Here is a 128,170-nt window from a genome sequence, read left to right as displayed (position 1 = left end):
ATAGGCCTACTATATATAGGCTATATCATATGCAGCACACCCAACACAATGCACACCATGCATATGATTTGTTGGCCACAACACTGCTTGGAATGTGTTATTCTGTCTTGAAAATATCCTTTTCACTCGTGTAAACTAGCGGACTTTGTATGTAGGCTTTTTGGTTGTTTTTCACATAAGGTCCACTGGGACAAATTCTTCATATATGCAATTATGTATAGCCCTGTTTGAAATAGTTATCTTCTTTGTACTTGTCCCTGTTTCCCTGTCTTGTCCAATGAAGCATTCTTGGTTTTTTCCACTTGAAGCACGCCTCCACTTAAAACACAATAGGCTTTTATTTTGACAACAAGTTCTCACAATCCCCGGTGTTATTTAGATTAGTAAGTCTCTTGACTACAAAACAACAATTAAGTCCTACTGCAAGCACAGGCATGCTGGTTCAGTAAACTGTCCTGTAATAGATAAAAAATGTACTTTCAGCCCAGCCCAGGAGAGCTCTGAGTTATTTCTCCTGACGTCTGTTCAGTGGGAATACAATACCTTTTCTTATACTGGCAGAAACATAGACTCTATCCATACGATCTTTGACATAACACCTAATGATTCTACTTTTAAACCAACTCATAGCCACAGAGGAGCACCAATGGACACTGAGGGTTTAACCCTGTATAGTATGGTGGACTCCAATGAAGGTCCAAACTGCTGGAGGTATGCAAAATGATGATAGGCCAGCTTGGTACTTCACCTGGGTCATGATGCAACCACTCTGTAATATTTGTCAGATAAAAAGATGTTTTCTTCAAGTCTACTGGGGAAAAAAAAAGAAAAAAGATTTAGCGTAATTTGCATTGCTAGCTTTGGAAACTGGTTATCTTGCATTTGTGCCACCTCACTGGCTATTTTGAAGTATGTATGATTTATGACATCTCTCACTGAAATGTGCATGTTTTCTGCAACTAATCTTTTGGAACACAGTATATTTTAATGAGAGCCATAACATTATTCATTACATCAGTGCTGCAGCACAGCCTATTTTCTTATTTAATGAATGGTTGTTTTCCTCAAGGGGAACTGAATGGAATCACTTTTTGAAGAAATCTGGGAAAGACAGCGGCATAAATAAGAGGAAATGCAAATTTGAAATCTAAATGACAAAATGTAAATAAGACATTAGCAATTCAAGCTTGCTAACAAGGCAGAGACCAATGTTTAATTTGGGCAAGGCGAGACCAGTGTTTCTTCTTTTCCCGGGGTCAAGTTGTTCTTTTTTTGAGCTGTCTGTGAAGCAGAAGAATCGAGTGAAACACAGTTACATTCACTGCCATCCATTGAATTAACCATCCTGTTGACATCATCACATCACACACCTGCTTCTCTACTAATCTGTCTTGAAAAAAATAATAGCTTATCAAATGATGAAAAAGCAGTTAGGATTTGCCTGTTGAATTTTAGTTCTGTGTATCAGAATTAAATTTATTGCTAAGTAAGTTTTCACGTGGATTTGTCTTGGTGTTGTGGTGCATAGCAATCAAAAAGTAACTATAATAGTATTTATACAAATTATACAAAAGTGAGAAAAATACAACTAACAGAAAAGACAGGTGGTAGATAAATAACGCTTCCTGAGAAATAACAAGTACAAAAATATGTAGGCTATATTGCAACCAGACAGTATAAACAGTACGTGGAACGTGCAAGTCTGATAATACCGAGAATAGTTTTGTTAATATAATGCACCATGTTAGATGTGATGAGTTCACAGATGTGGAATTTAAGATTACATATTTAATGTTCATGTGATGTGTAGTGTTTATGAATGAGATATCTTCTGTCAGTGGGGGGTCCTGGACCTTGTTGATGAGACTGCAGTCGGGAAGAAACGGTTCTTTTGATGTGAGGTTTTGGTTGTGATGGACCTTCTTGCCAGAGGGGAGTAATTGAAAAAGTTTATGTCTGGAGTGGGAGGGTCAGTCATGATCTTTTCTGCTTGCCTCAGTGTCCTGGAGGCATGCAGGTCCTGGACAGCAGGTTGCAGCCAATCATCCTCTCAGCAGGCTGAAGGGTGTGCTGCAGCTTTCCCTTTTCCTTGTCCTTGGCAGTGGCAGCAGAATACCAGATGGTGATGATGGACTCAGTGATGGCGCGCCATTGTTGCTTTAAGATGGTTGAACTTGTCCAACAGCTGCTCGAAGTACATCCTGTGTTGTGCCTTCTTGGTGAGGAAGCTGATGTTCTGCTTCCCCTCAAGGTCTGGGGCGATGATGTTGCCCAGGAAACAGTTGGATGACAGTGATGATGACTGGGGAGTCACATGTGGTGATAGGGGCGGATGCTCGTGCTTTCTTCCTGAAGTCCACCATCTCCATTGTGTCATCCATATCAGAGATGAGCCCAATGAAGGTGGGGTCGTTTGAAAACTTCAGGAGCTTGACTGACCAGTGACTGAAGGTGTAACTGTTTGTGTACAGGGGGAAGAGTAGAGGGGAGAGGACGTGGCCTTTAGGGGAACTGTTGCTGATGGTCTGGGAGTCATAGAAGTGTTTTACATTCACAGGTTCACATGCTACTTCATAGTAGACAGGAAGTCAGTGATCCACCGGCAAGTGAAGTCAGGCATGTGCTGCTGATTGTGTTAAAGGCAGAGCCGAAGTCCACAACTAGAGTCCTAGCATAGGTTCCTGCAGAGTCCAGGTGCTGGGGGATGAAGTGGGAGTCATTTTTACTGCATCTTCCCCAGACCTGTTGGCTCTGTGGGTGAACTGCATGGGGGCCAAGGAGCTAGTCTGTTATGGATATGACATCGGACAGCGCAAGGCGCTGAAAGGACTTCATGACCACAGAGTTTAGGGACATGGGTCTGTAGTATTTAGGTTCTGTGGGCCTTGTATTTTGGGGGATGGGGATGATTGTAGAGGATTTGAAACAATGAAATGTTCAGGATGTCTGTGAAGTCTGGATACAGCTGATCCCCACAGTGCCTCAGGGTGGAGGGAGAGACAGAGTCTGGTCGGGCTGCTTTGTGGTAGTTTTGTCTTTCGAAACAGTCTATTAACCTCCCTCTACAGGATGGAGAAAGTTGTTGTTGTGTTTGGGGAGAAAGGAAGGGGGGGGGGCAGTTGAACAGCAGCCCGGCCCAATGCTGAGGTGGGGAAGCTGCAGATGGTACCTGGAGTCTAGGGGATGTGTCAGGACTGAACATGTGTCTTTCCCATCAGTAATCAAACTCATTGAGGTTGTTGGCCATGCATTAATCTTTAGTTGAGTGGGGGGGGTTTGAAGCTGGTGATGTCTGAAGCCCTCCCAGACAGAGGCTGTGACATTGTCTTAGAACTCCTGTGGAAGTTGTACAGGCGCTAACATCTCTCTCAACCTTGCTGCGCCTGTATTCAGACTCTTTGAACTGGTCCTTGTCTCCTTTCCTAAATGGTCCCTCCTTTTTAAACCACAGCTGTAAACCAAGGTTTGTCATTGTTGTACATGGGCGATGGTACACAGTTGTCCTCACAGAAGCTGTTGTTTGACTTCACAGCCTCTTTGTATTCATCCAGAGTGAAAACATCCCAGTCAGTACAGTCCAAGCATGCATAAAGATCCGCTGTAGTGTAGCTTCACTGGTCCACTTACTAAATGTCCTCACAACAGGCTTAGAGAATTTACATGTCTGCCTGTATGCAGGAAACAAGTTCACCGTGAAGAAATTTGTCCTGCATTTGGTTGCATCTGTGTTGCACTGCAAATATCGCACGGCTAGTATTAGAAGTAAAATCAATAGAAAACATCTCATTGTGACACTGTAACAGTGCCTGTTTCACTCTTCTATAGCAACTGTCTTTATTTTTTCTTTCCGTTCCTTTGTTCATAATGTCACTGTGTTATACAAGTGGATAGAAAGTCAAAACAGCATGCATAAAGATGATGCTTAGGGGTATCGAGCTCACCAAAGCTGTCACATTTATTGTATGCAGTGCATGAAATTCTTCTCTATAAGCTTTAATCAGACCTCACTTCCAGCTCTTGGAAGCGGCAGTGGGAGCTTCAACAGGAAATAATTGTGAAACAAACGAGAGTGAGAAATGTCCTTGGGAGGTTCTATTTTTCTTCTTCACACTAAGTCTACAATTTCTAGGACCTCTTGAGTGTATGTCAGGAGAGCTTTGGGATTAGAGTCACCTACCGATGGGAGAAAACAAAGCTGTTTGTCAGCTGTTTGTGCACACTGTTTATTTTTATAGTGGCTTGGTGGGGTTGGTTTACTAGAAGAAGACACAACAGAAGTAAAAGGATCAGAAGGAGTTTATGTTGGAGCAAATACTTGCAGAAACCTTACTACGTGACTGTAATCTTACCGACGTTACTGCCACTACCTAAGCCAAAATGTTGTTGCTGCTGTAATGCAGCCAATTGACCATCCATAAGAGAACACATACAATTTTTTGACCAACCACAGCGACTTAAATGATTAGCCCCACCGGTGTGAGTGTGCGCACGAGTGGTTGTCTGTCTTTCTGTGTTGCTCTTGTGATGGACTGGTGACCAGTCCAGGGTGTTCTTCACCTTTGCCCAAAGTTAGCTGGGATAAGCTTCAGTTCCCCATGACCCTGTTAAGATTAAGCCAATATAGATAAGGGACGGAGGTTTTTTTCTAGAAGGATGGCCATGTCAAGCTGTCAGTTTGTCAGTTGGTCAGCTACTTTGGTCCAAAAATGAAAGTTGGACGTATCATTAAGAAAAAAGATACTACGACTCTTCTTTAGCACCTTCAGGAAATGGTAAAACCTTAACAACAATTAATGGACAAGTGTGTAGGTTTTAGGGGGATCCATTGGCGAAAATTGACTATAATATTCATAATAATTTTTACTATGGTGTATAATTACCTGAAACTAAGAATCATGTTTTCATGACCCCAGAATGAGCCCTTTATAGCTACATTTAGGGAGCAGGTCCTCCTCATGGAGCATGTTGTGCTGCCATTTTTCTACAGTGGCCCAGAAGGGACAAACCAAACACGGGCTCCAGATATGGCCTTTTGGGTTTTTACTGTACCTGAAGGCCACCATTGGAAAGAGAGATTTTTTTGCCTTGACCACACCCCAAACTAATTCACCGGTCCCACACACTAATCCTTTAACCCTAACCCTGCTCATAATCTTAACCCTCCCACAATGTAACATCACAGGTGTGTACAGGCCCAGCAAGAGCATTTAGTCCCTCGTTCCGTGAGGGAAGGAGGTCAGTTGGTTGGAATTTGCAACCTCACCGCTACATGCCATGAAATCCGACACACTGCTCCTCATTATGTTGTGCCACCTGCAGGTCAGAGTTTTCAATTATCTGAAATAGACGAGATGGACTGGCACAATGTTTTGTACAGACAATCATGACAATCTGTACAGACAATTATGACAATCTCCCGCTGTTTTCCACTTTTCCCAGAGGTTCACATTTGTGGGTTTTTTCAATACGATGTCTCAACTACACTATGGGATAGCATGTTAACATGTTGATTTCCGCATTTGACTAGAAGCATTGCTGTACCTAAGTTCACCTTTACAGAGAAGCTGTAGACATTTAGTTTTTAGTTGTTGTTTTTTTCAGGTATACACAAATTGTTAGAAGCTTAGGGTTCCTTCTTTGGGTCAGTGGCTGCACCACAAATCACCCTGCAATCAATGTCCCCTCGGGCGGATCTGTAGCTCTCCCATTAGGGTTTATCTGTTGCGTAGTCAAGTGTCTCCCTGTAGCAGGACATTGATATATAGTCTTATGGTGACATTATAGCAGAAGGTATGTAATGAGCTAAACAGCTAAGAAATATGCTATTGGCATGCCAGGAGCCACTGGTAAAAATACACATCAAGATTGTCTTTGCCAAGCTCTTTTGGCAGAGCAGTCCAGGAGCTCCTATCTTGACTCATTACAGAATCACCAAATAAGCATTTTCACTTCTGCTTCTATTCTGTTCCTTTTCTGCAGAAACACAACAGAAACCCTCTGTCCTCCAAACTCTGTGTTTCCATTATCTCTCCTTATCCAACTGCACCTTCTCTTTAAATGCATATATTCAGTATTCTTGTGCATCTTGTCAATCGGCACATGTATTAACCACACCATTTTAAAAATTCAAACGCTGGCATATTTCTGTATATGCCATCATCCTAATTCTGGGATCATATGTCATCATTGCTGCTACAAAAGGAAAGTGTGCATGTGGCCCAGGTGGCATAATAAGCTTTCACGGGTTAAGCTCGGTTTTTGCAGATGCAGCTTAAAGTGACACCAGAAGGCTGTATTTTAAAAAGTGCTCTCTTTTTTCTCAGTTTGTAAAACCTCCCTGTGCAGAACCAATATCTTGTTCAATTGTAATTGCAAAAAATCTTGCATTTTCTATTGTCACTGCATTTTATTTTGATACAAGTATTTTGTTTTAGGTCAGGTTGGCTGCAATGTGGTGTTTTAATAAGCCTAAGAGTTACAGAAAAACAGAGGAACCCATCAGATTTAACCGCAGTAGCCAGTATCATCGTGGTCTATTAATTTCTTTGAATTTCTATGAATTTCCGAAGGCAGCTGTTTCCGCACCAGCATGAAGCAGCACCTTCACAGCAAAATCTTGCACCACACCCTGCCGAGCACCAATCTGAACATGAATCATCTGATCTTCATTGCAGACAGTCTTATACATGGATAAAGAGTGGTTGAAGCAAACATGGTGACATCACTTAGATTTACAAACACAACACAAGATATACCATGGAGACGATTTGACTGAAGTTGAACAAGTACAGGAGCAAAGAATCAGTGAAAATTAGACACAGCAGGCTGAAATGAATAATAAAAGATGAACGTGGAAAGGACCTGTGTTTGATCCTGTACTCCAGGCTATAGCTGTCATGTTGTAATTAAGGTAACAAATGATGCTGACAATCTCCTGTTTACAGCCAGTGTGTTTGGTAGTCTGACTGAAAAGTCCTCGTGAAGTCAGTCTGTGACTAATAATTTCTGTTGAAGTTTTTTAACAGAAAGAAATATGCCTGCTGTATAATCATCTGGATGTAAGAGGATTAACTGAACTGAAGAATTAAATCTGTGCAGAAGAATACAAGCACACCCGTCTGACAGCTCATGCAATGGAGAGGTAAAATGACAATTTTTGTGAATGCAGAATATTTACTGAAAGTTTTTCCTGTTTATGACTACTAATATTGACATATTTTCAGAAGACCCGTGCTACTGAAGTCAGGACTTAAAAGTCAAGGTTCTAGGAATAACTCAGGCCATGTGCGTTCTGGACCACTGATAATATTGGCTTTGAGTTGTGTGATAGCTTGTGTTGTACTGAAATGCCTCACTGGTTCCCTCCCTCCCAGTACAAAAGTTCAGAAATTCAGAAGTTTGCAGGTTACTTTGAAATAATTCTCTGTTGAGTCTTCTTTCCAGCGCTCACATGACACGAGTGTCAGCTGTTCTTTCATCCAAATCCAGCCCTGTCACTGCAGCTCTGAACCCCAGCAGCAGGCAAAAAGAGGCATTACTCCAGTATCAGCCTATTGAAGTCTGGGAAACAGGCGGCGAATAATCGAGGGTGATACAGGACCAAATGCAGCACATACTTTGATCCCACCAGGAGTTGTAAGATCAAACTGTTTGACAATTAATTTCAGTCCATTCGTGTTAAATATGATTTTAATCACAGACATAATTTAATTATTACATTTGGAGGCAATCATTTCTAATCCCTCCTTCATTCAAAACAACTGTCCTCCTTGGCAGTCAGACAGGACGCTTATAATGGAGTGTTTGTACATCTGTGAAATACAGGGTTTCAAGATTTTCCAAACATGAATCACTTAATGATTAAAGTCTATTCAGTAAGTCAGGATCTTAATTAGGAGGAAATTTCAAATTCAAATTTTGAAGCAACCACATTAATTTGGCAAATTTTTCATTAATCCATCTGTCAGGCATCTGTCTCGCTCGTGAGTCCAACTGAGCATTCTTCCAGCAGCAGATGCATTGCTACATGGAGTGGACAAGATGACTGATAGGAGCATAACAGAAGTGAAGTGATAGCTGAAAGGCCTCAACAGTTTGTAGGTTCAGATTCCGTTTATGCCGTTTGATGGGTGTTTTCCGCTCTATCCGATTTTGTGTGTCGCTTTCCGCTGGTGTAATACAGCAGGGATCAGGCTGTGGTCAACACATAAAAGATGTCCTGGATTATAGAAGCGAAATAACTCAGCCTCCACAAAACAGAACGAGTGGTTGAAAATGTGGCTGTGTACTGAATAAATGAATATCAGTCATCAAACCCCCGAAACAGACATTTCCAATTTTCCTCTTTAATTATGTCTTTCCACAGCTGGTCCAGGTCATTCACTGAAGCTATGTAATGTGTTCACAGTCAAATCATTTTCTTTTATGTTTTATACACATTCCCTTCAAGTTCAGCAGACATTTGATACTGTGGCTTAAGAAAAAGTGGGATTTATTCGAGCACAAACTAATGACGGTTTAGTGGGACGTTTGTGCTGCACAGCCTGAGTTTGTAATGACGGGCCCTCTCAGTGAGTTTTAATAAGTTAACAGCTTGTTGGCATTTTTCAGTGGCTTTTTTACTGTCAATATAACATTTTTAGGAAGAAAATATGTAATTTATGACTTTATAAATAAGTAGTAAATTCCCTCAGAACTAGAAAGACCTCAGGTTAGATGTGGCATTTGTGTGTTTGTCCTTTCTTAACATGAGAAACCAAACAGCACGAGAAAACGTGACAAAATTAAATGTCTGGGAATTACACAGAAAGGCGAGGCTTGTGCTTTTTTGTAATTGGATTTACCCCTTGTTTACGTTTGAGTGACAGATTGTCTTTTAAAAAACAACACAGATGATGCAGACAGGCTACACACTATAAGCAGTCACAGAGATATAGGATCATGGCAGCCATACACACAGCCTAAATGTCTACACACACACGCACACGCACACGCACACACGCGCGCGCGCGCACACACACACACACACACACACACACACACTAGCGTAACATGCGATCAGACGAAAGGATCCTCGTGATTGTGTGCTTTTCCAGTTGAAAATGGTTCCCCTGATGAGAGGGGGAAGAGGAAGAAAGAGTGGAGGGGGGCAGAAAATAAGGGCCAGAGAGAGTCTGTGTAAATGTAGCTGAGAGGAGCTTGTATAAGCAGCCGAAACTAGAGAATGAGTGCCCTCCGCTGGTCGTACTGTCGTTTTCTTGCAATCTTTACCTGTGGAGCTGTGGAGGATCGAATCATTAACACAGACAAATGAAAAAGGAGGCTGCTGAGTCCACTTTCAGAAAGCATTTTTAAATTTATTTTATTATTTTATAGCTAATTTACAACAAGCGCTTCACTGAACTGGAACATTTTATTTTGCTTGATATTGTCATTGTTAAATATATTTTTCTGCATCAGTTGTCTCTGTTGTAACTTTGTAATCAGTCTTTTCTGTAAAAATTCATATACTTTATAAGGAATATCACACTATGATACGGATGGCTGAGAGAGATATTAAGAAATACATTGAACCCTCAAATAAAGAAATTGAAAACATATTATTCAATTTATGGATATGTTGTTGCGTGTTGCTGTTTCTGTGATTCTCCCCATGTGTAAATGTAAATGCATGTGTGGACGTGCTGATATCTTTGAGTGTGTGTGTGTGTGTGTGTGTGTGTGTGTGTGTGTGTGCATGTGTGCATGTATGTCGCCCACCCGCTGTGTGCAGATGTTGTTTCTGTGTTTTGAGCAGTTAAACTGGGCTGTGGCTCTGATGGATTCTGTACTTGCATCAATTCAGCAGTGTGAACGGCTAAATCTAAAGCCACACAGCACTCCAACATCTCTAGTATATTTACAGCTTTTCTGGCCAAGACCCAACAACTCTCTCAATGTGGAAAAAACAAAAAATACAAAAATATACAGACTTTTAGATGGAACTATAGTGACAGTTCTAAATAAATAATAAATCAAAAACATAAATTCATACTTGTCATTCACAAGCCTCAGCTGTTTCAACCTTGAGCTGAGAGAAGCAAGTGAGCAAAAAGAAACAAACAATAAATATGAATGGTCACTTCCATCAATACTTTGACCTTCACGCTTATAATTCAGAACAAATCATAAGTAAATACAAACACATGCTCTTAAAACCTCGACCTTGAGTCCTTTCCTTTCACCGTCTTTGTCCTGCTGATGCCTGTAGCATATAATGCCGTCAGTGCAAACTTTATAAATACTGTTTGAATCTTAGACACATAAAACCATCTTCATTGCATAACATCATAGCAGTATTGCACTACATCTCCATGTGGGTGTCTCATTCTCTCACTCGGGCACACACACACATCCGCGCACCACCCATTTATGTATTATACATTATAACCACCAGTAGATGTTATAAAGGATAGATATATTCTCATATAGCATCATTTATATTTTAGACATAACACACTTTCTTGCCACGCGCGCAAGCAGCAAACATACGTGTGCACACGCACACAGTCACACAGACACACACGGCTGCATTGTACATGTGTTTCAGTTAGTTTTCAACGTATACAGGAACACGTCAAATATGTCAGTTCAAAGCCCTAGAGTGAGGTCTGCTTTACATAGACTTGAACGGTTCAGTTATTTCTGTGTAGCTTTTTGCTGCGTTTTACAACAATAAAATGGGAATGTGAGTAAATTCAACAATCAAACTACAATATTACCCAAAGAAATCAATGGAATATTGTTTGGAAATGTTGATTTTTACAGACTTAGTCCCGTTAGAAATTGTTATAAAAAAGATATATATATATATTATATATATATTTATATATATAGGCCATTTATTTGTTAAACATGACTTAGCTTTAATTTGTGTGGACACAAGAGGGAGAAAGAAGCAGAGACAAGTGAAAGAGAGAGAGAATAAAAGAAGACCTATTCCTCCCACATAGAGGAGTTTCCACACATTGATGTGCACCACTGTGCACACATGGGGACACACGCGCACTTATACACACACACACACACGCGCACACACACACACACACACACACACACACACACACACACACACACACACACACACACACACACACACACACACACACACACACACACACACACACACACGCCATGGCTTGTACTGCGGCCATTGGAGACAGTGTGTACGTCTGCGGGCTGAAGAGGGGATCTTTTTGGAAGAGTGACCGGCGGGTTGGCTGTGGTGCGATGAAGCTAAGAGCTCTGCTGTTTGTGCCTAGAGAGATAACATTCATCCTGGATTCTGACTAGCAGGTCAGAACAGCTAGTCCCCCTGTAGAGGAGTGTGCTAGGTTACAGCTGACGATACGACCATGTGTGTATGTGTGTGTGTCACTGGGTTGGTGTGAGAGTGTGTTTGCGTGAGGGTGGGTGAGTGTGTGCGCATAAGAGAGCGGAGGCTAAACTGTAAGTCGGAGCATCTAGCACGCTCTGGACCGACCATGATCTCATGACCTCACTTCTCTTCTTCCTACATGAGACATGCTAAAAAAAACCTCATCCACAATAAAGAGGTGGAGAGGGAGAACACACCCTACTTACTCGCCTTTCTTTTTCTTATTTTTTTTTTCTCCCTTTTTTTGTCCAATTTTTCCGTAGTTTTTGTCTCCTGTCTCCATTGTCTTTGAAGATGCATGCACAAATTCAGCATATGAGTTTTTATCATTATAATAATTTGAACTGCCTTTAAATAATTCCTCGCAATACTCAACATGGGTGATGTCAGTCTTGGTCACTGAGGTGTTATTCTGAGTTCACACCCAGAACCAAGAAGAGGTTCGCAAAAGAAAAGGGAGAGGTGTCGTGTGCTGAGAAAAAGACTCCTGGTCAAGAGGGACTCAGCAGGACCCGGGCCCTGTGTTCTCAGTCTTCTCCTTTTCCTGTCCTGACACAAGGCAGAGCTGACAGGAGGAGGAGGACAGGAAGCTGGGAGGTGATATAAAAAGAGGGGCCAGCGTCTTTTTGGGCACCTTCATCTCAGACATTGGCGCATGGAGGTGTTCGGTGGGGGCTTGAGATGGGTAGGGAGGGTGAGGCGGTCTTTCTACCATCCCTGGTGGGTCACCCCTCTACTCTCTTTCAAGCCTTTCTTAGACTTAATGTCTTGCGTCCAGATATAGGCTATCTAGACTGTCGAGATCCAGAGAACACGTACTTCAGTTCACACCTGGCATCAAAATGCATCTGAAATCTGTCGTCACTTCTTATTGGATTTCGCTTCCTTTGCCGTTTATCAGGTGGAAAACACATGTTACAGACACATAAGTTATTAAGGGTCACTAAATCACTGCGTTCGAGACATTTGCTCTTCTAGTTTTGGGTGCAGTCCCAGCTGTATTTAGAGCTGTCCACTTGTATCCAAGATGCATTTTAATGCTAAGCATGAACAGGGCCTTACTATTCAGTCCTGCTTCATTAAAGTTGAATACTGATTAGGTCTTTTCTCTCCGTCCCTTTCAGTTTAGTCACACATGTTTGTGTTCACATCTGTCTCAGAGTCTCCTTTTTTGGTATCGTTCTTTGCCTCGCTGTGTCACTTCCTGTGTTTGTCTCTGTGGTTGTCTTAGAATGCATTTGTCTCTCTTGTGTCGTTCTCAGTGATAGCCTAAGCACTGACGTTTGCTGTAGGACAGACAGACAGGCGAGGCTCGGCTTGGCTGTGAGGGTGAAGGATGGTGTCGGTTGGTCGGTCGGTGGTGGCGAGGGGAGGGGCACTTGAGCGGGTGCAGCATCACAGCCTCTCCCGGGTGGGGATCCAGATGTAAGGCCCTGATTGCTCCTCAATCACTGTCTTTACTTTGTGATAGACCTCTTCAAAGCTGTCCCCTTCCACGACAGCTACAGCAGGACAAAGCAGGTGTGACGGAGGGATTTGAAAAACAACAATGAAAAGAGAAAGAAGTGGCACAGGCAGTGGCGATAAAGAGATATAAGAGACAATGGGAATCAGGAGAAATGGGGGGAAGATAAAGATAGACAGAGGAAAGGGTGGATGTTTAACAGATGATCAATTCTGAATATAATTTTATAAACTGTGTGCAGCATCAAAGAACAGACACGTTCCCTTTATGTAAGCATTTCTACACACTCTCACACATATTTATTCAGTTTCACACATTCTTTCAGTGGCTGATAGACTATCACATGCCACCGCTGTTCATGATTTGTTCGAAATTGTAGACCTCGCTGGATTTTTGTGAGGAAACCACAACATTCAGATTCTGTCGACTGCTGGGATTTGCCCTAAATGCATTTCTTAAATGTTAAAATGCCCCGAGTCATCCCAAAAGGCAATCCTTTTCTCAGTTAACTCAGTCAGTTATGCCAAAGGAAATGTGAAGTGGAGGAGGTATGTTTTGTTATTGGCATTTGTTGGCATTAAACAGGGAAGAGGAAAAAAAAAAAATGCTAAAGTTTGAAATTTACATATCATCACCTTCTGAGGTGTGCATGTGAGCAACTGCTATTTCTAAAATCATGTAATGAGAAATGGGGGATTTTTATGAGAAATGCAAACACACGTAATATATAAGCTCATGTTTAATATCTGGTGCTGTCATAATTTAAATCAAAATCCCACTAGTAAGTGCGAGCACTGTGAGAGTACAATATAGTGTTTGGTACTTATGCTCTGTGTGTTACCCCCATATATTTCTGTGTACTCTTACCTGAGAAACACTCTAGGAAGTCTTGTTCTAGTTTGAGGGCTCGGTCCATTCCTTTCCTGGCCTGCTCCTCTGTCAGGCGAGTGTTGATTTCTCTGTTAGACACAAAATCTTCATTGCAACATTTGTTTTCATGACATACAGCAGGTTAACAAGACATGTAAAAATGGATCGAGAACTTTTTCAGTACATACAGGACATTCTCCAGTGACTTGGGCCGGACAAAGATGGCAATGGGATGAAGCTGAGCTGCTTGTAGTCTGCGCACAGCGTTGGCCGAGACATCCAGGATGCAGTGTTTTCCTTGCTGCTCGCGCACACATGCAAGGAAAATAATTATGAGGATTTATAACTACAAACAGGTATTAAAGTTATAAATGAAGTTGCCAGTTAATTAGACAATATGCCATGGTAGGTTGCAGCTTATTAGTTATGCTTTTGTCGAGCAGGGTATTTTCTTTCTTTTTTTAAATACTGCAAACACTAAGTATTTTCGATCACTAATAAATTATTCAAATACTCAAATAATATCCCTGTGCCTGATCTTATACTCCATGTCATAGGGGCAGTGCTGCCGGAGTGCATCGAAGCGACGCTCGCTCGGCCATGTTTTTTTGTGAGGATGTTCACAGTTCTCTTGATCTTTTTTTAAGAGCAAATCATCTTAAAAGCGTGTGTCATGTAAAAGAGCCCGCCCCCCCCAAAAAAAATAGAGTGATTAAAGTTGACATATTGACATTCAAGGTGTATTGACTGATTCACAACATCAACTCGAAGCCTTGTTTTGATCCGCTACGGTTTTCCCTGTTAAAGTAACTGCATTACAACTTAATACAAACTCAACACTGCCTGCATCTATTTCATATTAAAAGCCCTCTAGCATTTCAGTAGACAGAAATCCTACATTTCTTTTATTTTGAAAAATTTGCAGGAACGTGTTGTGACTGAAATCATACCAAAACACTTTGAGTAATCCAGGGCAACCGTTTTTGATTATATTGTTGACATTATTAAATGAAAGAGATTAAAAAGCAAGGCTACGTTACTGACTTTTGTATGTAAACTTGCCTTTACAGTGGCTGCACAACCTTAGAAACGAGTCATAACTTAACAGCACATGCACCTATGTGTGTGCGCACATTACAGATGTGCTCCATTACTTTAACAAATAGCACTACATCCCTGCTCCTTGTACATTTAAAGGTAGTGATTTTAGTTCGTGGTCTAATCTTCAATTTTACAATGAATGTTGAAGTAATATTCTCAATTTATAAAATTCAATCATTGCTAATAATACTTTCTGTTTACTAAAACATGCTGCTGCCCACCTGCTCAGCCACCTCGCGGACACTCTGGACACTGGTGCCGTACAGGTGACTGTTGTACTGGCCGGCCTCAATAAACCGATGGCTCTGGATGTCCTTCTCCATCTGTTCCCGTGACGACACAAAGTGATAGTCTCGGCCATCCACCTCATACTCTCTCTTGGGCCGCGTGGTGTCTGTCAAGTGAAGAGCAGAGCGATGAAAACAGTGCATGCACTCATGGGATGCACTGTGCAGACATCGCCCTAAAATTGCTGCAGGTGGCACCAGTGACATCAAATACAAACGAGAGGACAGATCAGTCTCTGTGACTGACAGCCTAATTACTTACGTGGAACACACGATCCGAACTTATCAGGGAACTCAGACAACAGGTCATCATTTATCCTGTCCTTCACAGGACCCAGAATGATGATGGGCCTCGCATAATGTACTTATGAAGAGAGAGAAAGAGAGCAGGATCGTCCCAAGAAATAAATAAAAAGATAGTTTATGTAAAAGCCTTTGTTAATAGACATTCTTTCGTATGACCTTACCTTCCACTTGGGTAACCGTCTCATAACTCTGTGAGGTTTTATCTCTCCCTGGTGAAAGAACATAAAAGAAAATTTCTTTTCACCATTTTTAAATGACGCTCAGGTTCGTGTCTGCCTGCGTGTCTTTAGTTGTTATGTGCTGAATGTAATGTACCTTCAAAGGTGGCACTAAATACATCAGATGTTATTACTGATATGAACAGTAAAGATGTGACAGTGGAGGTGTGGTGTGCTTGGACCAGTCAGGAGGAAAATATGAATGTAAACTGCTTGTGTTTATATTTGGTAGTTGATGTAATGTCCAAACGTTGGTGGTGAGGCATTTGGAGGTGACAGCAGAGCAAAGGTAGAAAAAAGACTTCTCTGCGTCTTCAGTTATTGGCAGTTAACACATTAGCACTTGGCACTGCTACTTGCCCCTTCGATAGAGGTAATAATATTGTCGTGGGTAGACTACGGTCTTCTTCAGAGCGTGCCTAGTTACTGTTTCAAATGCATTGAGTGTATGTAAATGAAACAATATGATATTGTTTGTGCATGTGCCTGTAAATTGTGTGCCTAAGTTGTTATGTCTAGCCCATTATTACAGTATTAACAGTAATCAGCTTAAGTCAGTAACATGGGCGTGCGGTGGCTTGTAGTGTCAATATTTACGCCTCATACTAATTACCTTGAGTGCTCAAGGTGTCTCGACCATGGTCCTGTAACAGAGACGAGAGCAGAGATTTACACACTGAGAGACAGTTGAGAGAAGCAGCCTCATACAAACAGCTGAAGTGAATGAACGTACCCTCTCCTTGGTGTTAGCACGAGACCACTCTTTTCTTTCCACCCTGTAGAGACGAGGAGGAACAAAAACATTACAGTTTGGAGACAGAACAGACATGCTGGCATGATTAAGAAGATACTAAGCTTTTCTATGACTATTGTATTTAGTTTGCTAACTAGTTTTAGTCGCACACTTACTTGTAAAGTTTAACAAGATGTTTAATAACTGCTGAAACACAATAAAAGCTCAGTCTCTCCCACACGCATTCACATTGAAAACTGACCTGTGCTTGCTGGGGATGAAGCCAACCTCCTCAGCCTCATTCTGCGGGCTGACCTTACGGGCCTGCCACCACTCCTCGTCTCCACAGTCCAACACATGCAGCACATCGCCAAAATGGAAGCCGAGCGCTTGACTGAGGAAGCCACAGTCCGCGGTCTTATCGTAGTCAAACAGAGCCCTGAATGACGACAGAATAAAAACGGATTTATCTTCTATTTTAGCCACCAATATTCCAAAAAGTCCTCTTTCATTTTGCTTGAAGTAGATTCATAATTACAAAAAGATTTGTTATTTGGTTGGAAAACACTTTAATTTGACCGATGTCTGGGAAATTGACTTCTGAGTGAATAATGAAAGTTGTAGCTTGACCACATTTCTACATAAGTCATCATGAAGTCAGACATGAGGAATGTGGCATCTCTGGATTATATTATGCAGTTCTGTTGTCTAGATAACAAGTAAGCTGACAAAATGTAGAGACAACACAAAGAACATGTTTATGTTTTGTTTTTTTTCTATGAAGGTGAAAGAAACCAGAAAAACATTTGGAGGTATTCTGCTACATTATTATTTTAGCAGTACTGTTTCCAGTCACTAGCAGCAGCACTGGGCCCCATTTACGCAGGGCTTCAGTTACACAGCAAAGACATTTTTTTTCTTCACAAATTTAGCAACTTTTCAGATGTCTTTAGAATGAATTTTTTTTCTTTTTCAGAAAATTGCAGCAGCTACAACAGTTACACGCTACTTACACACTGCTTCAGTAGGCTATTAGTAATCAAATGATGTCAGAAATGAAAAATATATCAATCAGAGGGACTTCAAGTTTTACTTTAACACATTACCTACATTTTGCTGTTAATACCATATGTAGGCAGTAGGATTTTTTTTTCAGGCAGCATGTGACACTAGACAGGACGCAGATATGACGCGATAACGACACGAACAGGCTACTTTGCGCATGACGTCATCGAGCGATTTTTGGCAACGTTGAGCGGGCTTTTGCTACTCTCCAGTAAAAGTAGTTGGCAACGTTTGCGCGCTTCGCTACATCTATTAAAAGTGTGTTGACCGCTCCTGCGTTTCACTGACATAAGTCCTGTTAGTGCTACTTTTCACACCCCATACACAGGCCTTAACTGCTGATCTGTTGCCAGAAAGTTCACGAGTTGTTTTCGTCTCCCAGCTCTTTCTGATAAGCAACTTTTTTTGTGTGTGTGTGTGTTTCATGAAATACCTGTAATTGGTGGGTTTTTTTTTGTTTTTTTTTTGTTTTTTTCATTTGGCAGTTCAGGTCCATGATAGGTAATCGGATTTCTACATTTCAATCACTTTCCAGCCTACTTTGTACTGGAAAACACGGAAGTGGGAACCACCTGAGCGCCAACAGCAGCAGCAGCAGCAGCCGAGCTAAATGTTTGCTCACTTGCAGAGCAGCTCGTGAGGACAGCAGCTACAATCCTAATGCTGACGAGGATCCGGCTTGTCAATCCAACCATGCAACGCAACTGGATGGATCTCTGGGCCAAAGATGAAGTCAATCAACACGTCCTTCTAAAGGTAAGACCCATTTCTCTCTTGCTTCGTGCAGTGCAATGTGTCGGCTGGTTGTTGCGGTGTTTTTCTTCAAAACTGGTTGAGCAGATGTTAATGCTTTATGAACACAGTTCCCACCACTCACTGTCTTGCATAAGCTCCAGTTAATAGCGCCCCTTCCCTTCGTATTGTGCCGCAGCTTGGCCGCTCTTGGACAGGTTAGATGCGATGAGGGGGCGTGGCGCCGTTTCAGGCGCTGCATCCGTGTTGAGCTTGTGGCTGAATGTAGAGTTTATCTCACTGTATCTGCACAGCTTTGCACAAAAGTAGACGTGCTCATGATTGTGTTGTTTGTCTTTTTCATCGACAGAATGTTTAAAGGTTTTTTTTCAGTGACCTCGGTGGTGCAGATTACTCTAAATGATCACGTACAATCAGTGCAGTGTGAGGAATGCAGGTATGTTTTATTAGTATTCATAATAAAGCTAACGAGTGATGCAAATGCCTTAAATGGTTGGTAGATACATGAAAAGCTGCAGTGAGTAGCCATGGTGTCGTCAGTCTTTGCTGGACTTAATGTTGGCTTATTGTTGTAGTCATGAATTTATGATAATTATTCCTTTTGTACCTTTAATGTACACATTTGGTGTGCACATCCACTCACACACTCTTCTACTAGTACTACTACTGACTCAGCCAGTATTTGCATTCTTATACATTTTCCTCTTCCTTGTGTGTCTTGCAGAGTGCGAAATTAGCACCAGTTGCAGACAAATGCTGGCAAAATACAAAAATTTGGACACAAAATATTAATTTACTGTTGAGTGGCTACTTAATTTAGACATTAACCTGTCAGTGGCTGGTAGATGTTCATATTTCAAGAAACTAATTTCCCACCTTGATGTCTTGTCTGTAGTTTTTTGTAATTTTTGTTCATTTAGTGCCTTGTATTGTAGCTTAATTTTTTTTTGGAGCCTCCCTGACTTGAGCGTTGTTTGTAGTGCTGCGTGTGCAGTTAATATACTTTCCCTCGTAATAAGACTACAGGCTGGTAGCTATAAATCATATTCTCAGTTTTAAAAGTCAACATTTCAACTCTAAAAAGGCGTTGCACTTACTCTGAAAATTTAACAACCACAGTTGCCACTGTAATGGTGCCGTAAGTGGATGAATGGCTGTACTCAAATTATGACTAAATAACATTGACATTTCCTTCGGTTAAATACATTTAACTCAATATTTGCTTTTATGCAGAGATTAGTTTGTAAAAAGTGTAATGTCAAAATTACACTGTACATGTAATCATAACATCGGAGGATTTCTGCTATGTGGACGTCAATGGCTGCATTAACCCCACCCTGTGTGTGTGATCCGTGTCATGTAAAGGTGCTGTGTGTCTTTGTGCAGTGTGAGACCTGATGTAGAAGCCTCTCTTTGGGTTACTCCTTAGCGTTGTAGTCCCAGAGCCCATGCTGCTGTTCATCAGCTGTTCCCTCAAGTCATGGATCTTAGCCTCAAAACGGCTGTACTCTGAAACGGAGCCACACAAACACAGAGTGAATGGTTTGCTTCATAAGTGATAGAAACGTAGTGATGGACGTTTTTCTCTCTTTATATCCAGTCCAATACTTCAATTTAAAGTATGAGCGGACAGTGCTCTCCTTTTACCGAATTAAAAAGCTCCCCACATGCATTTACAAACTATAAAACTTGAATCGGTGGCTGAGCCATGATTGAATGAATGCAGATTTATGTTTCCAATAGAATTTAAATGACAAATTAGTAACTAATTATACGTTGCTCTTTGCCTGCGGCCTACATTTCCACCTTGTTTTATTCGAATCTGTTTTGGAGATATTCTACTAACCGCAATAAACAGATTAACAGTTTTTGCCAGAGGTACCAAAGTGAAACCAGGCAGATCTCTCCAGTGGATGACAACTGCCTAAAATCAAATCTCATGAAAAAATTAACTTGGCATAAACAAATTTTGGAGCTCATTTGACATTATTTTAGCTCTAATTTTATGTGAAAATTGTAAGACTTGCTGTTCAAATAACTGACGTGAAAATCTGTATGAAAATCTTTGTAAAAAGGTGTGTTATGTTCGATAGCTGTGGCTTCACCATCGGGTCTGTACTGAGCGATGATGGTTACTGTCTGGCCAGCGTTCTTCAGCGCTGCAGCCGCCTGTTCGTGTGTGGCCATACGCAGGTCCACGCCGTTTACCTGACGCACGCACACACAGAGAGCATGATGGTTAACACCTGAAGAATCGCTATGTGGCATCATAGAAAGCATGAATGTGTTGTGTGTGTGTGTGTGTGTGACAACATAATGAGTAAAAGTGTCATTACACTGAGGATCTGATCGCCCTTGTGCAGCTCTCCGCTGAGGTCAGCTGGCCCTCCTGCCAGGATGAAGGAGATAAAGATCCCCTCTCCATCCTCTCCTCCTACAATGTTGAATCCCAAACCTGTGGAGCCTCGGTGGATCAGAACTCGGCGAGGCTCCCTAAAAAAGACACGGCGAGAGGAAAGTCCACACTATCAATAATACAAACACTAATGCTAAAACTGTTTATATGATTACTGGTAAATCACTACACAGGAGAAATGTATAAGTGTTAGAAAAATTGCTCACCTGGGGATGTCATCATCTCCCATCATGCCGTGCAGAACAGGAGAAAAACGACTCGGTGAAGTGGGAGTGAGGGCTTGTGGGTAATCTGATCCGAGATAGTTGGGGTGGCTGAGTTCAGTATCCATATGGGAATATGCTGGAAAAATACACATGAAACCAAAATAGGTATAACACACCGAGGGGGATATTATACCCAGATATGTAATATCTTAATGTCGCTCACATTTCCTGCTTTTTGCTTTGCCACTGACTATACCTACCTGTGCACAAATTTTCTGTAGAAATCTAATGACACCCTACTGCAGAAACAGTGGTACCATGCAGACACTCATCTTGTGGCTGTTTCAGGTCAAAGGAAATGTTCTGTTATTGTACAGGAAAGAGGGGAACCTGAACCTGTGCACCTCAGCTTTTAGTTTTGACAGAGCTCCCACAGTCATCTCTAGTGGTTTAGAAAGAACAAGTTTTTCCTTCTTTTTTTGACTGCTGTTACAAATCTAAAGTCGAAGCTCCTAGATCCTCCTGGATTTTCAGTCCATTAAATGCTAGGACATTTAGTGACAAGGTTTGTGGTCGGATTTTTGCTACCACACTTGGAAACCCGGTGTTGCAGTCGACACACATTAAATAACTTTACACGAACACGCAGAGAACGGCTTACTGCTGGTGAGGTCTGGAGGGTTGTAGGAGTTGGTCAGAAAAAGGTTGTTGGGCTTGGCCACCCTGAGGTACACCACCTCGGCTGTGTTCTTCAGAGCCCCCACCGCATCCTCGTGCATCACATCCTCCAGGCCCACGTTGTTCACCTAATCGGTCACCACAAGCAGGGAAACACCAGCACGATCACGAACTGCAAACTAGAGTGACGCACAGTGCTGCTCAACATGTATGATCAGACAATGTTAACAGATTCTATTTTATAGGGATTGATTTTTCCTGGCAAAACTCCAGTGAGAGATTTAAAATTACATGTATTATAGTGTGTAAATAATGAATAGCTTTGAGGGCAAGACATTCATAAAATGTCAATTTTTAATGCTAGAACAATCTGCTTTAAAGGTTCAGTGTGTGGGATTTATAGGCGGAGATAGAATGGGATATTCATAAATATTTTTTCATTAGTGTATAATTACCTGACACTAACCATCGTTCGAATTCGAATGAGCCCTTCATATCTACATAGCGAGCTGGTCCTCTACCACAGAGCCCGCTGTATTGCACTGCCCTGCCCTGTTTCTACAGTAGCCCAGAAGGGACCAAGGGTTTTCAGTTGCAATCTGCAACCTCACCACTAGATGCTACTAAATCCTACACTCTGCTCTTTTGGGAGATTTTTTTTTTTTTTGTAGCACAGACCTCTGTTGAAATTACACACAAGGTGAAGTTACAATTGGTAGGTCAGTTATTGTAGAAAATCTCTTTTTACGAGAAGATATCGCTAAGCTTAAATTAGATTAGTACCAAATCACCATTCATCACTATTTATCAGCTTTGGCAAAAGCTAATATTTAGCAAGTGGTTTCCTGTAAACATGAGCTGAACTAAAAATAAATCTAGACATTCACCCTATAGATAATATGTCAATTCCCACCCTTAACTAGAGCTGTGTGTTAAGGTGACGGACAGGAAAGACAGGGAGAGGGAGGTGGAATGACATGCAGGTGGCTGGGAGTCTAACTGTGGACATAGTGGCGGTGTGGTTTGCACCTTAACTGTGGGGCATTGCAGTTAATGTGTTTTTGAGCAGGTTCCGCTGTGAACAAAAGCACGCTGCCAAGTCTCCTTTAGAGGTAAAGTGTTGGCTCAGACACCATTTAGTGGAAACCAAGCACCATTTTGAAGTTGCTGGTGTTGTGGTCTGTGTTCCCCAGCAGATGGCAGCAACGTTGCTTGAGAATCATTGTGGCGGCACTACAGTAAAGCATTTATCCCATCCTACACATCTATTAACATATTCATAAAAGGAATGTCAGGCCATGAATATTACAGTTGTAATTTTATCCTGGCCCTTGGTACATCAACACCGCTTGAGTGCACAATATTTGTGAATACGTGCTTTAAAGGTGAGAGGCTATTAAAGACGTGTGTACGTGGGGCGCGCATGCCGGTAGACATTACACACGAGTGACCGACCGCTAAGATCTTGTCCCCAATCTGCAGACGCCCGTCTTTATGCGCCGCCCCGCCTTCAATGATCTTGGTGACATAGATGCTGTTATCCCCCGGTATGTGCTGGTTCCCCACCCCTCCAGCAATGCTGAAACCTAATCCTGAGAAAAGGAGGAGATGAGAGGAGTAGGGAGTGAGCAAAGGAGGTGCGGGTTAACACAGAGCAGATTTGCTAAATCCAGAGGGCACAGTTTAGCCGGGTATCTCACATGCACACACACACACACACACACACACGCACACACAGGCCTCGATGTCGTACAGCAGTCCGCACCCCCACATACCTTTCGGCCCTTTGATTAGTTTGATTTCAGTGACTTTTTCTGCTGCTGGTTTCCTGCGCAGAACGTAGAGGCGGACAATAGCACCTGCCTCCTTGAGAGCCTCCACAGCTTGGCTGTGTGTCACCTCCCTCACATCAACATCATTCACAAATAGGATGCAGTCGTTCACACTAAGAAATGGAGAGAGAAATGCAGAGCGAGAGAGACTGTGGGCGGGAGAGGGAAAATACAGCATGAGGTTTTGTTTTGGTGAAGAAATCGGGTGTAATCCTCCACCAGAAGAGGTCAGGAACAGTCAGTCTTCAACTAAAGCTGCGTCTGGGATCCAGTTTCACCGCAGACATCTGGCCTGTTCCCCCAACTCTAAATATCCACAGATTAAAGAGGGTACAATCTCCTGCTCCATTGATCTAACTCTGAGGGAAGCTGCAGTATAGCCTCTTTGTGTTAATTGTCGTAAAAATGATGACAACTTGATATGTGAAGTAAAAGTGACAGCTTGTGCTCAGAAGAGAAGCTGATTTTCAGCGATGAAATGGCTATTTTCAGACATTTTTCCTCCGAGGCTTAGAAACTTATCGTGACTCCAATCATGTGTTCCAAAATGTATTTTATGGCCATGAAAATAATAGCGTGTCAAATTTGTATGACTGAAATAATCTTTTGAGGGCTGTCAACTACAGTAGTTTTAACTGATACATCAGTAAACCAATCAATACTGACATCTTCATGCAAAAGACCGTCTGAGCTGCATATTACTAGAGTGGACATACTTTATATTTTTGCATGTAGAAAAGATTTGTAACATTTTTATTGTGCAGTGATATTCTCATCAGGCATGGAGGTTTTTATTTATTTTTTGCCACCACATTGCATCCATTCATGTTGTTTGTAGGTCTCTGCTGGTAAGAATTTACACACAGCCTTTATTGAACAAGGTTCCATATCAGCTCCATTAAACCACACCCTCAGAAACCTCACAGGATCCTTTATTCTGATTTGCAAAGATTTTTTTCAATACATCGTGTTGGCCATTGAGACATTCACAGAGGAATGTGGACAGAAAGAAGGATTTTGTGTTTGATTCATTACTGCAAACCGTCTTAAAGCAAGATGAATTTCACACCTACACATTGCACGTTTTCATTTTTAGATACTAGGAATAGTAAAGCTGACAGCATTTCCCTCAAGGTATTTGAGATATTTTGCTTATGGAGAAATTGTAAAGGCCAAGAAAAGAAAAAAAGAAGTCTTGCATTCACGCAATTCAAAGCATTTTCTTCAGGTCTGCTTTAAACTCTGAATTTATTCCAGATGGACGTTTATAGGTCAACTGTAAAGAGGAGGATGCCTTTGTACGCGTCTCGTTTAATGCAGCATAAATCAGGGAAAACGGCTTGTAAGGTGCTGCTTTCATTCAGAAAAGCAAACTCTATCTACATCCTCTCACAAACATCACATATTCTTGTAATGGCCTCCTTTAGGATTTCTTGTGAACTTTATGTATTATATATATATATATTATATCATATACTTTATGCAAATATGCTGCTTGCTCCTGCACACTTTGTCCATGAAAAGATGTCAATACTTAACAGTGAGAGTTTTAAAGCACTAATCCTGACCAATAAAACAATTCATTTTCTTTTTTACTTTTCTTGCAGTTACATATTGTGTGCTTAAAATGAGACCTTTAATATTAAATACAACGCGTATAGAATGTTTTTACATGTCAAAAACTCACATACATTTTAAGAAAAAACAAACTTTTTTTGTTTAGTTGAAGTCTTCAGATCTTGAATCAACCAAGCAGCTTCTGTTTCTGTTCTGTTCTCTGATGTAACTTTGACGTTGAGCAGGTTGGACAATCGACGAGCTGTAGTATGGTCTTACAGTACTTTTCACTTAAAAAGAAGATGGGATGTTTTACTTACGCTTCCTCTCTAAGTGTGTTTGCTGGTATAAAAGTGACTGGTTGTCTGTTTCAGTGACTTCATGTACGTTTAATTATTGTTCTTCTTCTTGTATATTTCTTGGCTGAATGCATGCAGGTTGGCTTTGGGATAAATTGGAGCTCGGTGTGCGTGGTTTTACCTCAGCCGTCCATCCTGAGCCGCGGCTCCTCCAGGTATGATTTTGGTGATGAAGATGCTGGGGTCGTCGCCCACGTGTGGGTTGTCTGTTCCTCCTGCTATGCTGAAGCCCAGGCCTGAGTTACCCTGCAGGAACAAATGCAAACCAAACACAAAGTTGTTAATGCATCAGGGAGCAGAGATGGCACATAGAAATCATTGTGCATTTTTGGATCTATCATGTTTCCACATTTTATATAATAATAATAATAATTATGGTGGAGCTACACACAGATTATAAATGCAGAGAGAAAAGATGAGATTGTTAGACTCACTCTCTCCAGTGTGATTTCCTCGTACTCGATTTCTCCTTCTGTCCCATTCACCTGTCAGAAGAAGATTCTGGATTTTAATGGATTTCTACAACTATATATCTACAATATAATTTAAGAAGTCTAACTAGTCAGCTAATTTTTGTTGCGTATTTGTCCTCTGGGCTGACTCATCATGTGTGAAGCAGTGTACTATCTGCTTGATAACGGCAGCACTATTCTTTTAGCCTAACTCGCATCCTGGATGAACAACTCGGCTCCGCAATTAAGCAAGTCTCAGAGGAAGAGGGATATTTAAGAAACTTCAGACTTCACTGTTTTGGTGTGTGACCCAGAAAACAAATTTTCTTAGCGCTATAGTGGTGCAGAAACACCGCTCTGTGATGGCAGGCTTTTCACTGCGAAGCCTCACTTTCAAATCCCACGCAGCTTTCATTATAGAAATGCCGTCATTAAAGAACTCCGAATCAAATTAGGGAATTTTTCTGCTCTGTCAAATGTACAGCATATCAAACAGAGAACCCCAATTTTAATTAAAAAGGAGTAAAAAATTAATTACTGTTATCGTTCAGATTGAAACAATGAACAGAGACCTACCTGGACTCTGGGAGAGAAATGGAATTGGACTGATAATACCGACAGAATTATGGAGGCAGTTAAGTTAGCCATGTGTTTGAGCCTAACATAATAATACAATAAAAGGAAGATTAAACATAATCCTTACATATGGGGAGCCATCAAGTGTGTCAGTGTTCACCACCACTGGAGGAGTATTTCCCTGGAGGCGGAGAGAGAAGAAACATTATTAAGAAATAATGGCAGAAAGTCCAATATGAGGCAGCGCCTGGATGAGCTCTCAGCACACCTCTGAAACCTGCAGTCACAGCCAGGACTGATGGCCATTTTAGCTCTTAGCTGTGATAACACTGTTCACACTCTGCTATGGTTGTCACTCTGCTAAAAGATACATAGCACTGCTCCGGAGCCATTTGTTACCATCCATCCATGAGGGACGCAGAAAAAATTCACACTGTCCCTCCTCTATTTTTCCAAACTCGCTGCTTTATTTTGCCGGAGCTGCTGGTTGAATTACAGGATAACTTGTATCGCTGCTGCCGTCTGGTGATTACTGTGGACACGGACGTCCGCCTCCTGCCCACCAGTGTTTTTCCAAACAAACCTCTCAGTAATTCATATGCAGCCACACTGACAGCACATGGTGGCAATCTGCCAGCACACTCGGAGGATGATGTAGACACACTAACTTGGTACCAAGGCAGTGACAGACAGCACAGTTAGCCCAATTATCCTCAATGAGTAACGTGTGTCTCGAACCATTAGGATGTGTGCGAAGTGTAAAGCCAGACTGAATCTCAGCATTTCAACAAGTTACTCACCAGGAACAAAGTGATATAGAAAATAATAGTGAAGACAGCAAGTCAATGAGAGGACAGGATTCTTTGGCATTGATTCGGGTTGGGTTTACCTGCCAAGATTTTTCTGTCAGCTTCTCTGAAGTATCACAGCTAACCTCTGCACACTTTTTTTTTTTTTTTTTTTTTTTTTTGTATTTGTCCTCTTTTGTTACATCCTAAGTCTTTCATGCTTCTTTCCAGGATTTACTCTCATCATCAAAGCATCTGATGTTGGAAGATGTAAATACACCATTATAGTACAGTATACTCCAGTCTGACTGCCCGTTTAAACTCCTCTATTTGTTTCTGTTGCTGTTCTTTGCTGCGCTGATTAGCATGGGAAAAGACATTGTGCATCTAAAGTGCTTACAGAACAGCAAACAGCAGCATAAAATCAGCCCGCTGACCTTCACACACCTGACAGCTCTGACACACACACACACACACACACACACACACACACACACACACACACACACACACACACACACACACACACAAACAACTGCGCAGCCAAACTGAACACATTTTCACAGCTTTTGAGAAAAACAAGTTCACATTTCTACTCAGTGATGTTTATGTGATACAATGGGAAGTTATTTTTTCCACTCACTCTGTTACTGCACTAAAAGCGGCAACACTTACTGTTGTTCATTTATTCATTTTTTTCCTTGAAAACTACACAATTTGAATTCGTATACATGTATAAAACACTATAGTACTGTTTGAGCCTTTTCTCCAAGTTGTATTAAGGAAACATTGAAGCACCAGTTTTATCAGGCATTTAGTGTTTTTGGAAATCATGTCCTTATCCAGAACAATGCAAACCATCTGCTCATTACATCTTCTCATATCCTAAAATCTTCTCAATTCCTCAATTTTATATCACTGCAAATTAAATTTACACTCAGTATGTCTGAAGCAAGGCAAGGGGGAATTCCCTCCTTTTGCAAAACAGTTCACGATCACATTATCATATTTTCACTCCAATACATGAATATTTAAAAAGTTTATTTGTACAACGGCGTAATTCACGTGACAAACATATTTATGGAGCTTTTTGTTGGTAGTTTTCAGTGGGCCTTTTTAACAGCAGACATTTTGACTTATCATAGCAGTTCCATTGTGTCATGGTAGATATGTGGTTGCGGGAAAAGAGAAGGTGTATAAGTGTATAAGTGGGGTTGTATCCATAATCATTGGCATTATCTGCAGTAGATGGGGGTCGAGCTAACCTATAGTAAGCTGTGGTGTTTTGACACTTTAGTTTGGATCTGAATCATGCCAAGGTCACACAATAACGCAATAACACTTTTACTTAAGCCTTAAACCATGTTTTTTAGGAATAATGTCATGTCCAAAATGCAGAATTCTATTACATGCAGCAACTCTTGCTCAAGAAAAATTTCCCCATGGGGACAATAAAGTATATCATATTTGTAAATGTTGTAATTTTGGCTATTAATTACATCTGCGATTCTCCAAATTCAAAAAGTGCTGTGAAAGCCCGTTCTCAAAAGCCACCGTTTTACTCTTCAAGCTGCTTTTATCATTAGAAATCAGCAGCAGCAGCTTTGAACGATGCTAATTATATCTGCCATTATTATGAGAAAACACCCATCCACGTAAGGGAAGAATGTAAAACTCTCCCTCAGCTCTCCACAAATTGTCAGAGTGCTTTAACTGCTCGCTGTTCGATTACAACTGGGCCTGTTCAGACCTACACAACGTAGATGCGTCCGAGGGGCGGTGCTGCTGAACATTACGACAAATTCACCCTTATCGAGAGAGAGAAATAATGAGTATAGCCAGCAGAAATCTAAGCCCAGTGCAGGCAGTCTCCCTGCAGGGATTTTGACAGAGCCCTCGCTCTCTCTGCTCTGTCAAGTCTTTCAGCATCAGGGCTGTTAGGATTTAGTGTTTGGCTCTCTCCTGCCCACCTCTATTTAAGCACCACCTATTCAGCCAACCTCTGCCATGTCTCTACAGGCTGCACCACCATCCATTCACACTCAGACGCTTTACTGGATTTATATGCAGCAGGCTAATATACAGAATACACACACTTAAATAGAAATAACACAAAAATATTTAATTTCAGATTTTTCTTTTGACCCAGCGATAGATTTGACAGTGTTTTGTGTGACAGTACGATTTGATAATTTCCTAAATAAAAGAATGCGCATCAATATTCTAGCATGCTGTATTGAAGCAAGAAACGGAGCGACAGAACAGTAAATCAGTGTTTGAAATAATTTATTTTCCTTATTAAGATTTGAATAAGTGAATTATTGTCAGGTTTACAACTAAACATACTGCACTGTTCATGCTCCCTTTCTTTAGATCATCTGAGTGATGCTGCTCTGTGCACACACACACACTTGCAAACATGCCCATTTCACAACCCATCCTGTGCACGCTCACACGGTTAATCGCTTTCAGCCTGATGGACATTTTTTTGGGTTGTAGTAGGTAAATAACGTTTAGTCAAGCCTAAGAATTTTTTTTTTTTCTTTGCCTTTCCTGTTGAGATTAATTGGGCAAATAATGATTCAATAGAATCAGAAGGCTCTCAGGCTGCATGTCCTGCATGTCCTGCAAGCATTGCAGCAACTTTAACATGTAGAAGCCATCCAGTCAATAAGCAAGATAATGACCTCTACTGAAATACGCAATGTCAAACTATAATGTTGTATATGTGTTCATAAAGACAGGAGGTTTTACAGCAACAATTTAGGAGGCAAACATTATGAGTGTTACACAATTTTTGCGTGTATTTGAATCGCTGCTCTTCTGGTAAAAAAAAAAGAAGAAAGAGGCAGATAACGGTACCAAAGACTTGAGAAAACAAGACTTGTGTGAAGTGTTTTTTGACTTAGCTGTGGTTTCTGGATGCCAGATCGGAAGATTTTTTTTTTTTTTAGCGACCTCTTTGCTTTTGTGTGTGTGTGTGTGTGTGTGTGTGTGTGTTGTAGTAGTATTGTAGTACAGGATGTGACAGGAGATTAATTTGGATGTCACATGAGGCCGTTGCTCCCTTATTGGCTCCTCATTATATCCCTCGTATGAGTATGGAGTGCTGAGAATGCAGAGTTGGTGTTCGCGTACAGCTTTGTTTAAATACTAACAGCACCTTCACACCATCAGAGCAGGACTCACAAATTTCCTTTACCACACACACACACAAACACACACAAACACGGCCTGACCAGGATTTAATTAGCATTACTAGATTTGATTACTCAGGCTCACCGTAATTAAAATGTCTATCATTGGCCTTAATAGCAGCCTCAGCCTGGGCCTGAGCGTTGTATCCGTGCAGACAAAACAAAGCCTTTGTACCATAAAAGCAACATAATCCAATGTACTCTCATGTGCCAATGGTGTTTCCATAGAGATTTCTCCAAATATACTGAGGTACAATCATGGTAAACAACATAAACATGTTTAAAACATGCCTACCATCCTGTGATGTCGATGCTTCTTGGCTTTCCGAACATTGCTGAGGAGTCGGCAGCCCATCTTTTTGGCGTACCACACAGACATGAACATTGTGCTTCGAAATTACAATCGTTGGCACTGGGATGCGAAGCCTGCTCGCCTCACGAAATGACGAACACGCCCACTAAGAGTGCGCTGGAAGAGTTAGCGTACGCTCTCCAAGCATCTGCTTTCAAAAACACCACATAGTTGCACAAAAGCGTAGTTGCCAAGTGAGCCATCGGGTAGAGGCTGTGCCATAACAGTTGGTCAGAAAACACAGAGCGTCCAGAATGACTCGAATAAAAGAAATCTATTTCCGCTTAACACATCCCCTTTGAACTCGGTCTAAATAAAACATTAGATAGCATGCTTTAGACATAGGAAACACCTTCAAACAATTTAAAGTCTAGAATCACAGAAAGAGCCCAATTAGAGTCTTCCTCTCGCTGAGTCGGTGCCGAGTCTTCATTTGAGGAAGCCCAGCTCCATCCACCAAGGTTCGAGTTATAAAAATTACTCGTCGCTGATAACAGCTCGTTATTTATTTGAAAGCCCCTCGTCCTGTCTTCAGAAATCACCCATCCGGAGTAAAAAATTTGCATTTGCAAGCAGATCCCTCCATCCTTCGTCCTCTGTGGCGGGGGACTGCGATAGCGGTGCCTGCCTGCTACTGGTCTGTGCTCAGTGAGAACGCAGTTCATATTTTCTGCTGTTCTGTACTGTACCCCTCCCATCCCCGCTGCTGAGGCAAAGAGGAGCGAGCAGGAAAGTTTGATGGCAATTACTTAGCTGTCTCTCTGTATAATGTCTGTGCTGGTGATGTGAGAGGGGGAGGAATTACACTGTGACTGAACTTAGAAGGACAAGCAGCTCAAACTGGCCCGACTTGTCCTAGGGAGCACTTGAAACGGAGAAGGAGACTGGAGGCTTGGAAGCCCGAGCTCTGCACTCAATCAGAATAGTAAAATTCCAACACCTTAGTGACGGCAAGGGTGAAAAATGCAGCTTGACATCTGATCGTTTTAGGTTGCCTCATCAATATTACGTTAAATGTAATAATATTAATCCAAGACCTCCCTTGGCATTACAGTCGAGCATTACTGCTTACATTAATAAAGTAAATACCTACCTACCTACCTACCTACTGCCATTCTGCTATGAATTCAGCGCCATTTCATGGCCGAACTCTTAAAAGCGAGTTAAGGTGTAGTAAAGGGTAGAGTGTTTGAAAAGGAAACATGGCTCACCATTTATTTTTCTTTACCTTGAATAAAATGTTAAACGGAGGGTGTAGCCTATATGGTGGCACACAACTGCTAACAGGAAAAAGCTTAGCATTCAATTTTATAGTGAGCTTTTTTTTCTTTTCCACACAGCTTGCTCAAGTTCTCTCTTTTTGAAAGACAGATGGATCGACAGGCTTGTAATACACTGTGTACACACTCGCACACACACACACACACACACACACACACATACACACACACACACACACACACACACACACACACACACACACACACACACACACACACACACACACACGGAGAAAGAGAGAGAGAAAGGTGTCCACACTGAACAGACTTATGTAAGGACGTGCTGAAGGACAAGCTGTCAGCTGATGTTCTCATTCTGTTAAATAAAATCCCTCCATTTACCTATCTAATATTCTCACCCTTCCAACTGCGAGGGCCTTTCTATGCTGTACTCCACCAGTCAGCATGAACAGCTCTCTCCTCCTCTATCTGTATGCATTTTTTTTTTTCTCCTCTTCCTCTGCCCCCCTCCTTTCCCCTTCCCACAGGACCTGAGCTGAGGCTGCACAGTAATTACACCGAAGCTTCAGGGACATATTTAAACATTTATTAAAGAAAAGTAAGGAGGACGGAGAAAATGAAGATAGAAACCGGATACCGACCAGACAAGAGCGCGGAAAAGAAAAGGGAGGGTATAATGGAGAGCTCTTGGGGGAAGCACTACAGAAAACAGTAATTGAATCCTTACATTAAAAAGAGTGCCTTTATGTAGAAGAGACGACTGTATTGTCTGAAGAGGATTTGTGTAAAAAGTATAATGTATACTGGAACAGTTCTGCGGTTAGAGAGGAGAGAAAGTGATACGCATCCTTTTTCATTGGAAGAAACAGAGCATAACATCAACTGGTTGGTGAGAGTCGTCAGTAAACACTTGGTTGCCTGCTGGTTCTCACTCTGGGCTCATCAGGTGAAGGATAAACGGTAATGATAAACGCTGTGTTTTCAGTTTAAGAACTGCGATCTATCACGATAAATGTACCTTATATATTTTGTAAAAAAGAAACAGTTAAACCATGAGATCGTTTTTGAGACAGATCTCTGTCGGTGAATAAAATCAAAGGGAGAAGGAAGAAGAAGAAGCTACAGTGCTGCCTTCAGGGTAGTTAGCATGTGAATGAGCTTCATCCAGAATACACAGAATGAATGCAAGTTTGAAGACATAGATTGCTTTTGGAGTAATTGTGGTATTTTTTTTTCAGATTCACTCTGTGAAGCCAAGTTTAGCTCAATAACTTGAAGCCTATTTGATTCTCTGCAAACGTATTGCAATATCCACTGAGGGTTTAAGACTTCATCAGTCCCTCCAGGAAATTGTGGTCTTGCAATCACAATAATTGATACAAATTCAAGCAATCTTCTCGGTATTTGCGTGAGCTTGCAATTTTAGAAAATTCCTGCAATTATTTTCCACAAAAAAGGTCCTCAAAAGAAGCTCTGCTGATGGTATTACAGCACAAAGTAAGCCTTTCCAAAGAAAACTTGCTTAACTAACTAAATGAATATGTCATTAGTCAGCCAGGCTCGGCTCCTCTGCCCATCTCACAAACCGCACGCCGGCTGACCGAAAAAACAGAAGTGATAGAGTTTATGGGAAATGTAGTCTCATCCTGGGAATGAGGAATATGTTTAATTAGTTTTATACATGCTTCCAGTCGGAAAAGACTGCACTTTGTTTTTGTACTTACAGTAGGCCCATGTGTCGAATTAATAGAACTTAAAGAGCTTTTAAAGCCCTTATTGTTTTGCAGAAGATTGTAGCCACTGTATTTTATGTTACAGTTACTTTTATAATTTTTTTTGTAACTCAGACCAAGGCTCTCCAAGTTAAAAAGAAAAAAGATTCGAACGTTTGTGATGCATATTATCATAGTAAGATTACATAATATGGCTCTTTATTAGGTAGTGGTTGAAAAGAAAATTGCAATTCTTTTGTCCTTGACTTGCTATTTTTATTCTGCAATTTAAATGGGAAAAATATCTTAAAACTGTATATTACATTGCAATTTTTGAGAAAAGCCACCGCAAAATCAAGTGTCTTTGATGGCAACCATCACAAAAATAATCTGTAAAATCCCAGAGGGACTGCTTTATGGTTCATTAGCGCGCCCCCCCCCCCCCCTCCCACCCCCCAGAGTTTTTCAAAGCAACCTTTTTAACAAAAGTTTAGTAAAACGCAACCTATTTATCAGTGGATTTTTATCGGCCTGTCACAGGTATATTGGCTTTGATGTGTATGCTGTCCATTATGAAAACTTCTTTTGCATTAAAAGAAGAATATGTTATTGTATACAATGTGACTTATAGAGGCCTTTATTTGGATCCTTTGTTTGTTGTTAGAACACAAACTTTGAGTCAAATAACAGCAGTAAGAGCAGCACCCAGCCGCACCACATAATGTCACAGCACGTGTATTTATGCAGACTTAAAAAGTCGTATCGAGTAGGAGCCGGGGAAGATTCATCACAGATCAATATCAGAAGTTCTGTGCAGTGTGAAAAAAAGATTTCCAATTACATTACACAAAAAATTGATGTCATTGGAAGCTAAAGCACCTCTTTGCTAAATCATGTACATAACCCAAAGACCTCCTCTTACTTGCCAAACCATTGCAGTGCTTCCCCGAGACAATCCTACCCATAAATCAATGGGGCCCGGAGTGGTACTGGCAAAGCCCACACCATTAAAGCAATAAAGAGACAGACTGACGACACCGCCTACACATCAATGACAACCACACCGGCACTACGCTGGCTGCAAAGACATCCACGCACAAAGGCATTACCGCAATGCATCTTGAAGACAGTGCACACTTTAGCCAACCAGTGTGGAAAATTGAATGCATACAGAAGGCAGTACTTGTACTCGTATATGTATGAGGAGATGTACACAAAGGCATTTTTTGTACTGATGACTTTATGCTGAAGGGTGCAGAATGTCCAATACGGTAAACAGTTTAATTTGAAGCATGCACTATTAGATGGGGTGTGTTCAAAGTCAGGGCAATTACACAAAGACAACAAATGAGTATTTACAAGAGTGTAACAAACATGAAGAAAGACAGATTCTGTAGTGCCCTCATTTCAATGATCACGTAACAATAATTCCTGTTAACGTGCTTTGAGTTCAGATTTTCTATTCATACTTACTTAAGTTTATAAATGTTTTTTGTTTTTTTGTTAAAGGTAGGAAGGAATACATAATGGCACTTTAGTATGACTTTCTGTCATTTTATACGTATTTTGCCTTGCAATGGCACATGAGGCTAATGCAACCTGTCCGGTCATAAAAAAAAAATTATTTTGAGGAAGCAGCATTCCTATCTTTCAAGGTTATGAAAGTCACTGCACAGTCTAACACTGACACCTACAGGTCTCAGTCTGTCCTGCAAAAACTATGACTTCAGACTGTCCATCATGCCACATGACACTTTGAACAATGACACGCGTTAAAATGAGTTTAATCTGTACTCAAATCTCAGAGCGTCATGCATCCTTTTTCCGACTGATTTACATATTTCAAGATAGGTTTTTGTGTGTGCGAAGGATCCAGAATATTCACACTGACACAGGATCCCCAAAGTTTTTGATACATTCACTGCATATGAGCTTAAATGCAGGAATGTGATAGTTTGTATTTTTGCTTTAGAATATAGAAACTCAAATATAAAGAGAGGGAATAATGAATGAAACATTATAGTGTGACTGAAGTTCATCATCTAAAAACTTTTTAGTTCCCGTTATGTGATTTCAGGCCCAAAAATAGTCATTGAGTGCAAGCGGAACAAATCTGTTAGACAAAGGGGATTTGAATGGCAATGAGTATAAAACCACTGATATGATCAGGAAACAGATGACCTCATACTCTGGCAGCACAGATAAAATGGCGATGAATGGGCAGCTGTCTCTCTGCAATCAGACAGCCAGCCGTCGAGGGGACACCGAATCCAACAAGGGCAAGGGACGAGGAAATAAAAAAAATAAAAAAGTCACACTGATGATGATGACTGATGATGATACTGATAACGTTCACATCGACGGAGCAACGCGAATTGCTGTGGTCTTACCAGTGTGGAAACAGCGGAGGTGTACATTGGAGTGTGTCCCGTAGACATCAACACAGGCTGAAAAATAACAGAAGGGAGAGGATAATTGTGCAGGACATGTGGATGAGTACAGCGGGCAACGCTTTGTTTTTTCCTTCAGTTACCAAATATGAATATTGATACTGTATATTTTTCAGGAATCTACTATAAGCGTACACTATATGCTTTGAATATGATAGTTCAATGACCCACACTGTAATTATAGCCATAATTTTGAATGTATGACACACATCCCGTAAACAAAAGTCTTGTTAACTTGCAGCATTATACCACATAGACAGCATGGAGCGCTGTGTTGCATGAAATCTGGATTAAAGGGGACACTCATGGCAAAACATTAACACTGTGTGTCCACGCCTTTTTACAAAATACATCAGTCTTTTAGATTTAATGATATTCACACTACAACTGCTTCAGAACAATTACACAATTGATCTTGCCTTGATTTTGATCGCATTATGCACTGGCCCTTGTATAAACCACAAATATGTATCAGGACTGATTATAGAAAGAGAAAGCACACAACATAACATGATTAATGATCGAGCATCTCTTGTTCCCCACTAGTCATTGATAGTATATAGATGATGAAAAACTGTGTCAGAACTATATCACCAATAAAAAACATTGGGATTATTAATGCCTGTTAAAACAGAATGGATTGCTCTGCACAGCTGAAGCTGCTGCCCTAAACAATACACCCTCTGCCTATGAATTTTACAAATAGCAGCAGTGCAGCATTCTCACATGTCAGGAGAGACTCTTCTTCCCACTGGAAAAGTTTTATATTTGCAACAAAGCACGTCATTAAAGTATGAATGTTGGGGCAGCTGTATTTGCTGATCCAGTACAGTACCTGGGAGGTGGATTCATGCTGATTCTGATATTTTCAGACACTATCTGTGCACCCCTCTTTCTTAAGATAGACATGGCCTCCAATTAAATTCTCCACTGGACACATTTTGGACTTGCGCTGCTCAATGGCAAGTCAGCAGTAGTTGTAGAAAAGACAAGCTTTTAAGTATCACTAATTTGTTTAATCACGCTATCCTTACCAAGGCTTTCCTCTGAGGTGAAGAGTTTCAAACAGGCAACCTGCTTATAAGTCAAATTTGTTAACCTTTCTGCTGCCAGCACACAATCATAAGCAGGGAGAGGGGTGCAGGGATCAACCTTATCAACCAATAATTTAGGAAAAGGGCCGACCAACCCGGTACCACGCCAAAACGTGTCATACTCCTGTCAGTCCACGAGAGTTATGTTACGTACGTATGTAAATTGAATATTTCCACACGCACAGTAAGGAACTTGCGTTACTTAAGAGATCCATGCTGACTTTTGCTTCCTCACATACTCACACATTGATCTCCCAGATGATAGTCCTGTGTTTTTTCCATCCAGACACCCCCCAACGTGCGCAATACATCACCATTTGTACTCCGTCACATGACCTCCTTCTTCCATGCTCATACATGCGTGTACTTTTCACACCTCTGTGAGGCAAAATGTGACACTGACACGATATCCTCTTTTACACCGCTGGATGTGTTACACGCTTTGGCGTGATACTGGGCTGCACTGACGGTCACACAGTGATGAACAGGCTGAGAAACCATGAAGTCATCATGACAGTGTGTGAGGAAGCAGCAATAGTAGAAGGAGTAACAGAGTTGGGATTAACCAGGCGTTGCTGTCATCATCATCATCATCCTCTTCATCAAGATTTCTTTTATCGTCAGATTCATCATCATTCCCCACAACTCTTCATTAAAATCGTGACCAACAAATAGCAAAAGAAAACAACCCTCATTATCTTCATCGCCATTGCTGCTAGCATCAGAATAACTGATGTAATGTAATTTCAAAAATAATTTCATATATTTTCACTCAAAATCATTTTGCATTGTAATTAATCAGATATTGGTGTTGATACTTGTGTGTTCCTCATGATATAGCGGAATACAGGAGAGCACAGTATCATCATGATCACTGACATGAGTCTGAGCAGGACAAAGAACAGAGTGGCTCCATCAGTGTTTGCCCACAGTCATCCATCAGCCTATAGGATTGAGTTGCATTTTTATATATACTTGTTTTCACAAGTATTCAAGGATGCGTACCACTCCCTTAACGTGCTGCACACAATTCACTTTGAACTAAGTGAGTCCAGACCTTTGTACTTCATAGTGCATTCAGCTCTCCCTGAAGAGAAACACAAAACTTCATAAATAATAGCAGTATTCCAGAAATAGAAATAAGGCCAATCCTGGTTCCCAAAACATTGTGAACAACATCAACATGCTGCCTTTCATGTGATAGGGAAAATATCCTCAAGACAGAATGTTGCTGCAGTGTAGGTGTCTCAAACAACAATGCTACTGTTGCTATAATTCAATTCTATTTTTTTCCCACCACTTCATATATTTTACATACATTTGAATACTATGTCACTGCTGTTTAGAAGACAGTATTATATGTCACACATTTTGATTTAGTGCACCGACTGTGCACCAGAATTTAATTTGTGCAAATGAGGGAAATCTACAAAGTCCCCATTAGACACTTTGAGAGAGATGGGACACTCCTCTCTGATGTAGCTCGGCTTTATGGTTTTATAGAACTGGTGACTATTTTGCACAAACGTATTACCTACTGTACGTCTGGAGCAGTGATGTGAAAAAAACTGCTATTGCAGCCTATAGTTTCAAACCACATATCCCTCCATAAGCAAATGTAAAAAAAAAGTAGGAAACAACATAACTATAAGCTTAAAGGTCTAAAGACTCACTCCACTGTAAATGTTAGTTTATTTTGCTTTTTTTTTTTGTGCCAGATTAATTGATTTGTCGTAGTGCTTTAGACTTCACTGCTCTAGTTACCTACCCAGGAGACAAAATATAGACTATTATGTGGAATATAGATAAATCATGTGATTAGTTTGAAATAATTATAAACATAGCTGAGCTAAGGGCTGATTTATCTTCAAGTTCATGGTGTTTGGAAATCTAAATCAAGTACAGTACAGCACATAATATGACGGGAAATATCGTGAGGCCACACAACACAGTAATATATGGTTTTACTTCTAATATGGTAATATGTAACTTTATATTTTGTATAAAATTATAATGTATTCTTGCAATCATGTTAGATGTAACCAGTTGCTGATATGTCGGTAAAACAACATAAAAAAAATTGAGAAAGCTCTCAGGCCCAGGAGAAGCATCCTAGATAAACAGGAATAATATGGAGCTAATTAAAGGTAGAAAATCATATTATACAAACACTGACTGACTGATAAGCAAGAAAACATCCAGCAAAATGCACCTCCACTGATTATAATAAATTGCTTTAGGAGTTACCATTATGAAAAATCAAACATCTCAAATGACAGCCCCAGACTGAAGTCTTAGCCTCCCGCTGGTGCATTTTGATGGACATCTGTTTGTGCTACAGACTGCCCACACTTGTACTACCAACACTTCAGGGCAGTGTAAATATTATAACCACTTTAAGGTATCTTCCCAGACAACAAATCTGCAGTGACCCCGAGAGCTCAACACGCTGTAGTTCAAGAAAAAACATGCAAATAGGCAAAACAAGAGCAAACAAAAAAAAAACACATCTTCACCACTCACAACCAAACACAGAAACAAGCTACAGATACAGAAAATACAAAACAAACTAATGCAAACCAGAATTTAATGCACGCTATACTAGAAGTGAGTTTAAAAGCAAATGATCCGAGAGAACACTAAAAAGTGATTGATATACACACAACTATAAGCTCCTGAAAAGTTTGACTCAAGTCAACTATACGTCAGCCGTGTTTGTAAATGACCAAAAATACAAGCTTTTTATTCATTAACATTTCAGATTTCAGGTTTCCTGCTGTTAACTCTGCAGTATTTCGGTTTTTGGTTGTGCGGCTTTCAGTATTTGCAATGGTCTTTTTCTAAATGCTGTGCTTCTGTTATCAAATTAGTCAAGATTCTTTCTTAATTTTTTTGTGTTTTGTCCATTTGCATCCATTGAGCTGTCAGGGCTTCTGCACAAATCCCCTGAAAAGACCAAAACAATGTCAATATTTACTAATTTCTAAATTCCCCACCCTGCTTCTGCATGATGAGCATATTACTGAACATGCTCATCTTCTGAAACAAATACATTATAGCTAGGCAATTTCCACAACATAACTCAGAAAGGAGTAAATAATGCATTTGTTGGGGACTTTTTTCAGTTGTGGATTAATTAACATTGTTGCATTAGTGAGTATTTATAGCGGCCGGGATGTTTATGTTGGATTTACAGTGACTCGGAATAAACTGCACCACCCATGGTCAGGATCATAAGAGACATGTCACCACCTCATAGAGTTTGGACAATAGAGCGCTATGTAAGACTTGGCAGTAGAAGATTATACATGTATTGTTTGAGGTTTGTAATGTCAACATCAAAGATATAAAAATACATTTTAATAGTATTTATCTAAGAGGCTTTTAACATATTCAATTTGTACATAAGATGCCATTGTTGTTAGAAAACAAAATTATGTTTCCTGCATGTTAACGCAGATATACTGATTTATACTAAAAGCCTCTGGGCACTGACTGTATTTGTCAAGTAATGGAAATGAAACACTGGAGGGCACACATCCCATTTTATATTTTCTTTTAAACAGACTCATGATTGTGGGTATTAGAACAAGGAGTAAGTCTCCTGCCTCATCACCATAATAAACAGCACACCCATCAACGGTTAATTACTGATCCCTAAGCGTGTGCTGGATCAAAAAAAAGTCCACTGGGACCAAGAGGATTAATAAAACCAACAAGAAGGGTCAGACAAGGATAGCATGTCTACCCTTTGTCAAAACAAACAGTTGGATGTTTTCACACATTTTTCTAGTACTTTATCAGGAAGTCTGTTTAAAAATTGTTTATATTAAAATGCAATATATATATATATATATATATATTTTATTTTATTTTTAAATTTTTTTTTTTTTAATGCATATTTCTAACAGTTATGATATGTCATTCCTAAAAAAATCTCTAACTGGCACAGACCACCACACCTTTCTGTGGTCAACCTCTGTTCGATTCACACTTTGACTTGACAAAGCATCTAACAGTTAACAGGGCTGCACCTGCCTATTGCTGACAGCTTCAGTTTTTGCTGTGATTATAGTCTGGAAACCCATTTCCAAGGTTTTGCACAGCCCGTGTGGGGGGCGGACCAATCAGTGACCAGTGGGGGTGACTAAGTGCGCTACGGTTTAAGTCAAGCATTGGTTTCAAAATGTAGCTTCAATACTGGTGGCTGTGGTGGTTGAGCAAGATGAAGCGATACAAACAATTGTAGCAATGCTACCAAATATCAAAGCAATTGAAACCGGAGCAAAAAAACAATGCCTAAAATATAATTAAAAAAAAAAAAAGTCAAAACAATGTTCACTGCAGACTTTTTTTTGGAGCTGCAGTCTGTTCACATTGGCAAAAGGTCTTTGTTGTTTACATTTTGGTGAGTTTTGGCGCACAACACGCATCAATGCTGATTGGTTAAAGGGTGCTCCAATAGTTTTAAATTGAACCCGAAATCTACATCCATAGAAGACAACGACTGGAAACAATTCCCAACGGAGTGACCCACATATTCATGAACTGACTTTGTGTCTGGTAATACCAGAATATCTGACAGTGAGAGACTAACAGAAGTCACACAAAGGTCCCTCAATACATCCGTGAAGAAGACCCCTGATTACGCCGGCTTTTCTTTTTAGAGACATAATGTGTGTGTGATTTCAGAAAGCATGCCCCCTCCTCCTTCCCATATCGTGTTTGTACAATTCATACAGAATGGAGAGGTGTAATAACAGCGTGAGGTTGTGTAAAAGGGGGCTTGTGACTGACAGACAACACTCCCACAGCCTAATTATTACCAGTGTTTGTTTCTCTATGTTGTTCATTGTTTCTCAGTGGGTCTTTTTGTTTTGTTTAAGTTGTTGTTTGTTCAAGTCCTTTTTAGATGCAAATGACCTGCGAGCAGTGAGAAAGACTCAGAATCAGATTGTAATACACACTGTATGGTGCCTTTCCACACATTTTCTACAGTACTGCTGGATTTCATTAACTGTTGTTACTCGTGTTGATTTGATGCTCATTTAAAATATGCTTTTAGAAATAAATTGTGTACTGTGCCACGTAACCAATCATTTCCAGTATCGCATATGATGCCTGGGATGGACTATCCTGTGCCACTGCTCAAGTTTTCAGTTTGACTGTTACTAAACCTCTCAGCACCCTCAAGGAGAAATCTCCATTGATCACCAGAGCTTCTGCTAAACAGGCTGCTGTATATTTAAAACGGCAGCGGTGAAGCACAATAAGTCAGCCTCTCCTCTTTGCTCATTAGAAGACGGCGTTTTAATGGACATATCAAGGGACTTCATTGAACTCCCACGTGGCAAATAGAGAAAACGCTCCCCCTCTCACAGCAAATAAATACAGCAACTCTTAAGTCTTTATAGCCAGTGAGGCCGTTAAATAACGTGTGGGCATATGAGATGGGACGTCATTAAGTGGCCATTATAGCTTACACCTTTACATTTGTAGATACAGTAGGTATTTGTTAATGCACTCCAGGCAAAGCGCTCATGTTCCCACTGATGTCAGCTTTATCTTTGGACTGTGTTGCTGGTAGCTCCTGTGCTGTCTGTGTCGATGTCTCCGTCTTTGTCGCAGAGCCCTTGTAGATATTGAATTTTGCACTTGTAAGACATGTGTCTGAGGTAAATACTTGAGAAGCAGTTCAGTGTTTTGTGCTGGGAATTGTTGTGATTGCGTTCTTCAGTGGCACCCACAGAGTTGTGATCACATTTCAGAATGGAAGCTATACCTTTGCAGTGTCAAGGTTTTCTTTAGTTGAAATAAAATGATCAGTCATTAAATCACAAGAAGAATCATCAGCATTTCTCTTTAAACAACAAGATACTACATGCATCAGTTGTTATTTTGTTCCGTATGTAACTGCATGAGCCAATTAGGATATTTGTTGTTTGGATTTTCCCACAACTTAACTAAAAATTTGAGCTTTTTTTTTTTATTTGTTAATTGGAATCCATACTGCCATTATACATCTCGAAAGATAAAATTATCTCTGACCACATCCTGAAATGGTTCAGGTGATCAGATTTCTACTGAAGGTGTCTTGTGTCCACTTGCTCTTTGATTTTCTTACTCTTAGCCCTGATATCAGATTGCCCATTGTACTCGTTCATACAGGTGCAAAGTTGATCTGACACTTAAAGGTGCCGGGGGGCGTATTTATTCCTCATAAATGTATTATACTCTTATGTTATGCACTTATGTTGAGGAATTCGGATTTCAAAACAAGACCACACATGGGTTTCAGTACAAAGTGACAATAGATAATGTGTTGTGTGTGAGCAAAATTAAACTCGTAATATAATTTAATGATCTCCAAGCCTGTTATGAAATTAGAATGAAGCAAAGCACATTACCATGACTGTAAATGTGGCTGGTGATTGAACTGGGGAATTCGAATCGTTATCACCCTTACTAAACAAATATATATATATATATAATTATCCACTTTTGCAGGAGATACATTTAGTGTAATTCGTTGTCTGTAATTAGTGTTTTTGATCCGCGGCAAAAATATCTCAGATGGACTTGCATCAATTTATTTAAGTCCAAATTATCTCACTGATGTTACATTGAATATTCAGCACCGCAGTAAATATATAAATGTGATCTGCTGGCTGAGGAATGATAAATGTGTGATGTGTTCTGCAATATGTTCCCCAGGAAGGGTGCACTTATTCTAGCACAGTAACGGGCTTGTTCCCAAGTGTTGACAGCTGAGTGCATTGTGCTGTAGTAATCGTGTTACGTATTGATCAACAATGTACATGAGTGTGTGTGTGTGTGTGTGTGTGTGTGTGTGTGTGTGTGTGTGTGTGTGTGTGTGTGTGTGTGTGTCCTACCTTGACAGGAGAGATATGTGTGTGTGGTGTGTAGCCGTGTATCGCCTCCATGGCAGCGAGGTTTTTGTCACTCATGTGAAGCATCTCTGCACTTTTCCCTGGAGCCAGATGTGCTGGACTGTGCTCCAAGGGGGGCGTCTCCTCATCCTGGTACCTGTACTTCTGCAGAAACACACAGACAAGATACAGTTATTAATCTCAGAAGGTCTCAGAGGTGGATTGTGTTTAAATTGCATGCACTATTCACAGGCAGCATCATTGTTGTTGCCTTTGTCTGACCTCTTTTAGACATTATGGTGTAAATGACACACTCCCTTGACCAGGGACACAAGAGCAGTGTTCTCATTAGAGAGGCGCCTTGGTGGACAATCTATATGCAAATCTTTTATAACACATAACATGTGTGACGCCTACAAGTGTAAAGAGAAAACATTATAGAAACTCAAAATGTTGCCATCCTCCACAACCACATGGAGCAACCAGAGCCGTGACTCATAGCGGCTCCAAAGTAGACCGATCATGCAGCTTCTTCCTCGTAACCTTACTCCCCTACCGATATCCCACACCTGGGCAGCGTGCCAGCAGCCCACTGTTTCAGCCACACATGGTAGGTTTCATTCTAGGCGTGATGACACAAAATCTGCACGCAGCGTTTTCCATCACAAACACACGAGAAGGTGGGCAGCATCGCAGTGGAGATCAGCCACACTGTCCTGCCGGTTACAGCGTGTGTTCTCTACAAATCTGTAACCCTCCACGCTCGCACTGCCCCACCGTGCTGCACTGCAGATGTGAAGCAGTCCATTCTGAAAATATATAAAGTTAGATGGATCATCTGAATTTTGGCTGTGAACTCTGCCACTCTCCCTACTCCCTCGCTCTCTCTTTTTTTGTGGGGCGGGGGGCATACGGGAGAGGGAGGTGCATCACTGAGCCCTGTCTCAGACAGGCTGCCTAGCAACCACAGCAGAGCAGAGATTGCAGTGCCACAGTTGGGGCTGCCAGCATCGGTCCTGGATCACATTACACTGAGACAGCAAGAAAGAGAGAGAGTGAAATAGAGATGAAGATAGAGGAGAAAGTGAGGGGGATGGGTAAAAATGAAATAAAGGCAGCCCATCAATAAAGGGAAATGGAAAACAACAGCACGAGGGTGGATCAGACAGAAAATGAATAGTTGTTGATGTTCCATAATTATATGTTAATAAACAGGAAACAATTGATTTTTCTGTATGAAGCACTGCAGTGTCAGAAATTGCTATATCAATGTAAACATTAATTAAATATTATGTAACTGCATACTACCAACTACCTATATCCTGTATAATACAGATTTAAGTGAGTATTCTGGGTAATTAAGTATGCTCAATTCTCACTGGATCAGTAAACTCCAGAAAGTATAAGATTTGTACTAAATATAAGAAAACATCAACTCAAACCCTGGAAAGATTAGTAAATTACATGAATCACTGCTCAAAGTAGCCCTGAGCTCCACAGCCTCCCCCTTTCCTGCATGACCAACATTCACGCTGCCATGTTGCCTTCTGTCCCACTGGTGGGGGATGTGACATTCAACTCCGTGTCCTTCTGGAGAGGGGCTTACGTGCATTTTCTTCTGACAAGTAAACTGAGATTAAAAACATAATTAAAAAAAAAATAGATTGAATACAAGATGCATTTATTTGGAAGCTTATATAGACATATGATACATGTAAACACTATGTTGAAAAAGCATTTTTCAAAGATTTATCAGTGCCAACATGACTGAGAGGCAAATTTTGGTCAGTCAGTAAAGGGATCATTAACTCTTGGGAGTCATCAAAATTTTTCAGTTCAGTTCTCCAGCTAGTTCATCCCTGTATTCACTGGTGTTATCGATAACAGTCGCTGATTGGATGGTTAAAAGAAAAACAGGCTGTTCTCATTCGTGACTACAAAGACAAAGAACCTCTGCTCGTGGTGGCCTACAGCAACGGTTGTATTTTTCTTGTCCATAGATTTTTGTCCCGTTCCATGCCTACAGCATTTCACATAAGCTACTTAATTTCACACAAATTGACTAAACATCAAATGCTTTCTGACTGTTAAAGCGAATCGACTTTAAAATTGCAGCGTTTAATCAATTTGATATGTTCATATTTTAATCCAGCACACATGCTAACATCATCTTTAGAGGAAGAAGAGTGCCAAACAACAACAAAAAATCTTTGTTACATGGTAGTGCTGTGCCACAGTTAAGAAGTTAGTAACTCATATCAGAATTAATGTGTAAAAATATAATTTCTTATTCTCACACTAATATCTGAAAACATTCATGATCGTACATGGAATGAAACCATGTGGGATTCCTTCTTTACACTGTTTCCGTAGGAGTCTTTTAGCTCCTCTTGAACTATTGCATACTACGTGTATACATTTGGTTGATTAGAGCCTTTTTTCTTTTTTATACTGTTTAATATCGTTCTGCTATTTAGTTTGAGAATATGAATGTGCCACTACTGGCAATTCTGTTGCACTCCTGAAAAGTACTGGTGAAAAGCACACACATGTAAGACCAGGGTCAAAGAAGGATGAAGTGGCAAAAATGTTCACAGGGAAAAGCACAGAACTTTTGTAAGAGGAACATTGTTTAAGTGGATGAGTAAAGGGCAGTAGATTTCTACTAAACAACGTAAGTAAGTTACTTACATAACATAGCATATTTACCTTGCGTAACGTATGTTAGGTAATTTAGGGGACATATGTAAAATGACAAATTTAAATCTGAACCATGAACCACGTGGCTCTGCAGCCTAAACCTAAGACACCTTACTTTGAACGCTTTGGCGAGGCAACGCGTGACACTGACACAGTATCCTCTAGTGGACTGACGGGTGTATTACTTGCATTGGCATGATACCGGGTTGGGTTTTAGGTTGTAAAAGTGAAACCCTTAACTTAATCAAATCCCCAGAATGCCTCATGAAATCCTGAAACATGTAGGTTGTCGCAAATAAACGACTTAAAAGTATTAATATTTTACACACAATTGAATGACCTGTGCCTAGTTGGTATATATGGCGAGATAGGTTGGCTGTATTTTAAATGTGAGGCAGGTAAAATAATAATTATGGGTATTATGTACATAAGGTATCCAGAATACTTACACAGCATACTTATAAAGTGTCTTACGTCATTCTTTGCTGAAGGTTAACACATAACATGCACTGACATCCACTACAAGATTATTGAAAGTAGGATTAATACATGCAAAACAATACAATATCAGCTGTGTTAATAAACATAATTGGGCATCATGTCAGTTAGATTTTTTATTTTTTTACCTGATTTCTTTTCTCACAAGCGAAGGATTTCTGAACTAATATTTGCTTCTTACTGTACAAGCCCACAAAATTACATGTACAATAAAATTCCTCAGATTTTTTTGTTTGGTTTTATTGTATCAGGAGATCAACCAGCAAGGAATCCACTACATCTTTAAGGAATTACTGTGCCGTAAAGGTCATTATAAGGAGAGCTGTCTCTGTTTACAGAAGCAGTCGTTGGCCGTCCTGCACTGTAATAAGACGTGCTCACTGTGCGGATGTATAAGCTGTTCCTTTAATGGTTAAATGAGTTAAGGTAATGTAGAGCAAATGTCAAATGCTGTCTCCCATCATCTCAGTTTGTAATTCAAGGACCAAGCCTGAGCTTTTAAATTACTGTGCATTAGGTAATGGAATGAAAGCTCACCTAACCTCTCAGGCATATAATTTCTGAGAAACTTAGACTGAAATCTCATTTGACATGTAAGGTGAGCAACATGAGACGCTCTTCAGGCGTAAATTAAAGGCGGCAAATCCCCAGAATTTAAGCTTTTGAAAGTTTATCTATTTACATTTTCTGTAATGGTGATGAATCTGCGATGATGAACTCAGAGGGATTTTATGCTGGGTGCTAAGTCTGTGTGACGCCTCGCAGTGCTGTGAGAGTGGAGTACACAATTCAGTTGTATGTAGCACAATACTGCTTAGTGAAATAAATTCAGACAGGTAAATGTGTGTTTACTTTTAACACCAAGCCAAACATGGGACACTTTTCTCCAAATCAGGCAGCCGCTACATTGTGTGATACCAAACAGCTATTTGAATAATCATACAAAACACACAAAAGTGCTCATAATTGATGTTTTTCTTTTCAAAAACTGTGACTAGCTCCTTAATTTTAAAAAAAAATTGCTTATTTTTTTACCTTTTAAAGTGACCCTTTTATAAAAATCAAGAATTTAACCCTGTTAACATGCTTGTGGTGTTTTTTTATATGCCACAAAACATGTCATGAGTGACATAAGCAGAGGACTTCCACTTTGGAAATGCAGTGACAGTGTGACTCAAGAAAACTGATTCAGACAGCCCGGGTTTCATATGTCACATACCTAAGCGTGTTTTCTCGGATAAAAACTCAAACAGAGATGAGTTTTTAAAGGTTTAATCAATGCCGTATCTCATGCTGATGCTTTTAATGACATTCTCAATAGTCATTATTATGCTGCAATCAGTGGACATTATTACACAAGATTCACAGAGACATATTTTTGGTATATAAGATATGTCAAGTATCCACCTGTTTTGACAGTGACCCAGACTTTGTTTTTAGTTCTTGCATCAGCACAGCTCCAGACATGAATCTGCCTCTCAACACATACTGTATGTATAGGCCAGAAAACCTGCTGGATATCGCTGAGCAAACCCTCACACCAACCCACTGAACCCTATGAACCAGCCACACTTAAGCTGAATACTTTTACGATGAAATCAGGCTGACGACATGAGAGCAAGATGACGCTGTTCTCCGACGGTCATCTGAACTTTTCTCTTTTCCACTACATGCCATCAAAATACAATCACTGCTGCCTTCTCAGTTGATTTTCCCTCATGAGTGTCTCCACAAATGCCAAACCTCAAGCGCAGCTTTCATCTCATTTGCATTATCACAACTGCTGCTGCCAGACAACGCCTACCAGTACAACTCTGTTTTTCCATGTATTTGTAAGCCTCAGAAGACAGGAAATTCACTCATCGACTGCCAGTGATAACTTCAGACTATCCTCCAAGGTGCTTTAGCACAACACCTTGACAAGTGTTAGTATCCTGTAGCTATGTATGCTTCAACAACAACAACAGACTTTTACATTTACCAGGGGGGCAGACTGCTTAAAGCCGCACCAGGCAGGATGTTAATATAAGACTCCGTCCAGTAAAAATCAAGACGTTGAGCAACAACAAAGACGAGCTTCTTATCCCCTCATGGAGACACTCTAGATTCACCTTCATCACCCAAATTTAAGTCTGCTCTTGGGTGTAGTCACTAATCTCTTTGCAGTGCTGAAAATTTACAACAAAGCTTCCACCTGAACAACATTTCAAACACAAAAAGACATCTTTAAGTGTGCATGCTGCATGCTAAATGATGCAAAAACAAAAAAAGAAAGGAATATATTTATTATTATATAATGACTTATTATTATAAGTCAGGCTCAGAAGCAGCAGCACAAGACTCCCTCCATTTGTGTTAAATGCACAACAGCTTTGTTGAATGCAAAAGAGGCTGCAGAGTGAAGGTGTTCTATATTGAGCAGCGGCAGCTCGACTGCGCTTCCATATCGTCCCACAGGGAGACCATTTAGCTGCCCAGCAGAACTATTCACAATATCTGACTAAAACTTTGATCAAACAAGTGGAAATACTTTCAGTTGTACTCGTTTTGAAGCTCATTACTGTCCCAACCAATTTAAGGCTTTCTCTAAAATTAAGAATACAATCCCTGAAGTGCTGTTTGGCTTTCTTCACAGCCAGAAGGCTTGTTCTACCACAGTGAAACATAAGTCACAAAACAAATAAATAAATAAAGCTCTATTTCTTTTCTCTTTTTTTTCCAGTCTTTTACTTTACTCCACAGCTCAGCCCTATTTTATACCTCCTTACATTGCAGTCTTAAATATTCGCTTGCTAATTCATGTTCATCTAATCTTAATGGAATTCTGAGTCTCCTTTCTGTGAGATGATTCATCATTGATAAGACCCACACAGATGCATCATCTTCAAATTTAATAATCAGATTTGGAGTCATAGATACAGTAAATGGCGCCATAGTGGGTGCTTGGCTGTGGTTGTGCTGTTGAGGGTTGTGCGGGGGGCGGGGGGGTACATCTCGTCTTGTCTGTCTAGATCCTGTTTTCACACAAACTTCAGGCTGATTTGTGAGATGAGAAACGCTTTCATGAGTTGGCAGGAGTCGGCCAGCTCATGTGAAATAGATCATTATGTAAATATAGGATATGCACAAAATTCATTTCTGGCGTGGAGGCTCTCGCCTTGTTGCTCCACAGAAAGAAACAGCGAGCTCAGTTACATGTAATGATAAGTGAGGAAGCTTGTAGTTGACTAGTTTTAAAAGTGATTGTTGTGTGCAGATATGCAGCAAAAGAATGAACAGAATACTGACAGCTTTAACGGTATGTTTAACGGTATGTTAAAGCTGTCAGTATTCTGCTATGATTATAAGGGTCTGTTGGATATTTGTTACAGTGAAAGGAATAGGCCTATGTCATGTGACTGCAGCTGTGGACTACAGTTGCCTGAGCAAACATGCAGACTTTGCTTCATATGTACAGAAAATCGCAGAATGAACAAAACCAAAATAGGAAAATCTGAATTTTCAATATCATTTGACCAAAAAAATTTTTAGTTTTTTTTTAATGATAAACTGCCATCCAAAAATTTGCAACGCTTTAAGCACAAGTAGCCTAATTGTCTGGTCTTGCGAGCAATTATACTTTATTAGCCCCAAAAAAAAAGTTGGGGGGAATAAAATAGAAAAAAAAAATCAAATTAAATGAAACATAAACTAAAATAAAATGTTCCATTGTTTTTGCAATTTGCCGGTCAGGTTCGTCCTCTGACGGCGCTCAATAGCCGTGATCATTTCATCCCCTCCCCCACTGTCCACACAAGCATGCACACACCTTTTTTATGCTGAGTACATACATTTTTATGTATGTAGCACATGCAGTGGGGGATTGTGGTGTTAACCCTCACCAGCCCTCGGCTTTGTGCACAGACACCATCAGGCACAAGGAGGCCATTTTAACCACACAGTGCTACAGGAGTGCTTAATGGTTTCATTGGAAATGAACATGCAAAAATAGCAGCAGTGGGTATTTTCTTTTAGTGTATGATCATTAGCATCGCTTGCACAAATAGCCTTTCAGTAATAGTCAGTATTGTAAAAAGACTCTTTGATCAAATGCATTTGTTTCTTAATGTTTGGCAATGTAATTAAAAAAGGGAATTATGATTGATACTGGCTCGTTCAGTGTGTCTATGACATTTTCTACTACTGAACACTGGTTGCAACAAAGGATGTTGGCTTCTCAAGTGGTCCAGTGCTATTCCTGCTGCTTAGATGTGCTCATCTCAAGGTTTTTAGTAGCATGTACAATAAGTAGAGAGGCCATCTTGGAGTAATACGGAGATAAATTCTGTTGGCAAGTTTGAATACTGGAGTTCTTTGAATTAAGCCATCGAGTCTTTTTCAGAAAGGCCATATTTTCTGCACTGTCACCTCATTAGTAAGACTATTTATCTTTATGAGCAACAGCTACTGGTCAGAGGTTTCTGTTTGGCCTGTTTTTCTTTTTGCACGGCCTTGATAGATAGATATGGTACAGTAATGGTCATTTCTGCGCAGTTCTAGTACCTTGAATGTGCTGCTTACTCCTACAACCAGCACGTCCTTTGTTCACATAAGACCAGGTGTGGTATTTGATTAGCAGAGAAGCAGAGGTGAGCAAGTTAGCGAGGTAGAGGCGACCCTGAACAGTTCAACCTCAGACCTAAGCAGAACATTAGTAAATGTCAGCCACGTCTCGTTGTTGTTGCTGCAATTCTCCAAGCTCGCTGTCAGAGCTGAGCCTCGCTGCTCCTTATAAAAGATGACACAAACAGTAGGATAAAATAGGTCAAATCCATAGGAAGAGATGAGCGTCTGCAAAGCTATAAAAAACAGTGACCACAGTATGTGAAGGAAAACACAAGACTATGCGTTGCAGTTTACCAAAACAAAGCACCTTCTTCTATGACATCACCCTCTGATATTTTCTATATCGTTACTCTCGATCATTTGATTGGTTGGCTGGTAATGAGTGACATCAGGTCGTTTTCCTGTCCATTTTCCAGTAAAGACATCCAAGAATCGATTGTCCAGGGTGAGGTGATTATCGATCTTGATATTGAGATGAAGGCACACAGGTCCCTGAGTCGTAAATCATTCATTACATTAATACTCGGCTTCCATTAAAACTCAATCCCTCAGTTAGTTTACAGTGCATGGCCTTCAGTGTAAGTGCTGCGCTGAGTTGTAGCTTAAAGACAAACTTCAGCGAGGCAGGCTGTCTTGATTAAAATGTTGTGAGACCATCGATGAGCATCAAGCATAAAAGAGCACATTAAAGCACTACTGAATGCTTACAACCACATAAAGACCTTTTTTAATTAAGGTCCTCCTGAATTTAAAATGACTGAGTTGATTTGTGCCGGGCTTTGTTTAGGAACAAAGGTTATGCAAATAGATAACCTTGGAGGATCACCTTGGGAAATGACCAGTCATGTGGCAGCTATTGTAACTTAGAAGTTTAGCGAGCACAGTCCTGGAGGATGTAGGGAAGAAAAGAAGAAGAGCAGAAGCTAGAGAAACAGGCACAGGATATAAAGGAGCTCTAAAAGTATATTGTGTTGCAGCATACTGTACATCCCAAACATTCACATTAAACACCACCTATAACAACCCCCCATGGGACTGCAACTGACTGGTTACAAGCTGTTGGAGGGATACTGAACCTGCCTGTGTACAGATGTGGCGAGTGGGAATGAAACAACAATGCAGAGGCTCACCCTGAATCCTGGGATGATTAGTGTGTTTTTAAGGACAAGACATCCTGGACACAATTAACTGTGGCATCACATAGGGGTGCAAATATGGTAGTGTTTATGAATAGTTTATATTAACAGTAGTATTTAATAGTTCATAATATGTGCTTTAGATGAACTGAACCCCTTTCTTACCAGCTGTAATTAAACTAGAATTACAGTACATACTCAAAACCAATTAATTTTAATGGAGCCGTTGATCCCATTTCAAATCTGCTCTTATTACAGAGTAAATGTTTGCTGTGGAGTTACATTTCACTGGTTGGTCATGATGACTGTAGCGGCAACTTGAATCTATGGGAGGAGAATTAGAAAAGGCGTGGAGATGGAGATACTGAGGAAGATATGATCCAGGAGGGAGTGCTGCACGGGAACGCATGGGATTATCTGTGCTAATAATACTCCACATAGAGCACAGCAGGACCACCCTTTCAGAAAGAAGGAAAGCAAACACCCACAGTAATTTTACCAGCAGTATCTTACAAATGTAGGAATGCAGGCAAAATGTTCAAATAATCCCAGTTAATGAAAATGTCCAGCTCTTTCATATCTAATGACACACAGCTAATCAAATGCAGGGATTGACTCAGATTGTAGCAACAACACAAAACAGAAACCAAAATGTCGGGACTGGATCTACAAACAAATTATCTGGAGCTCTGTACACATGTACACATCATTTTGGCAAGTGGAGGGACAAATTCTGGCCGGAGCTGACTTGGCTTCGTATAAAGCTAACAGACTAGAGTGCCATGTGGAGGGAAACTCTGAGCTGGCTGCCATACTGGAAACACCTGAATCTGGGAGGGAGGGAAATCTGGCATGTGACGGACAATCACAATGAACGAGTGACCATGTTCCCTCTTTGGATCACACGTCCTTGCTATGACAGAAAAAGACAGAAAACCATACTGCAAACACACAGCTAAACGTGACAGCCTGTTTTCTTGCTGATAAGCAGCTGACAACAACAGCTCTGGTTTGGATTCATCCACAGAAAACACCAGGGGCACCGTTCATGTTACCTTATTTCAGGCTGGGATTAAGCATCTCTTGCAGTTTAAGGTTTCCTCTAATGATGAATGATATTTAAGTGGCCCTGAGCAATAAAGTGCATTTCCCAAGGTCAAAAGCATATCATGTTTGCTTTGGGAAGTAAAAAATGTGAAGCCCTAACATGAAACTGCACCCTGCACACAAGGAGGAAAAATAGTGACTGATGTTCCATTCATTAAATGGCAGTAAACACTAATGAGCTATCCATAAACACTAACCATGCCTGCCAAGGATGCTGTAGACCGCTCCGTGGAAATGGAAATCGGCCATGTATGAGCATGAAAACCCGACCACGCGGTGCTGTAAAGGTAATATGTTGTGAATAAACTGGTACCTGAAAACATATGGACGAGAGAGGAAACCGTAGGTGAGTGTGATCACTGTACGAATTACTATAGAGGCTGTGCAACGAGAAAAGCGCGCTTCAAAACGAGCTATAGGCTATTCTACCTTGGACGAAGGCAACGTGATCACAGCTGAAACAAACCTACATGCCAGTTTCTTACACAGGCCATTTTCCTCGTTTTTTTGTTTTGTTTTTTTTTCTAATATTGCCTGTTTGTACAAATTGCATTTCGATGACAGCCGCTGCTGCAGGCTTACCTTGCACCCGAACATAAGAGAGAGGGTCCGGTTACTGCAGATGACCTTACACTGGCACATGACCGGCGAGAGACACTTTAAATTCCTGACAGGCAAAGACATCAGTCCAGAGCCTCCACACCGGGCAGACAGCACAGACCAGAGCTCGTCGCTCCGCCGCCACTCACTCAGATCGGAGCCACCGTGCAATTCAGGCAAGAGCCGCGGAAGATGGGGAGGGGGAGTCGGAGATGCCCGTTAATTGGCGGGCTGCCCCGTTGAAATGTGACCGTGTAGCGGTGTTACTCGGCTCCAGCAATCGTGTTTTTTAAAAAAAAAAAAAAAAATTATATATATATATTTAACTTCAGATCGTGCATTTGTGTAACGTTTTAAAGCGTCGGTCGTCTCGTTACATCGCCATGATGTCCAGAGGTTTAACACTGGCAGCATCATTCATTCATTTGCACAAGTATGTCGCTCTCTCTCTCTCTCTCTCTTATTTGATTGGCCGTAAAGTTTGTACTCAAAGCGCAGCTGGAATCGCAACAGGAAGCTGTGAACAGACTGAAGAGAGAGCACTTATCAATAATCCCGCGAGACTGCATGGAAATAATAGTGGCAGTAGTATTAAAGTAAGAACACACCAGAATATTCTACCAAAAGCAGTGGAAGCTGGGAAATATTGATGCTGCTACATCAACCACCTTGCTGCTCACCACCACATGTAACAGTGTGATTGCTGCGCCCCCTGTTGGATCATGAGAATAAATACTGCAGGTGCTGTCCAAAGTGCTGAAATCTGTCAGCTCAGTGGGAAGAAGCCCTTGAAGGATTCCAAATGTCTTTGTGTAAAGTTGACAGTTATTAATCGAGACGTTCGTGTTTGTATCTGTCACCTTGCAGCATTGTAGGGTCCAAGGAGGCCAAGTACAACTGGTGGACCTCTGCCCTCATCTCTCATAAATGCAGAGTTCATAACAGATAGGGACACTGATGTAGGCTGTGACCTGCATGGGAAACAAATACATGCATATTCAAAACATTTGAAATTAAGTTAAATTAAATAACTCGACACTGAAAATTAGAGACACATACGTTTGTGGTATCAGCATTTACAGGTATCAACTATTTTTGATTTGCTCCCTATATAAGTGCCACAGAATTTACTAATTGACCCTAAAAGTTACTATGCAGGCAGTTAAGATAAATGCAGGACTATGTATTAAATAGGAGCTGTTAAAAAGAGTTTAAAGTAAGACAGACTGTTAAATGTTCACTGAAAAGAAACATTATTTTTAAAAAATCGATTTAATTGATTTAAGCAGTGACAACAGTTGTTGAATTAACAACTGTTTAGTGGAAAGCTGCTATTTCTTCTCATAAGCTTGATATGGTTGTTATTTGGCTGTTTAACACTAAAAGTAAATTAAGTCAAATTTAACTTAAAATCATAGTTGATACATTTCTATAATATGTTTATTGGTGACCATTCACTATATTATATTCAATACCTTAATATCTAAAAAATTGTTTGTAAAAGAGTAGTATTTTCAAATTAAAGTACTCGAGATGATGCAGTGTCGATAAGCCTCCTATTGTTATTTCAGTCATGCTAAATCTCATTATGTCTCAACATGCTTTATGTATTTTCCAGGATGAATGCCTTATTTAGTTCCATTTGTGTTTTGTTCCTCTCCACTCCTGTGTGTGATTGTGCTGACATAGTGAGCCCACAGGGTGGAGTGAGAGAACCAGGTAGGCCAGATTTAAATATTGTGCATTCATCTCAGGACCGACTGCGGCGCAGGGCTCAGTGCTCCCGGGTGACGTCAGCGTTAAATCGAACACAGAGACCGTTCCAAATACCTCAGTGTGCTGCTGATAGTTGTTTTTTTTTTTTTTTTTTTTAAACTGTATCCCCCTTCCAGAGTGTTGGGGATATCCTGGGAAATCTGCAATGTGCTAAAGACATCAGCAGGTTTACCACGAGCCTACAGAGGAAGGTCATGAATTTAAACACAGTGGGAAGACTAGTGGCTTCTTAGGAAAATATTTTCTACAGTTAATTAGGCAGGTCGATAAATTAACACCTAATTAAAAAAAAAAAATCGTAATAAAGCTTCCTGTATGGGAATGAGATTGGAATGGCAATACTATTATAATATAATAATATTATAATACTTTTTTTTTTGTCTTATTTTTGTGTGTTTTGCTTGTTTGAGGCATAGCCTCGTTCACATTTGTCTTTTCGTACTTTAGATTCATGTTTTACCTCCGAACTTTACACTCTGACTCCTGTCCGTCGCCACACAAGACGTCTAAGGGCTACAGCAGTTACCATGGATATTTCTATCTAAAAAAAAAAAAAAAAGCAAATCAAACTCTGTCCTTGGTTGCTGCAGTGGATGTGTTTTAGTAAGGGACAGCATTGACTGTACAGTGGAAAAGATTGCACCAGTGACTAACAGACTTGCAGTAGGCCACCTCTTCAAAATCACACAAGGGTGGTTCCACGCATTTTCCTCTACTCCTCCGTGTAAATCACATCCACACAGTTTTTTTTTCCTGTGTTCCCCTCACATCACACTCCACTATGAAAGATAGCGCCTGAGCTCTTTATAGAAGTTCCTAAGGAGTAATCTCACAATACCATCACCTAATCATGTAATCGGCAATCTTTTCAAATGGCTTATACAAACAAACAAAAAAGCCCATTGAATTAGAGCTCTAAATGTGACGGTATCAGTTATTTTGTTACTATTTAAGCAGAACAAGTGAAATGCCAAGTTACAAGTTTTTAATCTGTTTTGCAACAATTAAATTATGCATCTGATTTACCAGCTATGGTCACTGGAAGGAATTCCTTTCCTATGATTCTCCTTTGACCTAGAGTAACCTTTTTATTTCTCCTCTCAACAACCGCCGACATGTATGCGCAGCAGGAGGGATGTCATGTTAGTCTGGGTATGACTGTTTATACAGTACAAGTCTGGGCTGCCTCTGTGCTTTCACAAAAACACAGACATGTCATTAAAATGTTTTGTTTTTTTTAAATATATATATAACCAGTCTGTATATACAGTTGGACCAACCTATAAAACTGTACTGTGTACATACAAGTCGCAACAATCACAGCTTGAAATTTAAACCAAAGCTGAAGTGCCTTAATGAGAGAAATCTTTAGGGCTGTGAGTGTCTTGAGAAACGTTCCTGGTCTGGACCAATCGACACGCTCTGTTTGGGTGAGGCAGGACAGGCGGTTGATTCATGTATGAACTCGAGTTGCATGTACATTGTTTTCATGCAGTTGTGATATAATGAAAAAGTATGAATGTTATTTTGTCACCATTGGTCAGTGGAGGAGGCAATTACATTTTCTATGTGAAGTTTTGCCGTTTGTTAGTTTATTTCTTTTCACTGTACTAACAGACAATAAAGGAATTCAGATATCCAGTTTTTTTTCCAGGGTTTTGCCTACAATTGTAACGTTTAGGTGTAGCATCCAAATGCTTTTTCACAGCACTGAAGCCACTGTAGCTCTGTAACACTTTTGGTGATTATTATTGTTATGGCAGACGGTTCATTCTGAAATACATATTGTAATGATAGTACTCCAAAATATTTTACTCCAAGATTTTAGTCAAATAACCCTAACCCCCCCACCCTCTCTCACACACACACACACACACACACACACACACACACACACACACACCACTACCACAGCACTTAAACCCTCCACAACCCTAGGGAAAACCCTGAATTCATAAATCTTTATTTTCCTAGTGGTCTCTAATTCTAATGCATTTTATATATCATCTAAGCATTAAGTAGAATGTGTACAATGCACTTTGCCCCATTAGCTAACATACCAATGATGCTGTAGGCATTAGTTATGAGCTTTAATCAGGTTTCAAGTGTCTCTCTCTCTCTCTCTCTCTGTTCTCCCCCTCTGCCCATATTTGGAACATCCTGGCTCCAACCGGAAAAGATGGTGCCGACCACAAAGCCATTCTCTATGCTTCAATCTGGCTCCAATGCAAAACGGGGTGATGTCATCCCTTACTACTTCCATCTCTATGTATGAAACTAGATTTCTAGATTTAAAAGATCCACATGTTTATACATTTATGTAGATTTCCATCGATTCAACAGCACATTCACACAGCGATGGCTATGACTAACAACATCTGTAATCACCGCAGATACGGTCTGATTTCTATGGTTACTGTAAGTGGCTTTCCCCTTCCACTACAGCATTATGTAAGAGTGGGAGTCACATGGAAACCTAAGCTGTGGTGTGTAGAGTATAGCATTAATATCCTAATGCTGCATTGTATGATAGAAAGAGAGAGGGAGAGAGAGGGAGGGAGGGAGGAAGAAGAAAAAAAAACAACCAAGAGTGTTTCCATGACAACATCTGCAGGGGATGGCAGATCCCTAACAAATAGTCCACTTGCCAGCAGCTTTTTGGTCACTGCATCTTTAACATGACGTTCCTGTCACGAGGGATTGTTGACTTAAAGGCAGGTTTCTTGTGTTACTACTACATGTGACACGAGTGAGACATGAGACCGTTTTTCTCAGAGTATAAAGAAGCACTCTGACTATGAGAGCAGTTCAGTGAGTCTGCAAGTGCCAAAAACTGTGCTAAGCCTACCCTGTAGGTAGAGTCAGATGGACCAGTCTCAACATTTTCTCATCTTTCCTGCGAGCCATTTTTGAATCTTGGTATTATCACTAGTTTAGAAAAGAACATACCTTTAATGGTTTTCCTCTATATTGAGGATAACAAAAGAAAAGACATCAAAGGCCCAACATTGACATGTTTGCATTTGACTGTATGGAAACTTAAATATTTGATCCAGAATAAGCAAAAGTCCTTTTTGATCTCCCTGCATACAGTCTGAATGCACTCTAGGACAATGACTTTACATTTGCTCAGCTTTTTCTAAGATGTGTGTGATCAAATAGCTGCTGCTCCAACTAAAAAGTGGGGAACTGACTGACATTAAGAAACTAATATTATTTAGTGTTATATTTTTGTTTTATTGGCACCAAAACAGAAAATCTTAACAATTAAAATAAAGTTGGAACTACTTTTTTTCATTCTTAATGATGCATTTTATTCATGCTAGAAAGGACTGTATATATTATTTTCAAATGTATTGATTACAGCAGTGTTGTCAGATTAACTACTCTTAATTGGAGAATCAGCTCTGCTTAAGTACAAATATAAATGATATTACCCCTTAAACATTACCTTACCAAATGTAAATGCACTGCAAGTGGTATCCTAATTTTAATAATATACGAAGCAATTTTGAATGATTGTAGTTCTTTCTTAAAGAACAGAAATTAAATGGAAATTCTGGTTTATTTCAGCTTGGTGTAGCTGCCATGTGGCTGTTGTGGCTCTATTGGTCACGTTAACTTTGCACTCTCCTCCTCCTCCTCTGAGGAAAAGAAATAAGGACTCACACAAAATGGCGTATGTCGTGGTACTATAACAAGCTCCCTGTAGCTTTCCAAAAATGACATGTTTTCATGAATCAATTTAAAGATTGAAGTCTGACTGAAAGTAAGTGCAGATATTAACCACCTATAAGAGATTTTTTACAAACTACATGAGGGATCTACATCTGAGCATACTTGCCATCCGACCTAATCATCCTTCGTCTTCCTCCAGCCATCATGTATTCTCACTGGCTTGTTAACATGTGTGACGATGACTCTCTGGAATCTGAAAACAGCTAAATTCAGTGGCAGATTATCCCATGGACCATTGTGAGGATGACCGCAAGTCTTCTCAGTTTGATGGTCAGCTGTACACAGTACATATTTTGCTCTTTTGTGTGACTCCTTGTTTCCCGAATCTCTACAATGCAGGTGTAGAATGCAACGTGAGCATGACCCACCGAGACACCATAGCGACATTATTGCATAATATGCCAGATTGAAATAAACCAGAATTATCCTGTAACTGATTAAACCCATATTTTTACACGTCCTCCAATGATTCATCTGAATGATAACGAGTGATAATAAAAGAACAAGAAAAAATGCTTCAGTCCACGTCATTGGATGACAACATTTGTCGCTCTGTCTGGACTGTTTCTCTAAACAGTTGTTTGCTTGTTTGTTGAATTTTACAATGATTGTATTCATTGGCATTTATACCGCCACACAACGATAGCAGCTAATCCAAACAGTTTAGGAAAAAAAATTTGTATCACACTTGCACAACAACCTCTAATGTTCAGCCTGTTCTAACCTCCAGCACTCAGCAGCTTTGACGCTGGAATAGTCTAACTAAAGTGCAAACACAACTGGGAATCTCCTGAGGCTCTCAGACTGCCTCAGCTCTACAGAGTAGGAAAACACCCAAGGTGAGAATTGTAGTATTCACACCTACACAGAACCTGCGATATCTGATTTGTCTTTGCTTGGATATCTTGTTTAACTTGCAACAAGGAAAATCAGTTGGCTTATTTGTTGGCTCTTATTTATGTAATATTAGCAATTCATATGTCAGGGAAAGATAAGGACTTCTGGTTACCGTTAAAACCCTTTCCTCCTTCCCTTTAATTGCACAGAGGTTAATTCATTCCTAGTACCGTAACAAGAACAATCCATAACCTGGACACGTTGGGTCCTGTGGTAGAGAAGTGCTTCAGATCAGTGGCAGGCGCACCAGCAGCACTCAAAGGTTGCTCTACAGGCAAACCGTAATGTTTCACATCTGATATTCCTGGTTCTGTCTCTTGCAGAATCATCCGGCTGTGTAAATTGTACATGCCCAAATGGAGTCATCACCACCAGGGATGACTTGGAGCGATGCATTATGCATGAAGTATGGCGTGCATGTTACACCTTCAACACACTTCAAAAGCCAAAAATGTTCCACCATAGGAATGCATTCGTTTTTCTCCTTCTGGTAGCAGCAGACATGCTTAGAGGCAGGCATTAAATGGTTAAATTGAGCTCTTGGGCGTAATAAAAACATTGTCTGTTTTATTGGTTTTTTGTTGTTGTATATTTATGCTTTTCTTGTTTTGTCTTTTTATTTGCACACAGTGGGACTGTGAGAAACAATTTTTCGATCCATCTGTATGTCTGTATGTCATGTGGTGGAGTTGAAGTTGAAGTAATTATCTTTACCACCCCCAAATGAGATGAGTACATCCACACTGTAATCATGAGAGCACGCAGATGATTCTCTTCAGGTGACAAGCGAATAATGTCTCACTGCAGCTACTGGTCTAATTCTTTACAACCATCACCTCACTTTCCCTTTCACTGGCTGGTTGTGCTGTGTGTCCGCCCACACTAAACACAACAGCAGTGTGCTGTCCACAGTACTGAGACGATTCCCCGCCAGCTGTCTTCCATCTGAGACTTAAACATGTATGATGTGAAAAAATGTGAACGAAAGATCACTACAAACTGTCAACTCGGGCTCCAGTCTGTACTGAAATCTGTCCATTATAAACCGGAACCACCCACAAGTTAAACAGCTCTCTCTAACCTGGTCTGAATCAGCAATCATGTGTCTCAACTTCACTTCTAACCTTATGAACAGGCCAATGCAATGCTTCGATGCACATGCCATAATATACTAATAATGTATATTGGCTCTATAATACTAGATTTAATTTGACTAGGTAAGTGGGTGGGCATATATCCTCAGTTATTCAGTAGCCGCTGCTTGCTCCACCCTAACTCGTCCAAATATTGTCACTTCTGGCCTCTAAAAACAAGAACATGTCGGCCTAAATGCTAGACTTGAGGCTTCAAAACTTCATGTTCATTTAAATTTAAAAGACTCCTGGTGGTTCCTCAAGATCAAAGATTGGCAAACTTTAAAAATCATCAGAGGGAAGGTGCTTAGAAACGGCTGTTTGTGGCCTACAGCTCCCTGTTTCTCTCTCTCTCACTCACCTGTTGGGGCCAGCTTTGTCTCTCAACAGTTTTTTTTTTTTTTTTTTTTTTAACTTTATAGCCCTTTAAAAATTCCACTCATTTTAAAAACAATGACTGATGAGTCCCATTATAATTTTATATGAATACGGAAGAACTGTTATGTGTAATAAATTAATGAATAAAAAAGAATTAAAAAAAATTTGGACCCTGGGCCAGTTGGAGTGCAATTACTTGGCTTTTCAGAAATGCTCTTACGACTCTTGCGTACCACCAGGTGGAGGTTCGCGTGCCACCACTGGTCCGCGTGCCACCACTGGTCCGCGTGCCACCACTGGTCCGCATACAACAGTTTGGGAATCACTGCTCTAGTTTAATGCTATGAATGCTGTAATAGACATGACATACAACTATCTTTACTAATAGGGCCCTGTTACAATAATGAAACCTCTGTTTAACAAATCTTTCCTTCACTAATCAAAAACACAATGCGAAACAGAACAGAGTGAGTAAAAATGTTCATACAAATGTAATTCCATTTTCAAATTACAATTCCTCACTGTTGATTTCTTTTAGACCTTTAATTCACATTAAAACATTTCAATCATGGGGCTACACTGTAAAAGATACTGGCTGGTTTTGAGAAACCAGGTCCTGCTTTACTTCAACAAAAGTTTAGTTTTAGTTTAGTTGAGACTAGTTTAGTTTTCTTTGCCTGGGGGGTGTGACTGCAGCTCAGTCTATAATTAGATATGAAATTTGTATTGTGGGATGCTGTAAGTTTTCTTGTATGACCATGACCAGGAATCAATGTAGTTCACTTCGTGGGCAGTACAGTGCTTATCATTACATAATATTTTATTAAATTAAATAAAAGTCATTTTCTTGTGACTTTGATATACCACTAGGATGATTATTTCATCAGGGCAATACTTATGAACCATGTAAAGTGCCGGTTCATGACCTCACAATTATCACACATTCACTCAAAACACTGTAGCTCAAAGGTCTCAGGAAGCAGAATAAGAGTGACTCGACTTACTTTGGTTCATGTTGTTCTCCTCCAGTAATGCAGCATTAATTATGTCTGCTCCTGTGCTCTGGTGCTGACTGTTAGACACCTTTCAAACATACTGTAAATGAGCACTTGTCATTATAGATTTGCTTCTTTGATGGAGGTAAGATAGCCGTAAACATTTGGTGAATGAAGCATTGTGTAATAGAGAAGACTTGGGTGACATGTTTTAATGATGATCGACTTGTATTGCAGCTCTCGCTGGTCAGATGCACTTGCGAGCTCATTCTCAGAGTTAGAAATTGCTTTATACTTTTAATAGACTGTCAAAGTAGAAGTAGATTTGTTTTTTGGTCTTTTTCCCTGTTTTTTTTGGAGTTACCTCTGACGAAATGCAACCAAGAGACTTAGGCCATCACTCATAGCTTTGGCTTGGCAAGTAGCGAACACAGCGGGGTATCGGTCTAGTCAGTCACGGCCCAGCTTCAAGCCAAGCCGATGAAAACAGAGTAACCGTGTGCCAACAGGTAGGTCTGACTGGCAGTAATTATGCTCCACCACTTGCCGACCACTGCCATTTGAAAACATGGGCACAAGTGTGTGGGTTTAAAACTGGAGAAATAACACTGACAAAAATGAAAAAGAGAGAAGTTAACTGAACTGAGTAAAAGCTTCTGTAACACAATGCTGTTTTTTATATGGCCAACAATAGGATATAATGTATTTTAATAATATGACTGCAAAACACACAGCAGCAAGCAAAGCTGTTAGTGATAACCAGTAAGAGGTATTATAAGCACATTCATTGTTGTGCTTTTTGACTTTGTTGCAGTAAGTCGGCAGGGAAACACTCATTTCTTATGAATGGCACTAAAATATAATGTAAGTGGACAGCATGGATCATCAGAACTGAACATTTTATTCAAGTAACACGTAAGTAAGCTTCCTTCTAGCAGTGACTTAAGAGCACATAGTAATTAACTGCTTACTGTAATCACAGTGCGTTATCTTGCAAGCAATGTTTACGTTGTCATAGCAACTGCAGAAAACAGACACATAATGAAAGAAATTTTCCGGTTAACACACCGGCTGTTTATGAGAACTTCACCTGACTTGATGAAATTACCTCTACGAAGAAGTATATCATTACTATACAGACAATTAAATTGCTTTCGCTGACCATAGGCTGTGGACTCACAAACAAGTCTGACAGAAGAAAACATCTCAGTATGAAATGAAAGACAGCAGTAAACAAGATGGGACTCCCATCAGCATCCTTTTTAACTAATTGGTCATAGACCAGTTGGTCAATTACAGCGCTCATCAAACTGTACAGCTGCACATGGCAACAAAATAACATGATGTTGAAACATTGCTGACAGTAAGTTCAACTTCATAATAGAGAAATGAATACCCGGAAAAATTGCATGTATTTTATTGTCAGTACAGTATTGTGGAAGGTTTAATTAATTTGTTGCCGCTACTTGGAGCCAAGTCGTAGTGTTAGCTTGTCAAACACAATATGAAGCTCATTTTTCTCATTCTGCTTAGTGTGGCATGAATATTGAAGGATCAAGTTGCTTTGAGGTTGTTCGGCCCTATATCAGTTTTCATTTAAGAGCCAGTGTTGTGTAAAAGTCTTATTATGAGTCACATTTCTCTGTTTAAAATGTGTTGAAATATGATTTTAGCATTAATATCAAGACACTAATGATGATGACTGATGTAGGTTAAAGCAGATACAAAATCACTGTGAGTTTAATCAGCTGATTCTCAGCTATAAAATCTGGGCACTTACATCCACATCCGATGAACTGTGTAGGAATTGCAGCCCTTTTTATACATGGACCTTCAAATTTAGAGGGTGTAATATGATAATGTTAAACTAATTCACCTAAACTTTTCATATGTGGTTGAAAATCCTTTATAGCCAAAGACTGATTGATGTATGTGACCCATACACCTCAGCACACTCTTGTTATAGGTGTTATAGGCACCGGGATCGCTGCCATCTTCACTTCCTACTTGTTTTTTTTGTTTTTTTGCCTTCCAACTGTTTCTCAGCAAATTGAACAGGTGCTGAGTTGAACTTGAGGTCAAGTTAGTGACTCAGTCAGTTAAGAACATTACGATATGTCTGATCCTGCAAACCTCCTTTCCTGATTTTGGCCGTATGTTTAAGTTCATCATCATTTGGATGTGAGCAGTCAAAATGTTTCCATAAACCCATTCATCCTGCTGCAGCCGGTACTTGTGAAATTATCAATGAACTCCAGTCACTTCCCTGGCAGAAATACTCACCCAAGCTTTAGCACCACCTCCACCATGTTTGACAGATGAGATATGCCTTAGATAATGAGCTGTGTTTACTTTTTCACCCGTCCATCACTCATGCGCGGCTCAGTCTGCTGTCTCATCTGTCCAAAACACTTTGATCCAGAACTCCTGGAGATTTCCTGGAGTACCTCTGAGGTTTTTGTGTCACGATGAACCAACTAAGGTGATACTGACAGTCTGACTGACACTTCTTTGGCTTTTTATGTTGACAACAGATGCAAATGTAACAACTACAATTAAAGCCAGGTCTTTTAATAACTCTTTTTTTTTTTTTTTTTCATATTTTATCCAATAAAACTGTGGAACATTTACAACTGGCTCAATCTGATGAGGATGTAAATACCCTTGAATTAGACTCGGTGCTTTTAACTTCTGTTGTTGTTTCCATTTAAAATCCAAGCTGCTGGTGCACTTTAACAGCAAAACATAGTTAATGCAATGCATTGACTGCATTACTTTCTAATCATAAAGTCAATAAAAATAATGATTCTCCTTATTGAGAGATACTTACATTCATAAATATGCAATCTGACCCGACAAACAAACCATAATAACTGTTCCTGTGAGGACACTTATTGACATGATGGATTCCCTACAGCCTCTTACTGCAACCTTAGCCATCACACCTAAATGCCCAACCTTAACCTTAACCTACCTCTAAATCTAAAACCAAGACTTAACCCTCAAAGAGCAGACCTCTGTTTTTGTCCCCATAGTAACACAACCCCCCCCTCCACCCCCACCCCCATATGGGCTAGGGTGCATTCAGGTTGCAGTCCCCACCGGAATATGAAAACAAGCCCACACATTCATACGCACACCGACACACACAAACACAGTGTTTTCTGGCTGTGGAACTGTATTAAGTACCATAACACTCAACCAGCCAGAGCAGAGGATCATCGTGTCAGCTAATTAAGGCTGGAGGAGCTCTGGACTTCTCCTAATTCTCCTACTCTTTCATTTTCACAGACACACACAACATCCTGTTTTCAACATAATGGGACCTGTAACACCCAGGACATGAGAAGAAAGCCCATTCCCTAATCTGTGTTCCTAAACCTGATGTTGATCTTCAGCTTTTACTGTAACCCTAAAAATGAAATGACCTTTGTAATGACATCATCTTCAATATCATTTTTTTGTGATCAGGATGATTGTCCTAATCTTGAGCAGATGAAAAAGTGATGTTATCTTGATGTATCTTTGTTATATTAGATTTAAAATGCAAATGTTCTGTAAAATATATCACATTTTAATGAAATGTAACTTCACATAAAACAAACATAAATTGTTTTGCCCATTGCCCTCTGTACAGATTCATGTTTTGCCCTTCATGGGAAAGAATTTGGACATCTCTGTCTTAGGAGGACACTAGTCTTGTTTCCTAATGTCCTCAGAAGGATAGAGGTGCATAAGAATATGAATTGTATCCAAATGTTTTTTGACAAATTCTATCCAGACATAGATTAAAACCATTGTATACATGAATCTGTAATGCTTTAATCAACAAGTCTGCGAGAGTTTTACTCATTATGCATGTCTAAACACGCTCACTGGTACATACACACCCACATGGGCCAGGCCACATTCATACGTAATAACTAAAGTGGATGATTAAACCTACCCAGAGCAAACGTACAAAGAGAGCAAAATAAAATTTTAAAAAATCCTCATATGCATGTTTCTGATTCATCTATGACAGTGGAGCAGATTACAAGCATGTTCGATGGAATATGCACAGCTGTAGATACAGACCTCCCCTAAGCCTGCCAGAGCGACTAGCAGACTTTGAGCTAACATGCAAAAACAGAGGCAGCAACAGAGAGATGGAAGGAGAAGGACGACACAAACGGAGAGGTGAATTTACCTACCACACACGGGCAGAGAGAAGGGAGCTTAGTGCGGCCCTTCATGAGCAAGAGACAGAGGAAAAACAGCCTCCCAGACACCCGCAGTAGAGGAGAGGGTTGGGGAGAAAGAGAGGGAGAGAGAGAGAGAGAGAGATGGGAGGCTGGGGAAGGGGAAATACAAAAAAAAAAAAGAGGGAGGGGGAAAGAGGGAAGGGGGGAGGGGGCGTCGTAGCAGACGAGGAGAGAGAGTTTTCCTGGAAGCCAGAGTTGTTGTTGGTGTTGGATATATCTTGATGTTAAAGGCAAGGGTCTGAATAGAGAGGACTGTGGCAGCCCGCTCCAGCCGTGACTCATAAAATATCTTTGCCACTGCCGGTGAGTGAGAGAGGGAAGAGGGAAGAGGGACGGAGAGACAGAGAGGCAGCCGTCTGTATTATTTTATTTTTCTCCTCTTCTTTTTTTTTTGTGTGTGTGTGTGAAATAAACACTACGGTGTGCTTCCATCCTCGCTGCTCTTCGCTTCCTTTTTGACTCGTCATCAGACACATGGACGTTACCAAACACATCAGGTAGAGGTCAAATGTTTTGATGAAAATGCAAAATTAGAACTTTTTGACACAGATATCTCTCTGTTATGCAATATCTCTATGTATTCGCATATTTATCTCTGTGCAACCAGTACTTTAACTGTAGCCTGTCTGCTCATTTCACAGGTGCATATTCGTGCCATTGATGGGCAGATTCTGAAATCTTCTGTACCCCTCAAACACTGAATCAGATATGTCAACAGCAATTTTGATCTTCAGTTGATCATTTACTGTTTAGTGAAGAAAAAAACATGCAAAACCTTTCTGGTTCCAGCTTCACATTTAAGGTTGTTCTTCTCCCCTCAGTTTTGCACTCCAATCTGGATATCTTGATCGGACAAACCAACTAATTTCACAATGTAAAGGGCTCTCAGAACTTGTGGAGGGCTTTTTTATTTATTTTTTCTATTTTGTGATATTTCATTGATCTGACATTTGTTCGACAATAGAGCCTGACCAATATGTCGGTTGAACGATTTTGTTTGTCGATATTGGCCTATCAAAGATTTACCAGCACTGGCTAATATGCAGCGATATGAAAAACTTGTTATTACTATTTTCTATTTGTGTGTGTGTGTGTGTGTGTGTGTGTGTGTGTGTGTGTGTGTGTGTGTGAATTCATAGTTAGATTTTGATCAATTTATCAATATCAGATTTTTTTGTTATTCCTAATGTCAGTATTGGCCCCAAAAATTCAGTATTGGTTGGGCTTTACTGGCTAATCAAGAAATGTTGGTAATGAAATCCAAATCATTTGTTGCAGCGATAGTTATTGTTATGGTTACCTGTAACTATCAGAGGATTATGTCATCATAAAAAAATCTGTTGTGTCGAAAAAAAATTATGCTTACTAGTAATTATGAGCCCAGTTTGTCTTATTTCAAAAGCAAATCCTGAAAGACATTTGTCTCGGTATTCTAAAATGTATTTATTGATTTATATCCGGAGGTCCTCACATGGGCGGCTTTTTCTTCGACTCTTCATTCATTTGATGTCAGTGTGATTCGTACATACTGTATAATGCACCTTTATAACGTGACCAATAGTTTCCCGTATCGTCGGCTGGACGCTCAGATCTCTTTCTTATATAAAGGATTTTTATTTTCTATGATGCTTTTCAAACACAGACATCTTAGACAAACTTTGTAGTTGCTTAATATAGCCTCACCTACTTCCTCACCTCTCCAATTCACATCAGCCTCACACGGAGATAATCGGAAAATTAGAGATGAAAACCACAGGTGTTACCAGAAGAATTCTTCTGCTGTGACGACGGCGGGTATTCATCTCTGCACAAGCGTCAGTCAGCTTCATCATTACGTTCAAAGCACTGATAAAGGATACACAATTCCCCTTAATGTCTGCCGACTCTTTAAAGATGTACCAATGAATTGTTTCCGTTGAAGGCCAAATATCACTAAAGGCCACTTTAAAGAGTTTGTTGCCTACCTTTTTTTTGACATTGAACATCTCTTTGGCTTTCAAGATTTAAAAAAAAAAATTTAACTACAATAATCAGTGTTTATTAGACGGGGAATAAATATGGTAACATACTGTAGCCATCCTTTATGAATTCTGACAATATCATGGTAATAAATTGCATTTCTGTATTCGCACAACAAATTCACATAACTTCCTGGCGTATGATTTGAGGGCATGTATTAGATGCTTTAAGGTCAACTTTAGCCCAACCTTTAGTTGCCAAGAAATAAGAGCAGTATTTAACCATTAAGTATTTTATCAAATGTAAAAACATGGCATGTACAAACAGTAGTAGATTTTTTTTTTTTTACTGTAGCTCTTTTTTCCAGCCATGTTGGCTGATTAGTCTCTCCAAGCTGATGTTTTTAATATTTTGACGCTAAATATAATTCCTATTCATAGCCTAATTGTCATCATAATGGATGTATTTGTGTCCAGTTCCGGTCCTTCTGAGGCCTTGTCTCTTCCTGCTACATGGCTGTATTGAGGGAGAAGCAGAGCTGGGTGGGGGGTAATAAACAGAGTAAATGCACCGTGACCCCATTGGACTGTTTTACAGGGGACTGCTGTCAGGTGATGGATGGGTTATGACACCTGCAGAGGTTAGGCCCAAAGCCCTCTGGACCTGAGCGACACACTGAGCTGTGGCTTCTGCCTCAGCTTTGCTGTCTGTAACTAAAGACAACTGGAGCACATCGTGACATTTCCATCTGGAATGAAGCCTGCTAGAACAGTGTCAAACGCTGTGTAACCCGCCGATCCAGCCGCATAAGACCAAACATTAATTTTCTATTCTCCGCATTCATGAGCATTCTCTGCTGCCGCCTACACAGAGGTCATCCTCCTACCTGCTCGCTGTGGGCTTCACATTATCAACACCCTTCAATGGCAGGGCTCTCTCTCTCTCTCTCTCTCTCTCTCTCTCTCTCTCTCTTTCTCTCTTCCTCTCCATCGCTCCCTATCTCTCTTTTCCTCTCCTCTCTCCCTCCCTCCCTTCCTCCTTTCATCTCTATTCTCTCCATGATGATACCCCTGCCATGTTGTCATGGCAACAATCGGGTCCTGATTGCTTGGTTGCTAGGCAACTGACATCACCTATAAGAGGAACATGAAGATACAAAGCCAGAGACAAACAAATCGCACAAAATATGCACGCCTGTACATTACTGTGTGGAGCGCGAGCACATCTGTGTTCAAACTGTCAGCGTGTCATTAGCTCATGTCGTGTTCTTCACCTAAGTGTTCAGTGTTTTTCCAGGGCCGAAGCCACATATGTAGGTGTATCATTACAGTTACAAAGCATATCATTCAAATGTGACTGGTGCTCTGGGGCAGCCTCGTGTTCTTTGCCAAACGGGAAGGTAAAAACCTCTGAATCCGTGACCTGAATTTCAGATAAGAGCATTATGGAGGTCTGTGACAAGGGACTGCTCATGAATAACTAATACAGTAATGCAGATGCCTACTTCCAATTAATTATGTGGAAACACACAAGGCTTCTGCCGTAGAGAACACAGATCACGTATGCACTCCTGAGCTGATGTAGCATCAGGCTGTTTACATGCACGACACCAGCAGCTGAAATTTGACAGTATCTCTGAGCCACCTTGTCATGTGCTCCTCTGCTGTAGTTTAACAGTGTGCCACAAGGTGTCATTGTGTGCTGTATTCAAACAAAATGATCACAGCACTCTTAGGAAGGTCTGATCCCATTTGCAAAGCTAATGCACGTGTTATATCAATGATATCAGCAGTACCGTCCTTGTCATTCTTGTTTGCGTCACTTTTTATTCAAACATGCTCTTTTCTGCTCCCCCTCACATCCACATCCCACCCACACATCACAGACGATCCTGTTCAAACTGTCTATATGTGCTCATACAGTTTTAATACTTGAGGACAAGATAAGAAGTTGACTCTCTGTGACCTTAGCTCTCCACTGAGTGACGTCCACAGAACCACTTTTACCAAATTCTTCACCATCTTGCAGTAAATATACATCACCGCTGCTGTTGATTTTGATAAATCTCAGCCTCGTTTGTAGAAACACTACAACAGTTTGTCGTGTTTTTTCTCCATTCACACTCGTAGCTCTCATCCGCTGTCCACCATATCGGGCTCATGTCTCACCATTAGCCTTCTCACTCAACGTGAGACGACAAAGTCTCCAGCCCAAACAACACATGATGGATCGCATTTGTCACCTGTCATATGGACAATTTCAGGATGGACAGCAATGCTGACAGACACAACACTGGAAATAAGCGTCAGACCCTGTAAGCAGGGTCGACTGGTGGGAGGCACCTATAAGCTGCGTTTTTAAGTTCCCGAGAGATTTTAATATTGTTTAGTGTCTGTTTAAGTAGATAGTCTACAGGCTGTTTGAGCCGTACTGTTATTTCTCCTGTATATTGTCAAATAACATAAGATACGGCAAACACGAGATTCCCCAAAGTCCAAACAATTAACGCCTGTCTAAGATCAGTTCTCATAGACAACAGATACATAAACACACTAAAACGCAATAACAATACAGTCTGATCATCTGGCCTTTTCAGATTATGGCAAACTGAAATATCCATCTATAATATTTCAATATTCAACATAAGGATCCAAAGAAATGATAAGGTTTTGCTCATCCTCCCACTGAATGAGACCATAGAGCAGAGTGAAGCAAAAGACAGCACAGATTGTGTTGTGTACATTTGACAAAGAGAAGCTCTTAGCAGCCTCCTCGCTAGCTGAGGCGCCTGGTGGTGGTGATGGGCATTATAGAATAGCTGAAATATGCTCCTTTAGCTCAAATATGAAGCGAGACGTCACCGGTGTTCATCTGCAAGCTTCAGGGGGTGAAACAAGGTGACAGATGAGCATACATGTTAGAAAAAAACATCATATGCAGTGATTTGATTTTCTTAGTCAAACCACCTTGATAAAAGTTGCAAATTATCTGATGTTCTGCAACAACAACCTTTTAAACAAGTGAAGCTGCTTGAATGTAACACCTGTGGTTAAGAAGCAGCACCATGCAGCTCTCTTGTAGCCCCTGTTTAACCTGACAAGTCGTCCAAGGCATGAACCACCACCATTTTCTGAACTAGAGCGAGGCTACAGTCGCAGTCCTCAGTGCAGAAGCCTCTTGTGCTGGAGCAAGATGCGCTGCCGTTTGTGTGAATTCTGTCTGATCATGTAGGTGTGCGGCTTTTCTTTCAGAAAGTGCTTGAATGTGTGGGTGAGCGGTGCAATATGCACTTAAAGACGAAGCAAAACCATGGCTAACCCCATAAATTCCCTGCATTTCCTCATGAGCGCAAAAGCAAGCAGCCATTTGAGCTGAGACGACGACAGATCAATCAAAAAAATAAAATAAAAAAAGGAAACATTTGGCCGTATATAATTACATCTCCGTTATCCCCTCAGTTCTGCTGTTTTTTTTTTTTTTTATAATCAGCCAGCAGAGAGCTTCAGCACTGTGCAGTCATGGCATCAGTCTTGCACTGGGGCAAGTCCTGCTTCGCTCTCTGTGCCCTGGGAGCAACTTGGCAGGATCAGTGTCTCTGTGGCTGCATACAAAGGCCTGATGGACACTCGTGCCCTTGAGTGGAGATCATTTGAGCTCTCCACTGGATCACTAATCCTCACGCACAGCACACTGTACTGTATGTCACACAGTCAGCGCAGACACACGTCACACAGCGTGGTGAGTGGATGCTCCTTCAGGTGCATGAGTTGAATGAACACTGAGGAGGCTCTGTTTGATTTCTAAGCAGAGGGTTTAGCCTAGCTCCATTTTGGAGACTCTTAGAGCTACAGCAAAGATGCAGCAGCCATAAGCTTCTCATCCTTGTATGCACATGCAGAGAAACGCACACTTTCAGCCGATATGAATATTCATATATATTGAACCATAAGAATAGCTGGCAGCACAAAATAATTACAAATGTGAGTGCTAAAACCCATTCCAAGGAAGAGGATGTTCATGCTGGCCCACGTAGCCATACATGAAGCCAATAATGTGCACACGGGGCTGCTGACTTTGACTACATCTTGTCAAATGTATAATTCATTTTAAGGAACACTAACGAGGGAAGCCTCGAAAGTGCTGAAGAAGAGGGCAGGAGGTAAGTTAGAGAGCAGAGGAAGAGGAGAGGGAGCTGGGGCGGGAGGTAAAGGAAAGATGAGGCTGAAGGAGAGGAGCGAGTGAAGGATTACAAGAGGTGAAGGAGGCAGAGAGGACAAAAAATGGTGGAACTGGAAATGTGAGAGCAGAGAAGTGGAACGAGGGGGACGACAGGGAGAGGAGCGATAATCAAAGGGGGAGGAAGAGGTAGCAGATATACTGTACGTCCTCCTTTTACACGCAATAATTTCCTCAAAGATAGAATTAAGATTAGCTGCTTTTAGATCTTAAATCCCTTTCACTGTGAGCACCATCTTTGTTCTCACCTCTCAAATATCAAACCATCCTTCTCTGACTCAGTGCCATACAGGGAGGGAGAGTCAAAGGTATTGTCAGGCTCGCAACCAAATATAAATCCTGTGACGTCTCCTTGAGCTGATATGCCCTAATATTCCAGTTCTAAGTGTTATGTAATGACACTTCTGTATGATTCACTGGTATCATATGTTGCAAGTTATTGTTTATTTATTTTTATTTTTTTTTGCTGAGATTTTAGTGTAGGAAGGAGCAGTAAATTACATAAGCTGTTAAAAAGTCAATTTATATCCACTCAGGAGGATCTTGGTAGGAACTAAAATGTATGTTTAATAAATAAGATTAAATTATAAGCAGTGCATGATGACAGCTTCGACACCAGCAGTGATGACTTAACAAGACGTCATCCATATTTGTTGGAGTGTTTATGGAGTTAGCATCGCGTTTTAAGAGACTGGTTTCATTACAGGGTATTCTGGAGGCTTCAGGAGAATGACGGCGATCCAACTCCCACCAAATGTTGAATCTTCTCAGATGGACAATTGTGAATTAGCATTATGAAAGAAGGGGAAATAGTTGTACAATTTTACCTCAAGGATGAGAAACTCTTCTTTTGCACAAATGAGCTTTCTTTTGTTATTTGTTTCCTCAAAATTGCTCTAAGTATGCCTCCACTGCTTTCAAAAGAGGTTAATTTATGTCATCCTGCTGGAAATTCAAGGTGAATTTTCCACCAAAAGACTCAACACAGTGGCTCACTGAGGATGCCATTGAAGCCTTGAAGACAGCTGGGAGAAGCCTGTATTTCTATTGTGTTGCTAGCCTTTTAACTAAAATCAGCACTGAGGACAGTAGCGCTTTTGTTCGACTTGGCGTGCCACTCTATACAAGCGTTATCAGATACTTGTCACTCACTGGCTTGCTGTGGCTTTCACCCACACAGCAAAAAACTTTGTGCACAGACCTGCACAGGGAAGCAGCATTGTTCACATAACCTGTTATACAGTATGTGGGTGTCAGGCAACAGCTCACTCAGGGAGCTGCTCACCCATCATCTGCTACATGACGGCAAGCCACACTCCTCACCTGCAATGCAGCCAGCCTCCATTAAAGTTTAATAACTCACATTTAAAGGAATACACCAGCGTTTTTTTTGTGGGTTTTTTTGGCCAAGTCTGACCTGTATTCAGGTTCACTTGCATTGTGGAGAGCTGGATGAGTCTCGTGTCTTCTTGCAAATGTCCATTAAAAAAAAAAAAAAAAAGTTTTTATGTTTAGCTCATTTTAAATGATGTGTATAAAGTTACATGGAGGCTCTGCATGAAAATACAACCACAGATATAATTGGTTGATCAAAGACCTGCTTTGCCAATCAGTCAGTGCCTTCCTTCACACACTTTAGTGCACTAACTTTCCCTTTTATAAACTGACCATCTGTCTCACAAGTTCTTGGCAATACTGTGGTTTTCTTTGCCGGCTTTACAGTGAGTCTTTTCTCACTTTGATCGCGATGCAGGATTCTGGAACAAGTCTGATGAAACATCCACTGTTACCAACTGTGGTCTTTCACTTAAACAGGTTTTTGGGGGTTTTCTTTTGTCAAGCTAACTCAGTGAGTCACATTTACGGCAAATACGATACACGAGGGACTGATGTTCCAGGCTTACAGAGATACCGTGACATTTTCTTCTTTTTTTTTTTCTCACAGAATTTGTCACACTGCATCGTGTTGGGTAACACAAATAAGTTCGCCGAACCGACAGACACTTATCAGCTTGGAAGTTTGCTCATTACAGGGGAAGATGTATAATTATGTGAAATGCTTTTATTTCTATGGAAATAATATGAACAAAAATGTATTTGTTTTCCTTTGTTGTAAACCTCCACAGTGCGTCTTACTCCTCCTCCTACTTATCTATGTTTAAGTGACCAATAATCTCTGTTGCCACGGAAACCGAGCGCTTGATAAGCAAATGAATGTAATGTGCCACAGTTAAGCACAAATTTACGTAATGCATCTGAAAGCAGCAGCTGCGCTCACGTCTGCTCCACAAACACCGAATAAGTCCAAGGAAAAATTTCAAAGGATCACCACCTTCACGCAGCTGTAAGAGTTGCTGTTTGTGTGAATCCCTGGTTCCCACTTTTTGTCATCACTTCCTGCCAGAAACTACACTCAGGTGCAGCTGCTACAGTATATTGTTCACCTGCTTTTGGATTTGTGTGTGTGTATATGAGTGTGTCCACCTGGATTTTGAAGCCGTCTGAACAAACAGGGTCTGACCCCCGAGTGTGTCTGGAGTCAGACTAGCTATTTCATTTTGCTTTTTATTAGCCAATTTCATGTCTAGCACTGCCCCCACGGAGCAGTGGGCTGAGTACTGATGCTGAGCACATGTGTATGATATAACATGTCGCTCCTACACTGTGTGTGAGAGGCAGATGTGTGCAGCTGGTAACTCTAACGTGTGCTCACGGCCGAGGTTAAGGCAAAGCAGCAGAAAAGATGAGGGTATTAGCATGCAGAGTGCCCTCCCATGGTCTCCCCCTGACATATTCTGCAGCTCTGGCATCACACAAAGCCCCACACAGGCAAAACCAAGTGCCGGTTCTCTCCCCGCTTTTACTACATCCACGCAGGTCAGCCAGCCCATGTTTATACACTCGCAAAGCATGACACAGAGTAGGAGATGCAGAGAGAGTGGGAGAGGGTCATCCAGAGAGGGAGATATCAAAGAGTATTCAGTCTACACAAGACTCAGTTAGCCCAGCTCACACTGAAATGTTCAATCCCCCAATCCCCCCCACCCCTCACCCCCCACCCTCCACACACAAAAAGCACAAAGATCGGAACATGTTTGTGTCATAAACTAGAAGAAATGACATGATAGCATGTAATTGAGAGATGACAGAAAGAGGATGCTTCCTTCTTCTGTGTGTTCAGATCCAGTTGTGGCACCTCTCACTCTCTTTCTCACACACACACACACACACACACACACACACACACACACACACACAGAGCTCAAGTAATGAAGAGCGGATAGGCTTACCTTTGTAGTCACAATGCAGAGGCAGTCCATGGTACTTAGAACAAAATATTGGGGTGTATCTCAACCCCCCCAACCCTCCACGACAGAGGGCTGAGACCCCACACCCCTCTCCCCAGCCTGCCCCACTCCTGCGCTCTCACTCTCGTCCTGCCTTTCCCCCCTTTTCTCTCCTTCCGTGAATCTCTTCTTTGACTAACTGAACCAGCGAGGGAAAGAGAGGATGGAGGGAGGGGGAAACATGAAAAGGGAGGGGGAGGGCCACAGGGAAATAGAGAGTGAGCAAAGAAAAGAGAGAGGAGAGGAGAGAGGGTGGTCTCAGAATTTAGTATGAGAGAGAGAGCAGAGCGAAAACGGAAGGTGAGAGTAGATCAGGGGTTTTTTGGTTTTTTTTCGCAAGATGAGAGAGGAGGTGGAAAAGAAAGAGAAAAGATGGGGTGAATATGAAAAGAGATGGAGGAAGGGGAGGATGGAGATGGAAAGCAGAGGTGGTGGGATTAACAAAAAAAAAAAGGGGGGGGGGGTTGACACTGTGGAAAGAAAGGGAATAAGAGAAACAGAGAATAAGACAGCGAAACAGCAGAGGATGGAGAGGAAGAACTGAGGGAGGGGACAGTGAAGGAGAGAGAAAAGAAGAGAGAGAGACAGAGAGAGAGAGTGGGTGAGTGTGTGTGCGTGTGGGTGAGTGTGTGTGCATGTGTGTGTGTGTGTGTGTGTGTGTGTGTGTGAGTGTGTGTGCATGTGTGTGTGTGCGTGTGTGTGTGCGTGCGTGCGTGCGTGCGTGTGTGTGTGTGTGTGTGTGAAGGCAGAAGGAATTAGACCGAAAGAAAATGTGTTGAGGAGAGTGTGAATTACATATGCATCGCAGAAAAAAAAAAGAAAAAAAAAAAAAAAAAAGAAAGCAGCACGAAGCACCGCGAGAGCGACTTAAAGAAGACCAAATCCCATTAAACAGGAGTTTGTATTAACCGGATGAAACCCTGGGACTGAAAACACATCAAGGTTTTTCTGCTTGTTGTACCACTCTGCAGCTGTTGCCTTAGCAATGGTGCAGTTGTTGCCATGGCAATAGGGAGGCTTGTTGTTGTCATATGGCCACCCGTGTAGTGCTGAGGACTGAGTAAGGAACTCTGCACTGGATTTAAACACCTGAGCATCAAAACCTGTAGGTGTGTGGAGCTGCTTGTGTGTAGGTGTGTGTATGTGTATGCATTTGTACATATGTGTAAGTCCATTCATTTTCTATGGAGAAAAGAGAACCATGAGGGATAGTCAGATTTAAATGAGCATTCACCAGAAATAATCTAGTGGATTATTTGAACAAAAAATTACACAAATTATTCACCATGTGGGATTTTTGAAATTTCCAGAAAACTTTCAAATTTAAAAATCATATAGGATTTGTAGTACATTTCCTTATCACGTTAACTGTTTTATTTAGTTTAACTAAAATGGTGTAAAAAAAAAAAAAAAAAAAGATATGTATATATATATATATATATATATATATATATACATATATATATATATATATATACATATATATATATATATATATATATATATATGCACTCCTCTCAGTACGCTCTGCCTTTAAGACTGTGGAACGTACCACTTGTGGGGTTGTGTAAGGGGGAACGTGTGCTTTAGTGTCTTTACATCATCGGTTCTATAATTGCACAAGTCCACCCCACCTCGTCCCCACTTTTCAGCTCCCCACTATGCCGGAGCAATGGTGCAGCGATAAAGCAATTCTAAATGATGAACACACATTTATTTCCCCGGGGGTGAAGAGTACAGGCTTTGATCGAAATCTACAGTGCAACACAACACAAGCGCAGACACTTCTTGTCCACAGATGGCCACATCCTACAGATGGTCACTGTTATAAATACACTCGCAGTCACGCTTTCACAAATGTCACGCTTTGTAATTAAGTGTAAAGACAGACAATCTTAGTTACTTCACTTCTACTTTTAAATACCTGTTAGTCTCCACTCAGACAGTTCAGTCTTTTGATTCATCCTGAACTACAAACCTAACTTGTGAGAAGCTCGACAGCAGTTTAATGTGACTGAAGTTTAATGAGACTGCCAGCGGAGATTCCAGCAGAGGTAGTTGAAGCAATATTTCACGTCATCATATAACATTTAATAACTCTCACCAGCCTATGATGCCTTCAGACAACTCTATTATGTATTTAAAGACTAAGGACCTCTGATGGATCTATTAAGAGACTGCTTTTGTCTGTTTTTAGTGTTTAAACTTTGCATATTTTAACCAAGTAAACAATATAACGAGCCGAAAATGTTTTTTAGTAACAGTGCAAACTCAAAGGAACCCTAAATATTTATGTTTGAGGGCATTTTACTTTAGGATATGTTCAGAAAAAATCAACAGGGCCACAGTTAATGATTACATGATTTGTTTTAAACTGCGAAATGTCCAAGTTGAAGGTATTCATATCAAGATTATTTTTTACGTTGAAAAACGTCACTATGGTTTAGTTATGTAGTTATTTCTAAACCCTTAAATATCTATACCTGTATCGCCCCAATAAAATCCAGGATTGGTTGGGCTATAATCACAAATCCAAGATGTTTTCTTCAATTTCTTTCTTTTGTCTGGCCAAAAGTTTTATAATTCCACAAAGGAGAAAAAATAGGCATCAGAGAATCTGCTAACACGCTTTCAGTGGAAGTGATGGGGGACAAAATCCACAGTCTTTGTTTGGTGGACAAAGGAACTTTGAAGTTTATCTCAGGTTAACACTGTTTGAGGCTTCAGCAGTCTGTGTTAATCAAATTATCCTCCAGATTCCCTCTTTGTGTTTCCACAGATAGTGTTTCTTTGCTGAACTGCAATGAGGGACAGGGAAGGAATTCTGTACTAAAGAAAGAGCAAGATATTGACTTGAATTTTTACACAGACCAAGGTGGATTTTGTCACCTATCACTTACACTGAAAGCACGTCACAGAAGGGTCTCTTCATTGCCAGTATATAGAAAAGGAATAAGAGAAAGATTAAAACTATGTACAGATGGACATTTGAATCTTTTGTTTCTTTTTAAAAATTGTCGACCTCCGTTTTTAAATTGTTTTTGTTTTATATCCTGGGTATAGGCCAATCAATCAATTAACAAATCACTTAAAATGTTCATAAAATTCCACAAAATGAATTAACTCTCCAGTAATCTGCTCTTCACTCTGTAGTACTGCATTGTTGTGTAGTGTAGCTGGCTCTTGTGCTCTGTTGTGCTAAACTAATCCTGACTAAGTGCCAGCAGAAATGGGTTTGCAAATCACCTGCAAATGTCACAGATAATTAAGTATTTCCACTTATCACATCGCTGATGATGTGAGGCTCCTGTTTTTCATTAAATTGCTCATTTGGACGGCAACACTCATTGTGCCCTCTGTCTTGATAGCTGATATACTTTGACAGATTTGACAGCTTCCTCTTCCACTAAACACTATTCAAACTGAAATATCACAACTAAAAGGTAAAAAAGAAAATCTGCTGGGTTTTGCAGAAATGGGTTAAAATATATTGTATGGCTATGTAAATATTTTAGTGCCAAACTGGGAACACATAATGTATGTGAACACATTAGTAATTCATGTGAGTGTGTGTACCAGAATGTGAACAAGGTAATCAGGTGACTGTGACAGCTTTTAATGTAGCCTACATTTTCAGTTGGCAATTATGATTTTTTATTTTTTTTAATGTTTTTTTTATACATATGAAAGGGAATATTTTAGTTATGAACCCTACTGTATATTGTACGTAACACACGTTTCCTCTCAGAAGATGATCCTAATATGGCTGACCTGTATACAAGATTATATAATTCAGCTCTCGAGTGAGCAAGCAGCTCTGCGCTCACATTTCCTTTGCCAAAACTTGAGTCCTCTCACATTCTCGAAGTTCTGATTCTTCTGGTGCGCATTACGAACAGGACGAGCTTTGACTGGACTAAAATTGGTTACAGAAAAGCAGCATCATATTGATAAGGGTTATGTAAATGACAAGAAAGTCTATATCTTAAACACAAAAAAACCCAACCTTTCATTGCCCATACAACACCCACGCATGTACGCAGGCACACACACTTACACATGCTGTTAAAAATATATCATGCTAGAAGTAGCAGAGAGAAAAACCTCTCCCTGTGGACGGGCTTGAATACTGAGAGCATCTCCCCTGATGTACAGTACATCCACAAACCTCCATTTATAATTGTCTTTTAATAAGACTTGAAAAGCACTCACCCACAAATATGTTGTCTCCATCCTGCTGTGGCGCTTTGCTTAAATACTATAGTCTTTTGGCTCTATGGCATGCCTCTGACCAAAAAGTAGGCCAAGGACAAGCACTGTTCATCTAAACAGGCTAAACCCAAGCAGAACATCCAGATCATGGGGCTGCTGTTTGGACAGCAGCCAGATTTATCTTTAGCAGGGGCCAATGGCACATTTTTCAATAGGTTTGCCTTATTCACATTACAATACAGTTGATTATACACAGTGAAATAAGTGTTACTTTGATTGAAATGTCAAACATATCATAATCAAGAATGCTGTTCTTTGAAATGATGTTTTCAGTGATGCAGGCCTGCGCAATGAACTCCCTTTCCCTAGTCCAAAAATATTCACCTGCCATAAAAACCAAGACCATTCCTGAGGTGTCTGCAAGCTCGCTCGAGGACGTGTCACTTTTTTGGTGTTGTTTAGAGGTATCATTGTGCAGACGTTTTTGGCGGCTGCTGGCTGGGCCTGCCTGCTTTCAGTTTTACTGCAGCTTCCCTGAAGAATACTGTCCTTAATGCAGGTGATGTGTGAAATGTGCCATGTGTGAGTTCCTCAGGAAACATTGCAGTTTGGATTCTGGGATTTTTGTGTGTCCCCAGGCAGATGTTCACTGATTTGGGTGATGTATGTAACATTTGTTTCTGAGGGAGGTGACGGAAGCTACCTCACCAGATTGTCTATACACGGTCTGTGTACGTGTGATGCAGCAGGCTTGGGGTTTGCTAGATGCTCATAGCAGAGGAGGTGTGCACCTGCTAAGCCTCAACCGAAGTGCAAATGGGAGCCTAAGTATATATTTTCTGCACTGACAAGAGCCACATTTCTGTCTGCTTTTATTAAAAAATTTGGATTATGTTCCTATATTCTTACCAAAGCTCAAAGGACTTTAAAGCCACAATAATTTTTTTTGTCTGCTCCTTTTGACATTTTAAAAAAAGCTAAATAACGTGGAGGATGAATTTGAATAATGTGTTTACTGTGGAAAATAATTATGTGCCAGCTTTGGAGCCCAAGTTTCAGACCTTATGTATTTCTCATACATAATAAACATTCATCACAGTAGTTTAAGTTTGGAGGAAGAAAATACAATTTATTAAGAGTTTAATACTCAAACACACAGCTAATCCTATTTTTTTGGGACTGTGTGGGTGTGGTGATCATACTTCAGACATACAACTCATATTTAACTCAGTTTAAAGGTCCCTTGTTGTATGAATTCTGATTACCTTGTCTTTTTTTTATTATTATTATAAAACAGGTGTAGGTGCTGTATAAAAACTGTTGAACAACCCGTATTCAGCAACTGTGCTGTTTGGACTTCTGTACGTTTGTGATGTCACAAACTCGTGTCATATGTCCGCCCTCAGCACGGCCCACTGTCCAACCTTTTACTTGGAAGAAAATGCTGAGCGGTCATTCCGGCCTGAGCATGTGTCACTCAGAAAACATCAGGAAATCAGAAGATGGGGTCACGAATATCAATGCACCTTAAACAGACAGACACAAAACAGCGTGTTCATTGGTACAGCTACAAAAAGAGGTTAGGAGAGACGTGAAACTATATTGAGATCGTTTTTGGTACTCAAAAGCAGAAAAATATCTTCATATGGATATCAAGACTGAAAAAAAAAACAGAAAAGCGTAAAATATGGGACCTTTAAGTCAGATATTTCTAAATCCTGATTGATGCAGAAAGATGCATAACATCCCAAAGATAAAATCACCAATATGGAAATGTCTTGTGTGAAATAAAACGCCGCTAACTTTAGCTTAAATTAGTTTTCATGGGCTTTAAAGTTGACTGTTAAAGGAAAATATTGCTGCGAATAATGTGGACACACTGTAGTAGTGTCGTAGTCTTTGTAGTCTATTGAGGTTACAGTACAACTGCACCATACACTACAATGTGCCACTCATGCTGGTAGGGAAGTGATTGTCCTTCAGCTCAGAGAGCTGGTTTCACACTGCCTACATGTACCAGCATGCCTGTTGTGAGAAATCACATATTTTAAAATGGCTTTTTGGTTCTAAAAAAACAAAACCAGAGATGTTAACTTTGTTGTTTAACACCATTCAAGGCATGTAGACTTAAATGGCATGCGTGTTCCTGTGTTGACCTGGGTTTGTGAGAAGAATCTTGTCAATCTGTTAGATTCTGACGAAGTCACTGAAGTGTCTTCATCGTTATTGCTAACTTAGCCTGGCTTCTAGTACTAAGTGGGCTTGAGGAGCAGCCCAAGCGTCACCTCCAGCTGTATGGCTCCGCGGCTTTCACAGCATGTTATACAATAGTAAGTCTTTCATAATTTCTCTTGTGCAGAGAAGTTGTTTGACCGTCAGACTGCGATATCACAAGGCAGACCGAGAATGAAACTCAAACCGTCCCTGTAGTCCTTGATACGTCAGTGGATGGTGGAAGTAAACCCGGCTGCTACAAAGAACACTGACAAAGTGTTGTGGGCGGTATACACTTGCCAGCACCATGACTAATGCATGAAAATAAGGCTGAAAATCACTGAAGGGATTGCTTACGTTTTGGGTTCTTCTTAGGCTTATTATATCTAGATGATAAATATGCCAAATACAAACAGAATTCAGACAAAACAACAATACATTTACTCACAATTAGTAGCCTTATAGACAGCTCACAAGCAGACGGCACATTTTAAATACCTCACTGCTGCACTGCTGTATGATTAACCACCTCACTTCCACTTGTCAGTGCATGCCGTTTGCAGAGCAAACAGCTTGGTGAAATGGCATTTGGCACACTGGTAAAGGAAAAGCAGGCCCACAGCGAACGAGGTACTTCCCTGTCTAACACTAGCTGAGCTTGCGAGTTTGCGGTAACCTTTTCTTGCTGATAATTCCCACCAACCCACAGCATGCTAATTAATAAGCAGCTGGGGAATTCGAAGGGTGCTAATGCATTCATTTGTCCACTGCAGCATGTAATGATATAGCTCACATTCATCCTCTTGGCATATCAGCCTGAGCAACAGAGCTGGTGGTGGGAGTAAAGCCCTAATGTTAATCTGAAAAACACTGTACGTTTAACTGTAGAATGTGACTGGGATTATATAAATTTGTGGGAACAATGTATGGATTTAAGTTGGTGTGGGAAGCTGGCAAGCGATAATGATACCTACAAAGTTGGGATAGATGTGAGTAATAAAAAGGATGCTGCATTTTATGATCAGATAGAGAGAGAGACCAATGTAGATGGATGATAGTTCATTCATGTGCCATATGATTTCTTTTCAAAAATAGTTTAAATCAGCCCTAATTAGGACAGATTTTACTGCCAATTTATACAAAAAACATGTTTGATCTTCCATATTTACAAGATACAAGAGTTAAAACTGAATTGATGTATTAATATTTTTTTTTTTTTGTGATTGAATGGGAAAAATTTGCATTGGCGTTACGTCCTTTTCCATCCATCTCTCTTTAATTCAGGTAAAATTTGAGAATTTTATCCACTAGATGATATAGATAATAATAATTAATGTTTGTAGTTACTTTCCAACCTTGATACTCAAAAACACTCTCTAAGTTGTTACCCAACACTGAGCTGTGCTTGATCTTGTGTCTCATTACATGGAGTTGAGCACCATCTGCTGGTAAAATTCTGCACTGCTACTAGGAAATCAACCTGCACATTACATACTGCTTGGCATGCTATTTTTCAGTTTGAACATTTGCTATTGCTCATTTGACAAATGACAAACATATGACATAAAATAATAATAATAATAAAATCGTTCTGAATTCATTTAGCTTCCAGAGTTTTTGCCTTCTTGTATTGTGCGTGCAGGGTCAACAGGAACAACTGAACAGAACAGAGCTATTATGAATGTTTCCTCCAAAAAACATCTGTTGTGAAGAAGTCCTGTCAGCACAATAGGTACTGGTGATATTTGGGATGTTTGTGGCTACACTGTCAATCGAGTACATAACAAATTCAAAACAACTGAAGTAAAATCAGTAATGAAGAAAGAATAGTGCAACTAAACACAGAGGAGACCTGTTGAAATCTCTTGTCTTTTTATACTCAAGTTTCTTTTTTTGCTCTTTGCTTTTCAAACACCTGCTGTGGCCTCACAGATGCCAGTGTAACTCAGCCGCAGGCTTTAGGTGCCTTTTCAAGGTATTCAATGTTTTAGGCAGTGAACTGCTCCAACTGAGGCATGACTGAGTTTAAAACATATACGGCATGCTGTAACCTCCAGCACTGAAACTGTGTTCGACATCCAGAAGCTGTCATCAGAGTACTTAATGAATGAGCCCATTGACTAATTTCAAGAAGCTAAGAGCTCCCTCTTTAACACTCCACTTCTGCCCATATTAACAGCTGCAGTTTTGTGCTCGGACCGTCCGTGTTCAGAAATAGAAAGCAGTCTTCCTCTCAAAGTCCCCCAGCAGTTGACAGCAGGGGATGTCAAACTCTGGGCTTTGAATTGCTGTGGTATTCCTTCTCGTGCCCACAACCACCTGCCACGACTCTGACTGCCAGCCAATCACCTGTATGGTCATTCAAGGTCTTGGCCGAGCTTCTGACAGAGCGGTTGTTCAAGGGTGAATGTTCGTGCCTCCTGGGGAGAAGCAAAATTGCTCAGACACTTTTTCCCACCAACACTTGGAATTTGCTCACTTGAAGAACAGCCATGTCCAGCTGACGAGCTTCCCGTGGCCTTTGGAGGAGTCGAGTGCAGCTCTGCACCGGGGCACTTATCATCATCAGGTCATCCATGGAAGCTCTAAAGAGACTGTTGAAAGACAGACATGGTCAGGGAGGCTTACGGCGCTCCACTTACTGATATGATTTACATTTTGATGGAGAGGTTAAAGCCGATGGCTAAAACGGTGGCTCTCTGCAAGCACTGTGACTTCCTCAGACTTTCTATATTCATATAACCTCCAAATTCACATTGCATAATGTCAACATCTGAATGAAAGCAATTGGAACACAATAAGAAGCCACTTAGACATAAAATTGTATCTCAGCGAAATACAAGTAAACTGGTTTTGGTCTGCCTGTGTGTCTTATAATCAGGGGAGAAGTACTTTTCAACATAACAGATGGTGTAAAGTCATCACGATCTAATAACATTTTTGACGCAGTTTGCCTGGCTTGTGGCAAACAGAGGTGAGATGAAATATGAATCACTAAGCAAAGACTTGAGGAAGAATTGGTGGAGACCACTGGCATGGTTTTTCTTATCTGTCAGCTGCGAGGCTGACACAGACGGGGGCCCTTGAGAGCTGAAAGACAAGTGAAGAAGCCTATTAATCATTTATACCACTTGGACTGTGTCCCTGAAAAGACAGTATTGTGATAACTCATTCATGTTACCTCCATTGTCTTTGTAAAAGGGACAAGTACAAGGCAGTATTTTGGTTGCTTTCGTTGCTCGTGTCTGAGATAATCACTGGTTTAGTCTCAAGATGTCACTGCAATACATTTTAAGTTGTATTAATTACTTGAGTACATATGAGTCAGATATATGCAAATAAGACACAAAATCTTAAATATGTTAATAATGTTTGATTTTCCTTTGACCATGGATACATGCATCTATAAGTCAAGAGCTTTCATGAATTAAGGCGAGACACTGCAGGCAAAAACAATTTTGAGATGTTGGGCTATTTTGTTTTGATAATATGATTTATTTCAGACTAATGAAAGGAAAATATCCAAACGTTTGGGTGTTTATTTTACTACACTTTGTGTATTTGCGTCTCTCGATGTCTCCTGAATTCACAAAAAGTTAACACATAAAATGTTATATAAGTCAGGCTCTGGATGTTATATGAACAAACCCTTCTGTAAAATCTTTAGGAATATAAATGTGAATAAAACTGGAAAGTTTGATGTGTGCAAATGCTACTGAAGTGGAGATTTCTCACTCACAGTTGAGAAAGAACTCCTCTTGAGAAAACAGCCTTTAAATTTACAACAAGTTTCTCAAAATCATTTTTTTCCTAACTCTGAGTAGGAAATCTCCACTTCAGTAGCACTTACACGCAAACAACTTTACAGTCTTATTCCCATCTATATTGTTAAGGATTTTACAGAAAGATTTGTTAATATATCATTCACAGCCTGATTTGTATAACATTTTATTCCTAAAAACACTGCAAAATTTGATAAAAAAAATTTTTATGGCTGTATTTTCTGATTTATTGAGGGATAAAAAGAGATATCCAAAATCCCATGTGTAAAAACCTTTGACTCTGATATCCCGGCAAAATGAAACAAGATTTTTCATTTATCCAATGCTGAGATTTCTGTTCTTGAAATGTATCAAAATTGGCGCATATTTAATTAGACAATTCCTCATTTACATATCAAACCATAAGATTTTAGCAAACTTGTAGTATGAAAAATAATTGTCTTTATAAATAATCAACAGGGAAAGTTTCATGATGTTATACATTAGTTAAAATCTTTACTATTCACTTGCCCCGTGAGTAAATTATTGTCATTTGACATGACAATAAGGTTTTCTTGTTTAAGAAAACCTGCACCAGAATCAGTCATCCCTCCGGTTCTATCCAAACATTTAAGTCTTAACTACTTTATGTAGCACAGCACTCTGGCAGTGTGTGTTGTAAGTGCACAAAAGATTTCTCGCTTTGCTTGTTCTGTCAGAAGGTGCACAATGGAAGTACTGGCAGTGCTGCGAGTGAAGCTCAGTCAAATCGGGAAAGGGTTAAACCTGAAGAACAAGCTACTGATTTTACACATTCTTCTTTCTCCTTTTGTTTGGTTTTGTTTAATTTTTTTCCTCTAAAATCTTTAACCTCAAATGATGTATGACTCACGGAACAGTTGGTGCTATTCTGTAAAGAGCAGGAGCTACAGTATTTTCCTCCCATCACACATGCAACACGACCCAAATAAGTGCCGTTTTACAGTTTCTGCAGAATTTAATAACACCCAGCTCGAAACAGAGAGGAGTCCCAGCCAAAAAGGAAAAGGGGGAAAAAAAAAAAATCACTTGTTGTGATGTGATGTGTCTTATTTTGTGTCACATCTGGCTCGTCTCTGATCATTTCTTGTGAGTTTCAGTGAAACATGTAACACTAATGTTGTCAGTGACATACTGCATGGCCACAAAAAAAGTTATTTTAGGCCCGATAATTGACAAATTAAGACCAAAGACCAAATAACCAAAAGAAGAAGAAGAGCTCACAAAGAAATATTATTGTCTGTACTTGTCAACAATCTGCCTGATGCCAGTTTTGAAGATGAGAGGCGAGAAGCTCTCGGCATTCCAAATTTACTGTGCATTACAAAATGTTGCAAGCTTTGGGTAGCTTGTTAGTAAATTTTACTTTTAATGGCCATTAATTTTTTTCTCTTTGTAGCATAAAACGTTACAACATGTTGTCTTTGCTGTTGTTTCTTCAGAGCGGAAAATATGTGAAGCATTGGGTAGTAGAAAAATGGTAGCGACCACCACAACGTGTGAAATTTCTTTAATATGCTCTGGTACATTGTGTATTACTGAGGGTGTGAATGAGGTCGCATGGTGGATGGCTGCACTGTGGCTGTAAAAGCAAGCGCCTTTCTATCGGATTGCAACAGTGCCAATGCCAAAAAACAATATAATAGTATGCACTCATGAATAGCGTATGTTTCTCCTTGTGAATCATTTTGAATCATTATACTGATTAACTCTGACTGAGTATCGAGGTGTGTCTCACTTATTCATGCGTGGATGGCACACTGGAATGCACAGATGGGTCGTGGCTCTAGTAGGATTTTCAAGTGTCTTTATGCAGCAAAACGAAAACAAATCTATTCTGAATTGTCCTTCGAGATAACACGGAACAATGATGCTGTGCAGGGACGTTATGGAAAGATAGTGCTGGAGTGTGGTATAACCTTGGTGACTGGTTTAAAGAGCACCAGGCTAAAGCATGCCTGTTTAGGCAACGCATGCTTGGCACGCCACACATTTATGGTACACTTAAGTCTTAACTAGAACAGCACAGTCACGTAAGTGAAGTTGTGTACTGCATAAAGGCTGTTGTATTTTCATAATTCGGATCTGATTTATTATTTGATTTTCATTTTGTGTTATTCCACACAACTTTAAGTGTTAGTGCTTACTATCTGGCTAACTGAGATTAAACTTGGACCCAAAACTGGTTTGCAAAGCTTGCAAACTGTTCAGTGTGTAACAGCATCTTGAGCACACAATAACTTTTAAGTAATGAGAAAGAACAGCGAGTTACTGCCGTGCGGGTTTAAAACAAAGCAGCCTTTGGACGGAACGTTTTCAAAAGAAATAACATTTTAATTGCTCTACAAACTGAATGAAAACCAATTCCACCTGCCCTAAACCAGTTTGCACATTGTCAGTTGCCACCCAGACCATAATGAGTTGTCTAGACTGTCTGTAAAATGAATAGCCTGTGGGCCATTCATTTAGTGGAATGTATTGAAATAGAGCAATAGACACAAGGACGAGACATGTGAGTGGACTTGTACAATGCTATAGTATCTAATACACAGCAGCGGATGTATTTCTGTGTCGGATGCTGTGGGATAATAATTTGCCTTGTTTTTCGCCTCAAATTCTACGTGCAACATGTCCAAGAGAGTAGAAGCTTATCAGATCAAACTGTTGACAGCAAACTGATTCTCCAAAAGAACCAAGTTCACATTGTTGAAAACTACATATTTCTTTGAAATATCAGACTATCAGAGGTCATGTGCAAATGAAGGAAAATGTAAGGCATGCCTTGTATTTGAATATACAGGAAGCAGAGTAAATGAATGAATGAATGAATGAATAAAAAAAAAACAAAAAAAAAAAAAAAAAAGTCACAGTGCTGCCCTCTGTTGGTTACATTTAAAGCTGCGTGAGACGTCACTTGACCTGCGAAATTACAGAATGTTCCTGTTTTACCCCCACGGAGTATTTTTAGATGTGGCAACAATTTTACTTTTTTTTTTTTTAATAAATATTCATAACAAAATATGTTACAAATGTGTCTTAATTGGTTGTAATGTTGTGGGTTACAATAGGTAAAGCTGAGGTTTATTATATATTGATTAAATTTCAATTTCAAAATCTTTTTTGTTTGTTTTTTCCCACTAAACTTTGCAGCTGTTCATTGCATGAATTTTTATTTTTGTATTTATTGATGGGCAAACTGATGTGGAATACATCAGTGATAAAATGACAACCAGTGGGAGCTCTGCAGATGTATATTCCTCTGTCTGTGCCAGTTGTGCTGTGGTCAAATTTGACAAAAAACATATTTGTTAAATAGGATCAAGTGGCAAGTTTTGGAGGGTTTTTAGCCCAAAAAAGCTGCCATTGGATGTTTTTAAAAAAAAAAAAAAAAAAAAAAAAACATGTATACATGGTTTTCTTTAGATTCAATTCAACTTTTCATGAGACTGAACATTTAAGGACTTCAAACACAGAAAGTGATGCCATGTTTTGTTAAAGGATGACTGCGATCCAGGTTTAGGGATGAGAACTTGATTATCTGTTGGTCCTTTACCGCTGTGTTTCAAGCCAGCATTCATGTCTGATTCACACTTGCTCTTGAGTAAGTCTCCAACTGTTACACTGCTGAGACCTTTTTTTGTTAACTTAGCCATTTTGGAAAATATGCAAATATTCATTATTTTTATTCTTAGGATTCTATCGTTTCTTTTTTATTATTTAAACTTTTGAATTTGAGAAATTTTAACACAAGGTCCAGGCTGTTCATAATTCACATGGAAGGTTTTGCCAACCAAAGGTGACTTTTTAAAAATTTATTTATTATTATATTTTTCCTTTTTAAAAATCTTACATCTGAGATGTAAAAGCTTCTTGAAGAGTTAATGCTGTTACTTTCTGATTCATTAATTATTATTAACTATAGGCCTATTTTCAGTCTTTAAATTTTGCATTACCTTTTTCTATATTATTGTTTAATTTGTCAATAATATGGCACAATTAGGGAAAATAGGTGTCTGATATTATTGCAATTTATATTTGGTTTATATTTATTGCACTCCATTTTTAAGTAGGAGCAGCTCGCTTTCAAAACAAAAATGGGCAATTTGCAATCAGTCTGTTTGGTTAGAAATTATGGTTTGGTGTCGGGTAAATAAAAAAATAAAAATAAGAATATTTCAGATTAAATATTTGTTTTCTTATATGGCAACAATACACTGCCATAAAGGCGAGTGTGGTAAACCATTGTAAAGCTCTCAGAGGCACCACTGAAACAAAATGTTCTCTACTGTGAATCCTCCCTGCACGTGCAGCCGGCTGAGCCATGTTAATCAAGCCAAGTATCTTAAATACTGTTCCGGGAAAGGCGTGCGCCACGCGGATCCGCCGTTTCGGGATGTTCAGTTTATCCTTCTAAAATGTCACAATTCCGACTGCTAATGAGTATTAAAAGCGTTTTTGTGTGTGTGTGTGAACGTGATTCATTGTCGGATTGCAAAACCGCCGTATTAAGGCCGGCGGTGGTGTTCCTGGTTAATGTAGGTCAAAGCAGTGACGGAAGGGTGTCCTCCGTTGAACCCGCGGTATTAATCCACATCGCGCAGTCCTGCAGATGGCGCGCACAGTCAACTGAGTGCCCTGGGTGCTCACCACGGTGCTCACGCAACAATATCCGTATGGAGCCTACGCAGCTTGAGAGATGGCGATTGTCTTGAAGCGACACCTCTGCCTCCCCTGTACAGCTGGAGGGCTGAGCAGACAAAAGTTCAAGAGTGCATTTTTTTTTTTTTTCTTAAGGAGAGTATTTTTTTTTTTTTCTCCCCCTACAACGTGCACACATTTGCAGCTCAGGGGGGCAGGACGGTTTATCAGACCGGCTGATCGAGCGTAACCTTAGTTGACCTCTTTGTCAGTAAAAGCTTGTCTTTCAGAGCGCAGGGCTGCTTTCATTTAACATCCTCTCCACTTTACACAGCACACTAGTCTCACACATGAATATTTTATTGAAAGTATCTATTAGACACTACCCTCAGCGTGGTTCATTATTCTGATCTGAACTACAGAGAAGCGTGTGCACACACACGCACACCTGTCACTGTCTAGACAGGGAGGGGGCATTAAGGCGGTGGGTGCGGGGGGATCCCACATGACCCATCGCTGCTTTTTTTTTTTTTTTTTTCTACGCCAGCCAGAATATATCTCAAGGCATTGGATAATGACAAAAAAAAAAAAAATCAACAACAACAAGAGAAAAAAGCAATCGCTCTACCAAATCTGATTGGCCGGCTGAACCGACACCATTTTTTTCCCCGACTCGCAAAGTCGAGGTCAGCTCGGGACGTTAAAAAATAATTAAATGAGAAAATAGAAATGCGTAGAAAGTAGAAGACACGGCAGACAATCTAGCTTGTTGGCGCTGGAGATGATTGACGGCGCCGCCGTCCAATGAGAAGCCGCGGCGCAGCTGGCTCACTGTACTGGCAGAGGCGGCGTCCAATGCAAAGTTCAGACACATGATGGACATATAACTGACAATTGCCCTGTCCTTTTGATCCAAACTGCCGATAGATTTCAGACTTCATTCACATTTGTCAACGGAGATATTCTGAACAGCAGGCGGTGGAAGCCGTGCAATGCAAAATGTAATTTAATTTTTTTTTTTTAAAGAAGGAGGGATTTATGCGTAAAGGAAACGCTCTCTGGGGGTCTAACATCACTGCCAGCCTGTTTTCACCCTCTTCTTTTACAGGCTTCTGTGACGTTTCGCACCCTCTGACTTCCACTTGTAAAATTGCTGCGTTGCCGCTCAAGGCAGGAACAAACTTAAACACACCGAGTAGGAGGAACACTATCACTACAACTACTATTACTATAACTCCCACCACTTCCAGAGAGCCATAATGGAGCCGGTTTCACCGTCCCACTGTGCTCCCTGCGATTGGGGCGCAATAATGTTGACGGATTTCTGATCCAACCCAAGACAGTGCACTGTTCTTCCAATAGCAGCTTTAAGTGAAAAGGCGTGCCTGCCTGCCCCCCTCCCTCTCCGCCGCCACCACCACCCCTCAAAGTACTCGATGTATAGTTAAAAAATGGGAGGGCACACTTGAACCGAGCTGCTCTATGAAGGTAGGCTGCAGCGTGTGTTTATTGATGAGATGAAAAGAAGATGGAAGTGAGAAATGAAACAAAGTAAAGGAACATATTCAAAAAAGCAAACTAAACGCGCTTCGTCGGGGGAAAACAGGGGGAGCCGTGGAAACGCTGTCGCCACTTTTTGAACAGAGCTTCGAAGTGCAGGTAAGAAATTGAGAAAAGTAGGAAAAGGGATGGGTCTTTACAACCTCTCTAACGCTATTATTAAAGGAGGGAATTAAAAGGAATTGCCTGTATTAGAGATTAAAACATGCTCGTTGACTTTAGGGGGAAATGCATGAAATGCCACTGACTTCTATGTAGTTGTGGCTGGCTTTACCAACCAAATATTAAGCTCTACATGATCGGAAACTTCATTCTTTAGAGGACCACAGGCATTCAATAAAGCCCGTGGACGAAATGTAATGAAGCGAGTACCTCTCGTGTAGGGGACTCAGTTTTGGCTGCTTGTATTTTTTTTTTTTTTTTTTTTTTTTTTTTTTTTTTTTTTTTGTGTGTGTCCATTTATATTCGACTACAAAAAACGCGCTGCCCTGGCATGACGCAAGTTTCCCATCTGTCATTATTCTCACCATGCCCCCTTTTTACCTTTACCCCTTTACTTTCGGATTCACCCGTGAGCCAGCCAGGGCACACTTGAGGACGATATGTGGTCAAAGTGTGCTCACAGGTCTGTTTCTCTCAATCAGCGAGAGCCTCAGCGATGCTCGCAGGCTGCTGGCTCACATTTTACACACTGCGAGCCCGGAACAACTGTGGCAGCCGACGTGCGCATTTTTGGCTTTTAGGTCAGTTATTTGAGTCAAGAGGAAACGCGTTTCCTTATTGCATTTTACGGCTATAACGCACTCTTATTAACAAATCTATTTATTAAATTCATTTCAGCTTGTTGAACTTGCCGGAAAGGGGGTTTATATGTGTGAAATATATCATTGTGGCAGCGGCTCATACAGCGCTTATACTCAGACAGATGTCTAGCCTACATTTTTTTTAATTTTTTTTTTTTTTTTCTGGGGGTGAATTAATATCAATACTGCGTGGCATTTATGAGATGGGGTTACATTAAGATTTGCTCAGCAGGCGGAGGAAGGTTGGCTAATAATGTGTCTGGAAGGTAAAACAATACAGCAGGTTCAGTTTCTGAGAGAAATAAGAACTAGATCCAGTGGGACTCTGCTCTGGATTTTGGTGCCATGTTTCTCCCCCTCCAAAAAAAAAAAAAAAAAACCCGAATGATCACTTTAACTGTCGCAATCCGCTTTTTTTAATTTATTTATTTATTTTTTATTCCTAGCCTACAGTGTGTTAAAATGTTTACGATGCAAGGCTGTTTTTGGCAAAGAATGGACTCGATATGGGGGCATGCTCTGGTGTAATTAAAGTTGCAAGAGACGCTTTCAGTGTTCCTTTTGAGACATTTTGTTGCAAAATATTCATGGGCAACTCGTGATTCCCTAAAGTTAAAATAGGCCTGTATGTGCGATGAGTTAGCGCTGTGAAAATGCACGGGGCAATGGCTCCCTAAAATTCAATGAAAGGGACATATGGGGAGTTTATCCCGAGCAACATGTCAGTCTTGTTCTTAAGGGCTCCATCTATCTGTGCGCGATAGTGTGCGTGCGCGCGCGTGTGTGACTGGGAGAGGGACAGTGTGTGTGTGTGTGTGTGTGTGTGTGCGGGGGGGGGGGGGGGGCAGACAGATGTTGTCCCAAAGCGCTTGGCTTTGTCAGATAAAGACAGTAATACGGCATGTTCCGTGTCTATAAACGCTACTGATAGTTTCTACAATACATCGCGCTCCGGGTCTGATTTATAGGCACAGACTCGCCTGTGTAGCCCAGAAGTTGTGCGCAGGTATACAGCTTTGCGTCAACACACTGTCGTGTCAGAGGTTGGTCCTGGTGTGGCCACTGAAGCTGTTTCCTTGAATAGCCACAAACGAAAATAAGGCCGGGTCCGGGGTTTGGCACAGGGGAGGAGAGCAACGCTGCGTCCCTCTTCCTCCAGCGCAGACACGGTCTGTGGATGTGCACCTGTATGTGTGTATGTGTGTGTGTGTGTAGTATTTTTTTTCTTTACAGCGTAATTGTGCGTTCATCCCTTTTCACTTTTGTTGTGATCACTTCCTCTCCCCGCCTTCATTCAGAATATGCCTCCACAACGTAAATGGGTTGCAGTCCTATAGGCTCGGTTATGTAATTGGTGGCTGCACTGGATCATTTGTTTTCTGAATGGACACGTGGAGAACACAGCGCTGTGCGTGCAGCACACGGTGTAGCAGAAAATGCAACATTTCCACCTTGATGTAAGGTTTGAAGCAGGCTCAGTTGTAAATGTGCCGAATTGCAGCAGATTAATTTGACAGGTTGCATGCGGGTGAGCAAGTAGTGAGAAAGTAAGAATTATATTGTCACAGTGTGGATTGAATGTCCTTCATCTGAAAAGAAACACCTGCATTTTGGGGACATTTTATTGTTTGATGAATTGGAGGGTACTTGTCTTGTGTGTAAGTGAGCTCTCACCACGGCTTCATGTCAAAAACTCTTCGTTTTATCTGCACAGAGGTGTACAGTAGCTGCTGAAAGAGGCTCAGCCATTATGTGCCTTGGGAAGGGTTTGCAGTCCGAGTATCAGGTGCCCAGTTTCATCTCAGTTAAGCCGCTAATGAGTATTTATATGTATATATTCCACATGTACATTAATATTCACAGTGTTAGAGCCATCGCCATTTGCCCGCTTTCTGTGTCACGGCTAAAACCCACCCATGACTAATGAATATTTAAGAGTATGTCTGCGGATCAAGGAAAGTCGTTATTATATGAAGGAGACCCAGCAGAGGAACTGTAGACCTACTCGCATGCAAGTGTATGTGTGTGTGTGTTTATGTGTTTGTGTGTGTGTGTGTGTGTGTGTGTGTGTGTGTGTCTGTGTGTGTGTGTGTGTGTGTAGGGGTGTGTGTGGGGGGGGGGGGGGGGGGGGGTGTTCAGTTAATCCACACCCAGCAATCAATCCCAATTTTCTTTTGGCTTCGCCATCTTTTACTCGTCCTCTGTATTTTGTCACCCTCTCTTCACATCCAGCCATTTATTATTGACCAACAAACTGGCATTATGTGTCCGCAGCATCCAATTTTGAAATGTTTTTGACTGATTCAGTCACGCTTTCGCACATTTCTCCCACCTGATCATTTGGGTTTTACTCAAGTGAAAATGTGCAAGGGTACCATGCTGTACCAATGTAATGAGTGCCTCGTTGGAAGAGACATATAACAAAAAAAACAAAAAAAAACAATTGACTGTACGTGCACACAGATGGCGGGTCAGTTTTCCAAATAATTTGTAAGTGCAGTAAAGGCACTGCTGTCCAAATAGACAAGATAGAGACATCTCTCTAAAGCCTCCGCAATTCTGCTTGTTGGTATTCCCACGCCATCTTCACCAGGCTGTTACCAGGTAATCCTGGTGATCCATAACTTATATAATTAAATGTATAAATGTATTTTTTTTTGTGTGTGTCTTTTCAACACAACTCCTTTTAAAATATTTTTTTGGGCTTTGGTAGTTTATTACACTACACAGAACAGGAGGCAGCCTGTAATATTGGTCAGGAGTGGAAATCACCTCAGTCCACTGAATCACACAGAGCTGTTCATTTTACCATGTGTCAATTTTATTTTATTTATAGATAATTTAAAATTAGAAAGTCCGCATGTGGTTGCAGATTTCAGCATGCGCTGATAATAAAGTAATTAATAAAATAAAATTCTTGCTCGCAGCGGCAGTGACAGACAAAGTAAAATGAATATTTTAAGTTCGAATTTTAAGTTTACCATTGTATGACAAGAGACTTGCACTTGAGTCCGCTCTGCCACTTTGTCTTGCACAGTTGAACATGTTTGGCAGCCATTTTGGGAATGCAGTAGAGATCCATCGATATAACAAGCCACTTTGTGGATTGCATCCAGAATGTCACAGTGCTTGTTAACTGCTTGGCCTTTTTTATGTCTCCGGCAGAGTTTATCCTCGCCCAGCTTTTTGTTTTGTTTTGTTTTGTTTTTTTGCTTTTATTTATTTATTTATTTATTATCCTGTATAGTCCTCGTTAGAAGAATATTCCCCCATGGAGTAACACTCATCTTTGATGTGATTGCCAACTGAGACTGTTTTCAGGTGCACATCTTAAAGTTAATAAGTCTTGTAATTAACTGCAGAATAGCCTTTAAGCCTTTAATAGACTTAAAGCTTAAAGATTTGGTTTTGTTTAAGAAGAATGCATTAAGTTTTTTCACCTGGTGTTTATAGGAAGGACTCCTGTTTTATAGCACTTACATACTCTGGCAACCTTAAAAAACCTCAGGTACCTTTAAAACATCAGAAGAAATTATTTTTTATTAAACAGCATGACATACACTTACATTTCCTTTATATCTCATGATTGTAGTAAAATATAATGATATTCATGACTACCCGCCAGTTCAGCCTGTGGATTGTTAGAATTCATGTCACAAACTGGAAATTATTGGCAGGCTAGCTTCCTCCTGGCTAACTGGCTTAGATCCTTCTATCCACAATTCACCTTTTTCACAGATAACGTGCCTCTCTTTATATTATAAATATATTTTTATTCCTGAAAATACTAATAACACAATCAAAAAAACCTATTGACAATCTGTGTAGGCCGCCTTTGTAATTAAGGAGAAAAGTTCCCCTTTGGGTGCATTACGCAACACAAACACGCCACTACAATGACTTACGGTGGTTTCCTTTCTGCTATAAGACAAGGACAGAACCTAATATCCTTTGTTTAAGAGGGGGAAGAATGTATCTTGTGTTTTGATAAGGTGGCCAAGCCAGGATAAAACATTTCGGAATAAAACTTAGTATTTTGCAACCACTCAGGGTAGATTATTCAGAAGACTTAAAGGCTCTCTTTTAAATTTTTTAAGAAGGCATTTTTTTTTTTTCAAATACTCTCCTGTTTAGTTAATTGGTTCTCAGAATGAAAAAGATAGGACATAAAAATTATTTTTATAAAACCTTCACTAAAAACTGTGTGACTTTGAGGTCATGCAGCTTTGTACAGTAGTATTAGTACAGTCAGTAGAAAACTGACAAACAAAAAAACTGTATGGCATGCTTTTCAGTTTTCAAAGGACTTTTGTTTTGGAATCTTCCCTCCCTGTAAGTATCACAGGAATGCGTAAAGAAAGCACACATTGAGACTGAATAAGTATTTGCGAATGTGCCAGGCAGTTGTCAGGAAGCTTTTGTTCGTTTATAAAACTTTATGAAGTCTTGTGAAACACAGTCATACTCGTTAGTTCCCACATAGCTTGATGGTAAATACAGCACTTATTTAGGATTGACTGTTTAATATATATATGAAAAAACAGATATAGATATGAAATGAACATCCCACAGGGAGCAGTTCATCACACACTTGCCTCAGGTTAAAACCAGTTTTGTCATATTTTAATGTTCACACTTGAATAATGGCACCAGAATTAATGGACTCCTGTTTGGGATCGTCATCATATAATTATACAATATTTTTTATTATTATCCAGATCGGCTTCGTGAAAAGAAAATGTTTTTACATCCCTGTTGTTTGATGCATATACAGTACAAACACAATCCAGGGGTGGATGTGACCATGTGTTTCCATTACCTATGCTAAAATTGCTAACAGACTGTTGGTTCATGCTCCTTTGTATAATTGCTGTTTTCAAAGCTTTTCATTAAATGTCAGCTGTTTGTGCTGTAAGACCCAAATATCATGTAACAACTTGAGCAGAAGTCGTTTCCCAACAGAAGATTTTCAAATCTTAGTTAAAACTAACTTTAGTAATGTACTTTTTTTTTCCTTACATGACAGAAACAAGCATTTCTACCTAATTTCTATCTCTCTTGAAACACACACTCAAGCAGTGGTATTCAACTGATGTGAAAAATGTATCCTGGATTCTAATAGCAAAGTTGTATGTTTGCCAAGGTGCATGTGTGTCCTCAGTTCACCCTGCTACCCATATGGTTTTCTACAAGTCATGGTGAGATCACTGCCTAGTTGAAGGGGGAAGTATCTAAAGAAGGTTTAAGAAAAACAAAAAAAAAAGTACCAAAGTCCTTCAGCAGCTTTTTAAACTATTATACAGATAATAAGTGCTGTGAATTCTCTGCTTCCTTCTTGGCATCAGGGAGACTTTGTAAGCCTCATGCCAGTAAACTGCACTCACAGCAGCCAAAATGTTAAGATTGTGCACAGTCTCACTTCAAGGTACGTCGGTATGTGCTGTGCTTTGGGGAAACTCATGGGGAATTATTTGCACAATAGTATTTGTGTTGCGGTTTTATAAAAAAAAAAAAAAATTGGATTGTTGGACCCTTAAAGTATTTACACAAAATCCAAACTGTATTTTCTTTTTTTCATAGTGAGTCAGTTTTATTTTAAATACAGCTGCACAAAATCACTGTCAGGCATTTTTGCCTTTTGAAAGAAATTCTTTAACAAAGAATTTTCTTTTTCAGATTTCATAATGAAAATGAAAGGAACATATGTTCACATTGTGTATTGCCCTGAAGTTTGCTTTAATAAAGGCAGATTTTAAAATCAAGAAGCTGGATATCGTTACATAACAGATCACAGTTTTAACGACGAGGAAAGGATGTATTTCCTTTTTATTTCCTGTTTGATTCACAGCAGTTGGTCCAGGTGACAAAGGAAATGCATGCCTAACCTGTTCAACAACAAACAGATGGCAAGGCAAATGCTTAGTTTTATCAAAGTTGCCGGGCTTGTTTTACTGTAGGTTGGACCTTTATCACTGATACATAAACAACAACCTGTGATCATGGTAGTGGTGGCCATGACACCTGCTTTGCATTTCTTACACAGGTGCAGTCCATACGTCAGGCTCCATGTGATGTTCACAACACTGTAATAGTTGTCAGTCGTTTCAGGGGTGGCAAAGTTTTTTTCAATTTATTGAGAACTTTGGATTAGGGCTGGACAATGTCGGCAAAATCCAATATCACTATATGTTTTACCATGATATTGCAAACGTATTGTAGTGCTTTTACAAAATGTTTACACAACAAGGTTTTTGATAAATAATCATCAATAGTGTGGATATAATGATTAAAGTTAAATAATAAAGTAGCTACAAGTTCAGAAAATGACATCATTTTACTGTAATGCGGCCTTTAAAACCAGGATAAACATCTGTGACCAACCAAAATCTATGATCATATCATCTAGACTCATACCACGATATGGATGACATATTCACACTTTGAATGCTATGGAAGCTTATTTTTCTTTTATAATGTCTATGAATAGGTTAACTAATATGACCGATAAGACAAAATGTCTTTCATAGCCTCTGACTGTAGTAGGCTTTGCTGCTGGCTAGTATCTCAACACGCATTCATTCAGACAGTACTTCCTCAATCCTACTTCTGTTCAGGGTCACTCCAGCATATCCCAACATGCATTAAGAGGAGGACCCACCACTGCTCTAATACACAAACAGAGAAAGACACTCACAGAGTTGACTGGATCTAGCTTTTAAAGGTATACTGTTAGATTTATTTTACACAAGTGCCCCACTGCTGCATTAAAAATGACTAAATCAAAATAAGGCTTAAACCCTCTTAAAACTCTCGATCTAACAAGACGGTAGAAATGACTTAGAAGTAGCACATTTGTGATACGACCTGCTGAAAATACTCACAGCCCCGTGGCATGATTTTTATAGTGATGTTACCAGAAACAGCTGATCAGCTTAGGTTACACTCTGGGGCTTATGTGCTAATAGATTGTTAGCATCAAAGATAGTAATTCTGCTACATTCAACAGACCGCACTGACCAACAATTCACGAGCCATTAGAAAGGCCAAAGGCCCAGATGATTATCATAAACGGAGCTGATGGGTGGTCATGTTATCTCTCCGCCTTGTGCTGAGCTGACTTTGCATAGAGCAGATCAGAGAGGACAACCTGAACTGCACTAGCATGCACCAATCACGATAGGACGTATAATGATAGTGTTTGTAGTGACACATTGCATAGCAACAAACGTTAGCCAAGGAAGGTAATGGAAACACATTACAAACCAACTGGGGTTTGCTCTAACTACAGCTTTCTACGGCTACACTTGTTTTTCTCAATGTTAAAAGTAAAATAGAGAAACTGAAAGTAAAAAAATAAATAATTGAAATAAGCCAATAGAAAAACAGCTCTATCACCATAACACAAATCCCTTTTAATGACATATAGGTAATAAAAGCCCAGATATTAATCCATTCACAAAAAATCATGCATTGCGTGCTAACCCGAGAGTAGGAAAAGCAAAATCTGTGAAAAAAAAAGAAAAAAAGAAAAGGTGGCGGTAGCCTCAGTGACAAATACACCATCCAGGAAACGTCACAGAGGTATATCTGTGCAACCTGGCAAGGAATGATGAGTGGTTGTGTGTGCACAACATACAGTATGATAAGCTATAGAACAAGTATAACCACACCAAATAGTGGCCCTGACAGTTCTTCCCTGCAGTCACTCCCGAGCCTGGTGGCTGTTAGAAAAAAAACAAGTCGTACATATCAGAAAACCTTTCTGAAAAACTAATTTACAGAAGAATGTGAACACAACAAATCAACAAATCACGAACCGCAGCCTTGAATATAAAAATAAGGAATTTACTGTAGAATGTAATTTTGAAAATATTGCTTCAAATTTTAACACACAATTACAATATGTTTTTTTTTTTTTTTTTTTTTCTATTTCGGAGTTACACATGCACAGAATGAACATTGACAGATTCAGTATTTATTCATGTGACTCATGAAGCTCATACACTGTGTATTGTCATCGGGTCAAGTTTGCACACGTTTTTGTGACTATCACTTCTTAATAGTCAGGAGTAACTGTGCGTCTTTGAGTATAGTCCATAGTATCGGAAAATTACTTCATACCCGTCATAAATTCTCTTTGATAACGGATCCTCCCTTCTGATGAATGACCTTATTGTCCTTAATGAAGCCTTATTTTCATGGGACGGATTACTTATCTGCACGTTCAGTGGGCTGCAGTCAGCCCAGACGTCTAAACGATATCTGGACTACTTCTTCACTAGAACGAGATTGAGCCAACAACCAGAGAATCCTGGAGTTTTTGGCCTTTTGCTCTTATCTTGTGAAATTTTGCAGTTGGCTTGCTTCACAGGTTTGTCTTGCAAAACGGTATGAATAAAGTTTCTCAATGTGATTCGATTGCACCTCCGTCTCGCTTGTTGGATTAACAGCTAACGTTAACCTTTGTGCCAACTTTTGTTGAAGTCATTAGATCCAAACTTGGTGAGAGTGTGTATAGGCCGTCCTTTTGGTCGGCTGTGTTTCAGTGCGTCAGCATTACACTTTTAGATGGGTCATATGTCAAATGAGCAGATGAGACATATATAATCTGTATTTACTACACAACAGCTTGCCAAACTATAAATACACCAAACAGTGCTCACATCCATAAGGCTCAAAATAAGTACAGACTGTTTGTATTAAGTCTTCTGAATTCAATATCTTCTTCATATAATGAGAAAAACCTGTACTTGAAGTCAGTACATCGAAGATTATCGTTACCTGAATAATGACTCGGTTTCATCTCTCCCCGATGGCATTTGTATTGTTGTTGCTGTAGCTGCAGGTTGAAGAATTATGTTGCATCATAAAACCTTTTTTGCAACATCCACTTTTGCTGTTTCCTCTGTTGTTTTCCTTTGCTAACCTGCAGCACGTTAGAACAGCTTTGCAGCACGTCATTGTTTTAGCCTGGTGAATCCATTTAAAATGGCAAATACAGCGCTTGCCAAATTCTGGGAGATTGCTGACCCTTGAAGCACAGACCCGGCTACCAAAACTGCAGGCTTGGGCTGAACTGCTCAAAGCACCCTCCCCGCGCATTTGTGAAAGTTCAATTCTGTGCTGGACCATCGCAGCAGTGGCTCGTGCACCCTCATGCAGCTGCTGGTGACACACATGGTACAGAACTTCTGAAGCTGCTCCCAGTTACATTCACACATGGTGGAATAATCATATAAATTCTCTGTTGGTAGTTAAATTGTCGTTCAGATTATAGGTTGAGGATACTGTGACAGTAAACACAGCTCCTCATTTAGTCATATGTTATTTATACAATCATGATCATCTGTCCATCCATATATTAATTTATTCTTTAGTAATTAGATTTTTATGTAAATCCAGATGTTATATAAGATCATATAAACAATCTTGTATAAGGGACCTATATTAGGATTGTTTAGGTTAAAATATCGTATGAAGGAGTTGCATAAGCATTGTTTAGGTTCATGTACAGTATAAAAGTTGCATAAGGATAGTTAATGTATAGCTTGAGTAACTTTTGGGCATGTGGTTTGCTTTGTTACAAAAACAAGGTATGCTCTGTTCTTTCCTTTGAGACACATGGCAGCAAGATTTTTGCTTGTCTCCATATTGTACTTTACTATATAATATTTGTATCAACAAATTGCCGGTGTTTGGTGTGTATATGTTTTAAGTTTCATGAGTTACAGGCAGCTTTTCCAGGACATTAGAAACAAATTTGGCATGTAATAATGCAAGTGTCAATGTGGAAAAATACTAGAAAAAAAGTGCTGTTGGATTTGTGTGTGTGTGTGTGTGTGTGTGTGTGTGTGTGTGTGTGTGTGTGTGTGTGTGTGTGTGTGTGTGTGTGTGAGGAAGACAAAGACTGAGAAACTTAGAAGAACTTTACTATAACCCCACTTTGAAGTGCTTTGTATGAAACTCCGCTAAGCTATACATAAGACTTGTGAGCACCTCCTCTCTGTTTCCTGAACTGTAAATACTCAACATGTGGCTTCATTCTGTGACCAACATAGTGTACACTTAACCTAAACACACCCAGAGGCTGTATTCTTCTCTGCAGTCAAAGAAGTGCAGTCTTGTCCGCAAAGGTCCCACACTGTCCTCTCATATTTCAGCACAAAGCTTCTTCTTTTTGGTTTATCTCTCAAGGACAGAAAGTCAAGAGACACTTTGTTTTCTTCGGGAAGATATTAAGGTGATACAGCGCATCTATCCACAGTACACTTGTTTTCCTCCCAGGCATGAATAGAGACATGCAAACTGAGTTGGATGTTGAATATTTCTTGCCATACTGAATTTGTTAACCACTCTGTGTCATGATACCGTACTAATAGACAGAGAAGTCCTATATGAGCAGCTGTATAGGTTCATGAAGATCTCTTAATGGCCTGTGAGGTCCTTTTTTGGAGAGGCAAAATGTCCTTGACGTGTGTAGTAGCTGTAGAGAGGCAGTTGCTGTGGACACTTGTGCCTAAATGATAACTCTTGAATTTAGCATTATCTGCTTCGGGGGTTAGAGGTGTTTTGGAGACTATCATATGAGTAGTCAGATGGTTCTTTTTGGTCAAATGCTCATTAACAAAAGCACAGTCATTTGCCAATTCTGGGCTTTTTTTTCTCTTTTTTTAAAGCGTCTGTTTCAGCACCAAAGTGACGTACAGTCTTTAATTTTAATGGACATAATCCAACAGTGGCTGTTTGTTTTCTCCCCCTCTCTGAAACTTCATAAAATACAGTATTTGCTGGTAGCACTAATTCACAAGTGTTTGTGTGGACTTTGACTGTAAAAAGTATATTAGAGGTAGATTATCCTCCCATCTGTAAACACACAATGGATCACACCCGGGTGGCGGTGGGTGTGTTTTTGACAGAAAATGACGAAGTTGAACAAGCTGTCCTGTCAAAAAAATACTTTAACTGTCTTCTAGTCGCTGTGTAATGCCATCGCAGTGTTTACAGTTATTTGTTTGCTGAAGGAATTTATTCAAAAGCCACACATCCTGTCACATTGAGTGGCTTTCTGTTGAACTGAGTATCTTAACACATTAATCTGCTGTGCTATTTGAGACATTTTAGTGGCAGTGGAGCTAAACATGAACAGTCATAATAAATTTACGGGACTGTAAAGAGTTAAAAGTCGTTCCAGTTAGTGTGTGATGCACAGAAATGCGTGAACATAATACAGTTATTCAAGCAATTTCAATTGAGCAGTGGTCACAACGTTACACTGGTGTAATTACTTCACGGCGCTTTCACTAAGAGCGCTTCGTGAGAGAGAATGTGTTGTGTGTGTGTGAATTAATAAAATGCTATTTTTTTAGTGTTTGCATGTTTTTTAAAGTGTCTCTGGTGCGGAGAGTAAAATCAAAACTGCACTTGCAAAGGAAGAATCCCTGATCCCATGTCTACTCAGCTCAGAGGGACGTTTCCTGTTGTAATTGTTAGGATAACAATGTATGTATTTCAATCACGTGATAATTAACATGTAGACACATTCCAAAAATATTTCATTGGTTATGCGATGTTGCACCCTACAATTTCAGTCCAAGGGAAAAGGAGAAATGAAAAAATGTTGTGTGAAAATCTTGGCTCAACTTGTCAACAGCCTACGTGTGCTTGTTGATGATTTTCAGGGACTGCTATAAAGGCAAATCAATTAAATCTTCAGACTGTGATGTGTTTTCTGCAGCGTCTCCTCAAGTATATGTGAGTTAGGTGCATTACTTACCTGTTAAGTGCTTCACGGCATCATAAAGAAAACACTCAAAGGTAATAAGAGACGTGGTGTTCTGAATTATTACAATTTAATCAGCCGACGCAACATTGTTGGCCAGAGATGAGTAATTTTTGATAATTTTTAATTGTGCAGATCAGAGGGAACCACGACACAATAGCATTAGCTGACATTTAATCTAGATTTTTTTTTTTTTTGTGTTCCTTTTTCTGATAATACTGGGTCTGTATGCCGTTTTGTCAGAGGAGGGAAGCGAAAATACTGTCTTTATCAAACACACCTTCAGTTATCTCTCGTCAAATCGACACTTCATCACTTGATTACTGCTTCAAATGTCACGGTGCCCTCACCACATATTTACCCGGTGAACTGAATTGTATTAGATCACGTATCCAAGCCATACTATTAAAGCATGATCTCTGGTAGTTTATATGCTAATGCGCTTACGCCAAATTGGATGATTGAAATTAATAATTGCAACGTCGGACACTGATTGTAAAGCAGCCGAGGTCTCAAGCAAACTTACTGCTAATAAGGTGGAACACAAAACACTCTTCATGAGCGCAAATCTGCATCATCAAGATGCCGCATGCACGAGCATGGACGTGAGCTTTTCATAATGCCCTGTGGCCCCTTTTGTCTCCAGACTGAAATGTACCAAGGGCCTTGAATATATGCTTGTAGTGTGTGTTGTAAGCAGTATTTGCATATTCAAGATGTACATTATTCACATGGCTGATACCGCTCCTTTCATAAAGCGTGCCTCTTATGTCTGTTCTCAACCCCCATCCCCCACCCTCGCCATTTTAACCCCCCACCCCCTTGATTAACTAATGTCCAATGCATGTAGCGTATTTCATGATCTTGTCACCTAATACGGGCAGCTGATTAACCTGGAGTCTGGCTGGTGAAGTTGCAACTTGCAACCCTTGTCTCCCGTGTCTTCATTTTTTTTTGTGTGTGTGTGCCCCCCCTCCTCCTGCACCCGCCTCCCCTTTCCCTTCCCCTTCCCCTCCCTCTCCCTCTCCCTCATCCTCATCCTCCACCCCTCCTTTAGTCTTTGTTGTGGCGGCAGCAGCAGAGCATGCACTGCATTGGCGGTCTGAAGCATTGTGTCTGATTTCCAGCAGACAAACTGACCTCTGGGGATTTATTGACAGCAAACTCCACAGAGGCAGACACAGAGCTGGGAGCATGGAGGCAGGCAGCAGAGGGGCGGAGGGGTGCTGGGGAAGGCTTGTAGGGAGGGTGGGCGGGTGGGTGGGGGGACCCAGACGGTGGGATAGACTGATGGAAGGAAAGACTGAGAGAGTTCCAACGTGATGAAACAGGAAGCAGGTAGACACATACAGAGAAAGAAATCAATAACGGGGGGGTGGGGTAGACACACACCGAATTTAGTTTGATTTGAAAATGTTTTTTTTTTCTTTTTCTTGGAGTATTAGCAAGTGAAAGAAAATGGCCGCCTCCTACAAGGATCTAATTAATTTTGAAGGATCATCAGCCCCTTTAGTCCAAGGCAGGGTACAGGAGGGAGGGAGGGAGACAGACCCCTGGGCTGATTAGAATTCACTGCAGGTAGGCGCTGGCTGCTGCTCACCCACTGTGTCACGGCTAAAATGGAATCACTGTTGTGAGTGGCAGTCTGGGCAACTGAAGCCTGCTTCCCCTTGGCCTGCTCCTTTTGTTGCCAGCTTTCACCTCACTTTACCCCTTAAGGCAGGTGGATTTACATGTCTGGGTGGGAGAGGGAAGCCACAGAGGGAACATATATGTTTGCATTGTCTAACAGTAGCCACAAAAAGAAGAAGAAGAAAGGCCCGTGGCACCAGGATACAGTTGCATCTCACACTAACCCCTGCAGGAAAAAAAGGGGGTGGGGGGCAGAGGGGGGCGTGGGGGGAAAGGTCCCATATTTGCCATTGTAATGGAGTCTAGCAGTTTGGTACATCTGTGTGGTATGATAAATTTAAAAAAAAAAATTAAAAAAATTAAAAAAAATTAAGGCTTTAAAATGATGACATTTCTTTTGGTTTTCAATTTGATTAAGTCAATTTAGAATTATATCAGTGGTGGCAGTGAGGTTAAAGGAAGGGTTACACCTACAGTAGGCTACGGTTCATGTTTAGGGTTGAGAGTTTTGTTGTGCTCTCTAATAGGCTTATATTCATGGATTATGTTACTTTTAGGTTTATAGCTAAGATATGAGAAAGGGGTTAAAGTTTCATTTTAGACCAAGACAGCAGAACAAACAAGTGTGTGTGTGTTCCAGTGTCAAAGAATAATCTGTCTCAGTATGGAGTGATCACCCTCTGCTAAGCGCACTATTACTTGTCTATATCTAATCATCACATTCGTAAGTTGACAAGAAACGTTTCAGAAAAACAAGCGCATGTACCGCTACCTGCAGTCTCCTCAAAGTGGGGCCATGCGAACACACGCAGCCATTTCAGCTCCCAAATATTCTGTTTCTCCGTATGAAATTAAAACAAAATCGTCCCCTTTTTAAGGCACATTTATGGTCTAACCTTGGCACAGGAAAGTATGAGAAATGTGTGCAACAAATGGTTTTTCTACCAGAGTGTGTGAAAAAAATTTAATTCGGAGGTCACCTGCTTAAAATCTCATAGTTCTCATCTGTGGATTTTACCTCCGTCTTAAAAGTGGGAGGTGTTTTCTTTCAAAGTACTTGGGAGCTGCAAAAGAATAATTTGTGTCAACATTAACTCGCAGGTCTGGTCAAATCCTCGCCCCGTAGTGTTCATTGAGCAGCACACTGTAGTTACTGGCATTTCACTCAGAGCACTTGATGGTTTTGTTGTAGCAAGTGTGGCTGCTACTAAATGTCTTTTACTCTGTCACATTTGGAAATACGATTCTAACTCAAATTTATGATAAGTATTCACATTCCAACGTACCGTATAGTTGCCTGATACTTTTAAAGCTTCATTGATTGTAGGTCTTCACGGTACTTTGAGCAATGTGGGACTAATAGTAGAGAATTTGTTTGAAAGGGGCGTTTTGTATTGGCACCACTGCTTTTTTTTTTTTTACAGCATGGGCTGACCTTAAATGATACTATGACTTTAATGAGGTTGCTTTTACATCATTCGGTTTCCAGTGTTGAGGTCAAACGTTAATGTGTGTGTGTACAGTAGAAGAGCAATTGTGTCAGGCTTTCTTAGCGTCACCAAACCAGCTCATCACATGCTTAAATGTTGTTGAATGCCTTTCTTGTGTTTTTCAATGAATGCCTTGTGTGTTTAATATTTGACGCTTTCCTATTATTACAACCTGTAATGTGGCTGTATCAGACATTGTGCCGTTTGATTTGTGGATATGAAAATTACAAAAAGTGCACATACACATACACACACACACACACACACACACACACACACACACACACACACACACACACACACACACACACGCAAAAACGCACATGGTGAGTGTGACTGGGACGTTTCTAAAATATTTAGAAAGCGTCTGTGTGTAAATCTGTGAAGAATTTCGATGATTTTTCTTTGGGATGGGTGTGGTTTTGTTGCCCAGCAGCTCAGATATCTGTTGAGAGGAAAGAACTGGCTCCAACGCCAATATTATTTTCAACCTTGATTTGTAATTTTTCTGGTCACGTGCGCTCAGGAACGTCCATTCGTCTTGCCTTAAAAACTCTTCACACATCTGTTGCAGCATGTTATTCGGGTTACCGAGGTTCATTAAGGGAGTGGCAGTATCCAGAAGGCAGTATGTGGCATTAAGATTTGTCTTTGTCTTTTCTTCCCCCCCCCCCACTCCAAACACTGTGGCAGAGCAACACATGATTTGGGCAGAGAGGACTGACAGCCTTGCCTAGCACCAGGCCTCTGATCAGCCATCTCCACCAGCAAACTGAAGCTTGACCCGCACTTCATCACCAGCCTCTCAAGCATCTTCGTAACAAAACGTCATCTAACTGTGAGTACTGGACTGCTTCAATTTTGATTTATTTAACCCTTTATGTCGAACTAACTACGCTGGAAATAAGCATTAATACTTTGTGTTAACACGTTTGTACTGTTTTTACAGTTTGTACAGTTATTTGAGCTGAATTCATCTTCACCGTTTAAACAAATCTGTCACTGTCAAATCTTGTTGTTATTACCACTGATGAATTTAGTTCTTTTCAGTATAAAAATACGTTCCAAATTATCAAATGTTTCTCCACCTGTTCAAGTTTTTTTTCATATATACAATTGGAATGTGTCCCCTGTTACCTGATATTTCATCCTCAAGATATTATTATAAATACTTTTTTTTTTTTTATTCATTGACACATATAGTGTAAATGAATTATCTAGAAAAAAATATTACCTGGATTTGTACATTTTCCAAAATCAAAATAAGGAAATTTGTCTTGGTTTCAAGTTAAAAACTGTTTAATAATCATTCAAATAAGGTCAACTGCCTTACTTAAAAGCAGAAATTATGCTTATGCTTACGTTTATATTCAAAATATATTAATAATATAGCCATTAAAAAACATAATTCTTATAGTTACAGCCCATCTAATTTAGATTTAGATTTTCATTTCTTTTAACACTTTACTGGAGAAAAAAAGCACCTTATTTTATCTTACACACTGATCAGCCGGGTCACATCTCGTGTATTCCTAGGATAGTTAGGAAGCGCCATCACAGTGAACACATGGCTAACAAAAGAGGCCTGTTGTCCTCTAAGCCCAGTGCACCACCTAATGGTGGTTGGAGGAATTTCAGGAATACACACTGAATGAAAGAAACTTGGGAGTAATTAGATGGGAACCATCTTAATTGTCCTTCACCATGGCCATTTGGAATTTTTAAACCGCAATTCAGGAAGCAAATTTGGTTTGAGATGTTGAAATTATTACATTCTCATCTTGTCATTATGAGCCTGGATTGAGGAAGAAACCAACAGAATTACCATATTTGTAATTTATTATTTTAGGAATCCTCCGATGGACAGTATTATGTCTGTTCATAATATGCAGCAATATTACATTTTGTGTATTTAAATTGATTGTAATACTGTGTCGTGGTTGTTTACATTTTCAGATAAAGCCTTCAAAAGTAGTATTACAAAACAAAAAAAAAGGCTTTCCTTGCATGAAAGATACTCATGTAACAACAGTACATTATATATAACACCGGTTATTTCTCCTAATATATCAGAAATACTGTATACCAACTATGACAAAAATAAATATAGAATGTTTATTTAAAGTCTTTATTTTAGGCATCAAGGTGTGTTTAATCCAACTGGAAAATGCTTTCATTATGTGTGTCGCAGTTTTTCAGACAGGTGTGTTGCTTCCTGTTTGCAGGTGACATCCGTTGCAAGGGGATGACCGAGCGCATTCACAACATCAATCTCCACAACTTCAGCAATTCTGTACTTGAGACCCTCAATGAGCAACGCAACCGTGGGCACTTCTGTGACGTGACTGTTCGGATCCATGGAAGTATGCTGCGAGCTCACCGGTGCGTGCTGGCTGCTGGAAGCCCCTTCTTTCAGGACAAGCTGCTCTTGGGCTACAGCGACATTGAGATCCCTTCTGTGGTCTCAGTGCAATCCATCCAAAAGCTGATTGACTTTATGTACAGTGGGATTCTGCGGGTATCTCAGTCCGAGGCTCTGCAGATCCTTACTGCCGCCAGCATCCTTCAGATTAAGACCGTCATTGATGAGTGTACCCGCATCGTGTCCCAGAATGTGGGCCTGGCCGGGCCGGGGGGCTTCCCTGTTATACCAGGAGATTCTGGTCAGGAAACACCTCGTGGCACGCCAGAGTCTGGCACCTCCGGACCCAGCAGTGACGCAGAGTCAGGTTATATGCAAGCAACATCACAGCAAAGCGTGGACCGCGCATACACATCACTGTACTCTTACCCTGGCATCTCTCTGCAGAACGGCACCCGCGAGCGCCCCCTCTACATTAACCCTCTGTCGACAAATTATGATCCGACTCTCAGCACTCAGAAGGACCAGCAGTCTCAAGATCCGCCCTGGATGAGCCGTATCCAGGAAAGATCTCAGCATGTCGATCGCTTCATGTCCACAGCAGAGTCCACTCACTGCCGCAAGCAACCCCGACCGGTACGCATACAAACAGGAGGGATGCACATAAAGCAGGAGGCCGAAGATGATTACAGCTGCTATGAACCTATGGTGGACTGCCAAGATGACACTGACAACACTGAGGGTGTGGAGAGCGAGTCCAAGGTTGAAAGTTTTGACTCAGGGGTGAGCTCCTCCATCAGTACTGAGCCGGATACCATGGAGCAGAAGCCGTACCTGACGGGCTTCAGCCGAGAAGGGGGTGGGGACGGGCATCATAGTGAAGGAGTACCAGTGCAGATAGAGGTCAATGACTCGTCCCCAGAGCAAGTGCAAGAGGTGGAGGACGGGGACACATCCCACAGCACTAGTGAGAGTAGCATGATGCAGCCCCTGCCAAACTCAATCAAACTCAGTCCCATGTCCCAGTACATGCGCCAGGTAGAATCACACACCAGCAATCTGAGGATGCCGCTCACCGTGACCAGCAATTCCCAAGTGATGGGCACTACTGGAAGCACCTTCCTGCCCACACTCTTTCCCACACAGCCGGCAAGAGACCACAAGCCTTTCCTTTACCTTCCTGGCCAGCAGCAAACCCAGTTTGTGGCAGTGCCGCCCCCTGCAATGCCATCATTCCCGAACCCGATGTCGGTACAGCAAGCGCCAGCTCAGCAGCAACAGGCTATAGGAGGGATTGGTCCGGGGGAAAAGAAGCCCTATGAATGCACTCTCTGCAGTAAAACCTTTACTGCAAAACAGAACTACGTCAAACACATGTTTGTCCATACTGGTAAGTCGCAGTGACTCATATGTAGTAAAGACCTTTTTTAAGTTGAAAATGACTGTTAATGTAGGTAGTTGCTGTTCTCTCATTTGCTGAAATGTATTTGGTTATTAGGGAGCAGGCTTATTAATATATTTGATTAAAAAAAAATGAACACTTGCAACTAATTAAGATGTTAAAGATTCACCATGAAACAAGGCAATATCATACTTTTTACTGCAGTGACAATATTGCCCTTTAACATACAAGGTTTGAGGTTGTAGTTTGTTAAGTTACGTATACCCACTGATATCCAGGTTTCAGTCTTATGTTGAGGTGTGTTTCCACTTTGAATAGTGTTGTTCTTCACTGCTCTGCGAGGTTGTGGTGTGGTGAGGTGTTACAGTTTAGGGCTGTGTTCAGGTTAGGGTAAGAGGAAACGAACCGGTGGGGAAACAACATTTGAATGTAAAAAAACAACCAAAAAAAACCAACCAATCAAAAGGTTAATTTTTTGATTTATGTAAAAATCACAAAAAGTATTTTGTGTCCATCATGTACATCTAGTACAAATTAGTGTGTTAATTTGTTAAATACTAACTGTATAGTGTGAAGTTTAGTACATAGAAAATCATATTAGTATGCAGTATGGACTTAAGGCCCAATGAGCCCAGTATCATATTGTGTGAATATTTCACCAACTGCAACAGTGACATTACTTCCATTAAATAATAAACCACAACCTATCTCAGTAATTTAACTTAAGTACAGACTGATAAAAGCAGCCTAAATTTACATTCATTAGGTCACAGTTGACTAGTATCTTTGTTATCATTTGTATTTGACGTACAATGCCAGCAGAGCGCTCATGCAGCACACCATTTCACTGTGCGCCGCTGACAGCCTTATCAATCACATACTGTAGAAATCATCATCACGGAAAGAAAGAATTAAATCTCGTATAATTAGATGGTCTCATAAAAATTCCCTACTCAAATAGCTATTATTATTCATTACAATCTACTGCTTGGCCAGAACCACTTGTTATACAAAGGCTATTTCAAACCAAATTTCCTGTTTTACTCACACAATTGTGTGCATCAGAGTGATAACATATTGATGGAAAATCACTGATCGATCAATCCCCCTTAGACTGGATCTGAACATCCCATTGCAGCCATTGTTGGACTACTTTTACTAATCTTACAAAACAAAAAATATAACATCCAGACTCTAATGGGATGTCAGTAGGATTTAGCATAATGTTGTTCTCCTTTCCCCATGAGATTTCTATACTTAAAATACACACAGCATCGTTTATTTAAAAAAAAAAAAAAAAAAAAAAGTATATCAGGAGGCACCTTGGTAAATGCAATATATTACATGTTTGCAAGGCACACCCATAATAGCTAAAAGATGGTGGACACACCAGTAGTGCTGCATGATAACATGTGCAGCAGAGGTAATGACGTGTCATTTGCTGCACTCAAAAATCTGCCAGAGACAGGGAGGCATGAGTATTACAAACACACTGCCCTGAGGAAGACAGTAAACATACCTGATATCCCTGCTGCTGCTGCTGCTGCTGCTGCTGTTGCTGCTGCTGCTGTGCACCTGACCCTGAAATCTGACCTTTGCATTGATCAGGTCAGTGGGGGGGGGAAGTAGTAAAGTATAAATTATTGGCTTCATTACATCAAAACTGCTAGCTGCACATTAATTCATTCAGTGCAGCAAAAAAACAATAGATACATAGAACTTCCATTAACTTGCATCGTACAACTTGGCTGTTTGCAGTGTTATCAGTCTCTCCCTCTACCTGTTTGTTTTACATGATTATTAATATGTTAATAGTTTACAGCTCATAATGTCTGCAGAGACAATTATGTAAAATGATCTTACATCTGAACAAAGTGGCAGAAATACCAAACAAATGCATAAATTGTTTAGTTTGCAATCCTATGTAAATTAACATGATTGAATGTTTTTCACGTTTTAGCACCACCTTTCTGTGTCTGTAAAGCCATTAGAGCAATTTAAAATTTTCATAAAATATCATTTGTATATTTTGCATACTCTTTTGTAATTTATGCATGTCGCCATAACTGCATCAGAACTGCTATAAATGAAAACCTCTCCCACAATGCTGTGGCACAAAGCACTAAGTGGAAGCAGCATCACAACAAAGCTAATACAGGTTTAAATAATTCTAGCCTCAGGTATGTTCCTGTGCTGGAAAAGTAACACTGCTGGCTGCAGGCGTCTGATGTTGCTGCACAAGTCGAAGTCAGTTGATCCTGCCACATTTTCTGTGTCGTGCTAAGAGTCCGTTGGCTGTGTTTCAGGAGTATTTAGCATCAAGTTTTGCCCTGATTCAATTCCCAACTACTAATTTGCTAAAACAAAAAAATTGTGATTAATAAAAGAGACATGGGCCTTCATAATGGCTGATTTACGAACAGCAGCGTACAGACCCTGAAATCTTTCATTAAAAATGACCGCACCACACAGATTTTGACATTTCAGTGAATGCCCTTATCAAGGTTGCTGCTTACGTGATAAACAGCTGAATTAGCTCCAGAAAAAGAAATGGAAATCAAGTGGGAAGGTTTAGATTCATAACAATTTTCCCAGGAGAGATTTGTCTGAAACTAAGGCATTACTTGAATCAGTAATGATGCTTATTGAAGCTGGTTGAGTTCATGTATACACTGTGTGCTCATATGGTGGCAGAGTCATATTATAAGATTTCAGTAACCGACATGTTCACAAGTGATTTTCCAAAAACAACAAACAAATGTCAAGCTGTTTTTCTCTTTCTTTTCTTCTGTGTTTTTTTTTTTTTTAAACCTAATCCTCAAAATGTGTCTCTTCTCTTCTCCCCTTAATGCTTTTGTCTCTCATGTACAGGTGAGAAGCCTCATCAGTGCAGCATCTGCTGGCGCTCGTTCTCCCTAAAGGATTACTTAATTAAACATATGGTGACACACACAGGGGTGCGGGCCTACCAGTGCAGCATCTGCAACAAGCGTTTCACCCAGAAGAGCTCTCTCAACGTCCACATGCGGCTGCACCGTGGAGAGAAGTCCTATGAGTGCTACATCTGCAAGAAGAAGTTCTCACACAAGACCCTGTTGGAGAGGCACATGGCCCTGCACAGCACAGCCAGCGCCATCACAGGGCTGTCGGTGAGTGTAGGTACCCAGGGCCCAGTCTCCATTCCCATGCCTATGGCTGTCCCTGAGCCCGGAGCTGGAGTGGTGGCCCTCGCCATGCCAGTAAGTGGAGGTGCTGGAGTAGGGGCTGGGGTTGGAACAGGAGTGGGTGTAGCTGCAGAAGCGAGCTGCCAAGAAGGGACCACCTACGTGTGCTCCGTCTGCCCTGCCAAGTTCGACCAAATGGAGCTCTTCAATGACCACATGCGAATGCATGTCTCTGATGGATAAGTACAAATAGATAAACTTCCTTCAAAAAGAATGACAAATAAAATGGCACTAGATTTTCCTTTTCTTATTTTGAGGTATGAAGAGTAATGAGTATAGACACTGGCACATTAAGTTTCCCAAAAAAAAAAAAAAAGATTTTTTTTTTTTTTTTTTTTTTTTTTTTTTTTCTGTTATTCTAAAAGAAAAAAAAGATGGTGGCCTTAAGGCTTAGTAGTTTGATATTGATCTACTGGATGGATCCTAACTACAGGCCTCTAAATGTATGCTTTCCTAAAATACTGATTTATGTGTTGAACACTACCGAAAGGCCTACGAAAGAAACACATACACACAAACACACCTTTAGTGTAGATTTGTCTGAATGAATATACATGTGCATATATGTTTGAGCGTTTGTGTATTTGCATGTCTGTTTGTCCAAGCGTGTGTGTGTGTGTGTGTGTGTGTGTGTGTGTGTGTGTGTGTGTGTGTGTTTGTGTTTGTGTTTGTGTGTGTGTGTGTGTGTGTGTGTGTGTGTGTTGATGTGTGTGTGTGTGTGTGTACATTGCCATGACACATAAATCATGGCAGTTGTGAACCCATACTGACCAGTTTGGAAACTATAGATGTCCAAGCTTACTGTGGTATAATTTACAACAACAATAACAAAAAAAAAATTATCTGGGGTTGGGCTACATATTCCCTCTAAAAAATACTGATGGTCACAAGATTGCCTTCTTATATCAAATAAAAAAGGAGAGTAGTTAATTTGACACTGGGTTTTATTTATTCCTATGGTATTAAGGGATTATAATGCAGCTGTTGTCAAGGTACCAATTTCAATCATTTTACTGAAATGTAACTTCCTGTCAGTGGTGATGGGGACAAATATTTCTCACGTTTTATGATAATTGTCCATGCATTTTGCTGGTTAGGTTTACTAAATTCTGGTGTGTTGATGAGACAGTATTTGAGCAAAAACATGTTTCTTTTTTTCTGAAGTTTGGAGTTTAACTCATTTGCATACACTGCCACTAATATCGTAAAAGACTGTTAAGGCTAGTAGACCTCTTCCATTTCAAAACATAAGAAAAAAAGAAAGATTCTTTTGCTGATGTTTTTTTAGCCTTTCACATTCACAGTTTTGGCAGGCTGGAATATGCGACTAAACTCTCTCCTTCATAATTGCTGCTCTTCAACTTGCACCTGACTGTTATGGGATATAGATTTTTTTTTAAATTGTCACTTCAACTATTGTTGTTATTGAGTAGCCGACATGGTTTAATTTGATAATTGAATTACAATATTGGGGGGGGGGTGTTTCGGTTAGTTGTCGATTGGAACAGTGTTGTTATAGAGGAGAAATTTAATTTGAATCCCAAATTTAAATTAAAATAAATGCCATTCTGATCCTAGAACCCCAGTATATCCTGTTCATTACTATTGCAAAGCTATTTCAGCAGGTGGGAGCGAAATGCATTACTCTTTATGTATCGGCTTTCCCTCAAGGCTCAAATGGCATGCAACGTTTTGAAAGGAAATACAGTCTGAAAGCAAAACAAGTAGCTCCATCGATTGATATCACACTGTTTCATGATATACCACAAGTTGCAGATGGACTTTGTAGACAATAGCATACATTCCTGATTTTTTCTAAAACCTATAGACACAGCATGTACAGAATAGATTTGGAAGCTAGAGTGCGCAAGTTGTCATCCATGCATCACTTAACTTAAGGCTCATTTCTGATATTTGAATTCTTTTATATTGCTTTTTATCCAACGTAGGACACACACACACACACACACACACACACACACACACACACACACACACACACACACACACACACACACACACACACATCCAACTGCCTGCAACTGCAATCTGAAAGATTTTCTCATTTGTGAGCAAACACTTTCGTAGTTGTATTGTTAAAAAAAAAAAAAAAACTAACTGCATACGGGGGTCTTAAAAAGACCTGCTGTCGATTCAGAAAAAAAACAGTGCTACTTTGCACATTTTCTTAAAATGCCTGTGCTTAATATTTAATCATTTTCCTTAAATGAACTTCAATGATTTTCTTTTATTCAATTTCAAAGGAAAAAAAAAAAAAACCATTTTTTTAAAAAATCTTGATAAGTGGACTGCATTATTTTCTTGCATATATGTTGCACTGCTTAAACCAATAAGTGCACTACTGTTAACAGAGATATTATAGTTTTTAGAAAAGAGGATTTTTTTTTTTTTTTTTTTTTTTTTTTTTTTTATATATCTAACATTTGGTTGTAGAGTTCACGTGATAGAATAGCTTTGTTTCAATTTCTTCATTAAGTAAATCAGCAATTCTTGGCTTTTGTTCTTGCTTGCAGTTACCTACAGTATATACTTGTGCCGTGTTAATGCAAGCATTTATTTTTATTTAAACCTGTACCATTATGTGTGCTCATCTATGTTTTAACCTTTGAATTCACTCTTCTATGGAGTCAGCTCCCTATAACAGTTTCTTCAATTTGCATTTCTTTAGTAACAGAGCAGAATTTTTTTCCTCTGAGAAAATCCAAGCCAAACAACATTAACAGCAAAACAACAGTAATAATAAACTCCCGTCCAACCCTGTTGGCGGAGGCGATAATAATAACTATTATCATATTATTAATAATAATAATACATTTATAATGTGTGTGTGTGTAACATAAATGATACGTGTGTCCTAGAACAACTTTGTGTGGGTTTAAAGGTGTAGGGAGGTGATGGAATGCAGCTTCTTTGATATCTGTCTGTCAGTTGTACACAGTTGTGTCCCTTCCTTAGTGTTCGTATGTCTGTGGGTGTCTGTGTGTGGTATATAGCCTAATCAAATTGTTGATAAGTGGAATATCTGAACTGTAGGGCTTCCTTTGCAATATGCAGCGCAGGTACTATAAGAAGCAGCTCTCCAAACCGTTTGGGCTAATAAGGCACCTGTCATGTTTGTTCCTGAGATTTGACTAAAGCTTCAGTCGAGTACTGTTGACTCCATTGGACCAGTTTGGAGAAGCTATGTCAAGAATTATATTTGATCCTGTAATTGCTACCAGATTTCAGATTACTGTGGAGTCCCTTTTTAGATGATGTGATGAACTCTGGTTTCTCTGCAGCTTAGATAAGAAAATATCAACCACACACGAGAAACATAGTGAAAAAGCGTGAGGTTAGTCCTCAGTAAAAGCAGCACATTATTTAACATTTGATTGGGCCCGTCTCTTCTGGTGTGCATATAAGCCTAAATTGTATGGTCCCTGTTTTGTAGCTGTGGTTGCCGGGATGGCAATATTGCTGCATGCTAGTGCTATATTTGTCTCTACACAGCACGTGGAGGGTAATCTCATGCCTTAACAGACAATGCACTAAATAGAATATGTAAGCAACTGCCGAGATCTCTTTCCAACAGTATTGCCACATGTATGGCACACAGCTCATGATGTTGGTGTTTGTTGTCTGTTCAAGTTAAACACTGCCAAACTAACATCATCACGTCTTTAACAGCAAAGGCAGAGACATGAAATTAATTGTTTCAGTGTAATGTGTGTATTCAGTAATCTAGCATTCCTTCATGGCACCTAAATTTTACATATTTTGTGTAAACACATATATCAAATGCACTATTGACTGTAGCTAGATGAGTACAACCAGCTTTGTGGTATCATTGGTCTAAATAGTAGGTTAAGTAGCTCGATGTTGGTTTTTTGAAATATTTAATTTCAGAATTACACTATCAATCGTTTCTCTATCACTTTTTTTGGAATAACAAAAGTAGCCAATCTCAACGTTATCCGGATGAGGGCTAATAACTCGTCCCATCGTCAGTTGACTTCTTGTATCATAAGGTGTGTGATAGCAGATCAGGCTCGGAAGGGGAAGAACCTTCTCTCCAGTGTGTCATAACGTGCGGCTTTTTACCCCCCCTCCTCCCTCCCCTGTTGCATTAGCATCACAAGCTCTTCACTGTCCATAGTTATATATTCCTTATACTGCTTCAGCTACTCGTGATGGTGCTTAATTCTCTTTTCTCAGTGTTGCAAAGAGTCGGTTGAAAATTGTTGAAAAGTTGCAACATTATCCAGAAAATTAGTCCTTCTCTCAATCGTGCTTCTTCTAGTTGTTAGTCTAGACTTTCTGTTTGCAAAGTGTACGCATATTTTCCAGAACAAAACATATTGAGACGTAGATAATAGCCTTGAGCCTGCAGCTGTTTGTGTTGTGTTTCAAATATATTCCTGTTTGTTTTGTTTATCTTAGTGTAGAGACACAGGGTCTACAGTACATTGTTGTCCTTCTTGCAGTAAGTTTGAATTCATTGTTATACTTCTTTATTTCAGAATTCCTCCTGCTTTTTTCCTGGTGGTCATAGTGGTGTTGTTTATACATACATAGCTTCATGCGACTGGATAAAGGATAGTCGGTTATTTTTCACAGTGTACAATATATGCATATATGCTTTGCATTGAGATGAAATCAAGGATAGTAATGGTGAGGGTGGTGTTGAGTAAGGAACAGGTTCATATTATTCTGATAAGCATGTGTCTGTCTTCCTGTTTGTCTTTCAGTCTGTCTCCACAAATTTCAAGTCAATCTTTTTTTTTTTTTTTTAAGGCATGAATAAAGTCACAATGTAGAATACAGAAAACACATGAAAGCATTCAGATAATACTTAACTGCATTGTTGTCCTTCTACAGTACACATAAGAATGAAATAGATGACTTCTTACAAATATACTATATATATTTTAAGTATCACCATCTCCACGCAGATAAAGAATACATTTTCAGATAGTTTGATAAAATCGTAATTGCAGCTAGAGTATACAATACCTTGTGGGATATAGGGAATATGCCTATCAAGTGCCTATCAGTACATACAGCAACTATACAGAATATTCATAGTTTTTCTCTCCTACATTGCACAAATACAGTATATACACAATGGACTATTAAGAATATACTATTTATACTATAACTGCGAAAACCTGGTGGTTGTGAGTGCATCGTAAAAGAACCCTTTAAAATACCAGAAATGTTTTATTCATATACAGTAAAGACTACATCTGCTAGTTTTATTTTTTATCTTACATTTATACCATTTGAAGGATTCAAAGATTTAAATCGCAATCACACTTTTGTATTTTAATGCACTAAACATTGAGTAGGCTTATATGGGAATTGAAAATCAAAATATGAAATCTTGAAATTGAATTGAAATTTAACAAATGTTTTCCCTTTCACGGTGCTCTCTTTCTGTCACAGATGAGGCTTTTTTAGTTTCAGTTTTTGCCATTTGCAAACAAGCCATATACTGTACTGTACTGTAAGTGTGGGGAGAAGGGGCATTTTGTGAACAGCAGGGGGAGCCACACAGCAGCTGCATGAGGTTGAAGTTTACACACTGCCTGCCTCAATAAGTGAAAGTCCCAAGTTGAATCTTGGATTATTATTTTTTTACATCTTTGTTGGTAAATATGACAATTTTTCAGATTATAATAACATCTCTAAGCGTGGCAGTTACCTTTTGTGGCACTTAGTGAAAATGAATGAAATGGTTTGCAGTCCATCTGAGCTGGAAGCTGCTTATTGTTATTGTTGGTTTCAAAGTACAATATGTGTGCTTTGACCCCAATGGCAGGCTCATCCACAACCAAGCCAATGCCCAATTTCCCCACAATGACCATTAAAGTTTTTATCTTATCTGACAGCCTTGTTGTTTATGTGCAGCTTGAAATTGTAAAGGGCAAGCAAAGAGCAACGTGAAAGGAAAAAAAAAATTGTTAGACTGGCTGATTTTTATAACCACAACTTGGAGGCAAAATGAGATTGCTGATTGAAAGTTTTGGCTACAGATGAACACAGCTTCCAGGTACAATGGTCTTTAAGTGGTTGGATGAACAACATGAAAACAAAACTAAAAGAAAATACGGTAGAATAAAAACCGTTAATGAAGTTTCAGGACTGAGTGGCTGCCACATAAAAGGTTTTGGGATGGCTTATTATTCTGTCCCCTGTGGACTAATTACCACAGTTTTCTCTATAACCTTCTCCAGCCTAGTTTCTGTGCCAAATTTTTTGGGGGGTGGCTTTCAAATTCTACCACTATTGTTAAATTAGAAGTGGGAACCGGGCAGAAAAACTTAAAAATACTGGAGCCTTTTGATATGATTCATTTCTGTAAAAACTAAACCAAAAAAAATGGCGTGTGGCAAAAGCAAGCGATTGCCTCAAATTTCATCTTTGAATCCTTCATGCTACATAGTTTTCAAGAAAATAGGAGAAAACAGCTATGATGAACAAATACACACTTAATTTCATAGACATTTAATGTTAAAATGAAGCATTAAAAAATATAGGCAATGTGATATAGCTAGTCCCTGTCATCCAACTCAGAAACAGCATCTGTTCAGATTTTGCAGTCAAATATCCAGATTCTGTTTTTATTTTGGGCTTTACATACATACACACACACTGAAGCAGCTGTTCAGATTTAAATAAAACACAGCTATACTAAGCTATTACAACATCTAGATTATATTCACTATGATGCTCTCTCCGAACGTGCAGTTATTACACTATCCCTGATGAGTTTTTTGTTGTTGTTGTTGTTGGTTTTTTTGTTTGTTTTTTAAGTAAAACATCCTCATCGATCAGCCCAAATGAAGCATGCAGTCCCGTCTACAAAGCTTTTTTCTCTAGGGGAGTACTTTGTTTTTCACGGAGCACAAACTATATTTTGAGTGTCCCTCGATAACAGGCGTTCGCTATCTTTTCTTCATCACAATGATGAGGCGACTTAGGCGTGAAGACTAAACACTGAGCCCCTTTGTGTTCTCAGTCACTGTAGTCTTTTTGGCTTAGTTCAGCTTGATGAGACGATTCAGTTTTTTAAAAGTGTGCAGCAGCGTAACTAAAAACATGCATTCCTGTTTTTTAAGTCCAGCACATTCCAACTCCCAGGCTGGCATTCATTTTCCACACTTAACTCAACCTAATATTAAGGAGATATTTCCAGCGCTTAATCGTTTTACAGATCTGTCGCATATTTGATCACGTAGTAGCAAACAATGCCTGTCACATTAAAGTTCAGCAAAATTTATTCTTCCTTCAAATACCCCTCTACCCCCCTTATTTTTTTTTTTTTTCCTTTCTTTTTCTTTTTTTTTTCTTTTTCTTTTTTTTTTTTTTATCTCATCTCGCTGTTTATTCAGATTTTGCCATGAGATCACAAACCCCATAAGCTTTCAGCACAGCTTGTGTGGACTGGTTTTATAGACAACATGCACTATGCTATCACTCTCTCTGTGTGTGTAGGTCACTCTTTTATAGTGCAGAGACATACAGTTTAAAAAAAAAAATAAAAAAAAATAAAAAAAAAAGCAACAAAACAGAGAAGTCAAGGCTCTTGGTCACCATGATGTTGGCCACTGTCTCAGCCGATTCACTTTAGATCACAAATTCGAGCACTGTAACTTTCAAAAACGGTAATTTGCTAAATGGGGCCATGCTAATCATTAGAAAAAAAAAAAACTGTACGAGACAATGTTTGTTTTGACAAACCAAAGATGGGTTAGGATAATTTTAAGTGAGAAAATAACATTTTTTTTTTTTAATATGTTTGGGGTTCTTTTTCTTCTCATGGCAGGGTGCTTGTGAAGATGCATATATATTTTGTCACTTGATCAGTTGTTTATAGTTTTGTGGTTGTGTTAATTTGCCTATTGTAGACCAAAATAGATTTTTTTATATATATATATATATATATAAGTGCAACAAAACATAAAAATGAATCTGACACCGTAGCTGTGATGTAAACTATCGCATGTTAAAACATGAATAAGATTGTAAACGTTGCGTCGTTCCAACATAATACTCAATAATCATCGGTTATGTCTTCTATACACACATTTAGAAAATTAGTGTGCACCTTTTCACCTTCACATTGAATTATACTGAAATATTTTGTCTGTTCTTTTTTGTTTGTTTTTTGCTTTAGCAGTTTTCTTCAAATATTGGCACTGTCTTTAAGGCTGTCCCTAAAATCCTAATCTGACATTGTGACTTGGAGTACATTCAGCCATTTATACTTGAGATGGACCAAGATGTTAAGTTTGCACATATTTGTAAGTTGTTTATTAAGCCAAAAAAAAAAAAGGAAAGACAATAACAATACACAACTTTCAGTTTCAACAATTCAAGTCCAATCCAGCTGTGCTCTTGATCCATGAACAAATATTAGTTTTCACGATTACTGAAAAAAAATTGTATCAGAGCCAGCCATCACTACACAATGAAAATCAATTCAAAACCAAACTGTAAGATGGATTTAAACACCACAACGTGGTCCAAGCTTTCATTTATCTAAGCGATTACAAGACAATATATTTTTGTAATAACACATCGTCTACAAGATGAATGTAAATCATTTGGCAAAAATTAGGCAGCAAAAATGTGTCGCTGTAAGATCTAATTCTCGGTGGATCTGCTGTATAGTTTCCATCCTGTGTATTCAAAATAGGAAATTGAATTACTGAAATTTAGGCAATGTTTTGTACCTGGGCTGGCGGTATTAACATTGTAAATCAGAAATCATGTGCGCCCTAATAAAAGCATCTTAGGTTGGGTTTATTTCTTTCATCAGGCTTTCAGGCTTTTTGCTGCCATATCATGTATGTAGATGCTTTTGTAAACATGCACTTGAGTTGAACTATGAGATGTGCTTATAAATATGTGTATATTTTGTTAGGCTTTTATTTTTATTTTGCCTATTTTAGCTTGATATTTTATTATTTCCCTACAAAATCCTTCTTCTATATAGTCAAGAACTTGGCAGAAGTGGAGCTGTTGTAGTAAAGGTAGTTAACATCACAACTAAGCAACCCTGAAATATATGCTGCAGTAATGTGTTTTCAGTTTGTTTTTGATAATTTATGCTCCAAGTTGGTTTGTATTTTATTATTATTATTATTATTATTATTGTTATGAAACAAGCTTGTTTGAAATGTATTGACTGCTGTTTTGAAATAGGGGATAAAGGTTTTTTTTTTATGTATGTGCAAGGACGTTTTTATAATATGATTTGTCAAACACTGGACTGGAGTGAGTTTTCCAACATTTCCAAGTTGAGAGATGTATTTGACAGACATAACTGCACAGACGACACCCATTAGCACAGATGTGAGCTGACGGACGAAGTGCATCCTCCCAGCTGTACAGGGGAGCGTAACTAACATGGCTGCCATCCTCCCATTCAAAATAGGAGTCATTTGGATGTAAAAGGTTAAGATATGTCCTTTGTGCTGGTTAATTGCATTCACTGGGTGATGGGTTATATATAATAGGAACTATTTATTAGGGTATTCCCTCCAAATTGTTGCATGGCATAGACTGGTGACAGATTTCTGTGTTTTTCTTTTCTGAAAAAGACAGTGTTTTCTTACAAATTCAGAAGAATCATAAAGGGATACCACTTTACAGCTAACCCGTTATCTAAATGACCGGGTGTGTTCTTTCTATGGTAGAGCAGATATCTCATCTCACCCAACCACCACTTCTCAAACCAGAAAAGAGATTTGCACTAGACTGATTTTGGTCTTCTATCAAAAAGCAATATAATTCACTCAACACATTTTTTCGAACCATGGCATCAGATGGTCGTCACTGTCCCCCCCAGTGGGATTGCTGAGTAAATGGTGATATTTGACACGTTTTAATTTGTTTTTGTATTCAAAGGTACAGAATCTGGTCGCCTTTTTAAATGCACATGACATCCACATATTGTTGTTTGTGGCAGGGTTGTTTTTTTTTTGTTTTTTTTAACCCAGCAGTACCCCCAGTATTAGTGTCCAGATTTGAGGGGCATTAAAACTGTTGTTTTCTCCTGTGATTGTTTTGGACAAATCAAGCAGCTCTTACAGATCTGAACCGAGAGACGGGATGTTATGAGGGAAGAAAATCATTCAACTTGAGTTGATGTCTTCATCACACAGCCTACGACACGTTTAAAGAGAAACACAGAAAAATGCCAAAAGATAAACCCAGCTGTCCACTGTCCTGCACACTGTTCCCTTAAAAACACTCATCTTCGATCTCTGTATATTTGGTCACTTTGAGTGTTTTTTTTTTCTGGGATGTTACAAAAAAATGCTTTAAAGTAAAACAATAATACTTTTTAGAGAAAGAAAAAAAAGTTCCAAATGCACCTTTTCTCGTATAAAAACACAGCATCATTGGCTATTCATGTAGAGAATCTGTGTCCGCCAAAATGTTTCATCCTTTTTCAACGAGGTCATTTACAACAGCAGTAAATTATCGACCTTCACTTCATTATTTTGTTGATGAATAAGTGTAAATTTTTCAATAATTCACAAAGAGCAAAACTTCACCATTTTATCTGGATGTAGTAGCTTTCCTGTTTTCACCGCTTTGTGGTGTTGTTGAAAGATGTTGCGGTTTGTCTAAATATGTTGCGTGTTAGAGGAAGCATAAGTATGTGCCTTCTTGTAATCTCCTTGGTGAGCTTGTTATTATTGAGAAGCTGAAGCCAGCCAATTGTGTTTGCACTAAAACCAAATTGCTTTTGTGATGTAGACTATTTAAGCAAGCTTGTTGCGTCACTTTAACCGTACAGTATGCATGAGGGTGAAATTGGTAAGTCTAGGGCTAGAGCTCTCATCTGTTGACCTGTAAACCAGTGCAGCTTAGAGGATCTTGTGAATATATCTTGGCTTAGTTTCGCATTTAGTTTTCAATTCCATCTCCTTACTCATCAAGTTTTTTCACAATTTCAACAGTTAAAAATAAAATTTTAAAAAATAGAAAGAAAAAAAAAAATCCAATAACACATACCATGAATACAATACAGCTTTTACTTTCACATGCCACAGTTAAGAGTTACACAACTGCAGAAGAGATGTTCATTTTTCTGAATCCATGGGAATGCATGAGTATACGAGGTCGCCTCAAGACTATTGGTCAAATTAATTTAGGTTGTTTTTAAGAACTTGTATTTATTACATATTTCGTTGACATCTAAGAAAGGCCTACATGCTTTGAGTCTTACAAATGCACCTTATTCATGTCAGTCCATGTGGGGGGAAAAAAAAAAAGGCTGGCAATGTAATATCTTATTTAGCACCTTACTACACAGCATGTTTTCACTTTATGCCAGTTTAGCTATTCTTCCATTATGTATGATTTCAAAAATAAATCTCATATTTTGTGAAATTGTTTTATGGGATGTGCCAAAGTTTGGAGGCGATCTCCCAAGTGTTTATGCTTATCATTTTCTTTTCCTCCTTCAGTTATAGCAACGGTATGTCAAAACTTTCCTATAACAGTGTGTGGAATCAATTTATCTCAGCAAACAGTATCATTACTTGCCATTTTACAATAAGCCCTGTATTTCACATATATTTACCAGTGATGTGTATTTGTTATTATAAAGAAAATAGCCGTAAAAGCTTCATTATGTTACATAATATTGTGACTTTTTTCGAAAAACTG

At 39.9% G+C, this 128,170-nt stretch overlaps 2 protein-coding genes across 5 annotated transcripts; one reads left to right on the top strand and one right to left on the bottom strand.

The window, feature by feature from the left end:
• Nucleotides 1–9,335: 9,335 nt before the first annotated feature.
• LOC138196465 (disks large homolog 4-like) lies at nt 9,336–77,972 on the bottom strand. 4 transcript variants are annotated; one of them, XM_069146518.1, is made up of 22 exons: nt 77,307–77,972; nt 44,018–44,179; nt 35,971–36,027; nt 26,418–26,471; nt 25,697–25,747; nt 25,384–25,508; nt 23,290–23,459; nt 22,970–23,106; nt 21,498–21,642; nt 20,837–20,972; nt 20,551–20,707; nt 20,320–20,422; nt 19,609–19,723; nt 16,659–16,835; nt 16,397–16,439; nt 16,277–16,307; nt 15,607–15,654; nt 15,402–15,503; nt 15,074–15,246; nt 13,940–14,052; nt 13,749–13,840; nt 9,336–12,918 (listed from the first exon to the last, which is right to left on the bottom strand). In XM_069146518.1, the coding sequence occupies exons 1-22, from the start codon at nt 77,334–77,336 to the stop codon at nt 12,812–12,814; spliced, it is 2,328 nt and encodes a 775-aa protein (XP_069002619.1). In that variant the 5' UTR covers nt 77,337–77,972; the 3' UTR covers nt 9,336–12,811. The 4 variants fall into 4 exon arrangements, with proteins under 4 accessions (XP_069002619.1, XP_069002616.1, XP_069002620.1 ...); XM_069146515.1 differs by lacking the exon at nt 77,307–77,972 and adding an exon at nt 67,771–68,044; XM_069146519.1 differs by lacking the exon at nt 77,307–77,972 and adding an exon at nt 55,521–55,540.
• A 15,566-nt stretch (nt 77,973–93,538) lies between these two features.
• Nucleotides 93,539–116,826, top strand: zbtb20 (zinc finger and BTB domain containing 20). The gene is made up of 4 exons (XM_069146514.1): nt 93,539–93,886; nt 110,185–110,329; nt 111,717–113,243; nt 116,127–116,826. The coding sequence occupies exons 3-4, from the start codon at nt 111,737–111,739 to the stop codon at nt 116,660–116,662; spliced, it is 2,043 nt and encodes a 680-aa protein (XP_069002615.1). The 5' UTR covers nt 93,539–93,886; nt 110,185–110,329; nt 111,717–111,736; the 3' UTR covers nt 116,663–116,826.
• The last annotated feature ends 11,344 nt before the right edge of the window (nt 116,827–128,170 follow it).

This window comes from Embiotoca jacksoni, unplaced genomic scaffold, assembly GCF_022577435.1.
Source record: "Embiotoca jacksoni isolate LCO1_2020_lvr unplaced genomic scaffold, fEmbJac1.0.p SCAF_13, whole genome shotgun sequence".
Lineage (NCBI taxonomy): Eukaryota > Metazoa > Chordata > Actinopteri > Embiotocidae > Embiotoca > Embiotoca jacksoni.
Note: the sequence above shows the minus strand (reverse complement) of the source record. Positions and strands in the feature narration are given on the sequence as shown.

Excerpts from the sequence above, each read along its gene's own strand:
- zbtb20 (XM_069146514.1), top strand. The coding sequence starts at position 111,737 with ATGACCGAGCGCATTCACAACATCAATCTCCACAACTTCAGCAATTCT. Across the intron at positions 113,244-116,126 it reads ACACATGTTTGTCCATACTG|GTGAGAAGCCTCATCAGTGC; the intron begins GTAAGTCGCAGT and ends TCTCATGTACAG.
- LOC138196465 (XM_069146516.1), bottom strand. The coding sequence starts at position 54,744 with ATGTCTTTGCCTGTCAGGAATTTAAAGTGTCTCTCGCCGGTCATGTGC. Across the intron at positions 36,028-44,017 it reads CACATATCTCTCCTGTCAAG|CCTGTGTTGATGTCTACGGG; the intron begins GTAGGACACACA and ends GTTATTTTTCAG. Across the intron at positions 25,509-25,696 it reads AGGAAATCACACTGGAGAGA|GGTAACTCAGGCCTGGGCTT; the intron begins GTGAGTCTAACA and ends TTGTTCCTGCAG.